The following is a 129340-nucleotide window of genomic DNA, read 5'->3' on the forward strand; positions in this document are numbered from 1 at the left end:
GTGATCTGACATGTCACTGAATGTGGTAATGCTGAGTGATCTGACATGTCACTGAATGCAGTAATGCTGAGTGAACTGACATTTCACCGAATGCGGTAATGCTGAGTGATCTGACATGTCACTGAATGCGGTAATGCTGAGAACTGACATGTCACTGAATGCAGTAATGCTGAGTGATCTGACATGTCACTGAATGTGGTAATGCTGAGTGATCTGACATGTCACTGAATGCGGTAATGCTGAGTGATCTGACATGTCACTGAATGCGGGTAATGCTGAGTGATCTGACATGTCACTGAATGTGGTAATGCTGAGTGATCTGACATGTCACTGAATGCGGTAATGCTGAGTGATCTGACATGTCACTGAATGCTGTAATGCTGAGTGATCTGACATGTCACTGAATGCAGTAATGCTGAGTGATCTGACATGTCACTGAATGTGGTAATGCTGAGTGATCTGACATGTCACTGAATGTGGTAATGCTGAGTGATTCTGACATGTCACTGAATGCGGTAATGCTGAGTGAACTGACATGTGACTGAATGCGGTAATGCTGAGTGATCTGACATGTCACTGAATGCGGTAATGCTGAGTGATCTGACATGTCACTGAATGCGGTAATGCTGAGTGATCTGACATGTCACTGAATGCAGTAATGCTGAGTGATCTGACATGTCACTGAATGTGGTAATGCTGAGTGATCTGACATGTCACTGAATGTGGTAATGCTGAGTGATCTGACATGTCACTGAATGCGGTAATGCTGATTGATCTGACATGTCACTGAATGTGGTAATGCTGAGTGATCTGACATGTCACTGAATGTGGTAATGCTGAGTGATCTGACATGTCACTGAATGTGGTAATGCTGAGTGATCTGACATGTCACTGAATGGGTAATGCTGAGTGATCTGACATGTCACTGAATGCGGTAATGCTGAGTGAACTGACATGTCACTGAATGCGGTAATGCTGAGTGATCTGACATGTCACTGAATGCGGTAATGCTGAGTGATCTGACATGTCACTGAATGCGGTAATGCTGAGTGATCTGACATGTCACTGAATGCGGTAATGCTGAGTGATCTGACATGTCACTGAATGTGGTAATGCTGAGTGATCTGACATGTCACTGAATGTGGTAATGCTGAGTGATCTGACATGTCACTGAATGCGGTAATGCTGAGTGAACTGACATTTCACCGAATGCGGTAATGCTGAGTGATCTGACATGTCACTGAATGCGGTAATGCTGAGAACTGACATGTCACTGAATGCGGTAATGCTGAGTGATCTGACATGTCACTGAATGTGGTAATGCTGAGTGATCTGACATGTCACTGAATGCGGTAATGCTGAGTGATCTGACATGTCACTGAATGCGGTAATGCTGAGTGATCTGACATGTCACTGAATGTGGTAATGCTGAGTGATCTGACATGTCACTGAATGCGGTAATGCTGAGTGATCTGACATGTCACTGAATGTGGTAATGCTGAGTGATCTGACATGTCACTGAATGCGGTAATGCTGAGTGATCTGACATGTCACTGAATGTGGTAATGCTGAGTGATCTGACATGTCACTGAATGTGGTAATGCTGAGTGATCTGACATGTCACTGAATGCGGTAATGCTGAGTGAACTGACATGTGACTGAATGCGGTAATGCTGAGTGATCTGACATGTGACTGAATGCGGTAATGCTGAGTGATCTGACATGTCACTGAATGCGGTAATGCTGAGTGATCTGACATGTCACTGAATGCGGTAATGCTGAGTGATCTGACATGTCACTGAATGCGGTAATGCTGAGTGATCTGACATGTCACCGGATGCGGTAATGCTGAGTGATCTGACATGTCACTGAATGCGGTAATGCTGAGTGATCTGACATGTCACTGAATGCGGTAATGCTGAGTGATCTGACATGTCACTGAATGCGGTAATGCTGAGTGATCTGACATGTGACTGAATGCGGTAATGCTGAGTGACCTGACATGTGACTGAATGTGGTAATGCTGAGTGATCTGACATGTGACTGAATGCGGTAATGCTGAGTGATCTGACATGTCACTGAATGCGGTAATGCTGAGTGATCTGACATGTCACTGAATGCGGTAATGCTGAGTGATCTGACATGTCACTGGATGCGGTAATGCTGAGTGATCTGACATGTCACTGGGATGCGGTAATGCTGAGTGATCTGACATGTCACTGAATGCGGTAATGCTGAGTGATCTGACATGTCACTGAATGCGGTAATGCTGAGTGATCTGACATGTCACTGAATGCGGTAATGCTGAGTGATCTGACATGTCAGTGAATGCGGTAATGCTGAGTGATCTGACATGTCAGTGAATGCGGTAATGCTGAGTGATCTGACATGTCACTGAATGCGGTAATGCTGAGTGACCTGACATGTCACTGAATGCGGTAATGCTGAGTGATCTGACATGTCACTGAATGCGGTAATGCTGAGTGATCTGACATGTCACTGAATGCGGTAATGCTGAGTGATCTGACATGTCACTGAATGCGGTAATGCTGAGTGATCTGACATGTGACTGAATGCGGTAATGCTGAGTGATCTGACATGTGACTGAATGCGGTAATGCTGAGTGATCTGACATGTGACTGAATGCGGTAATGCTGAGTGATCTGACATGTCACTGAATGCGGTAATGCTGAGTGACCTGACATGTCAGTGAATGCGGTAATGCTGAGTGATCTGACATGTCACTGAATGTGGTAATGCTGAGTGATCTGACATGTCACTGAATGCGGTAATGCTGAGTGATCTGACATGTCACTGAATGTGGTAATGCTGAGTGATCTGACATGTCACTGAATGCGGTAATGCTGAGTGATCTGACATGTCACTGAATGTGGTAATGCTGAGTGATCTGACATGTCACTGAATGTGGTAATGCTGAGTGATCTGACATGTCACTGAATGCGGTAATGCTGAGTGATCTGACATGTCACTGAATGCGGTAATGCTGAGTGACCTGACATGTCACTGAATGCGGTAATGCTGAGTGATCTGACATGTCACTGAATGCGGTAATGCTGAGTGATCTGACATGTCACTGAATGCGGTAATGCTGAGTGACCTGACATGTTACTGAATGCGGTAATGCTGAGTGATCTGACATGTCACTGAATGCGGTAATGCTGAGTGATCTGACATGTCACTGAATGTGGTAATGCTGAGTGATCTGACATGTCACTGAATGCGGTAATGCTGAGTGATCTGACATGTCACTGAATGCGGTAATGCTGAGTGATCTGACATGTCACTGAATGCAGTAATGCTTGAGTGAACTGACATTTCACCGAATGCGGTAATGCTGAGTGATCTGACATGTCACTGAATGCGGTAATGCTGAGAACTGACATGTCACTGAATGCAGTAATGCTGAGTGATCTGACATGTCACTGAATGCGGTAATGCTGAGTGATCTGACATGTCACTGAATGTGGTAATGCTGAGTGATCTGACATGTCACTGAATGCGGTAATGCTGAGTGATCTGACATGTCACTGAATGCAGTAATGCTGAGTGATCTGACATGTCACTGAATGTGGTAATGCTGAGTGACCTTGACATGTCACTGAATGTGGTAATGCTGAGTGATCTGACATGTCACTGAATGCGGTAATGCTGAGTGATCTGACATGTCACTGAATGCGGTAATGCTGAGTGATCTGACATGTCACTGAATGCAGTAATGCTGAGTGATCTGACATGTCACTGAATGTGGTAATGCTGAGTGATCTGACATGTCACTGAATGTGGTAATGCTGAGTGATCTGACATGTCACTGAATGCGGGTAATGCTGAGTGATCTGACATGTCACTGAATGCAGTAATGCTGAGTGATCTGACATGTCACTGAATGTGGTAATGCTGAGTGATCTGACATGTCACTGAATGCGGTAATGCTGAGTGATCTGACATGTCACTGAATGTGGTAATGCTGAGTGATCTGACATGTCACTGAATGCAGTAATGCTGAGTGAACTGACATTTCACCGAATGCGGTAATGCTGAGTGATCTGACATGTCACTGAATGCGGTAATGCTGAGAACTGACATGTCACTGAATGCAGTAATGCAGAGTGATCTGACATGTCACTGAATGCAGTAATGCTGAGTGATCTGACATGTCACTGAATGTGGTAATGCTGAGTGATCTGACATGTCACTGAATGTGGTAATGCTGAGTGATCTGACATGTCACTGAATGCGGTAATGCTGCGTGAACTGACATGTGACTGAATGCGGTAATGCTGAGTGATCTGACATGTGACTGAATGCGGTAATGCTGAGTGATCTGACATGTCACTGAATGCGGTAATGCTGAGTGATCTGACATGTCACTGAATGCAGTAATGCTGAGTGATCTGACATGTCACTGAATGTGGTAATGCTGAGTGATCTGACATGTCACTGAATGTGGTAATGCTGAGTGATCTGACATGTCACTGAATGCGGTAATGCTAAATGATCTGACATGTCACTGAATGTGGTAATGCTGAGTGATCTGACATGTCACTGAATGTGGTAATGCTGAGTGATCTGACATGTCACTGAATGTGGTAATGCTGAGTGATCTGACATGTCACTGAATGTGGTAATGCTGAGTGATCTGACATGTCACTGAATGCGGTAATGCTGAGTGAACTGACATGTCACTGAATGCGGTAATGCTGAGTGATCTGACATGTCACTGAATGCGGTAATGCTGAGTGATCTGACATGTCACTGAATGCGGTAATGCTGAGTGATCTGACATGTCACTGAATGCGGTAATGCTGAGTGATCTGACATGTCACTGAATGTGGTAATGCTGAGTGATCTGACATGTCACTGAATGTGGTAATGCTGAGTGATCTGACATGTCACTGAATGCGGTAATGCTGAGTGAACTGACATTTCACCGAATGCGGTAATGCTGAGTGATCTGACATGTCACTGAATGCGGTAATGCTGAGAACTGACATGTCACTGAATGCGGTAATGCTGAGTGATCTGACATGTCACTGAATGTGGTAATGCTGAGTGATCTGACATGTCACTGAATGCGGTAATGCTGAGTGATCTGACATGTCACTGAATGCGGTAATGCTGAGTGATCTGACATGTCACTGAATGTGGTAATGCTGAGTGATCTGACATGTCACTGAATGCGGTAATGCTGAGTGATCTGACATGTCACTGAATGTGGTAATGCTGAGTGATCTGACATGTCACTGAATGCGGTAATGCTGAGTGATCTGACATGTCACTGAATGTGGTAATGCTGAGTGATCTGACATGTCACTGAATGTGGTAATGCTGAGTGATCTGACATGTCACTGAATGCGGTAATGCTGAGTGAACTGACATGTGACTGAATGCGGTAATGCTGAGTGATCTGACATGTGACTGAATGCGGTAATGCTGAGTGATCTGACATGTCACTGAATGCGGTAATGCTGAGTGATCTGACATGTCACTGAATGCGGTAATGCTGAGTGATCTGACATGTCACTGAATGCGGTAATGCTGAGTGATCTGACATGTCACCGGATGCGGTAATGCTGAGTGATCTGACATGTCACTGAATGCGGTAATGCTGAGTGATCTGACATGTCACTGAATGCGGTAATGCTGAGTGATCTGACATGTCACTGAATGCGGTAATGCTGAGTGATCTGACATGTGACTGAATGCGGTAATGCTGAGTGACCTGACATGTGACTGAATGTGGTAATGCTGAGTGATCTGACATGTGACTGAATGCGGTAATGCTGAGTGATCTGACATGTCACTGAATGCGGTAATGCTGAGTGATCTGACATGTCACTGAATGCGGTAATGCTGAGTGATCTGACATGTCACTGGATTGCGGTAATGCTGAGTGATCTGACATGTCACTGGATGCGGTAATGCTGAGTGATCTGACATGTCACTGAATGCGGTAATGCTGAGTGATCTGACATGTCACTGAATGCGGTAATGCTGAGTGATCTGACATGTCACTGAATGCGGTAATGCTGAGTGATCTGACATGTCAGTGAATGCGGTAATGCTGAGTGATCTGACATGTCAGTGAATGCGGTAATGCTGAGTGATCTGACATGTCACTGAATGCGGTAATGCTGAGTGACCTGACATGTCACTGAATGCGGTAATGCTGAGTGATCTGACATGTCACTGAATGCGGTAATGCTGAGTGATCTGACATGTCACTGAATGCGGTAATGCTGAGTGATCTGACATGTCACTGAATGCGGTAATGCTGAGTGATCTGACATGTGACTGAATGCGGTAATGCTGAGTGATCTGACATGTGACTGAATGCGGTAATGCTGAGTGATCTGACATGTGACTGAATGCGGTAATGCTGAGTGATCTGACATGTCACTGAATGCGGTAATGCTGAGTGACCTGACATGTCAGTGAATGCGGTAATGCTGAGTGATCTGACATGTCACTGAATGTGGTAATGCTGAGTGATCTGACATGTCACTGAATGCGGTAATGCTGAGTGATCTGACATGTCACTGAATGTGGTAATGCTGAGTGATCTGACATGTCACTGAATGCGGTAATGCTGAGTGATCTGACATGTCACTGAATGTGGTAATGCTGAGTGATCTGACATGTCACTGAATGTGGTAATGCTGAGTGATCTGACATGTCACTGAATGCGGTAATGCTGAGTGATCTGACATGTCACTGAATGCGGTAATGCTGAGTGACCTGACATGTCACTGAATGCGGTAATGCTGAGTGATCTGACATGTCACTGAATGCGGTAATGCTGAGTGATCTGACATGTCACTGAATGCGGTAATGCTGAGTGACCTGACATGTTACTGAATGCGGTAATGCTGAGTGATCTGACATGTCACTGAATGCGGTAATGCTGAGTGATCTGACATGTCACTGAATGTGGTAATGCTGAGTGATCTGACATGTCACTGAATGCGGTAATGCTGAGTGATCTGACATGTCACTGAATGCGGTAATGCTGAGTGATCTGACATGTCACTGAATGCAGTAATGCTGAGTGAACTGACATTTCACCGAATGCGGTAATGCTGAGTGATCTGACATGTCACTGAATGCGGTAATGCTGAGAACTGACATGTCACTGAATGCAGTAATGCTGAGTGATCTGACATGTCACTGAATGCGGTAATGCTGAGTGATCTGACATGTCACTGAATGTGGTAATGCTGAGTGATCTGACATGTCACTGAATGCGGTAATGCTGAGTGATCTGACATGTCACTGAATGCAGTAATGCTGAGTGATCTGACATGTCACTGAATGTGGTAATGCTGAGTGACCTGACATGTCACTGAATGTGGTAATGCTGAGTGATCTGACATGTCACTGAATGCGGTAATGCTGAGTGATCTGACATGTCACTGAATGCGGTAATGCTGAGTGATCTGACATGTCACTGAATGCAGTAATGCTGAGTGATCTGACATGTCACTGAATGTGGTAATGCTGAGTGATCTGACATGTCACTGAATGTGGTAATGCTGAGTGATCTGACATGTCACTGAATGCGGTAATGCTGAGTGATCTGACATGTCACTGAATGCAGTAATGCTGAGTGATCTGACATGTCACTGAATGTGGTAATGCTGAGTGATCTGACATGTCACTGAATGCGGTAATGCTGAGTGATCTGACATGTCACTGAATGTGGTAATGCTGAGTGATCTGACATGTCACTGAATGCAGTAATGCTGAGTGAACTGACATTTCACCGAATGCGGTAATGCTGAGTGATCTGACATGTCACTGAATGCGGTAATGCTGAGAACTGACATGTCACTGAATGCAGTAATGCAGAGTGATCTGACATGTCACTGAATGCAGTAATGCTGAGTGATCTGACATGTCACTGAATGTGGTAATGCTGAGTGATCTGACATGTCACTGAATGTGGTAATGCTGAGTGATCTGACATGTCACTGAATGCGGTAATGCTGCGTGAACTGACATGTGACTGAATGCGGTAATGCTGAGTGATCTGACATGTGACTGAATGCGGTAATGCTGAGTGATCTGACATGTCACTGAATGCGGTAATGCTGAGTGATCTGACATGTCACTGAATGCAGTAATGCTGAGTGATCTGACATGTCACTGAATGTGGTAATGCTGAGTGATCTGACATGTCACTGAATGTGGTAATGCTGAGTGATCTGACATGTCACTGAATGCGGTAATGCTAAATGATCTGACATGTCACTGAATGTGGTAATGCTGAGTGATCTGACATGTCACTGAATGTGGTAATGCTGAGTGATCTGACATGTCACTGAATGTGGTAATGCTGAGTGATCTGACATGTCACTGAATGTGGTAATGCTGAGTGATCTGACATGTCACTGAATGCGGTAATGCTGAGTGAACTGACATGTCACTGAATGCGGTAATGCTGAGTGATCTGACATGTCACTGAATGCGGTAATGCTGAGTGATCTGACATGTCACTGAATGCGGTAATGCTGAGTGATCTGACATGTCACTGAATGCGGGTAATGCTGAGTGATCTGACATGTCACTGAATGTGGTAATGCTGAGTGATCTGACATGTCACTGAATGTGGTAATGCTGAGTGATCTGACATGTCACTGAATGCGGTAATGCTGAGTGAACTGACATTTCACCGAATGCGGTAATGCTGAGTGATCTGACATGTCACTGAATGCGGTAATGCTGAGAACTGACATGTCACTGAATGCGGTAATGCTGAGTGATCTGACATGTCACTGAATGTGGTAATGCTGAGTGATCTGACATGTCACTGAATGCGGTAATGCTGAGTGATCTGACATGTCACTGAATGCGGTAATGCTGAGTGATCTGACATGTCACTGAATGTGGTAATGCTGAGTGATCTGACATGTCACTGAATGCGGTAATGCTGAGTGATCTGACATGTCACTGAATGTGGTAATGCTGAGTGATCTGACATGTCACTGAATGCGGTAATGCTGAGTGATCTGACATGTCACTGAATGTGGTAATGCTGAGTGATCTGACATGTCACTGAATGTGGTAATGCTGAGTGATCTGACATGTCACTGAATGCGGTAATGCTGAGTGAACTGACATGTGACTGAATGCGGTAATGCTGAGTGATCTGACATGTGACTGAATGCGGTAATGCTGAGTGATCTGACATGTCACTGAATGCGGTAATGCTGAGTGATCTGACATGTCACTGAATGCGGTAATGCTGAGTGATCTGACATGTCACTGAATGCGGTAATGCTGAGTGATCTGACATGTCACCGGATGCGGTAATGCTGAGTGATCTGACATGTCACTGAATGCGGTAATGCTGAGTGATCTGACATGTCACTGAATGCGGTAATGCTGAGTGATCTGACATGTCACTGAATGCGGTAATGCTGAGTGATCTGACATGTGACTGAATGCGGTAATGCTGAGTGACCTGACATGTGACTGAATGTGGTAATGCTGAGTGATCTGACATGTGACTGAATGCGGTAATGCTGAGTGATCTGACATGTCACTGAATGCGGTAATGCTGAGTGATCTGACATGTCACTGAATGCGGTAATGCTGAGTGATCTGACATGTCACTGGATGCGGTAATGCTGAGTGATCTGACATGTCACTGGATGCGGTAATGCTGAGTGATCTGACATGTCACTGAATGCGGTAATGCTGAGTGATCTGACATGTCACTGAATGCGGTAATGCTGAGTGATCTGACATGTCACTGAATGCGGTAATGCTGAGTGATCTGACATGTCAGTGAATGCGGTAATGCTGAGTGATCTGACATGTCAGTGAATGCGGTAATGCTGAGTGATCTGACATGTCACTGAATGCGGTAATGCTGAGTGACCTGACATGTCACTGAATGCGGTAATGCTGAGTGATCTGACATGTCACTGAATGCGGTAATGCTGAGTGATCTGACATGTCACTGAATGCGGTAATGCTGAGTGATCTGACATGTCACTGAATGCGGTAATGCTGAGTGATCTGACATGTGACTGAATGCGGTAATGCTGAGTGATCTGACATGTGACTGAATGCGGTAATGCTGAGTGATCTGACATGTGACTGAATGCGGTAATGCTGAGTGATCTGACATGTCACTGAATGCGGTAATGCTGAGTGACCTGACATGTCAGTGAATGCGGTAATGCTGAGTGATCTGACATGTCACTGAATGTGGTAATGCTGAGTGATCTGACATGTCACTGAATGCGGTAATGCTGAGTGATCTGACATGTCACTGAATGTGGTAATGCTGAGTGATCTGACATGTCACTGAATGCGGTAATGCTGAGTGATCTGACATGTCACTGAATGTGGTAATGCTGAGTGATCTGACATGTCACTGAATGTGGTAATGCTGAGTGATCTGACATGTCACTGAATGCGGTAATGCTGAGTGATCTGACATGTCACTGAATGCGGTAATGCTGAGTGACCTGACATGTCACTGAATGCGGTAATGCTGAGTGATCTGACATGTCACTGAATGCGGTAATGCTGAGTGATCTGACATGTCACTGAATGCGGTAATGCTGAGTGACCTGACATGTTACTGAATGCGGTAATGCTGAGTGATCTGACATGTCACTGAATGCGGTAATGCTGAGTGATCTGACATGTCACTGAATGTGGTAATGCTGAGTGATCTGACATGTCACTGAATGCGGTAATGCTGAGTGATCTGACATGTCACTGAATGCGGTAATGCTGAGTGATCTGACATGTCACTGAATGCAGTAATGCTGAGTGAACTGACATTTCACCGAATGCGGTAATGCTGAGTGATCTGACATGTCACTGAATGCGGTAATGCTGAGAACTGACATGTCACTGAATGCAGTAATGCTGAGTGATCTGACATGTCACTGAATGCGGTAATGCTGAGTGATCTGACATGTCACTGAATGTGGTAATGCTGAGTGATCTGACATGTCACTGAATGCGGTAATGCTGAGTGATCTGACATGTCACTGAATGCAGTAATGCTGAGTGATCTGACATGTCACTGAATGTGGTAATGCTGAGTGACCTGACATGTCACTGAATGTGGTAATGCTGAGTGATCTGACATGTCACTGAATGCGGTAATGCTGAGTGATCTGACATGTCACTGAATGCGGTAATGCTGAGTGATCTGACATGTCACTGAATGCAGTAATGCTGAGTGATCTGACATGTCACTGAATGTGGTAATGCTGAGTGATCTGACATGTCACTGAATGTGGTAATGCTGAGTGATCTGACATGTCACTGAATGCGGTAATGCTGAGTGATCTGACATGTCACTGAATGCAGTAATGCTGAGTGATCTGACATGTCACTGAATGTGGTAATGCTGAGTGATCTGACATGTCACTGAATGCGGTAATGCTGAGTGATCTGACATGTCACTGAATGTGGTAATGCTGAGTGATCTGACATGTCACTGAATGCAGTAATGCTGAGTGAACTGACATTTCACCGAATGCGGTAATGCTGAGTGATCTGACATGTCACTGAATGCGGTAATGCTGAGAACTGACATGTCACTGAATGCAGTAATGCTGAGTGATCTGACATGTCACTGAATGTGGTAATGCTGAGTGATCTGACATGTCACTGAATGCGGTAATGCTGAGTGATCTGACATGTCACTGAATGCGGTAATGCTGAGTGATCTGACATGTCACTGAATGTGGTAATGCTGAGTGATCTGACATGTCACTGAATGCGGTAATGCTGAGTGATCTGACATGTCACTGAATGTGGTAATGCTGAGTGATCTGACATGTCACTGAATGCAGTAATGCTGAGTGATCTGACATGTCACTGAATGTGGTAATGCTGAGTGATCTGACATGTCACTGAATGTGGTAATGCTGAGTGATCTGACATGTCACTGAATGCGGTAATGCTGCGTGAACTGACATGTGACTGAATGCGGTAATGCTGAGTGATCTGACATGTGACTGAATGCGGTAATGCTGAGTGATCTGACATGTCACTGAATGCGGTAATGCTGAGTGATCTGACATGTCACTGAATGCAGTAATGCTGAGTGATCTGACATGTCACTGAATGTGGTAATGCTGAGTGATCTGACATGTCACTGAATGTGGTAATGCTGAGTGATCTGACATGTCACTGAATGCGGTAATGCTGAGTGAACTGACATGTGACTGAATGCGGTAATGCTGAGTGATCTGACATGTCACTGAATGCGGTAATGCTGAGTGATCTGACATGTCACTGAATGCGGTAATGCTGAGTGATCTGACATGTCACTGAATGCGGTAATGCTGAGTGATCTGACATGTCACTGAATGCGGTAATGCTGAGTGATCTGACATGTCACTGAATGCGGTAATGCTGAGTGATCTGACATGTCACTGAATGTGGTAATGCTGAGTGATCTGACATGTCACTGAATGTGGTAATGCTGAGTGATCTGACATGTCACTGAATGCGGTAATGCTAAATGATCTGACATGTCACTGAATGTGGTAATGCTGAGTGATCTGACATGTCACTGAATGTGGTAATGCTGAGTGATCTGACATGTCACTGAATGTGGTAATGCTGAGTGATCTGACATGTCACTGAATGTGGTAATGCTGAGTGATCTGACATGTCACTGAATGCGGTAATGCTGAGTGAACTGACATGTCACTGAATGCGGTAATGCTGAGTGATCTGACATGTCACTGAATGCGGTAATGCTGAGTGATCTGACATGTCACTGAATGCGGTAATGCTGAGTGATCTGACATGTCACTGAATGCGGTAATGCTGAGTGATCTGACATGTCACTGAATGTGGTAATGCTGAGTGATCTGACATGTCACTGAATGTGGTAATGCTGAGTGATCTGACATGTCACTGAATGCGGTAATGCTGAGTGAACTGACATTTCACCGAATGCGGTAATGCTGAGTGATCTGACATGTCACTGAATGCGGTAATGCTGAGAACTGACATGTCACTGAATGCGGTAATGCTGAGTGATCTGACATGTCACTGAATGTGGTAATGCTGAGTGATCTGACATGTCACTGAATGCGGTAATGCTGAGTGATCTGACATGTCACTGAATGCGGTAATGCTGAGTGATCTGACATGTCACTGAATGTGGTAATGCTGAGTGATCTGACATGTCACTGAATGCGGTAATGCTGAGTGATCTGACATGTCACTGAATGTGGTAATGCTGAGTGATCTGACATGTCACTGAATGCGGTAATGCTGAGTGATCTGACATGTCACTGAATGTGGTAATGCTGAGTGATCTGACATGTCACTGAATGTGGTAATGCTGAGTGATCTGACATGTCACTGAATGCGGTAATGCTGAGTGAACTGACATGTGACTGAATGCGGTAATGCTGAGTGATCTGACATGTGACTGAATGCGGTAATGCTGAGTGATCTGACATGTCACTGAATGCGGTAATGCTGAGTGATCTGACATGTCACTGAATGCGGTAATGCTGAGTGATCTGACATGTCACTGAATGCGGTAATGCTGAGTGATCTGACATGTCACCGGATGCGGTAATGCTGAGTGATCTGACATGTCACTGAATGCGGTAATGCTGAGTGATCTGACATGTCACTGAATGCGGTAATGCTGAGTGATCTGACATGTCACTGAATGCGGTAATGCTGAGTGATCTGACATGTGACTGAATGCGGTAATGCTGAGTGACCTGACATGTGACTGAATGTGGTAATGCTGAGTGATCTGACATGTGACTGAATGCGGTAATGCTGAGTGATCTGACATGTCACTGAATGCGGTAATGCTGAGTGATCTGACATGTCACTGAATGCGGTAATGCTGAGTGATCTGACATGTCACTGGATGCGGTAATGCTGAGTGATCTGACATGTCACTGGATGCGGTAATGCTGAGTGATCTGACATGTCACTGAATGCGGTAATGCTGAGTGATCTGACATGTCACTGAATGCGGTAATGCTGAGTGATCTGACATGTCACTGAATGCGGTAATGCTGAGTGATCTGACATGTCAGTGAATGCGGTAATGCTGAGTGATCTGACATGTCAGTGAATGCGGTAATGCTGAGTGATCTGACATGTCACTGAATGCGGTAATGCTGAGTGACCTGACATGTCACTGAATGCGGTAATGCTGAGTGATCTGACATGTCACTGAATGCGGTAATGCTGAGTGATCTGACATGTCACTGAATGCGGTAATGCTGAGTGATCTGACATGTCACTGAATGCGGTAATGCTGAGTGATCTGACATGTGACTGAATGCGGTAATGCTGAGTGATCTGACATGTGACTGAATGCGGTAATGCTGAGTGATCTGACATGTGACTGAATGCGGTAATGCTGAGTGATCTGACATGTCACTGAATGCGGTAATGCTGAGTGATCTGACATGTCACTGAATGCGGTAATGCTGAGTGATCTGACATGTCACTGGATGCGGTAATGCTGAGTGATCTGACATGTCACTGAATGCGGTAATGCTGAGTGATCTGACATGTCACTGGATGCGGTAATGCTGAGTGATCTGACATGTCACTGAATGCGGTAATGCTGAGTGATCTGACATGTCACTGAATGCGGTAATGCTGAGTGACCTGACATGTCACTGAATGCGGTAATGCTGAGTGATCTGACATGTCACTGAATGCGGTAATGCTGAGTGATCTGACATGTGACTGAATGCGGTAATGCTGAGTGATCTGACATGTCACTGAATGCGGTAATGCTGAGTGATCTGACATGTGACTGAATGCGGTAATGCTGAGTGATCTGACATGTCACTGAATGCGGTAATGCTGAGTGATCTGACATGTCACTGAATGCGGTAATGCTGAGTGAACTGACATGTCACTGAATGCGGTAATGCTGAGTGATCTGACATGTCACCGGATGCGGTAATGCTGAGTGATCTGACATGTGACTGAATGTGGTAATGCTGAGTGATCTGACATGTCACTGAATGCGGTAATGCTGAGTGATCTGACATGTCACTGAATGCGGTAATGCTGAGTGATCTGACATGTCACTGAATGCGGTAATGCTGAGTGATCTGACATGTCACTGAATGCGGTAATGCTGAGTGATCTGACATGTCACTGAATGCGGTAATGCTGAGTGATCTGACATGTCACTGAATGCGGTAATGCTGAGTGAACTGACATGTCACTGAATGTGGTAATGCTGAGTGATCTGACATGTCACTGAATGCGGTAATGCTGAGTGATCTGACATGTCAGTGAATGCGGTAATGCTGAGTGATCTGACATGTCACTGAATGCGGTAATGCTGAGTGATCTGACATTTCACTGAATGCGGTAATGCTGAGTGATCTGACATGTCACTGAATGCGGTAATGCTGAGTGATCTGACATGTCACTGAATGCGGTAATGCTGAGTGAACTGACATGTCACTGAATGCGGTAATGCTGAGTGATCTGACATGTCACTGAATGCGGTAATGCTGAGTGATCTGACATGTCACCGAATGCGGTAATGCTGAGTGATCTGACATGTCACCGGATGCGGTAATGCTGAGTGATCTGACATGTCACTGAATGCGGTAATGCTGAGTGATCTGACATGTCACCGGATGCGGTAATGCTGAGTGATCTGACATGTCACTGAATGCGGTAATGCTGAGTGATCTGACATGTCACTGAATGCGGTAATGCTGAGTGATCTGACATGTCACTGAATGCGGTAATGCTGAGTGATCTGACATGTCACTGAATGCGGTAATGCTGAGTGATCTGACATGTCACTGAATGTGGTAATGCTGAGTGATCTGACATGTCACTGAATGCGGTAATGCTGAGTGATCTGACATGTCACTGAATGCGGTAATGCTGAGTGATCTGACATGTCACTGAATGCGGTAATGCTGAGTGATCTGACATGTCACTGAATGCGGTAATGCTGAGAACTGACATGTCACTGAATGTGGTAATGCTGAGTGATCTGACATGTCACTGAATGCGGTAATGCTGAGTGATCTGACATGTCACTGAATGCGGTAATGCTGAGAACTGACATGTCACTGAATGTGGTAATGCTGAGTGATCTGACATGTCACTGAATGCGGTAATGCTGAGAACTGACATGTCACTGAATGCGGTAATGCTGAGTGATCTGACATGTCACTGAATGCGGTAATGCTGAGTGATCTGACATGTCACTGAATGCAGTAATGCTGAGTGATCTGACATGTCACTGAATGCGGTAATGCTGAGTGATCTGACATGTCACTGAATGCGGTAATGCTGAGTGATCTGACATGTCACTGAATGCAGTAATGCTGAGTGATCTGACATGTCACTGAATGCGGTAATGCTGAGTGATCTGACATGTCACTGAATGCGGTAATGCTGAGTGATCTGACATGTCACTGAATGCGGTAATGCTGAGTGATCTGACATGTGACTGAATGCGGTAATGCTGAGTGATCTGACATGTCACTGAATGTGGTAATGCTGAGTGATCTGACATGTCACTGAATGCGGTAATGCTGAGTGATCTGACATGTCACCGGATGCGGTAATGCTGAGTGATCTGACATGTGACTGAATGCGGTAATGCTGAGTGATCTGACATGTCACTGAATGTGGTAATGCTGAGTGATCTGACATGTCACTGAATGCGGTAATGCTGAGTGATCTGACATGTCACTGAATGCGGTAATGCTGAGTGATCTGACATGTCACTGAATGCGGTAATGCTGAGTGATCTGACATGTGACTGAATGCGGTAATGCTGAGTGATCTGACATGTCACTGAATGCGGTAATGCTGAGTGATCTGACATGTCACTGAATGCGGTAATGCTGAGTGAACTGACATGTCACTGAATGCGGTAATGCTGAGTGATCTGACATGTCACCGGATGCGGTAATGCTGAGTGATCTGACATGTGACTGAATGTGGTAATGCTGAGTGATCTGACATGTCACTGAATGCGGTAATGCTGAGTGATCTGACATGTCACTGAATGCGGTAATGCTGAGTGATCTGACATGTCACTGAATGCGGTAATGCTGATTGATCTGACATGTCACTGAATGCGGTAATGCTGAGTGATCTGACATGTCACTGAATGCGGTAATGCTGAGTGATCTGACATGTCACTGAATGCGGTAATGCTGAGTGAACTGACATGTCACTGAATGTGGTAATGCTGAGTGATCTGACATGTCACTGAATGCGGTAATGCTGAGTGATCTGACATGTCAGTGAATGCGGTAATGCTGAGTGATCTGACATGTCACTGAATGCGGTAATGCTGAGTGATCTGACATTTCACTGAATGCGGTAATGCTGAGTGATCTGACATGTCACTGAATGCGGTAATGCTGAGTGATCTGACATGTCACTGAATGCGGTAATGCTGAGTGAACTGACATGTCACTGAATGCGGTAATGCTGAGTGATCTGACATGTCACTGAATGCGGTAATGCTGAGTGATCTGACATGTCACTGAATGCGGTAATGCTGAGTGATCTGACATGTCACCGAATGCGGTAATGCTGAGTGATCTGACATGTCACCGGATGCGGTAATGCTGAGTGATCTGACATGTCACTGAATGCGGTAATGCTGAGTGATCTGACATGTCACTGAATGCGGTAATGCTGAGTGATCTGACATGTCACTGAATGCGGTAATGCTGAGTGATCTGACATGTCACTGAATGCGGTAATGCTGAGTGATCTGACATGTCACTGAATGTGGTAATGCTGAGTGATCTGACATGTCACTGAATGCGGTAATGCTGAGTGATCTGACATGTCACTGAATGCGGTAATGCTGAGTGATCTGACATGTCACTGAATGCGGTAATGCTGAGTGATCTGACATGTCACTGAATGCGGTAATGCTGAGAACTGACATGTCACTGAATGTGGTAATGCTGAGTGATCTGACATGTCACTGAATGCGGTAATGCTGAGTGATCTGACATGTCACTGAATGCGGTAATGCTGAGAACTGACATGTCACTGAATGTGGTAATGCTGAGTGATCTGACATGTCACTGAATGCGGTAATGCTGAGAACTGACATGTCACTGAATGCGGTAATGCTGAGTGATCTGACATGTCACTGAATGCGGTAATGCTGAGTGATCTGACATGTCACTGAATGCAGTAATGCTGAGTGATCTGACATGTCACTGAATGCGGTAATGCTGAGTGATCTGACATGTCACTGAATGCGGTAATGCTGAGTGATCTGACATGTCACTGAATGCAGTAATGCTGAGTGATCTGACATGTCACTGAATGCGGTAATGCTGAGTGATCTGACATGTCACTGAATGCGGTAATGCTGAGTGATCTGACATGTCACTGAATGCGGTAATGCTGAGTGATCTGACATGTGACTGAATGCGGTAATGCTGAGTGATCTGACATGTCACTGAATGTGGTAATGCTGAGTGATCTGACATGTCACTGAATGCGGTAATGCTGAGTGATCTGACATGTCACCGGATGCGGTAATGCTGAGTGATCTGACATGTGACTGAATGCGGTAATGCTGAGTGATCTGACATGTCACTGAATGTGGTAATGCTGAGTGATCTGACATGTCACTGAATGCGGTAATGCTGAGTGATCTGACATGTCACTGAATGCGGTAATGCTGAGTGATCTGACATGTCACTGAATGCGGTAATGCTGAGAACTGACATGTCACTGAATGTGGTAATGCTGAGTGATCTGACATGTCACTGAATGCGGTAATGCTGAGTGATCTGACATGTCACTGAATGCGGTAATGCTGAGTGATCTGACATGTCACTGAATGCGGTAATGCTGAGTGATCTGACATGTCACTGAATGCGGTAATGCTGAGTGATCTGACATGTCACTGAATGCGGTAATGCTGAGTGATCTGACATGTCACTGAATGCGGTAATGCTGAGTGATCTGACATGTCACTGAATGCGGTAATGCTGAGTGATCTGACATGTCACTGAATGCGGTAATGCTGAGTGATCTGACATGTCACTGAATGCGGTAATGCTGAGTGATCTGACATGTCACTGAATGCGGTAATGCTGAGTGATCTGACATGTCACTGAATGCGGTAATGCTGAGTGATCTGACATGTCACTGAATGCGGTAATGCTGAGTGATCTGACATGTCACTGAATGCGGTAATGCTGAGTGATCTGACATGTCACTGAATGCGGTAATGCTGAGTGATCTGACATGTCACTGAATGCGGTAATGCTGAGTGATCTGACATGTCACTGAATGTGGTAATGCTGAGTGATCTGACATGTCACTGAATGCAGTAATGCTGAGTGATCTGACATGTCACCGAATGCGGTAATGCTGAGTGATCTGACATGTCACCGAATGTGGTAATGCTGAGTGATCTGACATGTCACCGAATGCGGTAATGCTGAGTGATCTGACATGTCACTGAATGCGGTAATGCTGAGTGATCTGACATGTCACTGAATGCGGTAATGCTGAGTGAACTGACATGTCACTGAATGCGGTAATGCTGAGTGATCTGACATGTCACTGAATGCGGTAATGCTGAGTGATCTGACATGTCACTGAATGCGGTAATGCTGAGTGATCTGACATGTCACTGAATGCGGTAATGCTGAGTGATCTGACATGTCACTGAATGCGGTAATGCTGAGTGATCTGACATGTCACTGAATGCGGTAATGCTGAGTGATCTGACATGTCACTGAATGCGGTAATGCTGAGTGATCTGACATGTCACTGAATGCGGTAATGCTGAGTGATCTGACATGTCACTGAATGCGGTAATGCTGAGTGAACTGACATGTCACTGAATGCGGTAATGCTGAGTGATCTGACATGTCACTGAATGCGGTAATGCTGAGTGATCTGACATGTCACTGAATGCGGTAATGCTGAGTGATCTGACATGTCACTGAATGTGGTAATGCTGAGTGATCTGACATGTCACCGGATGCGGTAATGCTGAGTGATCTGACATGTGACTGAATGCAGTAATGCTGAGTGATCTGACATGTCACTGAATGCGGTAATGCTGAGTGATCTGACATGTCACTGAATGCGGTAATGCTGAGTGATCTGACATGTCACTGAATGTGGTAATGCTGAGTGATCTGACATGTCACTGAATGCGGTAATGCTGAGTGATCTGACATGTCACTGAATGCGGTAATGCTGAGTGATCTGACATGTCACTGAATGTGGTAATGCTGAGTGATCTGACATGTCACTGAATGCGGTAATGCTGAGTGATCTGACATGTCACTGAATGCGGTAATGCTGAGTGATCTGACATGTCACTGAATGCGGTAATGCTGAGTGATCTGACATGTCACTGAATGCGGTAATGCTGAGTGATCTGACATGTCACTGAATGCGGTAATGCTGAGTGATCTGACATGTCACTGAATGCGGTAATGCTGAGTGATCTGACATGTCACTGAATGCGGTAATGCTGAGTGATCTGACATGTCACTGAATGTGGTAATGCTGAGTGATCTGACATGTCACTGAATGTGGTAATGCTGAGTGATCTGACATGTCACTGAATGCGGTAATGCTGAGTGATCTGACATGTCACCGGATGCGGTAATGCTGAGTGATCTGACATGTCACTGAATGCGGTAATGCTGAGTGATCTGACATGTCACTGAATGCGGTAATGCTGAGTGATCTGACATGTCACTGAATGCGGTAATGCTGAGTGATCTGACATGTCACCGAATGCGGTAATGCTGAGTGATCTGACATGTCACCGGATGCGGTAATGCTGAGTGATCTGACATGTTACCGAATGCGGTAATGCTGAGTGATCTGACATGTCACCGGATGCGGTAATGCTGAGTGATCTGACATGTCACTGAATGCGGTAATGCTGAGTGATCTGACATGTCACTGAATGCAGTAATGCTGAGTGATCTGACATGTCACTGAATGTGGTAATGCTGAGTGATCTGACATGTGACTGAATGCAGTAATGCTGAGTGATCTGACATGTCACTGAATGCGGTAATGCTGAGTGATCTGACATGTCACTGAATGCGGTAATGCTGAGTGATCTGACATGTCACTGAATGCGGTAATGCTGAGTGATCTGACATGTCACTGAATGCGGTAATGCTGAGTGATCTGACATGTCACTGAATGTGGTAATGCTGAGTGATCTGACATGTCACTGAATGCGGTAATGCTGAGTGATCTGACATGTCACTGAATGCGGTAATGCTGAGTGATCTGACATGTCACTGAATGCAGTAATGCTGAGTGATCTGACATGTCACTGAATGCGGTAATGCTGAGTGATCTGACATGTCACTGAATGCGGTAATGCTGAGTGATCTGACATGTCACCGGATGCGGTAATGCTGAGTGATCTGACATGTCACCGGATGCGGTAATGCTGAGTGACCTGACATGTCAGTGAATGCGGTAATGCTGAGTGATCTGACATGTCACTGAATGTGGTAATGCTGAGTGATCTGACATGTCACTGAATGCGGTAATGCTGAGTGATCTGACATGTCACTGAATGTGGTAATGCTGAGTGATCTGACATGTCACTGAATGCGGTAATGCTGAGTGATCTGACATGTCACTGAATGCGGTAATGCTGAGTGATCTGACATGTCACTGAATGCGGTAATGCTGAGTGATCTGACATTTCACTGAATGTGGTAATGCTGAGTGATCTGACATGTCACTGAATGCGGTAATGCTGAGTGATCTGACATGTCACTGAATGTGGTAATGCTGAGTGATCTGACATGTCACTGAATGCGGTAATGCTAAGTGATCTGACATGTCACTGAATGCGGTAATGCTGAGTGACCTGACATGTCACCGGATGCGGTAATGCTGAGTGATCTGACATGTCACCGGATGCGGTAATGCTGAGTGACCTGACATGTCAGTGAATGCGGTAATGCTGAGTGATCTGACATGTCACCGGATGCGGTAATGCTGAGTGACCTGACATGTCAGTGAATGCGGTAATGCTGAGTGATCTGACATGTCACTGAATGCGGTAATGCTGAGTGATCTGACATGTCACTGAATGCGGTAATGCTGAGTGATCTGACATGTCACTGAATGCGGTAATGCTGAGTGACCTGACATGTCACTGAATGCGGTAATGCTGAGTGATCTGACATGTCACTGAATGCGGTAATGCTGAGTGATCTGACATGTCACTGAATGCGGTAATGCTGAGTGATCTGACATGTGACTGAATGTGGTAATGCTGAGTGATCTGACATGTCACTGAATGCGGTAATGCTGAGTGATCTGACATGTCACTGAATGCGGTAATGCTGAGTGATCTGACATGTGACTGAATGCGGTAATGCTGAGTGATCTGACATGTGACTGAATGCGGTAATGCTGAGTGATCTGACATGTCACTGAATGCGGTAATGCTGAGTGAACTGACATGTCACCGGATGCGGTAATGCTGAGTGAACTGACATGTCACCGGATGCGGTAATGCTGAGTGAACTGACATTTCACCGAATGCGGTAATGCTGAGTGAACTGACATGTCACCGGATGCGGTAATGCTGAGCGAACTGACGTTTCACCGAATGCGGTAATGCTGAGTGAACTGACATGTCACCGGATGCGGTAATGCTGAGCGAACTGACGTTTCACCGAATGCGGTAATGCTGAGTGAACTGACATGTCACCGGATGCGGTAATGCTGAGCGAACTGACGTTTCACCGAATGCGGTAATGCTGAGTGAACTGACATTTCACCGGATGCGGTAATGCTGAGCGAACTGACATTTCACCGGATGCGGTAATGCTGAGTGAACTGATATTTCACTGAATGCGGTAATGCTGAGTGAACTGATATTTCACTGAATGCGGTAATGCTGAGTGAACTGATATTTCACTGAATGCGGTAATGCTGAGTGATCTGACATGTCACTGAATGCAGTAATGCTGAGTGATCTGACATGTCACTGAATGCGGTAATGCTGAGTGACCTGACATGTGACTGAATGCGGTAATGCTGAGTGATCTGACATGTCACTGAATGCGGTAATGCTGAGTGATCTGACATGTCACTGAATGCAGTAATGCTGAGTGATCTGACATGTGACTGAATGCGGTAATGCTGAGTGATCTGACATGTCACTGAATGCAGTAATGCTGAGTGACCTGACATGTCACTGAATGCGGTAATGCTGAGTGATCTGACATGTCACTGAATGCGGTAATGCTGAGTGATCTGACATGTCACCGGATGCGGTAATGCTGAGTGACCTGACATGTCAGTGAATGCGGTAATGCTGAGTGATCTGACATGTCACTGAATGCGGTAATGCTGAGTGATCTGACATGTCACTGAATGCGGTAATGCTGAGTGATCTGACATGTCACTGAATGCGGTAATGCTGAGTGACCTGACATGTCACTGAATGCGGTAATGCTGAGTGATCTGACATGTCACTGAATGCGGTAATGCTGAGTGATCTGACATGTCACTGAATGCGGTAATGCTGAGTGATCTGACATGTGACTGAATGTGGTAATGCTGAGTGATCTGACATGTCACTGAATGCGGTAATGCTGAGTGATCTGACATGTGACTGAATGCGGTAATGCTGAGTGATCTGACATGTGACTGAATGCGGTAATGCTGAGTGATCTGACATGTGACTGAATGCGGTAATGCTGAGTGATCTGACATGTCACTGAATGCGGTAATGCTGAGTGAACTGACATGTCACCGGATGCGGTAATGCTGAGTGAACTGACATGTCACCGGATGCGGTAATGCTGAGTGAACTGACATTTCACCGAATGCGGTAATGCTGAGTGAACTGACATGTCACCGGATGCGGTAATGCTGAGCGAACTGACGTTTCACCGAATGCGGTAATGCTGAGTGAACTGACATGTCACCGGATGCGGTAATGCTGAGCGAACTGACGTTTCACCGAATGCGGTAATGCTGAGTGAACTGACATGTCACCGGATGCGGTAATGCTGAGCGAACTGACGTTTCACCGAATGCGGTAATGCTGAGTGAACTGACATTTCACCGGATGCGGTAATGCTGAGCGAACTGACATTTCACCGGATGCGGTAATGCTGAGTGAACTGATATTTCACTGAATGCGGTAATGCTGAGTGAACTGATATTTCACTGAATGCGGTAATGCTGAGTGAACTGATATTTCACTGAATGCGGTAATGCTGAGTGATCTGACATGTCACTGAATGCAGTAATGCTGAGTGATCTGACATGTCACTGAATGCGGTAATGCTGAGTGACCTGACATGTGACTGAATGCGGTAATGCTGAGTGATCTGACATGTCACTGAATGCGGTAATGCTGAGTGATCTGACATGTCACTGAATGCAGTAATGCTGAGTGATCTGACATGTGACTGAATGCGGTAATGCTGAGTGATCTGACATGTCACTGAATGCGGTAATGCTGAGTGACCTGACATGTGACTGAATGCGGTAATGCTGAGTGATCTGACATGTCACTGAATGTGGTAATGCTGAGTGACCTGACATGTCACTGAATGCGGTAATGCTGAGTGATCTGACATGTCACTGAATGCGGTAATGCTGAGTGATCTGACATGTGACTGAATGCGGTAATGCTGAGTGATCTGACATGTCACTGAATGCGGTAATGCTGAGTGATCTGACATGTCACTGAATGCGGTAATGCTGAGTGATCTGACATGTGACTGAATGCGGTAATGCTGAGTGATCTGACATGTCACTGAATGCGGTAATGCTGAGTGATCTGACATGTCACTGAATGCGGTAATGCTGAGTGATCTGACATGTCACTGAATGCGGTAATGCTGAGTGATCTGACATGTGACTGAATGCGGTAATGCTGAGTGATCTGACATGTCACTGAATGCGGTAATGCTGAGTGAACTGACATGTCACCGGATGCGGTAATGCTGAGTGAACTGACATGTCACCGGATGCGGTAATGCTGAGTGAACTGACATTTCACCGAATGCGGTAATGCTGAGTGAACTGACATGTCACCGGATGCGGTAATGCTGAGCGAACTGACGTTTCACCGAATGCGGTAATGCTGAGTGAACTGACATGTCACCGGATGCGGTAATGCTGAGCGAACTGACGTTTCACCGAATGCGGTAATGCTGAGTGAACTGACATGTCACCGGATGCGGTAATGCTGAGCGAACTGACATTTCACCGGATGCGGTAATGCTGAGCGAACTGACATTTCACCGGATGCGGTAATGCTGAGTGAACTGATATTTCACTGAATGCGGTAATGCTGAGTGAACTGATATTTCACTGAATGCGGTAATGCTGAGTGAACTGATATTTCACTGAATGCGGTAATGCTGAGTGGATTGGCGTTTCACCGAATGCGGTAGTGCTTAGTGAATTAAGGTAATTCTATGTGAATATAATACATATATTTCCATAGAAAGAGGGACAAAGTCCTGAGAGGGGGACAAATGAGGAGGAAAGAGGGACAGTTGGGAGCTATGCTGCATTGCTGATACCTGTCTCAATATCTGTGTGTCTGTCTTTTATGTACGTTATTCACTGTATGTAACTTAGCAGCACTCTGTCCAATGCCGGTGTGACCACAAACATGTCCAGGCGAATAATTCTGACCATCCCTTCATCAGATTTCAGCAGATCTCTTGTTGATGGAGCTGTTGTCACTTAGGGGTCCGTGTCACCTGGAGTCACAGTGTGGCATTATATTGTATATATCACTGCTGCTACATGCTTGAGTTTAGGAATAGCATCATGTATTCTTGCTATAGTGGTCCATTAATATGTAACCCTCTGTGAGCTGGACAGGAGGAATGGCCGCCTTTGTCAGGGAAGGTTTGAGAGTCTCCCCTTATCTGAATGTCCAGAAACCATCAATCAGGAACAATGACCTCCGCCTGGCTCTCCTGGCCTCACATTTCTGAGATTCAGGCTGAACTTTGTGCAATGAAGACAAAGCAGGATTGTTGAGGTGACAGATCTGCAGAGATTGTCAGAAGTCTCCTGTGAATGGCAGAGTGGCAGGCCATGATTGATTGGATGACGCCATTATCCAATCAATGCAAAGTTTATAAACAGACCCCCAAAAATGTCAAACAATGATTGTGCAGGTGAGATAAGAGGAGAGAGATAAGTCTGATGGATGCAAAGCCAGGAAACAGCGACAAATAGTTTCATCAACATGACTTCATTGCTCGGAATAACTCCTGCTGTCTGACCAGAAATGACCGTTTTATCGGTCTGATGTGGCAGCGAATCAGGAAAAGGCTGACCGATCTCCTCCTCCCTCACTGGTGATGGTGAGGGAGGGGGAGGAGTCTGGACAGTACACAGACAGCTATTGAGCTTATCCAAGCTTCATCTGGCACTGACACAGGAAGTCAGCATTGTAATCCCAGCCAGCCAGGTATAAAAAAATGAACAATGCAGACCTGGTCTATGTGCGACATACAAAACAATGTCATTCAAATTCTACTATATTGCACATTAATAAGCACTAAAATTAAGGTATTAACACCACCTGTGATGATATGGTACCTCCATCACTGTCCTAAACGGTAACCCCTAACCCTAAGCTACGCGACCCCAATATAAATAGCCAGATGTCCCCCCAGTATAGGTAGCCAGACACCCCCCCCCCCAGTATAGCTAGCCAGATGTCCCTTCAGTATAGGTAGCCAGACGCCCCCCCAGTATAGGTAGCCAGGTGTCCCCCCAGTATAAGTAGCCAGATGTCCCTCCAGTATAGGTAGCCAGGTGTCCCCCCAGTATAGGTAGCCAGACGTCCCTTCAGTACCGGTTAGCCAGACGCCCCACCAGTATAGGTAGCCAGAGAACCCCCAGTATAGGTGGCCAGATGTTCCCCCAGTATAGGTAGCCAGATGTCCCTCCAGTATAGGTAGCCAGATGTCCCTTCAGTACCGGTTAGCCAGACGCCCCACCAGTATAGGTAGCCAGAGAACCCCCAGTATAGGTGGCCAGATGTCCCCCCAGTATAGGTAGCCAGAGAACCCCCAGTATAGGTGGCCAGATGTCCCCCCAGTATAGGTAGCCAGATGTCCCTCCAGTATAGGTAGCCGGATGCCCCCCCAGTATAGGTAGTCAGACGTCCACTCCCCAGTATAGGCAGCCAGGTGTCCCCCCAGTATAGGTAGCCAGACGTCCCCCAGTATAGGTAGCCAGACGTCCCTCCAGTATAGGTAGCCGGATGCCCCCCCAGTATAGGTAGTCAGACGTCCACTCCCCAGTATAGGCAGCCAGGTGTCCCCCCAGTATAGGTAGCCAGACGTCCCCCAGTATAGGTAGCCAGACGTCCCTCCAGTATAGGTAGCCAGACGTCCCCCCAGTATAGGTAGTCAGACGCCCCCCCCCAGTATAGGTAGCCAGATGGCCACCCAGTATAGGTAGCTAGACGCCCCCCCCCCAGTATAGGTAGCCAGATGTTCCCTCAAAATAGGTAGCCTGGTGTCCCCCCAGTATAGGTAGCCAGATGTCCCCCCAGTATAGGCAGCCAGATGTCCCCCCAGTATAGGTAGCCAGATGTCCATTCACTATAGGCAGCCAGATGTCCCTCCAGTATAGGTAGCCAGGTGTCCCACCCGTATAGGCAGCAAGATGTCCCCCAGTATAGGCAGCCAGGTGCCCCCCCAGTATAGGCAGCCAGATGTCCCTCCAGTATAGGTAGCCAGGTGTTCCACCCGTATAGGCAGCAAGATGTCCCCCCAGTATAGGTAGCAAGGTGTCCCCCAGTATAGGCAGCCAGGTGTCCCCCCAGTATAGGCAGCCAGATGTCCCCCCAGTATAGGCAGCCAGGTGTCCCCCCAGTATAGGCAGCCAGATTTCCCTCCACTATAGGCAGCCAGATGTCCCTCCAGTATAGGCAGCCAGGTGTCCCCCCAGTATAGGCAGCCAGATGTCCCTCCAGTATAGGCAGCCAGATGTCCCCCCAGTATAGGCAGCAAGATGTCCCCCCAGTATAGGCAGCCATATGTCTCTCCAGTATAGGCAGCCAGGTGCCCCCCCAGTATAGCCAGCCAGATGTGCCCCTAGTATAGGCAGCCAGATGTCCCCCCAGTATAGGTAGGCGGGTCCATCTGAAAATGGTGCCTTCGAATAATGGCGCACGGTATTGCCGCGAATCCGTTTGTCGCTTATCGCTATTTAACGTTAAAGCCTTATCGTTATTTAGCTCTATTTTATTGAAAATTAGTGTTAACACACAGAACCCTCTCTGTACCTATCCCTAACCCCTAGACCCCCCCTGGTGGTGCCTAACCCTAAGACCCCCCTAGTGGTGCCTAACCCTATCCACCCCCCTTGTGGTGCGTAACCCTAAGACCCCCCCCCTGGTGGTGCCTAACCCTAAGACCCCCCCAGTGGTGCCTAACCCTAACCACCACCCTAGTGGTGCCTAACCCTAACCACCCCCCTTGTGATGCGTAACCGTAAGACCCGGGGTGCCGCTGTGGTTCCCAGGCAGTGAGAGAGCCTTGGGCCCCGCAGCCCCTCGGTTGTATGGGGGCATTGGGAAGCCTCCCGTGGCGCTCCTGGATAGTGCTAATGTAGCATGAACCAATTCCCGCAGGGCAACCGCTTTGCGGTATTGGTATTTGACCCTGCATAGTTTGGCACGCGAAAGCAAATGCATATTTGAATAGCCAATTAGGCCAAATTTGCAAAGCAAGACTTGCTAGGATTAAACTTGGTGTTAGAGCGTGCATACATTTTCTTGTTCCCAGCTAAACCTAAGACCCCCACAGTGGTGCCTAACCTTAACCTTGACAGTGTTACATTAAATCCATTCACCGTTTTGCAGTTAAATAACTTCTGCAGTTTGGCTTATGTATGGCGCTATTGATAAATAACGTTACTGTGCACAATAATGTCTGCTGTTTGGCAAATGAATGGCGCTATTGATAAATAATGTTATTGTGTGCCTTTTTTTTCTTTTTTCCCTGTGCGCCATTATTATGCAGTACTAACGATAAAAAAAAGGAACACAGCCTAGTTATTTGTGTGCTAGGCACTGTACATACCCATGTCTATCTCATCATGTCACTTCGGGTATCCTTTAAGACATGCCCCTTAAAAAATGGGCTAGGTCTGTCACCGCTCGTATCAGCGCGCATGGCCCGCCGCGTGCATGCGCTCACCCGCCATGCGCGAGTGCGCACACATGCCCGCCCGTTCTTGCCCTGTCCTCCCCCAGCTCTCTTCAGTGTCTCTGCTTCCCTCCCTGCACATGCGCAGTGCAAAAAAGCACTGACACACGGACATGGGACGGAGGGACACTTGCTTTTTATTAGGTAGGATAGCAGACTGGTCCTTTCTATCATCAGGTTTCCTTAAAGGATACATCTGGTAATTGAAAAAAAAAGTTTCGCTCTCCTGGGGCTTCTTCAAGTCCTTACAAGTCGCCAGGTCCTCACGCTGCAGTTCCTGCTCTCCCCTCCGGTCTCCCACCCAGGAGGGATTTTCTGCGCATGCGCTCCTCTCGTGATCCCGCTCCTCCGCCGGGAGCTCTCTGCGCTTGTGCAGTTAAGAGAGAATTGAAATGTGCAAGTGCAGAGCGCTCCCGCCTCCCGCCGATGGGAGCGTGATCAGGAGAGGAGCGCATGCGCAGAGGATACCGACCGGAGGGGAGAGCAGGAACTAATGACTTCTAAGCGCCGGAAGAAGCCCCAGGTGAGCGAAACTTTTTTTATTTTATAATTTAAATTATATTAACATTTGGAAACGAGAAGTGCATCAATTTACAAAAACCTCCCAACTTTTTGAGATGAGAAAGAGGGACACTTAAGCCACGCCCCTGCCACACCCCATCACACCCCCTAGTCATGCATACCATAAAGATTTCATGAGAAAAATATGCTGTTTTATAATACAAACCACACTGGTCCTTTCTATCCTGGTGCATTTCCCTTCATAGTAACATTTTACAATTAGTAATATATCAATTTACAGGATGGGAATAAAGTTTAGAGGCAATCCAACCCATTTTGTAGTAGAGAAAGAAGTAAAATAAATCCATGTGGTCAGTAGATAGAATCCATCTATGATCTCTCCCAGCTGTGTGAGGGGAGGGGAGGGGATGGATGGGGGTTCTGGAGTCAGCAGCATGTACTGTGTGCAATTCTACTGTCATCTATTATAGAAGAACAAAAAGACTGCCCTTAAGCCACGCCCCTGCCACGCCCCCATCACGCACACCACTGACAAATGAGTAGGAAAGGGGGGCGGAGCTTCTGTACATCAGTCCTGAAGGAGGGACAGGGGGGAGGAGTCAGCGGACTCTGTATTATATATTGCATCTATTCTGTAGACGGGTTATATTGACTGTCAGGGCTCCTCCCACCACCCAGCAGCACGCGGTAGGGGAGGAGTCGCTGCCGTTGCCAGGTAACGCGCTCTGAGCGTCTCCCCGCCCACCTCTGCGCCTATCAGTGTGGGGGCGCCGGGTGATGACGTCACGCTGCTGCAGAGAGAGGCGCGCGGCCAGGCGGGAGGATTCAGCTGCTGCAGAGATGTCAGGAGGTGATGCCAGCTCTCTCTCTATATTACTCTATATACTATATATATATATCCTGTTACTGCTAATATTGCTGTGTATATAATGGGCTGTCAGTGCTGTGTGTGTATTACTCTATATACTGTATATTATATCCTATTACTGCTGTGTGTATATAATGGGCTGTCAGTGCTGAGTGTATTACTCTATATACTGTATATTATATCCTATTACTGCTAATACTGCTGTGCTGTATATAGTGGGGTGTCAGTGCTGAGTGTATTACTCTATATACTGTATATTATATCCTATTACTGCTGTGCTGTATATAGTGGGGTGTCAGTGCTGAGTGTGTATTACTCTATATACTGTATATTATATCCTGTTACTGCTAATACTGCTGTGCTGTATATAGTGGGGTGTCAGTGCTGAGTGTATTACTCTATATACTGTATATTATATCCTATTACTGCTGTGTGTATATAATGGGCTGTCAGTGCTGAGTGTGTATTACTCTATATACTGTATATTATATCCTATTACTGCTGTGTGTATATAATGGGCTGTCAGTGCTGAGTGTGTATTACTCTATATACTGTATATTATATCCTATTACTGCTGTGTGTATATAATGGGCTGTCAGTGCTGAGTGTATTACTCTATATACTGTATATTATATCCTATTACTGCTGTGCTGTATATAGTGGGGTGTCAGTGCTGAGTGTGTATTACTCTATATACTGTATATTATATCCTGTTACTGCTAATACTGCTGTGCTGTATATAGTGGGGTGTCAGTGCTGAGTGTATTACTCTATATACTGTATATTATATCCTATTACTGCTGTGCTGTATATAGTGGGGTGTCAGTGCTGAGTGTGTATTACTCTATATACTGTATATTATATCCTGTTACTGCTAATACTGCTGTGCTGTATATAGTGGGGTGTCAGTGCTGAGTGTATTACTCTATATACTGTATATTATATCCTATTACTGCTGTGTGTATATAATGGGCTGTCAGTGCTGAGTGTGTATTACTCTATATACTGTATATTATATCCTATTACTGCTGTGTGTATATAATGGGCTGTCAGTGCTGAGTGTGTATTACTCTATATACTGTATATTATATCCTATTACTGCTGTGCTGTATATAGTGGGGTGTCAGTGCTGAGTGTGTATTACTCTATATACTGTATATTATATCCTATTACTGCTAATACTGCTGTGCTGTATATAGTGGGGTGTCAGTGCTGAGTGTATTACTCTATATACTGTATATTATATCCTATTACTGCTGTGCTGTATATAGTGGGGTGTCAGTGCTGAGTGTGTATTACTCTATATACTGTATATTATATCCTGTTACTGCTAATACTGCTGTGCTGTATATAGTGGGGTGTCAGTGCTGAGTGTATTACTCTATATACTGTATATTATATCCTATTACTGCTGTGTGTATATAATGGGCTGTCAGTGCTGAGTGTGTATTACTCTATATACTGTATATTATATCCTATTACTGCTGTGTGTATATAATGGGCTGTCAGTGCTGAGTGTGTATTACTCTATATACTGTATATTATATCCTATTACTGCTGTGTGTATATAATGGGCTGTCAGTGCTGAGTGTATTACTCTATATACTGTATATTATATCCTATTACTGCTGTGCTGTATATAGTGGGGTGTCAGTGCTGAGTGTGTATTACTCTATATACTGTATATTATATCCTGTTACTGCTAATACTGCTGTGCTGTATATAGTGGGGTGTCAGTGCTGAGTGTATTACTCTATATACTGTATATTATATCCTATTACTGCTGTGCTGTATATAGTGGGGTGTCAGTGCTGAGTGTGTATTACTCTATATACTGTATATTATATCCTGTTACTGCTAATACTGCTGTGCTGTATATAGTGGGGTGTCAGTGCTGAGTGTATTACTCTATATACTGTATATTATATCCTATTACTGCTGTGTGTATATAATGGGCTGTCAGTGCTGAGTGTATTACTCTATATACTGTATATTATATCCTATTACTGCTGTGCTGTATATAGTGGGGTGTCAGTGCTGAGTGTGTATTACTCTATATACTGTATATTATATCCTATTACTGCTGTGTGTATATAATGGGCTGTCAGTGCTGAGTGTGTATTACTCTATATACTGTATATTATATCCTGTTACTGCTAATACTGCTGTGCTGTATATAGTGGGGTGTCAGTGCTGAGTGTATTACTCTATATACTGTATATTATATCCTATTACTGCTGTGTGTATATAATGGGCTGTCAGTGCTGAGTGTATTACTCTATATACTGTATATTATATCCTATTACTGCTGTGCTGTATATAGTGGGGTGTCAGTGCTGAGTGTGTATTACTCTATATACTGTATATTATATCCTGTTACTGCTAATACTGCTGTGCTGTATATAGTGGGGTGTCAGTGCTGAGTGTATTACTCTATATACTGTATATTATATCCTATTACTGCTGTGTGTATATAATGGGCTGTCAGTGCTGAGTGTATTACTCTATATACTGTATATTATATCCTATTACTGCTGTGCTGTATATAGTGGGGTGTCAGTGCTGAGTGTGTATTACTCTATATACTGTATATTATATCCTGTTACTGCTAATACTGCTGTGCTGTATATAGTGGGGTGTCAGTGCTGAGTGTATTACTCTATATACTGTATATTATATCCTATTACTGCTGTGCTGTATATAGTGGGGTGTCAGTGCTGAGTGTGTATTACTCTATATACTGTATATTATATCCTGTTACTGCTAATACTGCTGTGCTGTATATAGTGGGGTGTCAGTGCTGAGTGTATTACTCTATATACTGTATATTATATCCTATTACTGCTGTGTGTATATAATGGGCTGTCAGTGCTGAGTGTATTACTCTATATACTGTATATTATATCCTATTACTGCTGTGCTGTATATAGTGGGGTGTCAGTGCTGAGTGTGTATTACTCTATATACTGTATATTATATCCTATTACTGCTAATACTGCTGTGCTGTATATAGTGGGGTGTCAGTGCTGAGTGTATTACTCTATATACTGTATATTATATCCTATTACTGCTGTGTGTATATAATGGGCTGTCAGTGCTGAGTGTGTATTACTCTATATACTGTATATTATATCCTATTACTGCTGTGTGTATATAATGGGCTGTCAGTGCTGAGTGTGTATTACTCTATATACTGTATATTATATCCTATTACTGCTGTGTGTATATAATGGGCTGTCAGTGCTGAGTGTATTACTCTATATACTGTATATTATATCCTATTACTGCTGTGCTGTATATAGTGGGGTGTCAGTGCTGAGTGTGTATTACTCTATATACTGTATATTATATCCTGTTACTGCTAATACTGCTGTGCTGTATATAGTGGGGTGTCAGTGCTGAGTGTATTACTCTATATACTGTATATTATATCCTATTACTGCTGTGTGTATATAATGGGCTGTCAGTGCTGAGTGTATTACTCTATATACTGTATATTATATCCTATTACTGCTGTGCTGTATATAGTGGGGTGTCAGTGCTGAGTGTGTATTACTCTATATACTGTATATTATATCCTGTTACTGCTAATACTGCTGTGCTGTATATAGTGGGGTGTCAGTGCTGAGTGTATTACTCTATATACTGTATATTATATCCTATTACTGCTGTGCTGTATATAGTGGGGTGTCAGTGCTGAGTGTGTATTACTCTATATACTGTATATTATATCCTGTTACTGCTAATACTGCTGTGCTGTATATAGTGGGGTGTCAGTGCTGAGTGTATTACTCTATATACTGTATATTATATCCTATTACTGCTGTGTGTATATAATGGGCTGTCAGTGCTGAGTGTATTACTCTATATACTGTATATTATATCCTATTACTGCTGTGCTGTATATAGTGGGGTGTCAGTGCTGAGTGTGTATTACTCTATATACTGTATATTATATCCTGTTACTGCTAATACTGCTGTGCTGTATATAGTGGGGTGTCAGTGCTGAGTGTATTACTCTATATACTGTATATTATATCCTATTACTGCTGTGTGTATATAATGGGCTGTCAGTGCTGAGTGTATTACTCTATATACTGTATATTATATCCTATTACTGCTAATACTGCTGTGCTGTATATAGTGGGGTGTCAGTGCTGAGTGTATTACTCTATATACTGTATATTATATCCTATTACTGCTGTGTGTATATAATGGGCTGTCAGTGCTGAGTGTGTATTACTCTATATACTGTATATTATATCCTATTACTGCTAATACTGCTGTGCTGTATATAGTGGGGTGTCAGTGCTGAGTGTATTACTCTATATACTGTATATTATATCCTATTACTGCTGTGTGTATATAATGGGCTGTCAGTGCTGTGTGTGTATTACTCTATATACTGTATATTATATCCTGTTACTGCTAATACTGCTGTGCTGTATATAGTGGGGTGTCAGTGCTGAGTGTATTACTCTATATACTGTATATTATATCCTATTACTGCTAATACTGCTGTGCTGTATATAGTGGGGTGTCAGTGCTGAGTGTATTACTCTATATACTGTATATTATATCCTATTACTGCTGTGTGTATATAATGGGCTGTCAGTGCTGAGTGTGTATTACTCTATATACTGTATATTATATCCTATTACTGCTAATACTGCTGTGCTGTATATAGTGGGGTGTCAGTGCTGAGTGTATTACTCTATATACTGTATATTATATCCTATTACTGCTGTGTGTATATAATGGGCTGTCAGTGCTGTGTGTGTATTACTCTATATACTGTATATTATATCCTGTTACTGCTAATACTGCTGTGCTGTATATAGTGGGGTGTCAGTGCTGAGTGTATTACTCTATATACTGTATATTATATCCTATTACTGCTGTGCTGTATATAGTGGGGTGTCAGTGCTGAGTGTATTACTCTATATACTGTATATTATATCCTATTACTGCTGTGTGTATATAATGGGCTGTCAGTGCTGAGTGTGTATTACTCTATATACTGTATATTATATCCTATTACTGCTAATACTGCTGTGCTGTATATAGTGGGGTGTCAGTGCTGAGTGTATTACTCTATATACTGTATATTATATCCTATTACTGCTGTGTGTATATAATGGGCTGTCAGTGCTGAGTGTGTATTAACTCTATATACTGTATATTATATCCTATTACTGCTAATACTGCTGTGCTGTATATAGTGGGGTGTCAGTGCTGAGTGTATTACTCTATATACTGTATATTATATCCTATTACTGCTGTGTGTATATAATGGGCTGTCAGTGCTGAGTGTGTATTACTCTAACTCTATATACTGTATATTATATCCTATTACTGCTGTGTGTATATAATGGGCTGTCAGTGCTGAGTGTGTATTACTCTATATACTGTATATAATATATCCTATTACTGCTGTGTGTATATAATGGGCTGTCAGTGCTGTGTGTGTATTACTCTATATACTGTATATTAATATCCTATTACTGCTGTGTGTATATAATGGGCTGTCAGTGCTGTGTGTGTATTACTCTATATACCTGTATATTATATCCTATTACTGCTAATACTGCTGTGCTGTATATAGTGGGGTGTCAGTGCTGAGTGTATTACTCTATATACTGTATATTATATCCTATTACTGCTGTGTGTATATATGGGCTGTCAGTGCTGAGTGTGTATTACTCTATATACTGTATATTATATCCTATTACTGCTAATACTGCTGTGCTGTATATAGTGGGGTGTCAGTGCTGAGTGTATTACTCTATATACTGTATATTATATCCTATTACTGCTGTGTGTATATATAATGGGCTGTCAGTGCTGAGTGTGTATTACTCTATATACTGTATATTATATCCTATTACTGCTAATACTGCTGTGCTGTATATAATGGGGGGTCAGTGCTGAGTGTATTACTCTATATACTGTATATTATATATCCTATTACTGCTGTGTGTATATAAGTGAGGCTGTCAGTGCTGAGTGTGTATTACTCTATATACTGTATATTATATCCTATTACTGCTGTGTGTATATAATGGGCTGTCAGTGCTGAGTGTGTATTACTCTATAGTACTGTATATTATATCCTATTACTGCTAATACTGCTGTGCTGTATATAGTGGGGTGTCAGTGCTGAGTGTATTACTCTATATACTGTATATTATATACCTATTACTGCTGTGTGTATATAATGGGCTGTCAGTGCTGAGTGTGTATTACTCCTATATACTGTATATTATATCCTATTACTGCTGTGTGTATATAATGGGCTGTCAGTGCTGAGTGTGTATTACTCTATATACTGTTATATTACTATCCTATTACTGCTAATACTGCTGTGCTGTATATAGTGGGGTGTCAGTGCTGAGTGTATTTATCTCTATATACTGTATATTATATCCTATTACTGCTGTGTGTATATAATGGGCTGTCAGTGCTGAGTGTGTATTACTCTATATACTGTATATTATATCCTATTACTGCTAATACTGCTGTGCTGTTATATAATGGGGGGTCAGTGTGCTGAGTGTAATTACTCTATATACTGTATATTATATCCTATTACTGCTGTGTGTATATAATGGGCTGTCAGTGCTGAGTGTGTATTACTCTATATACTGTATATTATATTCCTATTGTAACTGCTGTGTGTATATAATGGGCTGTCAGTGCTGAGTGTGTATTACTCTATATACTGTATATTATATCCTATTACTGCTGCTGTGTATATAAGTGGGCTGTCAGTGCTGAGCTGTGTATTACTCTATATACTGTATATTATATCCTATTACTGCTAATACTGCTGTGCTGTATATAGTGGGGTGTCAGTGCTGTGAGTGTATTACTCTATATACTGTATATTATATCCTATTACTGCTGCTGTGTATATAATAGGGGCTGTCAGTGCTGAGTGTGTATTACTCTATATACTGTATATTATATCCTATTAACTGCTGTGTGTATATAATGGGCTGTCAGTGCTGAGTGTGTATTACTCTATATACTGTATATTATATCCTATTACTGCTGTGTGTATATAATGGCTGTCAGTGCTGTGTGTGTATTACTCTATATACTGTATATTATATCCTATTACTGCTAATACTGCTGTGCTGTATATAGTGGGGTGTCAGTGCTGAGTGTATTACTCTATATACTGTATATTATATCCTATTACTGCTGTGTGTATATAATGGGCTGTCAGTGCTGTGTGTGTATTACTCTATATACTGTATATTATATCCTATTACTGCTAATACTGCTGTGCTGTATATAGTGGGGGTGTCAGTGCTGAGTGTATTACTCTATATACTGTATATTATATCCTATTACTGCTGTGTGTATATAATGGGCTGTCAGTGCTGAGTGTGTATTACTCTATATACTGTATATTATATCCTATTACTGCTGTGTGCTATATAAATGGGCTGTCAGTGCTGCTGTGTGTATTACTCTATATACTGTAGATTATATATCCTATTACTGCTAATACTGCTGTGCTGTATATAGTGGGGTGTCAGTGCTGAGTTGTATTACTCTATATACTGTATATTATATCCTATTACTGCTGTGTGTATATAATGGGCTGTCAGTGCTGTGTGTGTATTACTCTATATACTGTATATTATATCCTATTACTGCTAATACTGCTGTGCTGTATATATGTGGGGTGTCAGTGCTGAGTGTATTACTCTATATACTGTATATTATATCCTATTACTGCTGTGTGTATATAATGGGCTGTCAGTGCTGAGTGTGTATTACTCTATATACTGTATATTATATCCTATTACTGCTAATACTGCTGTGCTGTATATAGTGGAGGTGTCAGTGCTGAGTGTATTACTCTATATACTGTATATTATATCCTATTACTGCTGTGCTGTATATAATGGAGGCTGTCAGTGCTGAGTGTGTATTACTCTATATACTGTATATTATATCCTATTACTGCTGTGTGTATATAATGGGCTGTCAGTGCTGAGTGTGTATTACTCTATATACTGTATATTATATCCTATTACTGCTAATACTGCTGTGCTGTATATAGTGGGGTGTCAGTGCTGAGTGTATTACTCTATATACTGTATTATTATAATCCTATTACTGCTGTGTGTATATAATGGGCTGTCAGTGCTGAGTGTGTATTACTCTATATACTGTATATTATATCCTATTACTGCTAATACTGCTGTGCTGTATATAGTGGGGTGTCAGTGCTGAGTGTATTACTCTATATACTGTATATTATATCCTATTACTGCTGTGTGTATATAATGGGCTGTCAGTGCTGAGTGTGTATTACTCTATATACTGTATATTATATCCTATTACTGCTAATACTGCTGTGCTGTATATAATGAGGGGTGTCAGTGCTGAGTGTATTACTCTATATACTGTATATTATATCCTATTACTGCTGTGTGTATATAATGGGCTGTCAGTGCTGAGTGTGTATTACTCTATATACTGTATATTATATCCTATTACTGCTAATACTGCTGTGCTGTATATAGTGGGTGTGTCAGTGCTGAGTGTATTACTCTATATACTGTATATTATATCCTATTACTGCTGTGTGTATATAATGGGCTGTCAGTGCTGAGTGTGTATTACTCTATATACTGTATATTATATCCTATTACTGCTAATACTGCTGTGCTGTATATAAGTGGGTTCGTCAGTGCTGAGTGTATTACTCTATATACTGTATATTATATCCTATTACTGCTGTGTGTATATAATGGGCTGTCAGTGCTGAGTGTGTATTACTCTATATACTGTATATTATAATCCTATTACTGCTAATACTGCTGTGCTGTATATAGTGGGGGTGTCAGTGCTGAGTGTATTACTCTATATACTGTATATTATATCCTATTACTGCTGTGCTGTATATAGTGGGCTGTCAGTGCTGAGTGTGTATTACTCTATATACTGTATATTATATCCTATTACTGCTAATACTGCTGTGCTGTATATAATGGGGGGTCAGTGCTGAGTGTATTACTCTATATACTGTATATTATATCCTATTACTGCTGTGTGTATATAATGGGGCTGTCAGTGCTGAGTGTGTATTACTCTATATACTGTATATTATATCCTATTACTGCTAATACTGCTGTGCTGTATATAATGGGGGGTCAGTGCTGAGTGTATTACTCTATATACTGTATATTATAATCTCTATTACTGCTGTGTGTATATAATGGGGCTGTCAGTGCTGAGTGTGTATTACTCTATATACTGTATATTATATCCTATTACTGCTAATACTGCTGTGCTGTATATAATGGGGTGGTCAGTGCTGAGTGTATTACTCTATATACTGTATATTATATCCTATTACTGCTGTGTGTATATAAGTGGGCTGTCAGTGCTGAGTGTGTATTACTCTATATACTGTATATTATATCCTATTACTGCTAATACTGCTGTGCTGTATATAAGTGGGGTGTCAGTGCTGAGTGTATTACTCTATATATACTGTATATTATATCCTATTACTGCTATACTGCTGTGCTGTATATAATGGCTGTCAGTGCTGAGTGTAGTTACTCTATATACTGTATATTATATCCTATTACTGCTAATACTGCTGTGGCTGTATATAATGGGGGAGTCAGTGCTGAGTGTATTACTCTATATACTGTATATTATATCCTATTACTGCTAATACTGCTGTGCTGTATATAGTGGGGTGTCAGGTGCTGAGTGGTATTACTCTATATACTGTATATATTATATCCTATAACTGCTGTGTGTATATAATGGGCTGTCAGTGCTGAGTGTGTATTACTCTATATACTGTAATATTATATCCTATTACTGCTAATACTGCTGTGCTGTTATAGTGGGGTGTCAGTGCTGAGTGTATTACTCTATATACTGTATATTATATCCTATTACTGCTGTGTGTATATAATGGGCTGTCAGTGCTGTGTGTGTATTACTTCTATATACTGTATATTATATCCTATTACTGCTAATACTGCTGTGCTGTATATAGTGGGGTGTCAGTGCTGAGTGTATTACTCTATATACTGTATATTATATCCTATTACTTAGCTGTGCTGTATATAATGGGCTGTCAGTGCTGAGTGTGTATTACTCTATATACTGTATATTATATCCTATTACTGCTAATACTGCTGTGCTGTATATAGATGGGGGTGTCAGTGCTGAGTGTGTATTACTCTATATACTGTATATTATATCCTATTACTGCTATACTGCTGTGTTGTATATAAGTGGGGCTGTCAGTGCTGAGTGTGTATTACTCTATATACTGTATATTAATACTGCTGTGCTGTATATAGTGGGGTGTCAGTGCTGAGTGTATTACTCTATATACTGTATATTATATCCTATTACTGCTGTGTGTATATAATGGGCTGTCAGTGCTGAGTGTGTATTACTCTATATACTGTATATTATATCCTATTACTGCTAATACTGCTGTGCTGTATATAGTGGGGTGTCAGTGCTGAGTGTATTACTCTATATACTGTATATTATATCCTATTACTGCTGTGTGTATATAATGGGCTGTCAGTGCTGAGTGTGTATTACTCTATATACTGTATATTATATCCTATTACTGCTGTGTGTATATAATGGGCTGTCAGTGCTGTGTGTGTATTACTCTATATACTGTATATTATATCCTATTACTGCTAATACTGCTGTGCTGTATATAGTGGGGTGTCAGTGCTGAGTGTATTACTCTATATACTGTATATTATATCCTATTACTGCTGTGTGTATATAATGGGCTGTCAGTGCTGAGTGTGTATTACTCTATATACTGTATATTATATCCTATTACTGCTAATACTGCTGTGCTGTATATAGTGGGGTGTCAGTGCTGAGTGTATTACTCTATATACTGTATATTATATCCTATTACTGCTGTGTGTATATAATGGGCTGTCAGTGCTGAGTGTGTATTACTCTATATACTGTATATTATATCCTATTACTGCTAATACTGCTGTGCTGTATATAATGGGGGGTCAGTGCTGAGTGTATTACTCTATATACTGTATATTATATCCTATTACTGCTGTGTGTATATAATGGGCTGTCAGTGCTGAGTGTGTATTACTCTATATACTGTATATTATATCCTATTACTGCTAATACTGCTGTGCTGTATATAGTGGGGTGTCAGTGCTGAGTGTATTACTCTATATACTGTATATTATATCCTATTACTGCTGTGTGTATATAATGGGCTGTCAGTGCTGAGTGTGTATTACTCTATATACTGTATATTATATCCTATTACTGCTAATACTGCTGTGCTGTATATAGTGGGGTGTCAGTGCTGAGTGTATTACTCTATATACTGTATATTATATCCTATTACTGCTGTGTGTATATAATGGGGCTGTCAGTGCTGAGTGTGTATTACTCTATATACTGTATATTATATCCTATTACTGCTAATACTGCTGTGCTGTATATAGTGGGGTGTCAGTGCTGAGTGTATTACTCTATATACTGTATATTATATCCTATTACTGCTGTGCTGTATATAGTGGGGTGTCAGTGCTGAGTGTGTATTACTCTATATACTGTATATTATATCCTATTACTGCTAATACTGCTGTGCTGTATATAATGGGGGGTCAGTGCTGAGTGTATTACTCTATATACTGTATATTATATCCTATTACTGCTGTGTGTATATAATGGGCTGTCAGTGCTGAGTGTGTATTACTCTATATACTGTATATTATATCCTATTACTGCTAATACTGCTGTGCTGTATATAATGGGGGGTCAGTGCTGAGTGTATTACTCTATATACTGTATATTATATCCTATTACTGCTGTGTGTATATAATGGGCTGTCAGTGCTGAGTGTGTATTACTCTATATACTGTATATTATATCCTATTACTGCTAATACTGCTGTGCTGTATATAATGGGGGGTCAGTGCTGAGTGTATTACTCTATATACTGTATATTATATCCTATTACTGCTGTGTGTATATAATGGGCTGTCAGTGCTGAGTGTGTATTACTCTATATACTGTATATTATATCCTATTACTGCTAATACTGCTGTGCTGTATATAATGGGGGGTCAGTGCTGAGTGTATTACTCTATATACTGTATATTATATCCTATTACTGCTAATACTGCTGTGCTGTATATAATGGGGGGTCAGTGCTGAGTGTATTACTCTATATACTGTATATTATATCCTATTACTGCTAATACTGCTGTGCTGTATATAATGGGGGGTCAGTGCTGAGTGTATTACTCTATATACTGTATATTATATCCTATTACTGCTAATACTGCTGTGCTGTATATAGTGGGGTGTCAGTGCTGAGTGTATTACTCTATATACTGTATATTATATCCTATTACTGCTGTGTGTATATAATGGGCTGTCAGTGCTGAGTGTGTATTACTCTATATACTGTATATTATATCCTGTTACTGCTAATACTGCTGTGCTGTATATAATGGGGGGTCAGTGCTCAGGGTAATGGTGTCAGTGCTGTGTGTATTGCCAGTATTTACTTCTAGTTTTTAGATTTTACATTGATGCTGATTGAGTTTGATGCTGTACATGTTTGCGGTATGCATGTTGCAGGGTAAGAGTTAGGACACATGCAAACTCCGGGGTACCTCTCTGTGTATTCTTTGTAACTAAGACCCCAGTTTGTAATTGTAGGGATAGCAGTGGCTGCTGATTGATTTTCAGTGAAAGGATTTGGAAGAGAGTGTGTGAAAGGTTTATTGACTTTGCTTTTGGCCACACCCCTTTAGCACCGCCCCGTATAACGTATGTAAATGCTCTCACGTGAGGTGATGAGCCTGCATCTGTGTATTTCCTGTGCTGACTCTTCTTCTCTCTTGTCAGTGTGGCCACACCCCTTTAGCACCGCCCCTATAACGTATGTGAATGTCTATACGTGAGGTGATGAGCCTGGATCTGTGTGTTTCCGGTGCTGATGCTTCTGTGTTTTCCCTCCTCAGTGTGGCCACACCCCTTTAGCACCGCCCCGTATAACGTATGTGAATGTTCTCACGTGAGGTGATGAGCCTGTGTGTTTCCTGTACTGACACGTCTGTGTTTTCCCTCATCAGTGTGGCCACACCCCTTTAGCACCGCCCTTATAACGTGAATTTTCTCACGTGAGGTGATGAGCCTGGATCTGTGTGTTTCCTGTGCTGACTCTTCTTCTCTCTCCTCAGTGTGGCCACACCCCTTTAGCACCGCCCTTATAACATGTGAATTTTCTCACGTGAGGTGATGAGCCTGGACCTGTGTGTTTCCTGTGCTGACGCTTCTTCTCCCTCGTCAGTGTGGCCACACCCCTTTAGCACCGCCCTTATAACATGTGAATTTTCTCACTTGAGGTGATGAGCTTGGACCTGTGTGTTTCCTGTGCTGACGCTTCTGTGTTTTCCCTCATCAGTGTGGCAGCATCCGTTTGTGAACGTCTTCAAGCACGTGCGGCTGGAGGAATGGAAGCGTTCCAGCAGAGAAGGGGACGTGGCCCCCGTCATGGTAATATTATACTGGCCAGGACGTCTCGGGCTGGGTGTCATCATACAGATGGCCTCCTGATAATGATTGGTGACGGTCCCCTCATATTCCTAACATGGGGCCGATGCATGAATGGGCGGTCATTCTTTCGGTCCTAACACCAGGGGAGCTCCGCCCTCACTCTAGGGCCACACCCATTACCAGGGTGATGTGTGCATCGCTATGTTGATGGACACGGCCTCCGGAAGAATTACCGCCCCTTCAGGCATCAGGCCTATGATTGCTAAGAACGGTCACAGAGGTGTAAATAGAATCTTGAAAATGGAGCAATCAAATGAAACTGAGGTGAAATTCAGCCGGTCTGTTTTGTAAGTTGCTGAAGTTGATATAAAATGATTGCGCAATTCTGCATCTACGCTTTGAAAATGTGCGATTTAAGTGGTTGCCCTTGGTAACCACCGTTTGGCACCAGCGATCCAATGACTGCACTTAGCAGCTTGACAGTCGCACAGCCGTAGCAGAAATCGATGTAGACCATAGACATTCTCCAGCAGATGTGGAAGTGTATTGGCTTTAAGTAGGAATACGAGGTGCAGATCGTCAGCATTCTTCATGACATCAGCAAAGCAAGAACATGAATATCAGTGCAGGTCTTAGTGTTACATTGCAGTCAGAAGTCAGCACTGTGAACTGACCCAGGTTCAGCCTTAGGAAGCTTAATGTAGGCCACACGAAGCAAAGAAGAACGTTTACATGGAAAGACAGTGAGTGTCTCCAGGAAACGAGGAGTCTCTGTTATATACAGAGAAACCTCCAGTCTAGCAAGGGTTACTGCGTGATGTCACACTGTGGGCGGGGCCCAGCTGTCCATCACATCAGGAGCTTTCTATTGGCTTCCATGTGCATGTGATGTGCGGCTGCTCTGAGCCATATTTGGGACTACCGATGACCTTATGCTTATGTCCCTGCTGTTATCTGCTTATACTGGGAAGTCCCAGGCAGAGGCAGCCAGACTGCACAGGGAGAGAGATAGAGGCATAGCTGACCTGTCCTACAATGCAAAATGTCACTAAATTCATCAAAATTCCCTTTCTCTACAATGTGTCTTAAAGGACACCCAAAGTGAGATAGACATGTGTATGTACAGTGCCAAGCACACAAATAACTAGGCTGTGTTCCTTTTTTTTCTTTCTCTGCCTGAAAGAGTTACATATCAGGTATGTAAGTGGCTGACTCAGTCCTGACTCAGACAGGAAGTGACTACAGTGTGACCCTCACTGATGAGATATTACAGGCATAAAACACTCTCCTAGCCAAAAATGGCTTCTGAGAGCAGGAAAGAGATACAAATGGTCAATAGTTCATAGATTTTAGCTCTGGCATACTTCAATGAATGTGTCATTGAGCAAAAACAATAAAACCGTTAAAACTTAAAAAGTAAATTTAAACATAAAATAAAACTGTGGAATATCTTAAAAAGTCATTTTTAGGAGAAGGAAGATAGATACAATCGTTCATTTCATTAGTTTATTTTCACCTCAGGTGTCCTTTAAGGGGGAACTCTGAATATAGTCTTCTGCTGAAACATTGGTTCTCTGAAGTAAATGAGGGATTTACATTGCAAGAACCTGGCAGCTTCTTACACCCTTTACATCCTGCTGACCTCCCCTAACGATCACATTCATCACATATCCATGAATGAGTGCGTTCAGCGAATAGTGTACAGGAGTTCTGCAGACGCCTCTCGGCTGGTGTGAGCCAAGAATCTGGCATGTGCTTCCCTGAGAGGAGGCCAGAACCAGCATAGGAATTGCTTTAAAGCTCTTTTATCAGTCATTATGTGCAGCATACCTTGACATTTCCAGGTATCGCGCTGCTATTGTGCTCCTAACATGTACAAGGTTCACACTGAGATGCACAAAGGCAGCCAAGTGATAAACCAATAGAAGCCGCAGAACAAATCTGCTATTACCCCATCGGTCCTTGTAGCAGCGGACCTGATGGGGGGGGCATCACTCTCCTGACCCTCCCAGCTACCCCACCAATGAGCAGAAGAGCTGTGAAGGGGGGGTGGTACTAACAGAGCAGGGGGAGGAGCAGTACATGTCTCTGATGTAAAATCTGCTTCATTCAGCTGAAAAACGAATCGCGGTGAGCGTTCAGCCTCGTTATCAGCAGTGTTTCCTCAGCCAGGTAGATGGGTTTTGGCTTTTGTTCACTTTTCAACTGTTCAGCTTCCTCATTTGCATAGACAAAGTGTTGTCACCCTTGCAATGTAAGAAAGGGCCTTCAGCCAGGCGATTAGTAATACCAGTAATATGTACCCATGTTTATCCCATCACTTGTCAGGTCACAGGGAATACCGGCCTCCGCTCTGGTTCCGGTCCCAGGATCCTCGGGACTAATTTCACTTTAGGCTTAAAAAGCAACAAAAACTATAAAATTACAACCTCCTAACAGAGATGTATAAAGGATAAACTGCTGGGTGGAGACAATATATATATAAATAATAAAAACAGTCTGCCTAGAGACAAGCACACCCCAGCCGCTTGCACTTTATCATAATTGTCCTGAAGAAGCGGAGGAGACCGGCGAAACGCGTTGTCCTTGAGTTTTGTGTAGTAAAATAACAATGTTTGAGTAAATGGTGTGTATCTTTGAGAGAGGTAAGCCAACATCTCCTCTCCTGCTCTTGTTTTATATATTTTCTGCACCTCCATCCCCCCTGTAGTTTACCTGGCTAAACAGAGGTCATCCTCTTCACAATGGATCCTTTATAATGAATTTGTGATGAGTTCTCTTATCAGGATTTCTGCCTTGTAGGACAAGACCCTGAAGTGCACCGTGTACAAGATCCGAGGCTCCATCCCTGCCGGGAACTACATCCTGATCCCCAAAACCACTTCCCAGAGCCTGTGCCTGACGGGACGCTACCTGTACCTGCTGATCCGACCGCTGCCGGGGAAGCATTTTGTGGTGCACATAGATGTGAGCGCAGAGGTGAGAGCTCAGCATGTGGGGGGTGGAGCTTGGAGAGCATTCTGGACCAGTCAGCTTAGCATGGAGCAGGAGGTGAGGGGGTGGAGCTTGGAGAGCATTCTGCACCAGTCAGCTCAGCATGTAGCAGGAGGTGAGGGGGTGGAGCTTGGAGAGCATTGGGGTGGAGCTTGGAGAGCATTCCGGGCCAGTCAGCTTAGCATGTAGCGTGAGGGGGTGGAGCTTGGAGAGCATTCTGCACCAGTCAGCTTAGCATGTAGCAGGAGGTGAGGGGGTGGAGCTTGGAGAGCATTGGGGTGGAGCTTGGAGAGCATTCTGCACCAGTCAGCTTAGCATGTAGCAGGAGGCGAGGGGGTGGAGCTTGGAGAGAATTGGGGAGGAGCTTGGAGAGCATTCCGGGCCAGTCAGCTTAGCATGTAGCAGGAGGGGAGGGGGTGGAGCTTGGAGAGCATTGGGGTGGAGCTTGGAGAGCATTGGGGTGGAGCTTGGAGAGCATTCCGGGCCAGTCAGCTCAGCATGTAGCAGGAGGTGAGGGGGTGGAGCTTGGAGAGCATTGGGGTGGAGCTTGGAGAGCATTCTGGACCAGTCAGCTCAGCATGTGCAAGGAGGTGGTGGGGGGGTGGAGCTTGGAGAGCATTGGGGTGGAGCTTGGAGATGTAGGGGGGATGGCGTGCAGATCTGTAGTCCTCAGTGATTGGTCTTCTGTATTCCAGGGCGGGCAGACCATCCGGATCTCCTTCTCGAATCTCTTCAAGGAATTTAAGTGCACGGCCACGTGGCTGCAGTTCCCGTATGTGGGTGGAGCCGTGAAGGGCTCTGTGTATGACAGCACCGCTGAGACCACCCGCAATGGTAAGAGATTGTTCCCTACAGCAGATGCCATCAGCCAACAAGCTGGGGTGCAGAGTCAGCGCTACAGTCAGCTGCAGATATTCTGCATGACAAAGTGACATGCACAAAATTATGATCTGGGTGATGCCTTAATGAGTAACTACACACGGGTTATTGCAAGCATGATACAGAACTAGATCAGATCCGTACCCAGAGCCATACCGGATCAGATCCGTACCCAGAACCACACCGGATCAGATCCGTACCCAGAACCACACCGGATCAGAGCCGTACCCAGAACCATACCGGATCAGAGCCGTACCCAGAACCATACCGGATCAGAGCCGTACCCAGAACCATACCGGATCAGAACCGTACCCAGAGCCATACCGGATCAGAACCGTACCCAGAACCATACCGGATCAGATCCGTACCCAGAACCATACCGGATCAGAACCGTACCCAGAACCACACCGGATCAGAACCGTACCCAGAGCCATACCGGATCAGAACCGTACCCAGAGCCATACCGGATCAGAGCCGTACCCAGAACCATACCGGATCAGAGCCGTTCCCAGAACCATACCGGATCAGAACCGTACCCAGAACCATACCGGATCAGAATCGTACCCAGAACCATACCGGATCAGAACCGTACCCAGAGCCATACCGGATCAGAACCGTACCCAGAACCATACCGGATCAGATCCGTACCCAGAACCATACCGGATCAGATCCGTACCCAGAACCATACCGGATCAGATCCGTACCCAGAACCACACCGGATCAGATCCGTACCCAGAACCACACCGGATCAGATCCGTACCCAGAACCACACCGGATCAGATCCGTACCCAGAACCACACCGGATCAGATCCGTACCCAGAACCACACCGGATCAGATCCGTACCCAGAACCATACCGGATTGTAACGATTGTGGAACTATTTCCGTGGTCAGCACACAAGATGTGCGCTGACACTGCGGAAATCCTCCACAAGCGCCTAAATCAACAGAACCCAGCTTTGGTGCAATGCACCTGTAGAGAGAAAGTGAGCACAGAGACAGAATGTATGTGTGTCCACCAATCTAGTCGCCACCCAGCGACGGTGAACACACAACAGCGGAAACCACGTAGGAACGCAATCGCAAGAGTGGCGATTGCCAACAGTGACACAAGACCAAGCAAGACAGAGCACGAGTGTAGCAAAAAAGACACAGCAAATAACAATGATCAGAACGCTAAGGAAAATAACAAACGCACTCGCTAAGCGCGGTCGCCGCATGAAAAAAGCGCAACAGCGACAAAGCACGCTAATGGCGCGGTCTCTGCTCGAAAAGCGCAACAGAGACAAAACACGCCAACCCTAACTTACCAATGAAACACGAAAATGAATAGAGAACGCGAACGCTTGCTAAACGGTTACCTCACCGAGCCTACAGCAAGCGTTCGTTCCAGACAAGACAGACAGAAGGAGTAACCAGTAGCAATCGTAGCTCTGGCCTACACTCCCAGACAGAGTACAGAAGGAACCACCGCCGCTACCGCTAGGGCGAACGCGATCCCAACAGACAGAACGTTTTCCTGTCGACCGCCGCTGGCGACAAGACAATCGCAACAGAGAGACAGAACAAGGCAATACAGATAATACAACCTGACTACGCTAGAAGGAATGCTTAGTGCACTCCCAAGGAATTACTCTAAGATAATCTTGGCAAACAATTTGCAGAGGGCTGAGACTCAAGGTAAGTCTGCAGGAACAAACCATGATGACCAGCAGGGAATTCTGGGAGGAAATGGTATTTATACTGGAAGCCATCAAAGGAAGCAGCTAAGCAATTTGCATGCCAAGTGAATGCAAATTCCTCACCAGAGCAGCAACTCAGCAAGTTGCAGAGTGAAGACAGGTCTCCTTTCCAGGGACCTGCAGCACTCAGACCTACAAAATCGTCAAACAGCTGTCTGCCTGTGCAGACAGCAGAGCAGATCATTACAGTACCCCCCCCCCCCCCCCCCCCCCTTCTAGGGACGGCTTTCAGACGTCTCTCAAAACTGACGTTTCCAAAAAAATCTGACTGAACATTCATGAAGGTCGGGTCAGCCCGACAAGGCCCAATTCCACTCAATCCTCCCGAAACCGACCTCGTCGGAAGCAGAAGCCACCGAAACATGCCCATCAGTACTACAAGTCTCAGCGTAACACCCATCAGAACTGTGAATGCCAGAGAAGAACCCATTGACACTCTCCGAGCAATACCCACCACCTTCCAGGGACCGTCCAAAAATACCAAACCTCCCACAATACCTATTCGAAGTGTCCCTTTCAACACAAAAGCCACTGTTGATCCCATCCAGGGTACCGAGCAAAATTTCTCCCGGAATCTCCCAGAACACTTTGAAGCTCCGCAGAGATCCCAAGAGGCCAGAATGCTTACCAGGCTCACATGGAGAACTGTCAAGAACCCCTATGGAACCTATGACAATTCCGGATTCAGGATTACCAGGACAACCATCAAGATCAGGGCTTTCAGGGACCACTTCTGGGCATGCAGGCAACATCAGAACATGTCTCCACCGAGGAAGCATCTGAGCATGCTGGTAACCGAGACACACTTGGGTTTTCTGGGTCACAGAGCACATCGGGGTACACTAGTACAGGAGAAACCTCAGGACATGTCGAGGAACTGCCAACCTCAGAGTCCGTCACGACAAGACCAAAACCAGGACCGGGCAGAAAATCATCACGAGTAGTGGTCACAGGTACTGGTCTTTCAAAAGAAGACTTGGACTCAGACTTAGAAGCTTCTGTGACTGTAATTGTATCTAACCAAAACTCATCATTGACTACACATGACTGAAGCTCCACAAGAGCTGCAAAAGTAGTCAGCATAACAGCATTGCCTACTGAAGTGGGCAAAACCTCAAACGGCCCAGCGGGGCAGGAGGCACCTCCTAAAAGTTCTGCACCCTTTGGGAGGAACTCGGAGACCTCCAGAACATCAAACAAGACCTCAGAAGCATCATTTCCCAAGTTTTTCTGACAAGTATTCTGAACTATCCATGTTACAGGGCTGAACATCAAATACCTTCTGCGGACAGGGCAGATGTCCCAGGGATGGTTTTACCATACGCTGGGACTGAATTTCATCTTCAAGAACAGGATGAACAGGAATATCTAGTGAAACCAACACTGACTCCCTGAGTCTAGTTTCACTGCAGGCAGAATCCTTCATAGCAGTCAAACCAGACTGCAATTCTGAAATGGCAGAGCAACAGATGAAATTAGCTGTAATACCTAGAAGAGCCTCTGGGCTCCCTGCAGGAGATTTATTGCAAGGTAAAATTGACTCATCCAGAGTACAGGGTAGGCTCACAGAAACATTCACTGGAGAAAAAAATCTGTTTTTAAACGACAAGGAATCCCACATATCTTTGACCAAACTGACACACTCACGCCGATCACAATCTGCAGGAACATCTGAGAAACAGGCATCAGATCGCACAGACTCAAACTCCACACAAGCAAGAGAGAATCTTTCAGAGTTCACACAGGTGTCAACAACAGTGGTACACCTATTCATTTCAGGTCGCACAGTGTCTAAACTCACTTGCTTTACCCCAGAAAGGCAGGAACAATCATCTGATAACGGTGTCTCTCTTTATTGGAATCAATTGGTTGGTGTGTGTGCAATTCATCCAAAATCGGCTGCCACACACAAATCACCGGATCCACAAAACACTCGTCACACTCATCAGATTCAATCAAAGTGTACACAGAATCGATACAAGCATTAAGAACCTCTTCGTGTAACGATCGGTGTCAGCACACAGAGAGAATCTGATTATTGGTGATCTGCAGTATCACCAAGAATACAGATATATACCCGATTGATGATCTGCAGAATCACCAATAATACAAGTATAACTAACCTCTGGACACCTGTAAAGTGTGAGTGTTTGGTGCAACCGTAATGACTTTGAGTGGGACCACCCGAGGAGCAGGTGGTCCTTGGTAGTATGAGAAATACCTCCCTTTAGGAAGTGCAGGGACCTTGTAGCAGCCTGGAACATCCAAGGGGCGAGGCCCCAGGCTGGATAGCAAAAAGGCCCTGTATCTTAGTGACCCCTATCAGACGGGTGTCACCAGCAGGTCTGGAGACTAACCTCTCACAGGAGAGAGATAGCTCTCAAGGTCGGGCAAGCCAGGTCAGCAACACACGGGCAGATAAAGTACAGAGACGGAAAGCTGACTCGGTAACCAGGGACAGGCAGGGTTGGCAACAGGTGATCAGATATGCGTAGGTACCGAATCAGTGAGCAGAGGAGTAGTCAGGAATGCAATAGGTCATAACAGATATCAAACAATGCCTAGTCTTGGGTGTGAGGTCCGTGGTCTCGACACCCTGGAACTAGTCTGAATATATATTATAGTAGCACAGGATCCCTAGTCTTGGGTGCGAGGTCCGTGGTCTCAGCACCCTGGAACTAGTCTGAAGTATAATACAATGATGACACAGAGTCCCTAGTCTTGGGTGCGAGGTCCGTGGTCTCAGCACCCTGGAACTAGTCTGGAGTATACACAATGATAACACAGATTCCCTAGTCTTGGATGCGAGGTCCGTGGTCTCAGCACCCTGGAACTAGTCTTGAGAATAACACAATAATAACACAGAAGTAATCTGGCTCAGTGTGAATTCCCAGGTCCTCCTGGTTCAACCACACTGTGAGATCTGACTATGGTCTGAGTGCTTCCACGTAAGTGTTCGCAACAGCAGACAACCTGAGACTGACCAGCAGTAGGTATATATAGAGCGGCGCTCTCCGGCGCCACCCACCGCTGCTGCAACCAATGGCCAGTAGTTCTGTGATCAGCTGCCCAAACCTGGTCAGCTGACCCCTCTACGTTTGTCATAAAGGTTCTGCCTCTGACGCGCGCGCATTCCTCAACCTGTGTGCACTAGAAGGCTCAGCCAGAGCAGACGCACGCCGCCGCGTTGGACGCGGAATCAGCCGCCTTGCCAGCAGTCTGCGCGGCGGCTTCTCCGCAATCTATTACACTTCGCTTTTTGCGATGTAAAAATCGCAAAACGCCTTCCAATCAAATTCAAACTCCTCAATCAATGCCCCGACCTCCCACGGAGCGAATGGAGGCTCAAACAACCCTATATCAAAGAAACACTCATACGGGTTGGGATCAGGAACGTGCATAGATTTTTTTTTTTTTTACTGCTTTAATATAATGTATAATTCTGCCTATAATAGGATCCACATATGCTTTTGCTTTGGGTAATGAAACCTGAAAAAAGTTGTACAAATCGGAAATTCCCTCTACACTGGGAATTTCGGTTTGGCTGGTCATACTGTAACGATTGAGGAACTAATTCCGTGGTCAGCACACAAGATGTGCGCTGACACTGCGGAAATCCTCCACAAGCGCCTAAAATCAACAGAACCCAGCTCCTGTAGAGAGAAAGTGAGCACAGAGACAGAATGTATGTGTGTCCACCAATCTAGTCGCCACCCAGCGACGGTGAACACACAACAGTGGCAACCAAGTAGGAACGCAATCGCAAGAGTGGCGATTGCCAACAGTGACACAAGACCGAGCAAGACAGAGCACGAGTGTAGCAAGAAGACACAGCACAATAACAATGATCAGAACGCTAAGGAAAATAACAAACGCACTCGCTAAGCGCGGGTCGCCGCACGAAAAGCGCAACAGCGACAAAGCAACGCTAACTGGCGCGGTCTCTGCACGAAAAGCGCAACAGAGACAAAACACGCCAACCCTAACTAACCAATGAAACACGAAAATGAATAGAGAACGCGAACGCTTGCTAAACGGTTACCTCACCGAGGCCTACAGCAAGCGTTCGTTCCAGACAAGACAGACAGGAGTAACCAGTAGCAACCGCAGCTCTGGCCTACACTCCCAGACAGAGTACAGAAGGAACCACTACCACTAGGGCGGATGCGATCCAGACAGACAGATGGAGCAACCAGTAGCAACCGCTTGCTCTGGCTTGCACCCTTAAGACAGAGTACAGAAGGAACCACCGCCGCTCCCCGCTAGGGCGGATGCGATCCCAACAGACAGAACGATTTCACTGTCGACCGCCGCTGGCAACAAGACAATCGCAACAGAGAGACAGAACAAGGCAATACAGATAATACAACCTGACTACGCTAGAAGGAATGCTTGGTGCACTCCCAAAGAATTACTCTAAGATAATCTTAGCAAACAATTTGCAGAGGGCTGAGACTCAAGGTAAGGTCTGCAGGAACAAACCATCATGACCAGCAGGGAATTCTGGGAGGAAATGGTATTTATACTGCAAGCCATCAAAGGAAGCAGCTAAGCAATTTGCATGACAAGTGGATGCAAATTCCTCACCAGAACAGCAACTCTGAAACTTGCAGAGTGAAGACAGGTCTCCTTTCCAGGGACCTGCAGCACTCAGACCTACAAAAATGGTCAAACAGCTGTCTACCTGTGCAGACAGACAGAGCAGATCATTACACGGATCAGATCCATACCCAGAACCATGCCCGGATCAGATCCGTGCCCAGACCATGCCGGATCAGATCCGTACCCAGAACCATACCGGATCAGAACCATTCCAGAACATACCGGATCAGAACCGTACCCAGAACCATACCGGATCGGATCCGTACCCAGAACCATACCGGATCGGATCCGTACCCAGAACCATACCGGATCGGATCCGATACCCAGAACCATACCGGATCGGATCCGTACCCAGAACCATACCGGAATCGGATCCGTACCCAGAACCATACCGGATCGGATCCGTACCCCAGAACCATACCGGATCAGGATCCGTACCCAGAACCATACCGGATCAGGATCCGTACCCAGAACCATACCGGATCAGGATCCCATACCGGATCAGGATCCGTACCCAGAACCATACCGGATCAGGATCCGTACCCAGAACCATACCGGATCAGGATCCGTACCCAGAACCATACCGGATCAGGATCCGTACCCAGAACCATACCGGATCAGAATGGTACACAAGATAACGGTTACTCAATATAATAACCTCGGGCCACAGAAATTGCCTTGTTTTAAAGAGACAGTGAAGCGAAAAAAAATTATATAATGAATTGGTTGTGTAGTACGGATAATTACTAGAGCATTAGTAGCAAAGAAATTATTCTCATATTTTTATTTTCAGTTATATAGTGTTTTATAGCATCATTCTCTATTTGCAGTTTACACAACACTCAGCATTCTAAATGATTTTACAGAGCAGGCCAGTGAATTATTGATCTGTCCTCTGCAGGAAAAAGAAAATACAGTGACTGACAGCTGAGATAACAAGCTTCACAAGACAGAGCTCTCTGCGACTTTGAAAGTCGTGGAACTCAATGGCTATTTGCATAGATAACTGGAGTTTCTTAACTCTTCCTGTACTGGAAACAATATTAGACTTATGTCTTTGTTCCTAATGTTTTATTTCTTCGCTGTATTACACATACAAATCATTATAGCATAAGTTTATTTTTCACTTCAGTGTCTCTTTAAGCATTAGACTGCTTGAGTTTAGGTGTAAATTGTTAGAGAGGGAGGAAGGGGGGTGGGGAGGAAGAGAGTTAGGCGGTTGTAACAGAGAGGGAGGGGGAGACAGGGAGAGAGTGAGCTCTGGGGGGGGGGGGGGGGGGGAGCCTTTCCTCTATTTGCAGTGGAAAGGAAAGCGTGTTCCCACACAATACCGTTACACACATGCAAACTCACAATGGTCCTTCGGACTGGCAATGGGCTGACGGGAGAGCGCTGTTGCACATATATCTGCTGTGTATCGCACTGTGAATTTGTACTATGAATAAGCACCATTGTGAGTGCGAGACGTGTCAGTAACCTGGCTGTGGGCTTCTTACCTGACTCTATATAAAGGGGTTTGTATTTCTGTAACGGCATTGTGCGGAACACACTTTCCTTTCCAGTGTTTTGTGGGTTGGAGTTGCCTGGTCCCTGCACTGCCCGGGTCACAGGGGTGGAGCGGATATCACCTTTACTATTCTCTGCGGTGCTATGCATTACTGGGGGGGGGGGGGGAGGAGAGAGCAGTGGGGAGGAGAGAGCACGGAGGGGGCGGGATGAGGGGGCAGTCCTTTCCTCTATTCTCTGCGGTGTTATCCATTACTGGGGGGGGGAGGGGAGAGCACGGCAGGGGGCGGGGCAAGGGGGCAGTCCTTTCCTCTATTCTCTGCGGTGTTGCTCATTACTGAGGAGGGGGGGGGGAGGGGAGAGGAGCAGGGGGGAGGAGAGAGCACAGGAGGGGGCAGTCCTTCCTCTATTTTCTGTGGTGTAGCTCATTACTGAGGGGGAGGGTGGCCAATGAGCAAGCAGGGGGGAGGAGAAAGCAGGGAGGGGGGGGTAGAAGTGCTTTCCTCTACTCTCTGCAGTCATCCATTACTGACTCCATACTTTTTGCCCGTTGTGTCTCCTCATTATTGATTTGCTGTTTTCCAGGGCTGGTGGGTCCGGCCCCCTCCGGCTCTCGCTGGACCTGCCTGATGCTGGACCTGCAGTATATCCTGTCTGTGTACCTGAGCCGGAGGTACAGCCACCTGCGCAATGTCAGGCTCTGCTCCAACCTGCTGGTGAAGAACCTGATGACCAGCGACCTGATCTTCAACCCTGGTGAGCATCACCCTTACTACAGACACACCCCCTTCCCACTATGGCTCCTCCCCATGTGACGCCGATCACCAACTCCGTTCACTGGTCAGCCACACCCCCTTCCCACTATGGCTCCTCCCCATGTAACACCAATCACCAACTCCATTCACTGGTCAGCCACCCCCCCCTCCCACTATGGCTCCTCCCCACGTAACACCAACCACAAACTCCATTCACTGATCATCTACACCCCCTTCCCACTATGGCTCCTCCCCCATGCAACGCCAATCACCATCTCCATTCACTGGTCAGCCAAATCCAAATAAGCTTTATTGGCAGGACCAAATACATTAAGCATTGCCAAAGCAAAACAAAACATTAACATGGGGGGGGGGGGGGATTGTGGGAATAAGGGAGGGGTATAGGGGGTTGGGGTATATAGTCCATAGGTGTGTGGAGGATGTAAGGGACAATATGGGGGGCTGGGATATACAGTCCATAGGGGGGTATTGGGGGAATACAGTCCATGTGGAATCATGTTCCTCTCAGTTGGTGGCAGGCTGTGACATATTGGGCAGCTATTTGCACGGTTGTTTCCTCCTCCCCCAGTAGGATGTAGAGTTTCCTCTCTTCATCTGTGGAGGTAAAATCCTGGATGTGGGCGGAGAGTCTCTGGAAGTGGGCGGACCTCACAGGTGTGTATTTGCTGCAGTGTAGCAGGAAGTGGGCCTCAGCCACACCCCTTCCCACTATGGCTCCTCCTTATGTAACGCTAATCACCATCTCCATTCACTGGTCAGCTACACCCCTTTCGTAAATGTAAAGAGCCGGTTATGTGGAGCACAGACTGTGGGCCCACAGTAAAGTTCTGTGCATTTGGGACTCCTTGGAGGCTCCAGAGATTCTTGTACCTCGAGTGTTTCTGAAGACGGGCGCATCTGTACTGCACATTTGTGAGCCCAGATCCACTCGGGTACCTGAGTGCTTCCCGAGGCTGCCTGAGGAGTGCAGAGATGTGTGTGACCAGGCCAGCATCTTGCAATGTCTGTGCTCCAGGTCTGATAGTCATGTGCCCATTGCTTCCCGAGACTGCCCGAGGAGGGCGGAGACGTGTGTGACCAGTCCAGCATCTACCAATGTCTGTCCTCCAGGTCTGATGGTCATGTGCCCATTGCTTCCCGAGACTGCCCGAGGAGGGCGGAGATGTGTGTGACCAGGCCAGCATCTTCCAATGTCTGTCCTCCAGGTCTGATGGTCATGTGCCCATTGCTTCCCGAGGCTGCCCGAGGAGGGCGGAGATGTGTGTGACCAGGCCAGCATCTTCCAATGTCTGTCCTCCAGGTCTGATGGTCATGTGCCCATTGCTTCCCGAGGCTGCCCGAGGAGGGCGGAGACGTGTGTGACCAGGCCAGCATCTTCCAATGTCTGTGCTCCAGGTCTGATGGTCATGTGCCCATTGCTTCCCGAGCCTGCTCGAGGAGGGCGGAGATTTGTGTGACCAGGCCAGCATCTTCCAATGTCTGTCCTCCAGGTCTGATGGTCATGTGCCCATTGCTTCCCGAGGCTGCCCGAGGAGGGCGGAGACGTGTGTGACCAGGCCAGCATCTTCCAATGTCTGTGCTCCAGGTCTGATGGTCATGTGCCCATTGTAGGCAGTGGTGGGCGGGGTCTGCAGCCCCCCAGCCCCCCCATTCACAGGAAGCTGCCATGTGTTCTGACTGCTCTCTTGCTGCGGTGGCTCCACCAAACTTTTATTTATGGCTCTACAGAACCAAAAAACTCAACATTTCAGGCTGGGTGCCCCTTGTCAAGTGTTTAGCCATAATACCATTATCAACACATCAAATATACGGGTCAGGTTCAAACTTCATTAGTAATCAATATCAGTAGTGACAAGACAATATACTTTGTACAGCGCTGCGTAATATGTCGGTGCTATATAAATACTAAAATAAATTAAATAATAAACATTTATCGCACAATATACTATTCCTAGCAGGTGTTGGAGGTTGCAACTGCAGTGCCATCTAGTGGGCAAAATACATATTAATTTTTTTTTTTTTTTTTACACAAAAAACCATTTAAAGGGAACTGTGCTCCTGACATGAAATTTTTCTTAAAATGAGCCTCTCCTCCCCCCCCCCCCCAACCCTGTACAACATACACCATCTTCAACTGCTGCATTTTGTAGTTCCTAGCGAAGGCATGCTCGCGCCACAATGCATGCTGGGAGATGTAGTCCATAGATGCGAGATGTACAAAGATCACTCTGCGAGCCAAGTTGCATCAGGTCATGTGACTGACCACATGTAGTGATGGGATATTTAGCTGCAGAAGCCTCTGATGAGTGTAGTAACAGCTGAGTGCTCTCTGTGTGATCATTCACACAAGTGCTGCAATGCATGCTGGGGGATGTACAGAGGTCACATGGTCAGGGTGTCAGGTCATGTGACCACATGTAGTGTAGTGCTCCCTGTGTGATCTCTTCCTTTGTGTTTGCAGAGTTGAGCTTCAGAGAGGCGCGTCAGTCCTCGTGTCTGCCACAAGGGGTCGCTCCCATGCCTCGTGAGATGGCGTTCCCAGTGCCAAGAGGGGAGAAGTGGCACGAGCTGTATGACTTCATACGGTGAGCTGTGAATTCAGGGCGTTGTCGTTATTATTATTATTATTACACGCTGTACTGTAATTATTATTTTTATTTATATAGCGCCAACATCTTCCGTAGCGGTGTACATGGTACAAAACACATATTGGCGAACAAATGTACATGAGAGATACAAGACACTGTACAGTCATGACATTCAATAGTAGAAATACAAATACATACATAGCTAATGTGTAGGCTGAGGTGTTGGTACATATTCATACGGCAAATTACAGCAGTATGAGAAACGCTAGGAGGAGGTCCTTGCCCTTGTGAGCTTACACTCTAGAGGGTAATAATGGCAGTATTTGTATAGCGCCTTTCTCCTGTCGGACTCAAAGCGCTTGCGAGGCAGCCACTAGAGCGCACTCAGTAGGCAGTAGCAGTGTTAGGGAGTCTTGCCCAATGAACTCCTTACTGAATTACTGGCTTACTGAACAGGCAGAGCCAAGATTCGAACCCAGGTCTCCCATGTCAGAGGCAGAGCCCTTAACCAGTACACCATCCAGCCACCACTTACAATCTACCAGGTAGTGGGGTGGAGACACTAGGGGGAGGAGCCTGACCTTGTGAGCTTACAATCTAGAGCAGGGGTTCCTAAACGTTTTGGGTTAAGGGCCGGGTCAATATACATCAGACTGCTGGGGGGCGGAGTATACATAAAATGATGTAGAAGGCTTTGCGGGCCAGACAGTGAAGCATGCCCAGCTGACAACCTGCAGTGGAAACCAGCAAAATTGCTGCTTTCTGGCTTCCATGTGGATGGGCGGTGCCAGCACTGCTATTCTATATGCGGATCACCAATATTTAAATATGTAGCTGACCACATCTATTAGTAATACATTTTGCGTGTGGGGGGCCGGTAAAAAAGCCTCAGGGGGCCGCATTCGGCCCACGGGCCTTAGTTTGAGGACCACTGATCTAGAGGGTAGTGGGGTAAACACATTAGGGGAGAAGTCTGGACATTTGAGATTACAATCTAGAGGGTAATAGGGTGGAGACACTAGGGGGAGGAGCCTGCCCTTGCAAGCTTACAATCTAGAGGGTAGTGGGGTAAACACATTAGGGGAGGAGCCTGGCCATGTGAGCTTACACTCTAGAGGGTGGTGGGGAGGAGACACTAGGGGGAGGAGTCACAGGGGTTAGTGGGTGAGGCAGAGTGCCTTCAGTGCGGCCTATAGCAAATGATAGGCTTGTCTGTACAGGTGTGTTAGAGTACACACAAACAATGAAAAGATGAAAAAACACCTTTGTATTGCTATTTGCTAGTAATTACTGGAAATATATGTGGCATTTAGAATTTAAGACAACGTGGACTTGTTTGGGATCACTGGGACCCTTCTTCATGCCTTTATAAATACAATCTACATCCTGCATGTTAGCAGGACTGGCCCACCGCCTTGCCTTCCGTCCTGCTGACATGCAGTCTCTTTGTTATGATGTGTGTTACAGGATGTGCATTGTATTTATAAAGGCCTGAAGAAGGGTCCCGGTGATCTGAAACAGATATTCCCATAAAACAAGATTTATTGCACTTTATACTAGGCCTATAGCTATGGATGGGTTTGATTGAAGAGAAATCAGTATTTTTGCACTTTTTGGAATATTAAAATAAGCTCATTTTTTTCAATGCTTGTTTCCTGATATTTTGTACCTTGTTTACCTATTCATGTCATTGTTATTCAATCGAGAGGAGTACAGGGAGCCGGTGGGATCGGTGCCGGTGCAGGCGGTGGGATCGGTGCAGCCGGTGGGATCTGTGCTGGAACAGCCAGTGTGGTCAGTGCAGCCGGTGGGATCGGTGCCCGTGCAGCTGGTGGGATCGGTGCTGGTGCAGGCGGTGGGATTGGTGCAGCTGGTGGGATCGGTGCTGGTGCAGCCAGTGTGGTCAGTGCAGCCAGTGGGATCGGTGCCGGTGCAGCCGGTGGTAGCGGTGAAGCCGGTGGGATCGGTGCTGGAACAGCCAGTGTGGTCAGTGCAGCCAGTGGGATCTGTGCTGGTGCAGCCAGTGTGGTCAGTGCAGCCAGTGGGATCGGTGCCGGTGCAGCCAGTGTGGTCAGTGCAGCTGGTGGGATCGGTGCCGGTGCAGCCAGTGTGGTCAGTGCAGCCGGTGGTAGCGGTGAAGCCGGTGGGATCGGTGCTGGTGCAGGCGGTGGGATTGGTGCCCGTGCAGCCAGTGTGGTCAGTGCAGCCGGTGGGATCGGTGCAGCCGGTGGGATCTGTGCTGGTGCAGCCAGTGTGGTCAGTGCAGCCAGTGGGATCGGTGCTGGTGCAGCCAGTGTGGTCAGTGCAGCCGGTGGGATCTGTGCTGGTGCAGCCAGTGTGGTCAGTGCAGCCAGTGGGATCGGTGCTGGCGCAGCCAGTGTGGTCAGTGCAGCCAGTGGGATCGGTGCCGGTGCAGCCAGTGTGGTCAGTGCAGCTGGTGGGATCGGTGCCGGTGCAGCCAGTGTGGTCAGTGCAGCCAGTGGGATCGGTGCCGGTGCAGGCGGTGGGATCGGTGCAGCTGGTGGGATCTGTGCTGGTGCAGCCAGTGTGGTCAGTGCAGCCAGTGGGATCGGTGCTGGTGCAGCCAGTGTGGTCAGTGCAGCTGGTGGGATCGGTGCTGGTGCAGCCAGTGTGGTCAGTGCAGCCGGTGGGATCGGTGCCGGTGCAGCCGGTGGTGGTGGTGAAGCCGGTGGGATCGGTGCTGGTGCAGTCTAAGGAAGAGGATTACAGGATAAACAGCCACTATACAGAGAGTGACAACTGTAGCAAGAGGTATATGGAGGCTGCCGTATTTTTCTTTCTAATCAATGCCAGTTGCCTGGCAGCTCTGCTGATCCTCTGCCTCTAATAATTTTAGCCATAGCCCCCGAACAAGCATGCAGCAGATCAGGTGTTTCTGACAAGATTAGCTGCATGCTTGTTTCTGGTGTTATTCAGACACTACTGCAGCCAAATAGACCCGCAGGGCTGCCAGGCAACTGGTATTGTTTAAAAGGAAATGAATATGGCAGCCTCCATATCCCTTTCATTAACCATTTAGGGACAATGTAACGCATTAAAACGTCATGTTCGCCGCTATTAATGGCAACAGGACGTTTTAATGAGGTACATTGTAACTCTGCTGCTGTGTGCGTGCGGGCGCGCTCCCGCTGCGCGCGCACGTCGGGTCCCGCGGCTTGGTGATTGGACCAGGGAATCACATGGTCCCTGGGCCAATCAAGTGCCAGTAACAAGGCAGATCATTGTTACAAGCCAGTAACAATGATCTGTCCTGTAGTGTCAGTAAACAAAGTTGCTTTCTCCCTCCCAGCTCATCTGTCACCTCAGACTGCTGTCAATCAGCATTCAGAGGTGACAGGAGCTGTGAGGGAGAAAGACTGGGATTGTGGTAGGATTTTTATATTTTTAAATAAAATTTTATCCCCATACTTTTTTATTAACCCCTTATCCTCCCCCTCCTTTACCATTTACTGGTTTTCTGTTTTATTTTAGTACTTTTTAGTACTTCTTAGTACTTTTCTGTACTTCTTCACCCCTCTTTTACCCTTTCTCTGATATTTCTATCTATACTTTCTTTCTATCTATATCCTTTTTTTCATCTTCATAAAAAAAAAATAAAAAAAATCAAAAAAAAAATCTTTCTGTTATTGATCAATTGCTCGGTTGATTGATCGATCTGTCTTTCTGTCTATCCCATCCATCCATCCATCCATCTATCTATCTATCTATCTATCTATCTATCTATCTATCTATCTATCTATCTATCCCCTTTGCTTACTATGGCGAGGAGACTGTATTCTGTTGAGGAGGCAGCCGCCTTCCTTCAGCAGAGCAGCAGCAGTGGGGACGATTCAGGGAGCGAATGGCACCCAACGAGCAGCAGCTCTGAGTCAGACTCTGACAGTTCAGAGAGCGTTGGGCAGCCATCTCGCCGCTTCAGGAGGGATGATGAGTCCACTGGTGAGGGCCCTTCAGAATCCACCGCAGGGGGCTCGGTGGGTAGCACAGCTGCAGCTAGCAGCACAGGCCAGAGGGGAACCACTGTCCCGGGCCCTTCAGATGCCACCGCAGGGGGCTCAGTGGGTAGCACTGCTGCAGCTAGCAGCAGAGGCCGAAGGGGAGCCAGGCAAAGGCAGGTACGCCCACCGGTACCTGAGGACATAATTCGGGGCACCTGGTCACCCGCTAACCTTGTAGCACCCAACATCCCGCCTTTTACAGGGGCAAGCGAAATATTAGTGCCCACTGACAACTTCGGGCCTGCTGACTTCTTCCAGCTCTTTGTGGGTGATGATTTGCTGCAGCACATTGTGGAGCAAACTAATTTGTTTGCGCAGCAGTATATTGCCCAGAAGCCCACCTGCTATTTGGCTGAGAAATGGGAGCCCACCACAATACCTGAGCTAAAGGTGTTTCTGGCCCTAACACTACACATGGGCATACTCCAACAGCCAGAAATAAGACTGTACTGGTCTAAGGACTTTATGCACGCAACACCCCTGTTTCCAGCTTCCATTAGCAGGCAGCGCTATGAGGCTCTTATGAAGTGCCTGCACTTTGCCGACAATTCGGACAATGTCCCCAAAGGTGATCCTGGCCATGACAAGCTTTTTAAGCTGAGGCCCATCCTCACCCACCTCAGTACAAAATTTAGCGAGGTGTACACCCCAGAGAGAGAGGTTGCAGTGGATGAATCCCTCCTACCCTTCCATGGCAGATTAGGGATAAAACAATACATTCCAAGTAAGGCTGCCAAGTATGGGATAAAATTTTATAAACTATGTGAGAGCAGCACTGGCTACACCTATTCTTTTTTCCTGTATGAGGGCAAAGATAGCCATTTGCAACCAGCTGGGTGCCCACCATACATGCCAACCAGTGGGAAAATTGTGGTGGAACTAGCCAAACCACTCCTCCACCAAGGCTATCATTTGTACGTGGATAACTTCTACACCAGCATTCCCCTTTTCAAATGTTTATATTCTGCAGAGACTGGTGCCTGTGGGACAGTGAGGCCAAACCGCAAAGGCCTCCCACCACAGGTGGTTAATAAAAAAATTATCGAAAGGGGAAACGCACAGTCTCAGAAGTGGTGAGCTCCTGGCTATAAAATTCAGGGACAAGAGAGACGTCATGGTCCTGACTTCAATTCACAATGAAGAAGTGGTTCCTGTCACAACCTCCAGAGAGCGGATCGAGAAGCCAATGGCATTGGTCGACTACACAAAAAATATGGGTGCGGTGGATCTTGCGGACCAAATGCTCTCCTACTACTTTTTTTTTTTAAAAAAAGAGGGCCTGGTACAAAAAAAGTTTTTTTTTACCTCCTGCAGATGGCCATGCACAACGCATTTGTGCTTTATAAAAAGAAATGCCACGGTGACAGCTACTTCCCGTTTATGCGACAAGCTTTGAGATCACTGATCAATGAAAGCGTAAACCTTATGGAGGAATTCAATCCAATGCAACTGGATGGAGCAGTTCGCCTAAGGGGAAAACATTTTCCTGCCCTGATCCCCCCGAACCCAATTAAGGCGAAGCCACAGAAGCGATGCCGGGTGTGCACCAAGCACAAGAGGCGGAAAGACAGCAGATACCACTGCCCAAAGTGCCCCTCACAGCCGGGACTCTGCCTTGCCGGCTGCTTTGAGGCATACCATACCCTCAGCAGCTATTAGACTTTTTTTTTTTTTTTTTTTTTTTTTTCTTCTTCATTACCCTAAATTTTCACTGGACTTTTTCCTCTCTACTTTTATTTGCCACTTACTGTCCCTCAAAGGAGCTCACAATTACCACTAGTTAACATTACCACCTTTTTTGGGGGCGTGGGAGGAAACCCAGAAGCTTAGAGGAAACCCAAGACGCCTACAACCTGCAAATAGTTTTTTCCCATTTGGACTTGCTGCTGCAAGCGAGAGTGTTTGCCACAGGACTTTACTCTGCAGACCACCCCCCATCTTCTGACCACTGGCTTGCCTTGGCGTATGACCTCTGGCCTTTCTCCATCCTGCTAGACCTGCAATGGTGAGTTCCAATGTATCTGTCATTCATGTTATGGATAGTGATTTAGGCCTCACCTAAATTATTCTATTTGCAACTGAGTAGGCCTGAGTCTCTAGTTTTCAGAATGGTAACATTTGTGTCTTTTATTGCATGGTCTTACACTCCTGGGGCTTTGAGAAGAAAGAATTACATTGTTGCATTTGGTAAAAAAGGGCCTTAAAAAGTACATTGGCGCTGCTCATGATTAACAGTGTATTATGTGGCCAAAACACTATCTGATGATGTGTGTAGGGTATCATTTTAACCGTGACAAGCAAGAGAAGAGAATTTGGGGTGTTTGAGAGATTATGCATATGTCATTTGAATTGTTTTTTTGTGCCAAAGTAAAAAAAACTGTAAAAAAATTCAATTTTCTAAGTTACGGTGCAATTTCAGCAAAACCGCAAAAGTGCAAATGTTACAAAATATGTATATTTGAGTAGGTCTGGTTCTCTAGTTTTCAGAATGGTATCATTTATGACCTATATCCAATGTTCTGAGACACCAGGGGTTTTACTAGGAAAGAATGACTGTATTGTTTCTGGTGCAAAAAATGGCCTTGGAAAATACATTGGCGCTGCTTATGATTAACAGTGTATTATGTGGCCAAAACATTATCTGATGATGTGTGTAGGGTATCATTTTAACCGTGACAAGCAAGAGAAGATAATTTGGGGTGTTTGAGAGATCATGCATATGTCATTTGAATTGTTTTTTCATGCCAAAGTAAAGAAAACTGTAAAAAAAAAACATTTTCAAAGTTACGGTGCAATTTCATCAAAACCGCAAAAGTGCAAATGTTACAAAATATGTATATTTGGGTAGGTCTGGTTCTCTATTTTTCAGAATGGTATCATTTATGACCTATATCCAATGTTCTGAGACACCAGGGGTTTTGCAAGGAAAGTATGACTGTATTGTTTCTGGTACAAAAAATGGCCTTGAAAAATACATTGGCGCTGCTCATGATTAACAGTGTATTATGTGGCCAAAACACTATCTGATGATGTGTATAGGGTATCATTTTAACCGTGACAAGCAAGAGAAGATAATTTGGGGTGTTTGAGAGATTATGCATATGTCATTTGATTTTTGTTTTTTGGCAAACTGAATGAGAAGCAATAAAACCGTTATTTCCATATACTCTGTACCAAAATAAAACACTTGTAAAAAACACCAAAAGTGACAGAATTGAAAACCGAATGCATAAATAGTTACCTTAGGGACTCAGCTTTTAAAATATATATGCTATGAGGGTGAACTACTGTTATATTTGCAAATAAGGGCTTGAATTCATTGGTAGTATGCAATGAGAAAACCAAAAACACAACATAGGAAAAATACACCTTTATTTCCAAATAATATATTGTCACCATACTTTGCACTAGGGACATAATTTATATATTGTGATAACCAGGACAAATAGGCAGATAAAATGTGTGTGTTTTATGCACATTAGCAGTGTTTATTTTAAAACTATAGGGGATGAAAATGGAGAAATCGTGTATTTTTTCATTTTTTTCCTTGTTTTTCCCTTTAAAATGCATAAAAAGAAAAGGTATTACTGAAAATAAATATCGCCTCCAAAAAGCCTATTTAGCGGCAATAAAAACAAGGTATTGATCAATTTGCTGTGATATGTAGTGAAAAAGTTATTGGTGATTGAAAGGGAGGAGCGCTGAAAGGTGAAAATTGCTCTGGTCCGTTAGGGTAAAAACCCTATGGGGGTGAACTGGTTAAAGCCGTCCTTTAAATATATTGGAATCCCTCCTACCGGTGATGTCATCACAGCTGAGACCTCTGCTTGTTTCCTGCAGGTTCCCCTCTGATGGCTGTAAGCTGCCCTATGACTCCCTGCAGAGAGGAGGACAGCCTGTTCCTGTAGCCTCCGGTGAGATGTCCAGTTACTGCTCCGTGATCTCTGTGCTCAGTCTCTCTCCAACCTCTCCTCTCACCCTCTCTCTCTACCCTCTCCTCTCATCCTTATCCCCCCTCCTCCCCCTGTACCCTCCCCACTCCTCTGTGTCTCTCTCTCTCTCTCTCTCTCCTCCTCCCCCTCTACCCTCTCCTCCTCCCCCTCTCCCCTCTCCTCTCATCCTTATCCCCCCTCCTCCCCCTGTACCCTCCCCACTCCTCTGTGTCTCTCTCTCTCTCTCTCTCTCTCTCTCTCTCTCTCTCTCTCTCTCTCTCTCTCTCTCTCTCTCTCTCTCTCTCTCTCTCTCTCTCTCTCTCTCTCTCTCTCTCTCTCTCTCTCTCTCTCATCCCTCTACCCTCTCCTCCTGCCCCTCTCCTCTCTCCCTCTCCTCCCTCTACCCTCATCCCCCTCTACCCTATCCTCTCTCCATCCCCCCCTCTACCCTCTCCTGCCTCTACCTCCCCGCCCTCTCCTCTCTCCCTCTTTCTCTCTTGCTCTTCTTTTCCGTCCCCCTCCCTCCTCTTCTCTCTCTCTAACCCCCCCACTCCACCGGCTTCTCTCTCCTTTCACTTCCCCTCTCCTCCTTCTCGCTCTCCCTTCCCTCCCTCTGTTCCCCCTTCCTTCTGTTCCCCCTCCCCCCTTGCCCATCTTTATATCTCCCTTATTTCTTACATGTTATGCTGTTTATGTTGTTAGTCTCCCTGCCTGTAGGACCCCTCACACTCTGTAGAGGAGGCTTCTTGTACTGCAGGCCTCGGTGTGTATGATTGCTTCTGATAAGACTTTCCCCCCAATGATTGGCAGGTGTCCCTCCATGTCGCAGTCCTGTCCGTGAAGACCCCCGCACTGTGACCATCAGTAAGCCGGTCCAGGACAGAGTGTCCCTCATCCAGCAGATCACCAGCCCACGACCGGTGAGCCCAGCTTCCTGTGCTGCTTTATCTCTGCTGTAATCCCAGCATTGTGTAACCCTCATATCCTCTCCCCAGTATCCGCAGCGCAGCACCCTGCGTGTAGAGTCCATCCCGGAGCGCCACCTGTCTGTGGGAGGGGAGACTGCAGACCTCAGCGCAGAGGATGATGGTGGGATCCACGTGTATGCACACAAAGGGAGCAGCGTCACCGACCAGCGGCACAAGTCCGACCCTCAGGAGGTGAGGCTCGCTGTACTCTCTGAGATCTGCCCATTCTATGTACGCCTCCTGCTGCGCTCTCCAGTGCCCGGGACTAAAACCTAGAATACGATTCCATAGATGGTGTAAGCAACCATTGATTCCGACACTCGCCCTGTGCAGGGGAAGATTTCTCCTCTCACATGTGTCTCTGCACCTCCGTCACAGGCCAGAGACTCACCGGACTGAAACCACCTCCAACACCAGGTGGCTCCAAACTACGCATTTCATCCGTTTTCCATACTCCTCCAGGGTTGGAGGAAGGACAAAACGTGTAGAGCTGCAGGGCCCGTGGGACGCCGGACACATAAATGTGGAGGATGGACAAAATGCGTAGGGCGGGAGCCAGTATGTCACCCTTTATGAGCCAGCAGGGTGGAGTCCTGAAGGAGTGAAGGAGACAGCGTGTCAGAAAGCATGTTCAGAGAGGGGGGAGGGATGTCAGTAGGGAACAGGAGCAGGAATGAGACGCCTGCTGAGCTGCAGGGCCCGTGGGACGCCGGACACGTAAATGTGGAGGATGGACAAAATGCGTAGAGTGGAGCCAATATGTTGCCCCTTATTATTCCGCAGCAGGGTGGAGTCCTGAAGGAGACAGCGGGTCAGAGTGCGTGTTCAGCGGTAGGGGTCACTGGTGGAGAACGGGAGCAGGAGTGAGACGCCTGCTGAGCTGCAGGGCCCGTGGGACATCGGACACTCCTACCGACCCTCGTATGTGTAAATGTGGAGGAAAGACAAAACGCGTATGGCGGAGCGAGTATGCTACCCATTATGAGCCAGCAGGGTGGAATCCTGAAGGTGACAGCGTGTCAGAAAGCATGTTCAGCGGAGGGGAGGGGGGGTCAGTAGTGAACGGGAGCAGGAATGAGACGCCTGCTGAGCTGCGGGGCCCGTGGGACATCGGATACGCATACTGACCCCATACATGTCAATGTGGAGGAAGGACAAACTGCGTAGGGTGGAGCCAGTATGTTACCCATTATGAGCCAGCAGGGTGGAATCCTGAAGGAGACAGCGGGTCAGAGTGCGTGTTCAGCGGTGGGGTCAGTGGTGGAGAACGGGAGCAGGCGTGAGACGCCTGCTGAGCTGCAGGGCCCGTGAAACGCTGGACATGCTTACTGACTCCCCTACAGGTAAATGTGGAGGAAAGACAAAACGCTTAGAGCGGAGCCAGTATGTCGCCCATTATGAGCCAGCAGGGGGGAATCCTGAAGGTGACAACGTGTCAGAAAGCATGTTCAGCTGGGAAATGAGGTCCACTACTGACCCCCAGTGGAGGGAGGTCAGTAGTGGAGAACGGGAGCAGGAGTGAGACGCCTGCTGAGCTGTAGGGCCCCTGGGACACTGGACACGCTTACCGACCCCGTACATGTAAATGTGGAGGAAAGACAAAACGCGTATGGCGGAGCCAGTACGCTACCCATTATGAGCCAGCAGGGTGGAATCCTGAAGGTGACAGCGTGTCAGAAAGCATGTTCGGGGGGGGGGGGGGGGGGGGACAGTGGTGGAGAACGGGAGCAGCAATGAGACACCTGCTGAGCTGCAGGGCCCGTGGGACATAGGACACGCTTTCTGACCCCCATACATGTAAATGTGGAGGAAGGACAAACTGCGTAGGGCGGAGCCAGGATGTCACCCATTATTAGCCAGCAGGGAGGAGACAGCGGGTCAGAGTGGAGTGTTCAGCGGTAGGGGTCAGTAGTAGAGAACGGGAGCAGCAATGAGACGCCTGCTGAGCTGCAGGGCCCGTGGGACGCTGGACACGCTTACTGACCGCCGGACACGTATATGTGGAGGAAGGACAAAACTCATAGGGCGGAGCCAGGATGTCACTCATTATGAGCCAGCAGGGTGGAGTCGAGAAGGAGACAGCGAGTCAGAGGGGAGTGTACAGCGGTGGGGTCAGTGGTGAACGGGAGCAGCAATGAGACGCCTGCTGAGCTGCAGGGCCTGTGGGACGCTGGACACGCTTACTGACCCCCGTATGTGTAAATGTGGAGGAAAGACAAAACGCGTATGGTGGAGCCAGTATGTTACCCATTATGAGCCAGCATGTTACCCATTATGAGCCAGCAGGGTGGAATCCTGAAGGAGACAGCGAGTCAGAAAGCATGTTCAGCCGGGAAATGTGGAGGGGGGTCAGTAGTGAACGGGAGCAGGAGTGAGACGCCTGCTGAGCTGTAGGGCCCCTGGGACACTGGACACGCTTACCGACCCCCGTACATGTAAATGTGGAGGAAGGACAAAACGCGTATGGCGGAGCCAGTATGTCACCCATTACTCCCCAGCAGGGTGGAGTCCTGAAGGAGACAGCGGGTCAGAGGGGAGTGTTCAGCGGTGGGGTCAGTAGTAGGGAACGGGAGCAGCAATGAGACGCCTGCTGAGCTGCAGGGCCTGTGTGATGCTGGACACGCTTACTGACCCCCATACATGTAAATGTGGAGGAAGGACAAAACGCGTAGGGCGGAGCCAGTATGTCACCCATTACTCCCCAGCAGGGTGGAGTCGAGAAGGAGACAGCGGGTCTGAGGGGAGTGTTCAGTGGTGGAGCAGGAATGAGATGCCTGCTGAGCTGCAGGGACGGTGAGACGCTGGACACGCTTACTGACCGCTCGATGGGTAAATGTGGAGGAAGGACAAAATGCGTAGGGCGGAGCCAGTATATCACAATGTGGCTTTCCATTAACTTTCATTATATGAGCAGTCAATGCGTTTTCACACATTCAGAAACCACACAGCCCAACCCCCTTAACCTCCTGGGCGATAATCCCGAGCTGAGCTCGGGGTATGTCGCGCAGGAGGAGTTCTCAGGCCCTGCTGGGCCGATTTGCATAATTTTTTTTTTGTTACACGCAGCTAGCACTTTGCTAGCTGCTTGTAACTTCCGATCGCAGCCGCTCACCGCCGATCCGCCGCTACCCGCCGTGCTGCGCAGCCCCCCCCCCCCCCCCCGCCCCGACCCCTTGCGCAGCCTGGCCAATCAGTGCCAGGCAGCGTTAAGGGGTGGATCGGGACTCCCTCTGACGTCACAACGTCCATGACGTCATCCCGCCCCGTCGCCATGGCGACCGGGGAAGCCCAGCAGGAAATCCCGTTCTGAACGGGATTTCCTGCCTACTCTGATCGCCGAAGGCGATCGGAGTGGGTGGGGGGATGCCGCTGCGCAGCGGCTATCATGTAGCGAGCCCTGGGCTCGCTACATGATTTAAAAAAAAATAAAATAAAAAAAAAAAGTGCTGCGCCCCCTCCTGGGTGATGTAATTGTATCGCCCAGAGGGTTAAAGAGAATCTGTATTGTTAAAATCACACAAAAGTAAACATACCAGTGCGTTAGGGGACATCTCCTATTACCCTCTGTCACAATTTCGCCGCTCCCCGCCGCATTAAAAGTGGTTAAAAACAGTTTTAAAAAGTTTGTTTATAAACAAACAAAATGGCCACCAAAACAGGAAGTAGATTGATGTACAGTATGTCCACACATAGAAAATACATCCATACACAAGCAGGCTGTATACAGCCTTCCTTTTGAATCTCAAGAGATCATTTGTGTGTTTCTTTCCCCCTGCATCTCTCATGCACTGAAGTTTCAGGCTGCTCTTTTCTTCCTGCAAACAGCTTTGCCCTTGTCTGTAATTCCTCAGTATGTGAAAGCCCAGCCAGCTCAGAGGACGATTTATCCAGCTTGTAAAAGATAAGAGAGAAGAGAGAAGCTGCTCTAATCTAAATAACACACAGGCAGTGTGCATAGAGGGGCCTGGAAGGGGGAGTTCATAGCAGAACCACAACACTGAAGAACTTGGCAGCCTTCCAGACACAGGCCTGACAAGTCTGACAAGAGAGAGATAAGTTGATTTATTACAGAGACTGTGATAGTAGAACGTGCTGCAGTAAGCCAGAACACATTAGAATAGCTTTTGGAACTTGTAGGATGATAAAAAACAGGATGCAATTTTTGTTACGGAGTCTCTTTAATGGGAACCAAAAGCGAGAGGGATATGGAGGCTGACCTATTTATTTCCTTTTAAACAATGCTAGTTACCTGGCTGTCCTGCTGATCATCTACTTCTAATACGTTTAGCCAGAGCCCCTGAACAAGTATGCAGCAGATCAGGTGACTGAAGTGTGACTGGATTAGCTGCATGATTGTTTCTGGTGTTATTCAGACACTACTGCATCCAAAGAGACAGCCAGGACAGCCAGGCAATGTGCATTGTTTAAAAAAGAAATATAGATGTCAGCCACCATATACCTCTCTCTTCAGGAGTGCTGTAAGTACAGAAGGATCCATGCATGTAATATAGGATGGAAAGCCCCTTATTGATGGCTATATTGGGGGTTCTTGGCAGGCAGAATCCTCTTCTTAGTTTACCTGCTTGATATGAAAGCTTGTGGTTACCATAGAGATGGACTCTGACTGCGGTGTGTGGTCTGACTGTCTCTTCTGTTCCCAGGGGATCAGCAGACTATGAGTACGGTCTGTGGTCTGACTGTCTCATCTGCTTCCCAGGGGATCAGCAGACTATGAGTACGGTGTGTGGTCTGACAGTCTCTTCTGCTTCCCAGGGGATCAGCAGACTATGAGTACGGTCTGTGGTCTGACTGTCCCTTCTGTTTCCCAGGTGATCAGCACTTCCTCCTACCGACCAATGTCTTTATCCTCTGGATCTGAAGCCAAGGTGAGCTCTGCTGCTGACAGAAATAGAATGTTGCTGCACTGATTTTCCTCTGATTCGATAAAATCAGATCGGGCCGCAAAATCGGTAACTGTATGGCCATCTTAAGACTGCATTCACACCTGAACAGATCTATATCCCAGAACCCCCTCTGCCAAATCAATATCCCAGAACCCCCTCTGCTACTTACCTGACCAGATCAATATGCCAGAACCCCCTCTGCTACTTACGTGACCAGATCAGTATCCCAGAACCCACTCTGCTACTTACCTGACCAGATATATAGCCCAGAACCCCCTCTGCTACTTACCTGACCACATCTATATCCCAGAACCCCCTCTGCTACTTACCTGACCAGATCAATATCCCAGAACCCCCTCTGCTACTTACCTGACCACATCTATATCCCAGAACCCCCTCTGCTACTTACCTGACCACATCTATATCCCAGAACCCCCTCTGCTATTTACCTGACCACATCTATATCCCAGAACCCCCTCTGCTACTTACCTGACCAGATAATTATCCCAGAACCCCCTCTGCTACTTACCTGACCACATCAGTATCCCAGAACCCCCTCTGCTACTTACCTGACCAGATCAATATCCCAGAACCCCCTCTGCTACTTACCTGACCAGATAATTATACCAGAACCCCCTCTGCTACTTACCTGACCACATCAGTATCCCAGAACCCCCTCTGCTACTTAACTGATCAGATTATTATCCCGGTATTGTCACTGACTTGATGCTACACTGGGATATTTCGGTTTGTAGATCTCGTCTTTGTCTCTGTAGACTCTTCTTCCAGATCCGATCCTGAAGCTGAGAAGAATCATCGGCTTTGGGGGCGGCACGGATCGCTGTGTAAGTGTTTGTTTCTTCCCCTCAGCATTGTGGATCTTGTTTTATGGCTGCTGGATCCTCTGGATCTCATCATTCAGACTCTGCTGTTGTCTTTACTGTGAAATGGTTTACAGTGAGACTGATGTGGATGCGGTGTATTGGCGTGGCTGACTTTAGCCCTGTTTTAAGATACTGGCATGCTGCTGCCATTGTTTACCATTGACTCACCAGTAGGTGGCGCTCCTGTGCTCAGTGTTTGCTGAAGCGCTGATAAGATGTATGTATGTAGGTGTATGGCCACCTGAAGAGGTACAGATAGACCAATTACTAGAAGAGAGAAGCTCTGGAGTATTCCAGTAACAGCGGGGACATTTTTAGAAGATATTCCAAGCTATACACACCCCAGCTAGTTTACTTTCAGTATACAGAGAGAATACCGACCTATTGAACTGTGTGTACAGAGCACAGCGTGACAGTTTGTTACAATATTGCTGAAATCCAAAAGGCAAGTGTTAAGTCTTATTATTGGCTTATGTAGCACCAGCATCTTCTGTGTTATAGGCCAGGCCATCAGCATGAGAGCAGCAGCCCATACTGTGCCTGTATCACCCCATCCAATCCAGAATCCTCTGCTCCATTATTGGCTTATGTAGCCCCAGCATCTTCTGTGTTATAGGCCAGGCCATCAGCATGAGAGCAGCCTATACTGTGCCTGTATCACCCCATCCAATCCCAGAATCCTCTGCTCCATTATTGGCTTATGTAGCACCAGCATCTCCTGTGTTATAGGCCAGGCCATCAGCATGAAAGCAGCAGCCCATACTGTGCCTGTATCACCTCATCCAATCCCAGAATCCTCTGCTCCATTATTGGCTTATGTAGCACCAGCATCTTCTGTGTTATAGGCCAGGCCATCAGCATGAGAGCAGCAGCCCATACTGTGCCTGTATCACCCCATCCAATCCCAGAATCCTCTGCTCCATTATTGGCTTATGTAGCACCAGCATCTCCTGTGTTATTGGCCAGGCCATCAGCATGACAGCAGCCTATACTGTGCCTGTATCACCTCATCCAATCCCAGAATCCTCTGCTTCATTATTGGCTTATGTAGCCCCAGCATCTTCTGTGTTATAAGCCAGGCCATCAGCATGAGAGCAGCCCATACTGTGCCTGTGTCACCCCATCCAATCCCAGAATCCTCTGCTCCATTATTGGCTTATGTAGCACCAGCACCTTCTGTGTTATAGGCCAGGCCATCAGCATGAGAGCAGCCCATACTGTGCCTGTATCACCCCATCCAATCCCAGAATCCTCTGCTTCATTATTGGCTTATGTAGCACCAGCATCTTCTGTGTTATAGGCCAGGCCATCAGCATGAGAGCAGCAGCCCATACTGTGCCTGTATCACCCCATCCAATCCCAGAATCCTCTGCTCCATTATTGGCTTATGTAGCACCAGCATCTTCTGTGTTATAGGCCAGGCTATCAGCATGAGAGCAGCCCATACTGTGCCTGTATCACCCCATCCAATCCCAGAATCCTCTGCTCCATTATTGGCTTATGTAGCCCCAGCATCTTCTGTGTTATAGGCCAGGCCATCAGTATGAGAGCAGCAGCCCATACTGTGCCTGTATCACCATATCCAATCCCAGAATCCTCTGCTCCATTATTGGCTTATGTAGCCCCAGCATCTTCTGTGTTATAGGCCAGGCCATCAGCATGAGAGCAGCCAAATACTGTGCCTGTATCACCCCCTCCAATCCCAGAATCCTCTGCTTCATTATTGGCTTATGTAGCCCCAGCATCTTCTGTGTTATAGGCCTGACCATCAGCATGAGAGCAGCAGCCCATACTGTGCCTGTATCGCCCCATCCAATCTCAGAATCCTCTGCTCCATTATTGGCTTATGTAGCCCCAGCATCTTCTGTGTTATAGGCCAGGCCATCAGCATGACAGCAGCAGCCCATACTGTGCCTGTATCACCCCCTCCAATCCCAGAATCCTCTGCTTCATTATTGGCTTATGTAGCACCAGCATCTTCTGTGTTATAGGCCTGACCATCAGCATGAGAGCAGCAGCCCATACTGTGCCTGTATCGCCCCATCCAATCTCAGAATCCTCTGCTCCATTATTGGCTTATGTAGCCCCAGCATCTTCTGTGTTATAGGCCAGGCCATCAGCATGACAGCAGCAGCCCATACTGTGCCTGTATCACCCCCTCCAATCCCAGAATCCTCTGCTTCATTATTGGCTTATGTAGCCCCAGCATCTCCTGTGTTATAGGCCAGGCCATCAGCATGAGAGCAGCCCATACTGTGCCTGTATCACCCCATCCAATCCCAGAATCCTCTGCTCCATTATTGGCTTATGTAGCACCAGCATCTTCTGTGTTATAGGCCAGGCCATCAGCATGAGAGCAGCCCATACTGTGCCTGTATCACCCCATCCAATCCCAGAATCCTCTGCTCCATTATTGGCTTATGTAGCACCAGCATCTTCTGTGTTATAGGCCAGGCCATCAGCATGACAGCAGCAGCCCATACTGTGCCTGTATCACCCCATCCAATCCCAGAATCCTCTGCTCCATTATTGGCTTATGTAGCCCCAGCATCTTCTGTGTTATAGGCCAGGCCATCAGCATGAGAGCAGCCCATACTGTGCCTGTATCACCTCCTCCAATCCCAGAATCCTCTGCTTCATTATTGGCTTATGTAGCACCAGCATCTTCTGTGTTATAGGCCAGGCCATCAGCATGACAGCAGCCCATACTGTGCCTGTATCACCCCATCCAATCCCAGAATCCTCTGCTCCATTATTGGCTTATGTAGCACCAGCATCTTCTGTGTTATAGGCCAGGCCATCAGCATGAGAGCAGCCCATACTGTGCCTGTATCACCCCATCCAATCCCAGAATCCTCTGCTTCATTATTGGCTTATGTAGCCCCAGCATCTTCTGTGTTATAGGCCCGGCCATCAGCATGAGAGCAGCCAAATACTGTGCCTGTATCACCCCATCCAATCCCAGAATCCTCTGCTTCATTATTGGCTTATGTAGCCCCAGCATCTTCCGTGTTATAGGCCAGGCCATCAGCATGAGAGCAGCCCATACTGTGCCTGTATCACCCCATCCAATCCCAGAATCCTCTGCTTCATTATTGGGTTATGTAGCCCCAGCATCTTCTGTGTTATAGGCCAGGCCATCAGCATGAGAGCACATACCCCATCCAATCCCAGAATCCTCTGCTTCATTATTGGCTTATGTAGCACCAGCATCTTCTGTGTTATAGGCCAGGCCATCAGCATGAGAGCAGCAGCCCATATTGTGCCTGTATCACCCCATCCAATCCCAGAATCCTCTGCTCCATTATTGGCTTATGTAGCACCAGCATCTTCTGTGTTATAGGCCAGGCCATCAGCATGAGAGCAGCAGCCCATACTGTGCCTGTATCTCCCCATCCAATCCCAGAATCCTCTGCTTCATTATTGGCTTATGTAGCACCAGCATCTTCCGTGTTATAGGCCAGGCCATCAGCATGAGAGCAGCAGCCCATACTGTGCCTGTATCACCCCCTCCAATCCCAGAATCTACTGCTCCATTATTGGCTTATGTAGTACCAGCATCTTCTGTGTTATAGGCCAGGCCATCAGCATGAGAGCAGCAGCCTATACTGTGCCTGTATCACCCCATCCAATCCCAGAATCCTCTGCTCCATTATTGGCTTATGTAGCCCCAGCATCTCCTGTGTTATAGGCCAGGCCATCAGCATAAGAGCAGCAGCCCATACTGTGCCTGTATCACCCCCTCCAATCCCAGAATCATCTGCTTCATTATTGGCTTATGTAGCACCAGCATCTTCTGTGTTATAGGCCAGGCCATCAGCATGAGAGCAGCCCATACTGTGCCTGTATCACCCCATCCAATCCCAGAATCCTCTGCTTCATTATTGGCTTATGTAGCACCAGCATCTTCTGTGTTATAGGCCAGGCCATCAGCATGAGAGCAGCCCATACTGTGCCTGTATCACCCCATCCAATCCCAGAATCCTCTGCTTCATTATTGGCTTATGTAGCCCCAGCATCTTCTGTGTTATAGGCCAGGCCATAAGCATGAGAGCAGCAGCCCATACTGTGCCTGTATCACCCCCTCCAATCCCAGAATCCTCTGCTCCATTATTGGCTTATGTAGCACCAGCATCTTCTGTGTTATAGGCCAGCCCATCAGCATGAGAGCAGCAGCCCATACTGTGCCTGTATCACCCCCTCCAATCCCAGAATCCTCTGCTTCATTATTGGCTGATGTAGCACCATCATCTCCTGTGTTATAGGCCAGGCCATCAGCATGAGAGCAGCAGCCCATACTGTGCCTGGATCACCCCCTCCAATCCCAGAATCATCCTGCTCCATTATTGGCTTATATAGCACCAGCATCTTCCGTGTTATAGGCCAGGCCATCAGCATGAGAGCAGCCCATACTGTGCCTGTATCTCCCCATCCAATCCCAGAATCCTCTGCTCCATTATTGGCTTATGTAGCACCAGCATCTTCTGTGTTATAGGCCAGGCCATCAGCATGAGAGCAGCAGCCCATACTGTGCCTTTATCACCCCATCCAATCCCAGAATCCTCTGCTCCATTATTGGCTTATGTAGCCCCAGCATCTTCTGTGTCATAGGCCAGGCCATCAGCATGAGAGCAGCAGCCCATACTGTGCCTGGATCACTCCATCCAATCCCAGAATCCTCTGCTTCATTATTGGCTTATGTAGCACCAGCATCTTCTGTGTTATAGGCCAGGCCATTAGCATGAGAGCAGCAGCCCATACTGTGCCTGGATCACCCCCTCCAATCCCAGAATCCTCTGCTTCATTATTGGCTTATGTAGCACCAGCATCTTCTGTGTTATAGGCCAGACTATCAGCATGACAGCAGCCCATACTGTGACTGTATCACCCCATCCAATCCCAGAATCCTCTGCTTCATTATTGGCTTATGTAGCACCAGCATCTTCTGTGTTATAGGCCAGGCCATCAGCATGAAAGCAGCAGCCCATACTGTGCCTGTATCACCCCATCCAATCCCAGAATCCTCTGCTCCATTATTGGGTTATGTAGCACCAGCATCTTCTGTGTTATAGGCCAGGCCATCAGCATGAAAGCAGCAGCCCATACTGTGCCTGGATCACTCCATCCAATCCCAGAATCCTCTGCTTCATTATTGGCTTATGTAGCACCAGCATCTTCTGTGATATAGGCCCGGCCATCAGCATGAGAGCAGCCCATACTGTGCCTGTATCACCCCATCCAATCCCAGAATCCTCTGCTCCATTATTGGCTTATGTAGCACCAGCACCTTCTGTGTTATAGGCCAGGCCATCAGCATGAGAGCAGCCCATACTGTGCCTGTATCACCCCATCCAATCCCAGAATCCTCTGCTCCATTATTGGCTTATGTAGCACCAGCACCTTCTGTGTTATAGGCCAGGCCATCAGCATGAGAGCAGCCCATACTGTGCCTGTATCACCCCCTCCAATCCCAGAATCTACTGCTCCATTATTGGGTTATGTAGCACCAGCATCTCCTGTCTTATAGGCCAGGCCATCAGCATGAGAGCAGCAGCCCATACTGTGCCTGTATCGCCCCCTCCAATCCCAGAATCCTCTGCTTCATTATTGGGTTATGTAGCACCAGCACCTTCTGTGTTATAGGCCAGGCCATCAGCATGAGAGCAGCAGCCCATACTGTGCCTGTATCACCCCATCCAATCCCAGAATCCTCTGCTCCATTATTGGCTTATGTAGCACCAGCATCTTCTGTGTTATAGGCCAGGCCATCAGCATGAGAGCAGCCCATACTGTGCCTGTATCACCCCATCCAATCCCAGAATCCTCTGCTCCATTATTGGCTTATGTAGCACCCGCATCTTCTGTGTTATAGGCCAGGCCATCAGCATGAGAGCAGCCCATACTGTTTGGCTTATATAGCACATTATTGGCTTATATAGCACCAGCATCTTCTGTGTTATAGGCCAGGCCATCAGCATGAGAGCAGCCCATACTGTGCCTGTATCACCCCATCCAATCCCAGAATCCTCTGCTTCATTATTGGGTTATGTAGCCCCAGCATCTTCTGTGTTATAGGCCAGGCCATCAGCATGAGAGCAGCCCATACTGTGCCTGTATAACCCCATCCAATCCCAGAATCCTCTGCTTCATTATTGGGTTATGTAGCCCCAGCATCTTCTGTGTTATAGGCCAGGCCATCAGCATGAGAGCAGCCCATACTATGCCTGTATCACCCCATCCAATCCCAGAATCCTCTGCTCCATTATTGGCTTATGTAGCACCAGCATCTTCTGTGTTATAGGCCAGGCCATCAGCATGAGGGCAGCCCATACTATGCCTGTATCACCCCATCCAATCCCAGAATCCTCTGCTCCATTATTGGGTTATGTAGCACCAGCACCTTCTGTGTTATAGGCCAGGCCATCAGCATGAGAGCAGCAGCCCATACTGTGCCTGTTTCACCCCCTCCAATCCCAGAATCCTCTGCTCCATTATTGGCTTATGTAGCACCAGCACCTTCTGTGTTATAGGCCAGGCCATAAGCATGAGAGCAGCAGCCCATACTGTGCCTGTATCACCCCCTCCAATCCCAGAATCCTCTGCTCCATTATTGCCTTATGTAGCACCAGCATCTTCTGTGTTATAGGCTAGGCCATCAGCATGAGAGCAGCAGCCCATACTGTGCCTGTATCACCCCATCTAATCCCAGAATCCTCTGCTCCATTATTGGCTTATGTAGCCCCAGCATGTTCTGTGTTATAGGCCTGACCATCAGCATGAGAGCAGCCCATACTGTGCCTGTATCACCCCATCCAATCCCAGAATCCTCTGCTCCATTATTGGCTTATGTAGCCCCAGCATCTTCTGTGTTATAGGCCAGGCCATCAGCATGAGAGCAGCCCATACTGTGCCTGTATCACCCCATCCAATCCCAGAATCCTCTGCTCCATTATTGGCTTATGTAGCACCCGCATCTTCTGTGTTATAGGCCAGGCCATCAGCATGAGAGCAGCCCATACTGTTTGGCTTATATAGCACATTATTGGCTTATATAGCACCAGCATCTTCTGTGTTATAGGCCAGGCTATCAACATGAGAGCAGCAGCCCATACTGTGCCTGTATCACCCCCTCCAATCCCAGAATCCTCTGCTCCATTATTGGGTTATGTAGCACCAGCATCTTCTGTGTTATAGGCCAGGCCATCAGCATGAGAGCAGCCCACACTGTGCCTGTATCACCCCATCCAATCCCAGAATCCTCTGCTTCATTATTGGGTTATGTAGCCCCAGCATCTTCTGTGTTATAGGCCAGGCCATCAGCATGAGAGCAGCCCATACTGTGCCTGTATCACCCCATCCAATCCCAGAATCCTCTGCTTCATTATTGGGTTATGTAGCCCCAGCATCTTCTGTGTTATAGGCCAGGCCATCAGCATGAGAGCAGCCCATACTGTGCCTGTATCACCCCATCCAATCCCAGAATCCTCTGCTCCATTATTGGCTTATGTAGCCCCAGCATCTTCTGTGTTATAGGCCAGGCCATCAGCATGAGAGCAGCCCATACTATGCCTGTATCACCCCATCCAATCCCAGAATCCTCTGCTCCATTATTGGCTTATGTAGCACCAGCATCTTCTGTGTTATAGGCCAGGCCATCAGCATGAGGGCAGCCCATACTATGCCTGTATCACCCCATCCAATCCCAGAATCCTCTGCTCCATTATTGGGTTATGTAGCACCAGCACCTTCTGTGTTATAGGCCAGGCCATCAGCATGAGAGCAGCAGCCCATACTGTGCCTGTTTCACCCCCTCCAATCCCAGAATCCTCTGCTCCATTATTGGCTTATGTAGCACCAGCACCTTCTGTGTTATAGGCCAGGCCATAAGCATGAGAGCAGCAGCCCATACTGTGCCTGTATCACCCCCTCCAATCCCAGAATCCTCTGCTCCATTATTGCCTTATGTAGCACCAGCATCTTCTGTGTTATAGGCTAGGCCATCAGCATGAGAGCAGCAGCCCATACTGTGCCTGTATCACCCCATCCAATCCCAGAATCCTCTGCTCCATTATTGGCTTATGTAGCCCCAGCATGTTCTGTGTTATAGGCCAGGCCATCAGCATGAGAGCAGCCCATACTGTGCCTGTATCACCCCATCCAATCCCAGAATCCTCTGCTTCATTATTGGCTTATGTAGCCCCAGCACCTTCTGTGTTATAGGCCAGGCCATCAGCATGAGAGCAGCAGCCCATACTGTGCCTGTATCACCCCCTCCAATCCCAGAATCCTCTGCTCCATTATTGGCTTATGTAGCCCCAGCATCTTCTGTGTTATAGGCCAGGCCATCAGCATGAGAGCAGCAGCCCATACTGTGCCTGTATCACCCCATACAATCCCAGAATCCTCTGCTCCATTATTGGCTTATGTAGCACCAGCATCTCCTGTGTTATAGGCCAGGCCATCAGCATGAGAGCAGCCCATACTGTGCCTGTATCACCTCATCCAATCCCAGTATCCTCTGCTCCATTATTGGGTTATGTACCCCCAGCATCTTCTGTGTTATAGGCCAGGCCATCAGCATGAGAGCAGCCCATACTGTGCCTGGATCACCCCCTCCAATCCCAGAATCCTCTGCTTCATTATTGGCTTATGTAGCACCAGCACCTTCTGTGTTATAGGCCAGGCCATCAGCATGAGAACAGCAGCCCATACTGTGCCTGTATCACCCCCTCCAATCCCAGAATCCTCTGCTCCATTATTGGCTTATGTAGCACCCGCATCTCCTGTGTTATAGGCCAGGCCATCAGCATGAGAGCAGCCCATACTGTGCCTGTATCACCCCATCCAATCCCAGAATCCTCTGCTCCATTATTGGGTTATGTAGCACCAGCATCTTCTGTGTTATAGGCCAGGCCATCAGCATGAGAGCAGCAGCCCATACTGTGCCTGTATCACCCCATCCAATCCCAGAATCCTCTGCTCCATTATTGGCTTATGTAGCACCCGCATCTCCTGTGTTATAGGCCAGGCCATCAGCATGAGAGCAGCCCATACTGTGCCTGTATCACCCCATCCAATCCCAGAATCCTCTGCTCCATTATTGGCTTATGTAGCACCAGCATCTTCTGTGTTATAGGCCAGGCCATCAGCATGAGAGCAGCAGCCCATACTGTGCCTGTATCACCCCATCCAATCCCAGAATCCTCTGCTCCATTATTGGCTTATGTAGCACCAGCATCTTCTGTGTTATAGGCCAGGCCATCAGCATGAAAGCAGCAGCCCATACTGTGCCCGTATCACCCCATCCAATCCCAGAATCCTCTGCTTCATTATTGGCTTATGTAGCACCAGCATCTTCTGTGTTATAGGCCAGACCATCAGCATGAGAGCAGCAGCCCATAATGTGCCTGTATCACCCCATCCAATCCCAGAATCCTCTGCTCCATTATTGGCTTATGTAGCACCAGCATCTTCTGTGTTATAGGCCAGGCCATCAGCATGAGAGCAGCAGCCCATAATGTTCCTGTATCACCCCATCCAATCCCAGAATCCTCTGCTCCATTATTGGCTTATGTAGCACCAGCATCTTCTGTGTTATAGGCCAGGCCATCAGCATGAAAGCAGCAGCCCATACTGTGCCTGTATCACCCCATCCAATCCCAGAATCCTCTGCTTCATTATTGGCTTATGTAGCACCAGCATCTTCTGTGTTATAGGCCAGACCATCAGCATGAAAGCAGCCTATACTGTGCCTGTATCACCCCATCTAATCCCAGAATCCTCTGCTCCATTATTGGCTTATGTAGCCCCAGCATCTTCTGTGTTATAGGCCAGGCCATCAGCATGAGAGCAGCCCATACTGTGCCTGTATCACCCCATCCAATCCCAGAATCCTCTGCTCCATTATTGGCTTATGTAGCCCCAGCATCTTCTGTGTTATAGGCCAGGCCATCAGCATGAGAGCAGCCCATACTGTGCCTGTATCACCCCATCCAATCCCAGAATCCTCTGCTCCATTATTGGCTTATGTAGCCCCAGCATCTTCTGTGTTATAGGCCAGGCCATCAGCATGAGAGCAGCCTATACTGTGCCTGTATCACCCCATCCAATCCCAGAATCCTCTGCTCCATTATTGGCTTATGTAGCACCAGCATCTTCTGTGTTATAGGCCAGGCCATCAGCATGAGAGCAGCCCATACTGTGCCTGTATCACCCCATCCAATCCCAGAATCCTCTGCTCCATTATTGGCTTATGTAGCACCAGCATCTTCTGTGTTATAGGCCAGGCCATCAGCATGAGAGCAGCCCATACTGTGCCTGTGTCACCCCATCCAATCCCAGAATCCTCTGCTTCATTATTGGCTTATGTAGCACCAGCATCTTCTGTGTTATAGGCCAGACCATCAGCATGAAAGCAGCCTATACTGTGCCTGTATCACCCCATCCAATCCCAGAATCCTCTGCTCCATTATTGGCTTATGTAGCCCCAGCATCTTCTGTGTTATAGGCCAGGCCATCAGCATGAGAGCAGCAGCCCATACTGTGCCTGTATCACCCCCTCCAATCCCAGAATCCTCTGCTTCATTATTGGCTTATGTAGCACCAGCATCTTCTGTGTTATAGGCCAGGCCATCAGCATGAGAGCACCCCATACTGTGCCTGTATCACCCCCTCCAATCCCAGAATCCTCTGCTTCATTATTGGCTTATGTAGCACCAGCATCTTCTGTGTTATAGGCCAGACCATCAGCATGAGAGCAGCAGCCCATACTGTGCCTGTATCACCCCATCCAATCCCAGAATCCTCTGCTCCATTATTGGCTTATGTAGCTCCAGCACCTTCTGTGTTATAGGCCAGGCCATCAGCATGAGAGCAGCAGCCCATACTGTGCCTGTATCACCCCATCCAATCCCAGAATCCTCTGCTCCATTATTGGCTTATGTAGCCCCAGCATCTTCTGTGTTATAGGCCTGACCATCAGCATGAGAGCAGCAGCCCATACTGTGCCTGTATCGCCCCATCCAATCTCAGAATCCTCTGCTCCATTATTGGCTTATGTAGCACCAGCATCTTCTGTGTTATAGACCAGGCCATCAGCATGAGAGCAGCCCATACTGTGCCTGTATCACCCCATCCAATCCCAGAATCCTCTGCTCCATTATTGGCTTATGTAGCCCCAGCATCTTCTGTGTTATAGGCCTGACCATCAGCATGAGAGCAGCAGCCCATACTGTGCCTGTATCGCCCCATCCAATCTCAGAATCCTCTGCTCCATTATTGGCTTATGTAGCACCAGCATCTTCTGTGTTATAGGCCAGGCCATCAGCATGAGAGCAGCCCATACTGTGCCTGTATCACCCCATCCAATCCCAGAATCCTCTGCTCCATTATTGGCTTATGTAGCACCAGCATCTCCTGTGTTATAGGCCAGGCCACCAGCATGAGAGCAGCAGCCCATTCTGTGCCTGTATCACTCCATCCAATCCCAGAATCCTCTGCTCCATTATTGGCTTATGTAGCACCAGCATCTTCTGTGTTATAGGCCAGGCCATCAGCATGAGAGCAGCAGCCCATACTGTGCCTGTATCACCCCCTCCAATCCCAGAATCCTCTGCTCCATTATTGGCTTATGTAGCACCAGCATCTTCTGTGTTATAGGCCAGGCCATCAGCATGAGAGCAGCCCATACTGTGCCTGTGTCACCCCATCCAATCCCAGGATCCTCTGCTCCATTATTGGCTTATGTAGCACCAGCATCTTCTGTGTTATAGGCCAGGCCATCAGCATGAGAGCAGCCCATACTGTGCCTGTATCACCCCCTCCAATCCCAGAATCTACTGCTCCATTATTGGCTTATGTAGCACCAGCATCTCCTGTGTTATAGGCCAGGCCATCAGCATGAGAGCAGCCCATACTGTGCCTGTATCACCCCCTCCAATCCCAGAATCCTCTGCTCCATTATTGGCTTATGTAGCCCCAGCATCTTCTGTGTTATAGGCCTGACCATCAGCATGAGAGCAGCAGCCCATACTGTGCCTGTATCACCCCCTCCAATCCCAGAATCCTCTGCTTCATTATTGGCTTATGTAGCCCCAGCATCTTCTGTGTTATAGGCCAGGCCATCAGCATGAGAACAGCAGCCCATACTGTGCCTGTATCACCCCATCCAATCCCAGAATCCTCTGCTTCATTATTGGCTTATGTAGCACCCGCATCTCCTGTGTTATAGGCCAGGCCATCAGCATGAGAGCAGCCCATACTGTGCCTGTATCACCCCATCCAATCCCAGAATCCTCTGCTCCATTATTGGGTTATGTAGCACCAGCATCTTCTGTGTTATAGGCCAGGCCATCAGCATGAGAGCAGCAGCCCATACTGTGCCTGTATCACCCCATCCAATCCCAGAATCCTCTGCTCCATTATTGGCTTATGTAGCACCCGCATCTCCTGTGTTATAGGCCAGGCCATCAGCATGAGAGCAGCCCATACTGTGCCTGTATCACCCCATCCAATCCCAGAATCCTCTGCTCCATTATTGGCTTATGTAGCACCAGCATCTTCTGTGTTATAGGCCAGGCCATCAGCATGAGAGCAGCAGCCCATACTGTGCCTGTATCACCCCATCCAATCCCAGAATCCTCTGCTCCATTATTGGCTTATGTAGCACCAGCATCTTCTGTGTTATAGGCCAGGCCATCAGCATGAAAGCAGCAGCCCATACTGTGCCCGTATCACCCCATCCAATCCCAGAATCCTCTGCTTCATTATTGGCTTATGTAGCACCAGCATCTTCTGTGTTATAGGCCAGACCATCAGCATGAGAGCAGCAGCCCATAATGTGCCTGTATCACCCCATCCAATCCCAGAATCCTCTGCTCCATTATTGGCTTATGTAGCACCAGCATCTTCTGTGTTATAGGCCAGGCCATCAGCATGAGAGCAGCAGCCCATAATGTGCCTGTATCACCCCATCCAATCCCAGAATCCTCTGCTCCATTATTGGCTTATGTAGCACCAGCATCTTCTGTGTTATAGGCCAGGCCATCAGCATGAAAGCAGCAGCCCATACTGTGCCTGTATCACCCCATCCAATCCCAGAATCCTCTGCTTCATTATTGGCTTATGTAGCACCAGCATCTTCTGTGTTATAGGCCAGACCATCAGCATGAAAGCAGCCTATACTGTGCCTGTATCACCCCATCTAATCCCAGAATCCTCTGCTCCATTATTGGCTTATGTAGCCCCAGCATCTTCTGTGTTATAGGCCAGGCCATCAGCATGAGAGCAGCCCATACTGTGCCTGTATCACCCCATCCAATCCCAGAATCCTCTGCTCCATTATTGGCTTATGTAGCCCCAGCATCTTCTGTGTTATAGGCCAGGCCATCAGCATGAGAGCAGCCCATACTGTGCCTGTATCACCCCATCCAATCCCAGAATCCTCTGCTCCATTATTGGCTTATGTAGCCCCAGCATCTTCTGTGTTATAGGCCAGGCCATCAGCATGAGAGCAGCCTATACTGTGCCTGTATCACCCCATCCAATCCCAGAATCCTCTGCTCCATTATTGGCTTATGTAGCACCAGCATCTTCTGTGTTATAGGCCAGGCCATCAGCATGAGAGCAGCCCATACTGTGCCTGTATCACCCCATCCAATCCCAGAATCCTCTGCTCCATTATTGGCTTATGTAGCACCAGCATCTTCTGTGTTATAGGCCAGGCCATCAGCATGAGAGCAGCCCATACTGTGCCTGTGTCACCCCATCCAATCCCAGGATCCTCTGCTCCATTATTGGCTTATGTAGCACCAGCATCTTCTGTGTTATAGGCCAGGCCATCAGCATGAGAGCAGCCCATACTGTGCCTGTATCACCTCATCCAATCCCAGAATCCTCTGCTTCATTATTGGCTTATGTAGCCCCAGCATCTTCTGTGTTATAGGCCAGGCCATCAGCATGAGAGCAGCCAAATACTGTGCCTGTATCACCCCATCCAATCCCAGAATCCTCTGCTTCATTATTGGCTTATGTAGCACCAGCATCTTCTGTGTTATAGGCCAGGCCATCAGCATGAGAGCAGCCCATACTGTGCCTGTATCACCCCATCCAATCCCAGAATCCTCTGCTTCATTATTGGCTTATGTAGCCCCAGCATCTTCTGTGTTATAGGCCAGGCCATCAGCAGGAGAGCAGCCAAATACTGTGCCTGTATCACCCCATCCAATCCCAGAATCCTCTGCTTCATTATTGGCTTATGTAGCACCAGCATCTTCTGTGTTATAGGCCAGGCCATCAGCATGAGAGCAGCCCATACTGTGCCTGTATCACCCCATCCAATCCCAGAATCCTCTGCTTCATTATTGGCTTATGTAGCACCAGCATCTTCTGTGTTATAGGCCAGACCATCAGCATGAAAGCAGCCTATACTGTGCCTGTATCACCCCATCCAATCCCAGAATCCTCTGCTCCATTATTGGCTTATGTAGCCCCAGCATCTTCTGTGTTATAGGCCAGGCCATCAGCATGAAAGCAGCCCATACTGTGCCTGTATCACCCCATCCAATCCCAGAATCCTCTGCTTCATTATTGGCTTATGTAGCACCAGCATCTTCTGTGTTATAGGCCAGACCATCAGCATGAAAGCAGCCTATACTGTGCCTGTATCACCCCATCCAATCCCAGAATCCTCTGCTCCATTATTGGCTTATGTAGCCCCAGCATCTTCTGTGTTATAGGCCAGGCCATCAGCATGAGAGCAGCAGCCCATACTGTGCCTGTATCACCCCCTCCAATCCCAGAATCCTCTGCTTCATTATTGGCTTATGTAGCACCAGCATCTTCTGTGTTATAGGCCAGGCCATCAGCATGAGAGCACCCCATACTGTGCCTGTATCACCCCCTCCAATCCCAGAATCCTCTGCTTCATTATTGGCTTATGTAGCACCAGCATCTTCTGTGTTATAGGCCAGACCATCAGCATGAGAGCAGCAGCCCATACTGTGCCTGTATCACCCCATCCAATCCCAGAATCCTCTGCTCCATTATTGGCTTATGTAGCTCCAGCACCTTCTGTGTTATAGGCCAGGCCATCAGCATGAGAGCAGCAGCCCATACTGTGCCTGTATCACCCCATCCAATCCCAGAATCCTCTGCTCCATTATTGGCTTATGTAGCCCCAGCATCTTCTGTGTTATAGGCCTGACCATCAGCATGAGAGCAGCAGCCCATACTGTGCCTGTATCGCCCCATCCAATCTCAGAATCCTCTGCTCCATTATTGGCTTATGTAGCACCAGCATCTTCTGTGTTATAGACCAGGCCATCAGCATGAGAGCAGCCCATACTGTGCCTGTATCACCCCATCCAATCCCAGAATCCTCTGCTCCATTATTGGCTTATGTAGCCCCAGCATCTTCTGTGTTATAGGCCTGACCATCAGCATGAGAGCAGCAGCCCATACTGTGCCTGTATCGCCCCATCCAATCTCAGAATCCTCTGCTCCATTATTGGCTTATGTAGCACCAGCATCTTCTGTGTTATAGGCCAGGCCATCAGCATGAGAGCAGCCCATACTGTGCCTGTATCACCCCATCCAATCCCAGAATCCTCTGCTCCATTATTGGCTTATGTAGCACCAGCATCTCCTGTGTTATAGGCCAGGCCACCAGCATGAGAGCAGCAGCCCATACTGTGCCTGTATCACTCCATCCAATCCCAGAATCCTCTGCTCCATTATTGGCTTATGTAGCACCAGCATCTTCTGTGTTATAGGCCAGGCCATCAGCATGAGAGCAGCAGCCCATACTGTGCCTGTATCACCCCCTCCAATCCCAGAATCCTCTGCTCCATTATTGGCTTATGTAGCACCAGCATCTTCTGTGTTATAGGCCAGACCATCAGCATGAAAGCAGCCTATACTGTGCCTGTATCACCCCATCCAATCCCAGAATCCTCTGCTCCATTATTGGCTTATGTAGCCCCAGCATCTTCTGTGTTATAGGCCAGGCCATCAGCATGAGAGCAGCAGCCCATACTGTGCCTGTATCACCCCCTCCAATCCCAGAATCCTCTGCTTCATTATTGGCTTATGTAGCACCAGCATCTTCTGTGTTATAGGCCAGGCCATCAGCATGAGAGCACCCCATACTGTGCCTGTATCACCCCCTCCAATCCCAGAATCCTCTGCTTCATTATTGGCTTATGTAGCACCAGCATCTTCTGTGTTATAGGCCAGACCATCAGCATGAGAGCAGCAGCCCATACTGTGCCTGTATCACCCCATCCAATCCCAGAATCCTCTGCTCCATTATTGGCTTATGTAGCTCCAGCACCTTCTGTGTTATAGGCCAGGCCATCAGCATGAGAGCAGCAGCCCATACTGTGCCTGTATCACCCCATCCAATCCCAGAATCCTCTGCTCCATTATTGGCTTATGTAGCCCCAGCATCTTCTGTGTTATAGGCCAGGCCATCAGCATGACAGCAGCCCATACTGTGCCTGTATCACCCCATCCAATCCCAGAATCCTCTGCTCCATTATTGGCTTATGTAGCCCCAGCATCTTCTGTGTTATAGGCCAGGCCATCAGCATGAGAGCAGCCCATACTGTGCCTGTATCACCCCCTCCAATCCCAGAATCCTCTGCTCCATTATTGGCTTATGTAGCCCCAGCATCTTCTGTGTTATAGGCCTGACCATCAGCATGAGAGCAGCAGCCCATACTGTGCCTGTATCACCCCCTCCAATCCCAGAATCCTCTGCTTCATTATTGGCTTATGTAGCACCAGCATCCTCTGTGTTATAGGCCAGGCCATCAGCATGAGAGCAGCCCATACTGTGCCTTTATCACCCCATCCAATCCCAGAATCCTCTGCTCCATTATTGGCTTATGTAGCACCAGCATCTCCTGTGTTATAGGCCAGGCCATCAGCATGAGAGCAGCCCATACTGTGCCTGTATCACCCCATCCAATCCCAGAATCCTCTGCTCCATTATTGGCTTATGTAGCACCAGCATCTTCTGTGTTATAGGCCAGGCCATCAGCATGACAGCAGCAGCCCATACTGTGCCTGTATCACCCCATCCAATCCCAGAATCCTCTGCTCCATTATTGGCTTATGTAGCACCAGCATCTTCTGTGTTATAGGCCAGGCCATCAGCATGAGAGCAGCAGCCCATACTGTGCCTGTATCACCCCATCCAATCCCAGAATCCTCTGCTCCATTATTGGCTTATGTAGCACCAGCATCTTCTGTGTTATAGGCCAGGCCATCAGCATGAGAGCAGCAGCCCATACTGTGCCTGTATCACCCCATCCAATCCCAGAATCCTCTGCTCCATTATTGGCTTATGTAGCACCAGCATCTTCTGTGTTATAGGCCAGGCCATCAGCATGAGAGCAGCAGCCCATACTGTGCCTGTATCACCCCCTCCAATCCCAGAGTCCTCTGCTTCATTATTGGCTTATGTAGCACCAGCATCTTCTGTGTTATAGGCCAGGCCATCAGCATGAGAGCAGCCCATACTGTGCCTGTATCACTCCATCCAATCCCAGAATCCTCTGCTCCATTATTGGCTTATGTAGCTCCAGCACCTTCTGTGTTATAGGCCAGGCCATCAGCATGAGAGCAGCAGCCCATACTGTGCCTGTATCACCCCCTCCAATCCCAGAATCCTCTGCTCCATTATTGGCTTATGTAGCCCCAGCATCTCCTGTGTTATAGGCCAGGCCATCAGCATGAGAGCAGCCCATACTGTGCCTGTATCACCCCATCCAATCCCAGAATCCTCTGCTCCATTATTGGCTTATGTAGCCCCAGCATCTCCTGTGTTATAGGCCAGGCCATCAGCATGAGAGCAGCCCATACTGTGCCTGTATCACCCCATCCAATCCCAGAATCCTCTGCTCCATTATTGGCTTATGTAGCACCAGCATCTTCTGTGTTATAGGCCAGGCCATCAGCATGAGAGCAGCAGCCCATACTGTGCCTGTATCACCCCATCCAATCCCAGAATCCTCTGCTCCATTATTGGCTTATGTAGCACCAGCATCTCCTGTGTTATAGGCCAGGCCATCAGCATGAGAGCAGCCCATACTGTGCCTGTATCACCCCATCCAATCCCAGAATCCTCTGCTCCATTATTGGCTTATGTAGCACCAGCATCTTCTGTGTTATAGGCCAGGCCATCAGCATGAGAGCAGCCCATACTGTGCCTGTATCACCCCCTCCAATCCCAGAATCCTCTGCTTCTTCTAGGCCCTGTGGACAGTGACCGGCTGCTCCGTGGTCTATCCTTGCCACAGCGTTATTGTGGTTCTCAACGTGGAAAGCGGAGATCAGCGCTTCTTCTTGGGCCACACTGACAAGGTTTGTCTGTCTGCTGCTTAACAGCTTTCCAAGCTCTGGGATTACAAGTGGAGGCGGGGCCTATAACAGTGATCAGTGCAAGGGGAGGCGGGACTCTGGCAGAGAGATTGGGGAGGCGAGACTCTGACAAGCAGACTAGGGAAGCGGGGCTTTGTCCAGCATTCAGGAGAGACGGGGCTCTGACCAGCAGTCGGGGAGGTGGGGCTCTGATTAGCGGTCTGGGGGAAGGTGGGGCTCTGATCAGCAATCAGGGGAAGCGGTAGTCTGATAAGTGGTCTGGGGACGTGGGGCTCTGATTAGCAGTCTGGGAAGGCGGTTCTCTGAGTAGCAGTCAGGAGGCTGGGTTCTGATTAGCGGTCTGGGGAGGTGGTATCTGGGAGACGGGTCTCTGAGCAGCAGTCAGGGGGGCGGAGCTCGGATCAGCTGTCTGAAGGTGGAGCTTTGATTGTCTGGGGAGGAGGGGCTCTGATTAGCGGTCTGGGGAAGTAGAATCTGGGAGGCGGGTCTGAGCAGCAGTCAGGGGGGCGGAGCTCTGATCAGCTGTCTGTGAAGGCGGAGCTCTGATTGTCTTGGGAGGTGGGGCTCTGATCAGCAGTGTGGGAGGTGGTATCTGGGAGGCGGGGCTCTGAGCAGCTGTCTATGAAGGCAGAGCTCTGACTAGCAGTCTGTGAAGGCGGAGCTCTGATTAGTGGTCTGGGGAGGCGGGGCTCTGATTAGCGGTCTGGGGAGGCGGGGCTCTGATCAGCGGTCTGGGGAGGTGGGATCTGGGAGGCAGGGCTCTGAGCAGCAGTCTGTGAAGGCGGAGCTCTGATTAGTGGTCTGGGGAGGCGGAGCTCTGAGCAGCAGTCAGTGCAGATGCTGGGCCATGTTGTGATTTCTGTATCCTGGATGATGCTCCTTTGTTCCCTGCAGGTGTCGACGCTGGCACTGAATGGAAGCTGCACCCTCCTTGCCTCGGCACAGACCGGCAGCCTCGGTATGGTGCGCCTCTGGCACTTCCAGAAAGGCACGTGTCTCACTATGTTCAGAACCCACGCCCACTCCGTGTCCTGGCTCAGGTGAGAAGCCCCGCCCCTTTATAGAGCGCATACGTGTCACCTCCCCCTTCCCATCACACCCAGTGTCCCGTCTCAGGTGAGAAGCCTGCCCCTTCACAGAGCGCATACATGTCACCTCCCCCTTCCCATCACACTCCGTGTCCCGCCTCAGGTGAGAAGCCCCGCCCCTTTACAGAACGCACACGTGGCACCTCCCCCTTCCCATCACACCCAGTGTCCCGTCTCGTGAGAAGCCCCGCCCCCATATAGAGCGCATACGTGTCACCTCCCCCTTCCCATCACACTCCGTGTCCCGCCTCAGGTGAGAAGCCCCGCCCCTTTACAGAACGCACACGTGGCACCTCCCCCTTCCCATCACACCCAGTGTCCCGTCTCGTGAGAAGCCCCGCCCCCATATAGAGCGCATACGTGTCACCTCTCCCTTCCCATCACACCCAGTGTCCCGCCTCAGGTGAGAAGCCCCGCCCCTTTACAGAACACACACGTCACCCCCACTAATTACATGTAGCCCCTTTACAGTGCAGTGTTCAGGATGCCTAGCGTGATGTCCAGTTCATTATTATTACTACAGATAATTGGTTTCCTATCGATCCCCCAGTTGTCTAAAAACTGCTGCACACAAGTCTCACATTTATGCCGTCTTACTCTATCTGGGCCGGTCAGAGAATGGAGCCACTAGCAAATCTCACCCCTTATGAGCAGGACTGTGCAAGGTGTGCGGTCCCCGCCTCTGGCCTGACTGGAGCCGCCCCTGGCCTGACTGGGGCCGCCCACATGGCCTGACTGGGGCCGCCCCTGGCCTGACTGGGGCCGCCCACGTGGCCTGACTGGGGCCGCCCACGTGGCCTGACTGGGGCCGTCCACATGAGTGGAGTGAACAAACACTGGAATTTTCAGCAGTCGGTGACAGTGGCTCCCTGTGTGCTACTACACTCGCATCCCTGTGTGTGTCTGGCAGTTTTCACTAGTTTTGGAAAGCTACACGCAGTCTACATGATTTATGTCATTTAGCTGCATATTCACATATGACCTTTAGGGGGAGCAGGTGTGCCAATAACTCACAGAACCGTCCACACATTTCAAGTTCACCCGGCTAACACAACAAGGACCCCAATCCTCTCACATACTTACCTCTGCAAAGTTTTACCTTTGGGAGTTTCATGTCTCTCTGGCCCCCACATTCCCCGCCCCAAGTGTCTGGCTCCTCCTCCCACCCCGCCCACCTGTAATTAGCCAGACTCTGCTCTCTTAGAAGGAGGATGAGGGTAAGACAGGCCCTGCCCCCTGTGTCACGTCCCCAGACCTCCCATTATGACCCTGAGCCTGGAGCCCTTTCCTGTGTCCGCCATTAGGAGAGTCTGCAGCTATAATTACTCCTGCCCCTTGTAGGGGAGATAGTGAGGTCTGCTGGTAATATTGTTCATACACTGGGGACTGTTATATACTCACCACCCTCTGTTCTCTCATCAGCTTCTCCCACAGCGGCTCAGTTCTGTGCGGTGTCGGGAAGGACGGACACGGGAAGACGGTGAGTACGGTTATCGGTATTCCCGGCTAAGGCTGTTGATGCTTCCTAGCTTCCTAACACAAGAGAACCTGTAAGGTGTGTCAGAATGCTGTGTGTAACCCTCAGGTGATCAGACGTCTCTCCCCTCTGAGTCTGGCCATGCTGTGGTGGTGGTGGTGGGGTGCTGGGTAACCTGTCCGGTATATCAGAGCCTTTTGTAGAAACCTCAGGTCAACCGTTTCCTAGAACGTCTCTCCTCTGAGTCTGGCCAGGCCGGGGGTGTGTGGTGTGCTGGGTAACCTGTCCGGTATGTCAGAACCTGTCGTATAATCCTCAGGTGATCAGACGTCTCCTCTGAGTCTGGCCAGGCCGGGGTGTGTGTGGTGTGCTGGGTAACCTGTCAGGTATGTCAGAGCCTGTTGTATAAACCTCAGGTGATCAGACGTCCCTCCTCTGAGTCTGGCCAGGCCGGGGGGGTGTGGTGTGCTGGGTAACCTGTCAGGTATGTCAGAACCTGTCGTATAATCCTCAGGTGATCAGACGTCTCTCCTCTGAGTCTGGCCAGGCCAGGTGTGTGGTGTGCTGGGTAACCTGTCAGGTATGTCAGAGCCTGCCGTATAATCCTCAGGTGATCAGACGTCTCCTCTGAGTCTGGCCAGGCCGGGGGTGTGTGGTGTGCTGGGTAACCTGTCCGGTATGTCAGAACCTGTCGTATAATCCTCAGGTGATCAGACGTCTCCTCTGAGTCTGGCCAGGCCGGGGTGTGTGTGGTGTGCTGGGTAACCTGTCAGGTATGTCAGAGCCTGTTGTATAAACCTCAGGTGATCAGATGTCCCTCCTCTGAGTCTGGCCAGGCCGGGGGGGTGTGGTGTGCTGGGTAACCTGTCAGGTATGTCAGAACCTGTCGTATAATCCTCAGGTGATCAGACGTCTCTCCTCTGAGTCTGGCCAGGCCAGGTGTGTGGTGTGCTGGGTAACCTGTCAGGTATGTCAGAGCCTGTTGTATAAACCTCAGGTGATCAGACGTCTCTCCTCTGAGTCTGGCCAGGCCGGGGGTGTGTGTGGTGTGCTGGGTAACCTGTCAGGTATGTCAGAGCCTGTTGTATAAACCTCAGGTGATCAGACGTCTCTCCTCTGAGTCTGGCCAGGCCGGTGGTGTGTGTGTGGTGTGCTGGGTAACCTGTCAGGTATGTCAGAACCTGTCGTATAATCCTCAGGTGATCAGACGTCTCTCCTCTGAGTCTGGCCAGGCCGGTGGTGTGTGTGGTGTGCTGGGTGACCTGTCAGGTATGTCAGAACCTGTTGTATAAACCTCAGGTGATCAGACGTCTCTCCTCTGAGTCTGGCCAGGCCGGGGGTGTGTGTGGTGTGCTGGGTAACCTGTCAGGTATGTCAGAGCCTGTCGTATAAACCTCAGGTGATCAGACGTCTCTCCCCTGAGTCTGGCCAGGCCGTGTGTGTGGTGTGCTGGGTAACCTGTCAGGTATGTCAGAGCCTGTCGTATAAACCTCAGGTGATCAGACGTCTCTCCCCTGAGTCTGGCCCGGCCGTGTGTGTGGTGTGCTGGGTAACCTGTCAGGTATGTCAGAGCCTGTCGTATAAACCTCAGGTGATCAGACGTTTCTCCTCTGTGTCTGGCCAGGCCGGGGGTGTGGTGTGCTGGGTAACCTGTCAGGTATGTCAGAACCTGTCGTATAATCCTCAGGTGATCAGACGTCTCTCCTCTGAGTCTGGCCAGGCCGGGGGTGTGTGTGATGTGCTGGGTAACCTGTCAGGTATGTCAGAACCTGTCGTATAAACCTCAGGTGATCAGACGCCTCTCCTCTGAGTCTGGCCAGGCCGTGGGGGGGGGTGCGCTTGGCAACCTGTTAGTTGTGTCGTATAATCCTCAGGTGATCAGACGTCTCTCCTCTGAGTCTGGCCGGGCCAGGTGTGTGGTGTGCTGGGTATCCTGTCAGGTGTGTCAGAGCCTGTCGTATAAACCTCAGGTGATCAGACGTCTCCCCTCTGAGTCTGGCCAGGCCGGGGGTGTGTGTGATGTGCTGGGTAACCTGTCAGGTATGTCAGAGCCTGTCGTATAATCCTCAGGTGATCAGACGTCTCTCCTCTGAGTCTGGCCAGGCCGGTGGTGTGTGTGTGGTGTGCTGGGTAACCTGTCAGGTATGTCAGAGCCTGCCGTATAATCCTCAGGTGATCAGACGTCTCCTCTGAGTCTGGCCAGGCCGGGGTGTGTGTGGTGTGCTGGGTAACCTGTCAGGTATGTCAGAGCCTGCCGTATAATCCTCAGGTGATCAGACGTCTCCTCTGAGTCTGGCCAGGCCGGGGTGTGTGTGGTGTGCTGGGTAACCTGTCAGGTATGTCAGAGCCTGTCGTATAAACCTCAGGTGATCAGACGTCTCTCCTCTGAGTCTGGCCAGGCCGGGGTGTGTGTGGTGTGCTGGGTAACCTGTCAGGTATGTCAGAGCCTGTCGTATAAACCTCAGGTGATCAGAAGTCTCCTCTGAGTCTGGCCAGGCTGTGGGGGGGGGGGCTTGCGCTTGGCAACCTGTCAGTTGTGTCGTATATATTGAGCTCACACAATGCGTTTCGCGTGTTTACACTCCTTCTTCATCAGGTATATGTTTGTTTTATTTCTAGTCATTAGGCATATTATGTAGGTAATGAAGCGGGAATGTACGCACGTTAAATGGGTTGTTATTGAGGTTGATTGCAATAGACTTCTTGCCTGATTGGCTATTGTGGTTCTTTCATTTCCTTGAGTGGAGAGGTTGGATTTTCACCCACATTTTCAGCCTAGGGAATGTGAGAAGCCTGGTTGCTGGCGGACACGAGTGGGGTCAGGCTGGAGTTCTCCACCAGCCATTCTGTGGTTTGCTGGTTCCTTGTGCGGAGCTGTCCTTTCCATCCAGGATACTGCTGGACTTACTACTTGTGGTTTCCTATCTGGTGAGTCCCGCAGGACACGCCTCTCACATGGTCACAGTAGTCCACATTCAGGAGTTACTGATGTGGCCTTCTCACAAATAAGGGAGCGATGTGTTCAGCAGCACCCCCCCCATTCTGCAAGCAGGGAGAAATAGTGACGGATATCTGAGCGCTGCCATAGGCTGTTCTGGGAATTACTCTATAGCAGCACTCAGAGAGTAAATAGGGCGCCAGCAAACGATGGAGCCCAAATTACGAGATAAACACTGGAATTCAGCCACCAGCAATATCACCTGAATTGCTTCTTACCTCTGAGTCCATGGCACCTAGAGGGGAATAGTAATCTACGCCGCTAGGACTTGTGCAGGAGCAGGGGAAGCCGGCTTTACCCTGCGGCCTAATCTCCTGCCACCAGTTTGGATGTATGCCCCCATTCTCCCCTGAGAGTTTGAGGTCAGACTGCACCACTGTTGCAATAAGTGTTGTGTTTTGTTTGGGCAGATGGTGGTACTGTGGAACACCTCGCAGGCCGGTCGCAGCGGGGAGGTGAAGGTCCTGGCTAAAGCTCACACCGACGTGGACATCCAGACCATGAAGATCGCCTTCTTCGATGACACCAGGTAATGGAGCGCTCAGGAGGGGTTGATGAGTGATATCTGTCTGCATTGTACTTATATATCGTATTTTCCCTGCACACTACAGGATGGTTTCCTGCGGGAAAGACAACGTGCGTCTGTGGCGAGTGCGCAGCGGCTCCCTGCGGTCCTGTCCCGTCAATCTAGGAGAATATCACCGCTGCGAGTTCACAGACCTGGCATTTGAGGCTGTGCACAGTCCGGAGAGGGAGCCGGAGGACCGGACACTGTGAGTAACGGAATACTCGGCACACATTGGCCAATCACGGATGGAATCCGCCGCGGTCGCTGCTCATTCCTTGTCATTGTGTGTCCTCCGCGATTGCTGCTCATTCCTTGTCATTGTGTGTCCTCCGCGGTCACTGCTCATTCCTATTCATTGTGTGTCCTCCGCGATTGCTGCTCATTCCTTGTCATTGTGTGTCCTCCGCGGTCACTGCTCATTCCTATTCATTGTGTGTCCTCCGCGGTCACTGCTCATTCCTATTCATTGTGTGTCCTCCGCGGTCACTGCTCATTCCTATTCATTGTGTGTCCTCCGCGATTGCTGCTCATTCCTATTCATTGTGTGTCCTCCGCGGTCGCTGCTCATTCCTATTCATTGTGTGTCCTCCGCGATTGCTGCTCATTCCTATTCATTGTGTGTCCTCCGCGGTCACTGCTCATTCCTATTCATTGTGTGTCCTCCGCGGTCACTGCTCATTCCTATTCATTGTGTGTCCTCCGCGGTCACTGCTCATTCCTATTCATTGTGTGTCCTCCGCGGTCACTGCTCATTCCTATTCATTGTGTGTCCTCCGCGATTGCTGCTCATTCCTTGTCATTGTGTGTCCTCCGCGATTGCTGCTCATTCCTATTCATTGTGTGTCCTCCGCGGTCACTGCTCATTCCTATTCATTGTGTGTCCTCCGCGGTCACTGCTCATTCCTATTCATTGTGTGTCCTCCGCGGTCACTGCTCATTCTTATTCATTGTGTGTCCGCCGCGGTTGCTGCGCATTCCTATTCATTGTGTGTCCGCTGCGATTGCTGCTCATTCCTATTCATTGTGTGTCCTCCGCAATTGCTGCTCATTCCTATTCATTGTGTGTCCTCCGCGGTCACTGCTCATTCCTATTCATTGTGTGTCCTCCGCGATTGCTGCTCATTCACATTATTTTTGTATCCGCAGCTATGTGTGCAGTATTCATGCTCTTTCTGTATCCGCAGCTACGTGTGCAGTATTAATACTCTCTCTGTATCCGCAGCTACGTGTGCAGTATTAATACTCTCTCTGTATCCGCAGCTACGTGTGCAGTATTAATACTCTCTCTGTATCCGCAGCTACGTGTGCAGTATTAATACTCTCTGTATCCGCAGCTACGTGTGCAGTATTCATACTCTCTTTGTGGCCGCAGATACGTGTGAACAGTATATACACTCCCCCCTCGCCCGCAGCTACGTGTGCAGTATTAGTACTCTCTCTGTGTCCGCAGTTGTGTGCAGTATTAATACTCTTCCTGTGTCCGCAGCTACGTGTGCAGTATTAATACTCTCTCTGTATCCGCAGCTATGTGTGCAGAATTAATACTCTCTCTGTATCCGCAGCTACGTGTGCAGTATTAGTACTCTCCCTGTGTCCGCAGCTACGTGCAGTATTAGTACTCTCTGTGTCCGCAGCTACGTGTGCAGTATTAGTACTCTCTGTGTCCGCAGCTACGTGTGCAGTATTAGTACTCTCCCTGTGTCCGCAGCTACGTGTGTAGTATTAATACTCTCTGTATCCGCAGCTACGTGTGCAGTATTCATACTCTCTCTGTGTCCGCAGCTACGTGTGGACAGTATATACACTCCCCCCTCGTCCGCAGCTACGTGTGCAGTATTAGTACTCTCTCTGTGTCCGCAGCTACGTGTGCAGTATTAATACTCTCTCTGTGTCCCCAGCTACGTGTGCAGTATTAATACTCTCTCTGTATCCGCAGCTACGTGTGCAGTATTAATACTCTCTCTGTATCTGCAGCTACGTGTGCAGTATTAATACTCTTTGTATCCGCAGCTACGTGTGCAGTATTCATACTCTCTCTGTATCCGCAGCTACGTGTGCAGTATTAATACTCTCTCTGTATCCGCAGCTACGTGTGCAGTATTAATACTCTCGGTATCCGAAACTACGTGTGCAGTATTCATACTCTCTTTGTGTCCGCAGCTACGTGTGGACAGTATATACACTCCCCCCTCGTCCGCAGCTACGTGTGCAGTATTAGTACTCTCTCTGTGTCCGTAGTTGTGTGCAGTATTAATACTCTCCCTGTGTCCGCAGCTACGTGTGCAGTATTAATACTCTCACTGTGTCCGCAGCTATGTGTGCAGTATTAATACTCTCCCTGTGTCCGCAGCTACGTGTGCAGTATTAATACTCTCTCTGTATCCGCAGCTATGTGTGCAGTATTAATACTCTCTCTGTATCCGCAGCTACGTGTGCAGTATTAATACTCTGTGTCCGCAGCTACGTGTGCAGTATTAATACTCTCCCTGTGTCCGCAGCTGCGTGTGCAGTATCAATGCTCTCTCTGTGTCCGCAGCTACGTGTGCAGTATTAGTACTCTCCCTGTGTCTGCAGCTACGTGTGCAGTATTAATACTCTCTCTGTGTCCGCAGCTACGTGTGCAGTATTAGTACTCTCTGTATCCGCAGCTACGTGTGCAGTATTATTACTCTCTCTGTATCCGCAGCTACGTGTGCAGTATTAATACTCTCTGTATCCGCAGCTACGTGTGCAGTATTCATACTCTCTCTGTGTCCGCAGCTACGTGTGCAGTATTAATACTCTCTCTGTGTCCGCAGCTACGTGTGCAGTATTAATACTCTCTCTGTATCCGCAGCTACGAGTGCAGTATTAATACTCTCTGTATCCGCTGCTACGTGTGCAGTATTCATACTCTCTTTGTGGCCGCAGATACGTGTGAACAGTATATACACTCCCCCCTCGTCCGCAGCTACGTGTGCAGTATTAGTACTCTCTCTGTGTGCGCAGTTGTGTGCAGTATTAATACTCTTCCTGTGTCCGCAGCTACGTGTGCAGTATTAATACTCTCTCTGTATCCGCAGCTATGTGTGCAGAATTAATACTCTCTCTGTATCCGCAGCTACGTGTGCAGTATCAATGCTCTCTCTGTGTCCGCAGCTACGTGTGCAGTATTAGTACTCTCCCTGTGTCCGCAGCTACGTGTGCAGTATTAGTACTCTCTGTATCCGCAGCTACGTGTGCAGTATTAATACTCTCTCTGTATCCGCAGCTACGTGTGTAGTATTAATACTCTCTGTATCCGCAGCTACGTGTGCAGTATTCATACTCTCTCTGTGTCCGCAGCTACGTGTGGACAGTATATACACTCCCCCCTCGTCCGCAGCTACGTGTGCAGTATTAGTACTCTCTCTGTGTCCGCAGCTACGTGTGCAGTATTAATACTCTCTCTGTGTCCCCAGCTACGTGTGCAGTATTAATACTCTCTCTGTATCCGCAGCTACGTGTGCAGTATTAATACTCTTTGTATCCGCAGCTACGTGTGCAGTATTCATACTCTCTCTGTGTCCGCAGCTATGTGTGGACAGTATATACACTCCCCCCTCGTCCGCAGCTACGTGTGCAGTATTAGTACTCTCTCTGTGTCCGCAGCTACGTGTGCAGTATTAATACTCTCTCTGTGTCCGCAGTTATGTGTGCAGTATTAATACTCTCTCTGTATCCGCAGCTACGTGTGCAGTATTAATACTCTCTCTGTGTCCGCATGCTACGTGTGCAGTATTAATACTCTCTCTGTGTCCGCAGCTACGTGTGCAGTATTAGTACTCTCTCTGTATCCGCAGCTACGTGTGCAGTATTAATACTCTGTGTCCGCTGCTACGTGTGCAGTATTAGTACTCTCTCTGTGCCCGCAGCTATGTGTGCAGTATTAATACTCTCTCTGTGTCCGCAGCTACGTGTGCAGTATTAATACTCTCTCTGTATCCGCAGCTATGTGTGCAGAATTAATACTCTCTCTGTATCCGCAGCTACGTGTGCAGTATCAATGCTCTCCCTGTGTCCGCAGCTACGTGTGCAGTATTAGTACTCTCCCTGTGTCCGCAGCTACGTGTGTAGTATTAATACTCTCTGTATCCGCAGCTACGTGTGCAGTATTCATACTCTCTCTGTGTCCGCAGCTACGTGTGGACAGTATATACACTCCCCCCTCGTCCGCAGCTACGTGTGCAGTATTAGTACTCTCTCTGTATCCGCAGCTACGTGTGCAGTATTAATACTCTCTCTGTATCCGCAGCTACATGTGCAGTATTAATACCCTCTCTGTGTCCGCAGCTACGTGTGCAGTATTAGTACTCTCTCTGTATCCGCAGCTACGTGTGCAGTATTAATACTCTCTCTGTATCCGCAGCTACGTGTGCAGTATTAATACCCTCTCTGTGTCCGCAGCTACGTGTGCAGTATTAGTACTCTCTCTGTGTCCGCAGCTACGTGTGCAGTATTAATACTCTCTCTGTATCCGCAGCTACGTGTGCAGTATTAATACCCTCTCTGTGTCCGCAGCTACGTGTGCAGTATTAGTACTCTCTCTGTGTCCGCAGCTACGTGTGCAGTATTAATACTCTCTCTGTGCCCGCAGCTACGTGTGCAGTATTAATACTCTCTCTGTCCGCAGCTACGTGTGCAGTATTAGTACTCTCTCTGTGTCTGCAGCTACGTGTGCAGTATTAATACTCTGTGTCCGCAGCTACGTGTGCAGTATTAATACTCTCTCTGTGTCCGCAGCTATGTGTGCAGTATTAATACTCTCTCTGTGTCCGCAGCTATGTGTGCAGTATTAATACTCTCTCTGTGTCCGCAGCTATGTGTGCAGTATTAATACTCTCTCTGTGTCCGCAGCTATGTGTGCAGTATTAATACTCTCTCTGTGTCCGCAGTTGTGTGCAGTATAGGGCTGCACGGTTTTTCGGTTTTAAATTGAAACCGCGATTCATTAGAAGACGATCTTCTGATAGTCAGTTTTTTGTGAATCGCGGTTTTGCCTGCCCGTACGGCTCTGGCCGCCCGAATGCATTAAATTCTGAATGCGGAGGGAGGCTGGGGGCGGATCCACAGCTGTCATGCATAAGATTGCTGCTGATTGGGCAGAAGCTGCGTACAGCTTCGCCTACTGCCTGTTAGCGCATGCTGCGGGTCATGGGGTGACACAAGTGAACTAGGAAGTACGGAGGGAGGACTCTGCCGCTATAGGAAGTACGGAAGCCCCTGAGGACTCTGCCTCTATAGCGGCAGAGTCCTCAGGGGCTTCCGTACTTCCTAGTTCACTTGTGTCACCCCATGACCCGCAGCATGTGCTTACAGGCGGTAGGCGGAGCTGTACGCAGCTTCTGCCCAATCAGCAGCAATCTTATGCATGTGTCCGGCGGGATCGTGCTGATGCCTCCCATGATCAAAGAAGGAGATGAAAGGGCCAGCGGGGAGGATAATTACAGCGGCTACTCCTATCCCACTTGGAACCACCGGCTGGGGATCACGCTGCTGCTGGGTTAATGCCGGTAACCGGGTATGATCAGAGGGCCACATTGTGGATCATTACCGCGGCTATTGCCGCTTGGAGCCACCATGGATCACGCTGCTGCTGCCGCCCCACTGCGCACCTCATTGGAAACATTTGGACCAGCCTGGACCCCCAGACAGCACCCAGCTACTGCCACCCAGGCTTGTGAGATATCATGTAATATAACTTTAGTGGTTAGTTACTGTAGCTGGGAGGGGGAGGGGGTTTTATGTAATGTAATGCAGTGTAGGGAAAAAAAATCGTGAAAAAAATCGAAATCGCAATTACTGAGATAAAAATCGCAATTTCAATTTTTACCTAAAATCGTGCAGCCCTAGTGCAGTATTAATACTCTCCCTGTGTCCGCAGCTACGTGTACAGTATTAATACTCTCTCTGTATCCACAGCTATGTGTGCAGTATTAATACTCTCTCTGTATCCGCAGCTACGTGTGCAGTATTAATACTCTCTCTGTATCCGCAGCTACGTGTGCAGTATCAATGCTCTCTCTGTGTCCGCAGCTATGTGTGCAGTATTAGTACTCTCCCTGTGTCCGCAGCTTCGTGCAGTATTAGTACTCTCCCTGTGTCCGCAGCTACGTGCAGTATTAGTACTCTCTGTATCCGCAGCTACGTGTGCAGTATTAATACTCTCTCTGTATCCGCAGCTACGTGTGCAGTATTAATACTCTCTGTATCCGCAGCTACGTGTGCAGTATTCATACTTTCCTTGTGTCCGCAGCTATGTGTGGACAGTATATACACTCCCCGCTCATTTGCAGCTACGTGTGCAGTATTAGTACTCTCTCTGTGCCCGCAGCTACGTGTGCAGTATTAATGCTCTCTCTGTCCGCAGCTACGTGTGCAGTATTAATACTCTCTCTGTGTCCGCAGTTATGTGTGCAGTATTCATACTCTCTCTGTATCCGCAGCTACGTGTGCAGTATTAATACTCTCTCTGTGTCCGCATGCTACGTGTGCAGTATTAATACTCTCTCTGTGTCCGCAGCTACGTGTGCAGTATTAGTACTCTCTCTGTATCCGCAGCTACGTGTGCAGTATTAATACTCTCTGTGTCCGCAGCTACGTGTGCAGTATTAGTACTCTCTCTGTGCCCGCAGCTATGTGTGCAGTATTAATACTCTCTCTGTGTCCGCAGCTACGTGTGCAGTATAAATACTCTCTCTGTGTCTGCAGCTACGTGTGCAGTATTAATACTCTCTCTGTGTCCGCAGCTACGTGTGCAGTATTAATACTCTCTCTGTGTCCGCAGCTTCGTGTGCAGTATTAGTACTCTCTCTGTGTCCGCAGCTACGTGTGCAGTATTAGTACTCTCTGTATCCGCAGCTACGTGTGCAGTATTAATACTCTCTCTGTATCCGCAGCTACGTGTGTAGTATTAATACTCTCTGTATCCGCAGCTACGTGTGCAGTATTCATACTCTCTCTGTGTCCGCAGCTACGTGTGGACAGTATATACACTCCCCCCTCGTCCGCAGCTACGTGTGCAGTATTAGTACTCTCTCTGTGTCCGCAGCTACGTGTGCAGTATTAATACTCTCTCTGTGTCCCCAGCTACGTGTGCAGTATTAATACTCTCTCTGTATCCGCAGCTACGTGTGCAGTATTAATACTCTTTGTATCCGCAGCTACGTGTGCAGTATTCATACTCTCTCTGTGTCCGCAGCTATGTGTGGACAGTATATACACTCCCCCCTCGTCCGCAGCTACGTGTGCAGTATTAGTACTCTCTCTGTGTCCGCAGCTACGTGTGCAGTATTAATGCTCTCTTTGTCCGCAGCTACGTGTGCAGTATTAATACTCTCTCTGTGTCCGCAGTTATGTGTGCAGTATTAATACTCTCTCTGTATCCGCAGCTACGTGTGCAGTATTAATACTCTCTCTGTGTCCGCATGCTACGTGTGCAGTATTAATACTCTCTCTGTGTCCGCAGCTACGTGTGCAGTATTAGTACTCTCTCTGTATCCGCAGCTACGTGTGCAGTATTAATACTCTCTGTGTCCGCTGCTACGTGTGCAGTATTAGTACTCTCTCTGTGCCCGCAGCTATGTGTGCAGTATTAATACTCTCTCTGTGTCCGCAGCTACGTGTGCAGTATTAATACTCTCTCTGTATCCGCAGCTATGTGTGCAGAATTAATACTCTCTCTGTATCCGCAGCTACGTGTGCAGTATCAATGCTCTCCCTGTGTCCGCAGCTACGTGTGCAGTATTAGTACTCTCCCTGTGTCCGCAGCTACGTGTGTAGTATTAATACTCTCTGTATCCGCAGCTACGTGTGCAGTATTCATACTCTCTCTGTGTCCGCAGCTACGTGTGGACAGTATATACACTCCCCCCTCGTCCGCAGCTACGTGTGCAGTATTAGTACTCTCTCTGTATCCGCAGCTACGTGTGCAGTATTAATACTCTCTCTGTATCCGCAGCTACATGTGCAGTATTAATACCCTCTCTGTGTCCGCAGCTACGTGTGCAGTATTAGTACTCTCTCTGTATCCGCAGCTACGTGTGCAGTATTAATACTCTCTCTGTATCCGCAGCTACGTGTGCAGTATTAATACCCTCTCTGTGTCCGCAGCTACGTGTGCAGTATTAGTACTCTCTCTGTGTCCGCAGCTACGTGTGCAGTATTAATACTCTCTCTGTATCCGCAGCTACGTGTGCAGTATTAATACCCTCTCTGTGTCCGCAGCTACGTGTGCAGTATTAGTACTCTCTCTGTGTCCGCAGCTACGTGTGCAGTATTAATACTCTCTCTGTGCCCGCAGCTACGTGTGCAGTATTAATACTCTCTCTGTCCGCAGCTACGTGTGCAGTATTAGTACTCTCTCTGTGTCTGCAGCTACGTGTGCAGTATTAATACTCTGTGTCCGCAGCTACGTGTGCAGTATTAATACTCTCTCTGTGTCCGCAGCTATGTGTGCAGTATTAATACTCTCTCTGTGTCCGCAGCTATGTGTGCAGTATTAATACTCTCTCTGTGTCCGCAGCTATGTGTGCAGTATTAATACTCTCTCTGTGTCCGCAGTTGTGTGCAGTATAGGGCTGCACGGTTTTTCGGTTTTAAATTGAAACCGCGATTCATTAGAAGACGATCTTCTGATAGTCAGTTTTTTGTGAATCGCGGTTTTGCCTGCCCGTACGGCTCTGGCCGCCCGAATGCATTAAATTCTGAATGCGGAGGGAGGCTGGGGGCGGATCCACAGCTGTCATGCATAAGATTGCTGCTGATTGGGCAGAAGCTGCGTACAGCTTCGCCTACTGCCTGTTAGCGCATGCTGCGGGTCATGGGGTGACACAAGTGAACTAGGAAGTACGGAGGGAGGACTCTGCCGCTATAGGAAGTACGGAAGCCCCTGAGGACTCTGCCTCTATAGCGGCAGAGTCCTCAGGGGCTTCCGTACTTCCTAGTTCACTTGTGTCACCCCATGACCCGCAGCATGTGCTTACAGGCGGTAGGCGGAGCTGTACGCAGCTTCTGCCCAATCAGCAGCAATCTTATGCATGTGTCCGGCGGGATCGTGCTGATGCCTCCCATGATCAAAGAAGGAGATGAAAGGGCCAGCGGGGAGGATAATTACAGCGGCTACTCCTATCCCACTTGGAACCACCGGCTGGGGATCACGCTGCTGCTGGGTTAATGCCGGTAACCGGGTATGATCAGAGGGCCACATTGTGGATCATTACCGCGGCTATTGCCGCTTGGAGCCACCATGGATCACGCTGCTGCTGCCGCCCCACTGCGCACCTCATTGGAAACATTTGGACCAGCCTGGACCCCCAGACAGCACCCAGCTACTGCCACCCAGGCTTGTGAGATATCATGTAATATAACTTTAGTGGTTAGTTACTGTAGCTGGGAGGGGGAGGGGGTTTTATGTAATGTAATGCAGTGTAGGGAAAAAAAATCGTGAAAAAAATCGAAATCGCAATTACTGAGATAAAAATCGCAATTTCAATTTTTACCTAAAATCGTGCAGCCCTAGTGCAGTATTAATACTCTCCCTGTGTCCGCAGCTACGTGTACAGTATTAATACTCTCTCTGTATCCACAGCTATGTGTGCAGTATTAATACTCTCTCTGTATCCGCAGCTACGTGTGCAGTATTAATACTCTCTCTGTATCCGCAGCTACGTGTGCAGTATCAATGCTCTCTCTGTGTCCGCAGCTATGTGTGCAGTATTAGTACTCTCCCTGTGTCCGCAGCTTCGTGCAGTATTAGTACTCTCCCTGTGTCCGCAGCTACGTGCAGTATTAGTACTCTCTGTATCCGCAGCTACGTGTGCAGTATTAATACTCTCTCTGTATCCGCAGCTACGTGTGCAGTATTAATACTCTCTGTATCCGCAGCTACGTGTGCAGTATTCATACTTTCCTTGTGTCCGCAGCTATGTGTGGACAGTATATACACTCCCCGCTCATTTGCAGCTACGTGTGCAGTATTAGTACTCTCTCTGTGCCCGCAGCTACGTGTGCAGTATTAATGCTCTCTCTGTCCGCAGCTACGTGTGCAGTATTAATACTCTCTCTGTGTCCGCAGTTATGTGTGCAGTATTCATACTCTCTCTGTATCCGCAGCTACGTGTGCAGTATTAATACTCTCTCTGTGTCCGCATGCTACGTGTGCAGTATTAATACTCTCTCTGTGTCCGCAGCTACGTGTGCAGTATTAGTACTCTCTCTGTATCCGCAGCTACGTGTGCAGTATTAATACTCTCTGTGTCCGCAGCTACGTGTGCAGTATTAGTACTCTCTCTGTGCCCGCAGCTATGTGTGCAGTATTAATACTCTCTCTGTGTCCGCAGCTACGTGTGCAGTATAAATACTCTCTCTGTATCCGCAGCTACGTGTGCAGTATTAATACTCTCTGTGTCCGCAGCTACGTGTGCAGTATTAGTACTCTCTCTGTGCCCGCAGCTATGTGTGCAGTATTAATACTCTCTCTGTGTCCGCAGCTACGTGTGCAGTATAAATACTCTCTCTGTGTCTGCAGCTACGTGTGCAGTATTAATACTCTCTCTGTGTCCGCAGCTACGTGTGCAGTATTAATACTCTCTCTGTGTCCGCAGCTTCGTGTGCAGTATTAGTACTCTCTCTGTGTCCGCAGCTACGTGTGCAGTATTAATACTCTCTCTGTGTCCGCAGCTACGTGTGCAGTATTAATACTCTCTCTGTGTCCGCAGCTACGTGTGCAGTATTAATACTCTCTCTGTATCCGCAGCTACGTGTGCAGTATTAATACTCTCTCTGTGTCCGCATGCTACGTGTGCAGTATTAAGGACCGCCGGAAACGCTGCGGAGGGGGGCTTTGAAGAGCCCCCCCCCGCTTGGCCACAAAGAGCGGCGGCGATCAGACCCCCCCAGCAGGTCATCCCCCTAGTGGGGAAAAAAGGGGGGGAAGTCTGATCGCCCTGCCTTGCTCACGATCTGCGCTGCGGGCTGGAGAGCCCACGCAGCGCAGATCACACAGGACAGCCCCGGTCCTTAAGTGGTTAATACTCTCTCTGTGTCCGCAGCTACGTGTGCAGTATTAATACTCTCTCTGTGTCCGCAGCTACGTGTGCAGTATTAGTACTCTCTCTGTATCCGCAGCTACGTGTGCAGTATTAATACTGTCTCTGTGTCCGCAGCTACGTGTGCAGTATTAATACTCTCTGTGTCCGCAGCTATGTGTGCAGTATTAATACTCTCTCTGTGTCCGCAGCTGCGTGTGCAGTATTAATGCTCTCTCTGTTTCCGCAGCTACGTGTGCAGTATTAATACTCTCTCTGTGTCCGCAGTTATGTGTGCAGTATTAATACTCTCTCTGTATCCGCAGCTACGTGTGCAGTATTAATACTCTCTCTGTGTCCGCATGCTATGTGTGCAGTATTAATACTCTCTCTGTGTCCGCAGCTACGTGTGCAGTATTAGTACTCTCTCTGTATCCGCAGCTACGTGTGCAGTATTAATACTCTCTGTGTCCGCAGCTACGTGTGCAGTATTAGTACTCTCTCTGTGCACGCAGCTACGTGTGCAGTATTAATACTCATTCTGTGCCTGCAGCTATGTGTGCAGTATTAATACTCTCTCTGTGTCTGCAGCTGCGTGTGCAGTATTAATGCTCTCTCTGTGTCCGCAGCTACGTGTGCAATATTAGTACTCTCTCTGTGTCCGCAGCTACGTGTGCAGTATTAATACTCTCTCTGTGCCCGCAGCTACGTGTGCACTATTAATACTGTCTCTGTGTCCGCAGCTACGTGTGCAGTATTAATACTCTCTCTGTGTCCGCAGCTATGTGTGCAGTATTAATACTCTCTCTGTGTCCGCAGCTACGTGTGCAGTATTAATACTCTCTCTTTGTCCGCAGCTACGTGTGCAGTATTAATACTCTCTCTCTCTTTGTCCGCAGCTACGTGTGCAGTATTAATACTCTCTCTGTGTCTGCAGCTACGTGTGCAGTATTAATACTCTCTCTTTTTCCGCAGCTACGTGTGCAGTATTAATGCTCTCTCTGTGTCCGCAGCTGCGTGTGCAGTATTAATGCACTCTCTGTTTCCGCAGCTACGTGTGCAGTATTAATGCTCTCTCTGTGTCCGCAGATGCGTGTGCAGTATTAATGCTCTCTCTGTGTCCGCAGCTATGTGTGCAGTATTAATACTCTCTCTGTATTCGCAGCTACGTGTGCAGTATTAATACTCTCTCTGTGTCCGCAGCTACGTGTGCAGTATTAATACTCTCTCTGTTTCCGCAGCTACGTGTGCAGTATTAATGCTTTCTCTGTGTCCGCAGATGCGTGTGCAGTATTAATGCTCTCTCTGTGTCCGCAGCTATGTGTGCAGTATTAATACTCTCTCTGTATTCGCAGCTACGTGTGCAGTATTAATACTCTCTCTTTGTCCGCAGCTACGTGTGCAGTATTAATACTCTCTCTGTGTCCGCAGCTACGTGTGCAGTATTAATACTCTCTCTGTGTCCGCAGCTACGTGTGCAGTACTAATACTATCTCTGTGTCCGCAACTACGTGTGCAGTATTAATACTCTCTCTTTGCCCACAGCTACGTGTGCAGGATTAGTACTCTCTCTGTGCCCGCAGCTATGTGTGCAGTATTAATACTCTCTCTGTGTCTGCAGCTACGTGTGCAGTATAAATACTCTCTCTGTGTCTGCAGCTACGTGTGCTGTATTAATACTCTCTCTGTGTCCGCAGCTACGTGTGCAGTATTAATACTCTCTCTGTGTCCGCAGCTTCGTGTGCAGTATTAGTACTCTCTCTGTGTCCGCAGCTACGTGTGCAGTATTAATACTCTCTCTGTGTCCGCAGCTTTGTGTGCAGTATTAATACTCTCTCTGTATCCGCAGCTACGTTTGCAGTATTAATACTCTCTCTGTGTCTCCAGCTACGTGTGCAGTATTAATACTCTCTCTGTGTCCGCAGCTACGTGTGCAGTATTAATACTCTCTCTTTTTCCACAGCTACGTGTGCAGTATTAATGCTCTCTCTGTGTCCGCAGCTGCGTGTGCAGTATTAATGCTCTCTCTGTTTCCGCAGCTACGTGTGCAGTATTAATACTCTCTCTGTGTCCGCAGCTACGTGTGCAGTATTAATACTCTCTCTGTATCCGCAGCTACGTGTGCAGTATTAATACTCTCTCTGTGTCCGCATGCTACGTGTGCAGTATTAAGGACCGCCGGAAACGCTGCGGAGGGGGGCTTTGAAGAGCCCCCCCCCGCTCGGCCACACGGAGCGGAGGCGATCAGACCCCCCCAGCAGGTCATCCCCCTAGTGGGGAAAAAAGGGGGGGAAGTCTGATCGCCCTGCCTTGCTCACGATCTGCGCTGCGGGCTGGAGAGCCCACGCAGCGCAGATCACACAGGACAGCCCCGGTCCTTAAGTGGTTAATACTCTCTCTGTGTCCGCAGCTACGTGTGCAGTATTAGTACTCTCTCTGTATCCGCAGCTACGTGTGCAGTATTAATACTCTCTCTGTGTCCGCAGCTACGTGTGCAGTATTAATACTCTCTCTGTGTCAGCAGCTATGTGTGCAGTATTAATACTCTCTCTGTGTCCGCAGCTACGTGTGCAGTATTAGTACTCTCTCTGTGTCCGCAGCTACGTGTGCAGTATTAGTACTCTCTCTGTGCACGCAGCTACGTGTGCAGTATTAATACTCATTCTGTGCCCGCAGCTATGTGTGCAGTATTAATACTCTCTCTGTGTCCGCAGCTACGTGTGCAGTATTAATACTCTCTCTGTGTCTGCAGCTGCATGTGCAGTATTAATACTCTCTCTGTGTCCGCAGCTACGTGTGCAGTATTAGTACTCTCTCTGTGTCCGCAGCTACGTGTGCAGTATTAATACTCTCTCTGTGCCCGCAGCTACGTGTGCAGTATTAATACTGTCTCTGTGTCCGCAGCTACGTGTGCAGTATTAATACTCTCTCTGTGCCCGCAGCTACGTGTGCAGTATTAATACTGTCTATGTGTCCGCAGCTACGTGTGCAGTATTAATACTCTCTCTGTGTCCGCAGCTATGTGTGCAGTATTAATACTCTCTCTGTGTCCGCAGCTACGTGTGCAGTATTAATACTCTCTCTTTGTCCGCAGCTGCGTGTGCAGTATTAATACTCTCTCTGTGTCTGCAGCTACGTGTGCAGTATTAATACACTCTCTTTTTCCGCAGCTACGTGTGCAGTATTAATGCTCTCTCTGTGTCCGCAGCTGCGTGTGCAGTATTAATGCTCTCTCTGTTTCCGCAGCTACGTGTGCAGTATTAATGCTCTCTCTGTGTCCGCAGATGCGTGTGCAGTATTAATGCTCTCTGTGTGTCCGCAGCTATGTGTGCAGTATTAATACTCTCTCTGTATTCGCAGCTACGTGTGCAGTATTAATACTCTCTGTGTCCGCAGCTACGTGTGCAGTATTAATACTCTCTCTGTGTCCGCAGCTACGTGTGCAGTATTAATAATCTCTCTGTGCCCGCAGCTACGTGTGCAGTATTAATACTCTCTCTGTGTCCGCAGCTACGTGTGCAGTACTAATACTCTCTCTGTGTCCGCAACTACGTGTGCAGTATTAATATTCTCTCTTTGCCCACAGCTACGTGTGCAGTATTAATGCTCTCTCTGTGTCTGCAGCTACGTGTGCAGTATTAATACTCTCTCTGTGCCCGCAGCTACGTGTGCAGCATTAATACTCTCTCTGTGCCCGCAGCAACGTGTGCAGTATTAATACTCTCTCTGTCCGCAGCTACGTGTGCAGTGTTAATACTCTCTCTGTGTCCGCAGCTACGTGTGCAGTATTAATAATCTCTCTGTGCCCGCAGCTACGTGTGCAGTATTAATACTCTCTGTGTCCGCAGCTACGTGTGCAGTATTAATACTCTCTCTGTGTCCGCAGCTACGTGTGCAATATTAATACTCTCTCTGTGTCCGCAACTACGTGTGCAGTATTAATACTCTCTCTGTGTCCGCAGCTACGTGTGCAGTATTAATACTCTCTGTATCCGCAGCTACGTGTGCTGTATTAATACTCTCTATTGTCTGCAGCTACGTGTGCAGTATTAATACTCTCTCTGTGTCCGCAACTACGTGTGCAGTATTAATACTCTCTCTGTGTCCGCAGCTACGTGTGCAGTTTTAATACTCTCTCTGTGTCCGCAGCTACGTGTGCAGTATTAATAATCTCTCTGTGCCCGCAGCTACGTGTGCAGTATTAATACTCTCTCTGTATCCGCAGCTACGTGTGCAGTATTAATACTCTCTCTGTGTCCGCAGCTACGTGTGCAGTTTTAATACTCTCTCTGTGTCCGCAGCTACGTGTGCAGTATTAATAATCTCTCTGTGCCCGCAGCTACGTGTGCAGTATTAATACTCTCTCTGTGCCCGCAGCTACGTGTGCAGTATTAATACTCTCTCTGTGTCTGCAGCTACATGTGCAGTATTAATACTCTCTCTGTGTCTGTAGCTACGTGTGCAGTATTAATACTCTCTCTGTGCCTGCAGCTACGTGTGCAGTATTAATACTCTCTCTGTGTCTGCAGCTACATGTGCAGTATTAATACTCTCTCTGTGTCCGCAGCTACGTGTGCAGTATTAATAATCTCTCTGTGCCCGCAGCTACGTGTGCAGTATTAATACTCTCTCTGTGTCCGCAGCAAAGTGTGCAGTATTAATACTCTCTCTGTGTCCGCAGCTACGTGTGCAATATTAATACTCTCTCTGTGTCCGCAGCTACGTGTGCAGTATTAATACTCTCTCTGTGTCCGCAGCTACGTGTGCAGTATTAATACTCTCTCTGTATCCGCAGCTACGTGTGCAGTATTAATACTCTATATTGTCTGCAGCTACGTGTGCAATATTAATACTCTCTCTGTGTCCGCAGCTATGTGTGCAGTATTAATACTCTCTCTGTATTCGCAGCTACGTGTGCAGCATTAATACTCTCTCTGTGTCCGCAGCTACGTGTGCAGTATTAATAATCTCTCTGTGCCCGCAGCTACGTGTGCAGTATTAATACTCTCTCTGTGCCCGCAGCTACGTGTGCAGTATTAATACTCTCTCTGTGTCTGCAGCTACATGTGCAGTATTAATACTCTCTCTGTGTCCGCAGCTACGTGTGCAGTATTAATACTCTCTCTGTGTCCGCAGCTACGTGTGCAGTATTAATACTCTCTCTGTGTCTGCAGCTACGTGTGCAGTATTAATACTCTCTCTGTGCCCGCAGCTACGTGTGCAGTATTAATACTCTCTCTGTATCCGCAGCTACGTGTGCAGTATCAATGCTCTCTCTGTGTCCGCAGCTATGTGTGCAGTATTAGTACTCTCCCTGTGTCCGCAGCTTCGTGCAGTATTAGTACTCTCCCTGTGTCCGCAGCTACGTGCAGTATTAGTACTCTCTGTATCCGCAGCTACGTGTGCAGTATTAATACTCTCTCTGTATCCGCAGCTACGTGTGCAGTATTAATACTCTCTGTATCCGCAGCTACGTGTGCAGTATTCATACTTTCCTTGTGTCCGCAGCTATGTGTGGACAGTATATACACTCCCCGCTCATTTGCAGCTACGTGTGCAGTATTAGTACTCTCTCTGTGCCCGCAGCTACGTGTGCAGTATTAATGCTCTCTCTGTCCGCAGCTACGTGTGCAGTATTAATACTCTCTCTGTGTCCGCAGTTATGTGTGCAGTATTCATACTCTCTCTGTATCCGCAGCTACGTGTGCAGTATTAATACTCTCTCTGTGTCCGCATGCTACGTGTGCAGTATTAATACTCTCTCTGTGTCCGCAGCTACGTGTGCAGTATTAGTACTCTCTCTGTATCCGCAGCTACGTGTGCAGTATTAATACTCTCTGTGTCCGCAGCTACGTGTGCAGTATTAGTACTCTCTCTGTGCCCGCAGCTATGTGTGCAGTATTAATACTCTCTCTGTGTCCGCAGCTACGTGTGCAGTATAAATACTCTCTCTGTGTCTGCAGCTACGTGTGCAGTATTAATACTCTCTCTGTGTCCGCAGCTACGTGTGCAGTATTAATACTCTCTCTGTGTCCGCAGCTTCGTGTGCAGTATTAGTACTCTCTCTGTGTCCGCAGCTACGTGTGCAGTATTAGTACTCTCTGTATCCGCAGCTACGTGTGCAGTATTAATACTCTCTCTGTATCCGCAGCTACGTGTGTAGTATTAATACTCTCTGTATCCGCAGCTACGTGTGCAGTATTCATACTCTCTCTGTGTCCGCAGCTACGTGTGGACAGTATATACACTCCCCCCTCGTCCGCAGCTACGTGTGCAGTATTAGTACTCTCTCTGTGTCCGCAGCTACGTGTGCAGTATTAATACTCTCTCTGTGTCCCCAGCTACGTGTGCAGTATTAATACTCTCTCTGTATCCGCAGCTACGTGTGCAGTATTAATACTCTTTGTATCCGCAGCTACGTGTGCAGTATTCATACTCTCTCTGTGTCCGCAGCTATGTGTGGACAGTATATACACTCCCCCCTCGTCCGCAGCTACGTGTGCAGTATTAGTACTCTCTCTGTGTCCGCAGCTACGTGTGCAGTATTAATGCTCTCTTTGTCCGCAGCTACGTGTGCAGTATTAATACTCTCTCTGTGTCCGCAGTTATGTGTGCAGTATTAATACTCTCTCTGTATCCGCAGCTACGTGTGCAGTATTAATACTCTCTCTGTGTCCGCATGCTACGTGTGCAGTATTAATACTCTCTCTGTGTCCGCAGCTACGTGTGCAGTATTAGTACTCTCTCTGTATCCGCAGCTACGTGTGCAGTATTAATACTCTCTGTGTCCGCTGCTACGTGTGCAGTATTAGTACTCTCTCTGTGCCCGCAGCTATGTGTGCAGTATTAATACTCTCTCTGTGTCCGCAGCTACGTGTGCAGTATTAATACTCTCTCTGTATCCGCAGCTATGTGTGCAGAATTAATACTCTCTCTGTATCCGCAGCTACGTGTGCAGTATCAATGCTCTCCCTGTGTCCGCAGCTACGTGTGCAGTATTAGTACTCTCCCTGTGTCCGCAGCTACGTGTGTAGTATTAATACTCTCTGTATCCGCAGCTACGTGTGCAGTATTCATACTCTCTCTGTGTCCGCAGCTACGTGTGGACAGTATATACACTCCCCCCTCGTCCGCAGCTACGTGTGCAGTATTAGTACTCTCTCTGTATCCGCAGCTACGTGTGCAGTATTAATACTCTCTCTGTATCCGCAGCTACATGTGCAGTATTAATACCCTCTCTGTGTCCGCAGCTACGTGTGCAGTATTAGTACTCTCTCTGTATCCGCAGCTACGTGTGCAGTATTAATACTCTCTCTGTATCCGCAGCTACGTGTGCAGTATTAATACCCTCTCTGTGTCCGCAGCTACGTGTGCAGTATTAGTACTCTCTCTGTGTCCGCAGCTACGTGTGCAGTATTAATACTCTCTCTGTATCCGCAGCTACGTGTGCAGTATTAATACCCTCTCTGTGTCCGCAGCTACGTGTGCAGTATTAGTACTCTCTCTGTGTCCGCAGCTACGTGTGCAGTATTAATACTCTCTCTGTGCCCGCAGCTACGTGTGCAGTATTAATACTCTCTCTGTCCGCAGCTACGTGTGCAGTATTAGTACTCTCTCTGTGTCTGCAGCTACGTGTGCAGTATTAATACTCTGTGTCCGCAGCTACGTGTGCAGTATTAATACTCTCTCTGTGTCCGCAGCTATGTGTGCAGTATTAATACTCTCTCTGTGTCCGCAGCTATGTGTGCAGTATTAATACTCTCTCTGTGTCCGCAGCTATGTGTGCAGTATTAATACTCTCTCTGTGTCCGCAGTTGTGTGCAGTATAGGGCTGCACGGTTTTTCGGTTTTAAATTGAAACCGCGATTCATTAGAAGACGATCTTCTGATAGTCAGTTTTTTGTGAATCGCGGTTTTGCCTGCCCGTACGGCTCTGGCCGCCCGAATGCATTAAATTCTGAATGCGGAGGGAGGCTGGGGGCGGATCCACAGCTGTCATGCATAAGATTGCTGCTGATTGGGCAGAAGCTGCGTACAGCTTCGCCTACTGCCTGTTAGCGCATGCTGCGGGTCATGGGGTGACACAAGTGAACTAGGAAGTACGGAGGGAGGACTCTGCCGCTATAGGAAGTACGGAAGCCCCTGAGGACTCTGCCTCTATAGCGGCAGAGTCCTCAGGGGCTTCCGTACTTCCTAGTTCACTTGTGTCACCCCATGACCCGCAGCATGTGCTTACAGGCGGTAGGCGGAGCTGTACGCAGCTTCTGCCCAATCAGCAGCAATCTTATGCATGTGTCCGGCGGGATCGTGCTGATGCCTCCCATGATCAAAGAAGGAGATGAAAGGGCCAGCGGGGAGGATAATTACAGCGGCTACTCCTATCCCACTTGGAACCACCGGCTGGGGATCACGCTGCTGCTGGGTTAATGCCGGTAACCGGGTATGATCAGAGGGCCACATTGTGGATCATTACCGCGGCTATTGCCGCTTGGAGCCACCATGGATCACGCTGCTGCTGCCGCCCCACTGCGCACCTCATTGGAAACATTTGGACCAGCCTGGACCCCCAGACAGCACCCAGCTACTGCCACCCAGGCTTGTGAGATATCATGTAATATAACTTTAGTGGTTAGTTACTGTAGCTGGGAGGGGGAGGGGGTTTTATGTAATGTAATGCAGTGTAGGGAAAAAAAATCGTGAAAAAAATCGAAATCGCAATTACTGAGATAAAAATCGCAATTTCAATTTTTACCTAAAATCGTGCAGCCCTAGTGCAGTATTAATACTCTCCCTGTGTCCGCAGCTACGTGTACAGTATTAATACTCTCTCTGTATCCACAGCTATGTGTGCAGTATTAATACTCTCTCTGTATCCGCAGCTACGTGTGCAGTATTAATACTCTCTCTGTATCCGCAGCTACGTGTGCAGTATCAATGCTCTCTCTGTGTCCGCAGCTATGTGTGCAGTATTAGTACTCTCCCTGTGTCCGCAGCTTCGTGCAGTATTAGTACTCTCCCTGTGTCCGCAGCTACGTGCAGTATTAGTACTCTCTGTATCCGCAGCTACGTGTGCAGTATTAATACTCTCTCTGTATCCGCAGCTACGTGTGCAGTATTAATACTCTCTGTATCCGCAGCTACGTGTGCAGTATTCATACTTTCCTTGTGTCCGCAGCTATGTGTGGACAGTATATACACTCCCCGCTCATTTGCAGCTACGTGTGCAGTATTAGTACTCTCTCTGTGCCCGCAGCTACGTGTGCAGTATTAATGCTCTCTCTGTCCGCAGCTACGTGTGCAGTATTAATACTCTCTCTGTGTCCGCAGTTATGTGTGCAGTATTCATACTCTCTCTGTATCCGCAGCTACGTGTGCAGTATTAATACTCTCTCTGTGTCCGCATGCTACGTGTGCAGTATTAATACTCTCTCTGTGTCCGCAGCTACGTGTGCAGTATTAGTACTCTCTGTATCCGCAGCTACGTGTGCAGTATTAATACTCTCTGTGTCCGCAGCTACGTGTGCAGTATTAGTACTCTCTCTGTGCCCGCAGCTATGTGTGCAGTATTAATACTCTCTCTGTGTCCGCAGCTACGTGTGCAGTATAAATACTCTCTCTGTGTCTGCAGCTACGTGTGCAGTATTAATACTCTCTCTGTGTCCGCAGCTACGTGTGCAGTATTAATACTCTCTCTGTGTCCGCAGCTTCGTGTGCAGTATTAGTACTCTCTCTGTGTCCGCAGCTACGTGTGCAGTATTAATACTCTCTCTGTGTCCGCAGCTACGTGTGCAGTATTAATACTCTCTCTGTGTCCGCAGCTACGTGTGCAGTATTAATACTCTCTCTGTATCCGCAGCTACGTTTGCAGTATTAATACTCTCTCTGTGTCTCCAGCTACGTGTGCAGTATTAATACTCTCTCTGTGTCCGCAGCTACGTGTGCAGTATTAATACTCTCTCTTTTTCCACAGCTACTTGTGCAGTATTAATGCTCTCTCTGTGTCCGCAGCTGCGTGTGCAGTATTAATGCTCTCTCTGTTTCCGCAGCTACGTGTGCAGTATTAATACTCTCTCTGTGTCCGCAGCTACGTGTGCAGTATTAATACTCTCTCTGTATCCGCAGCTACGTGTGCAGTATTAATACTCTCTCTGTGTCCGCATGCTACGTGTGCAGTATTAAGGACCGCCGGAAACGCTGCGGAGGGGGGCTTTGAAGAGCCCCCCCCCGCTTGGCCACAAAGAGCGGCGGCGATCAGACCCCCCCAGCAGGTCATCCCCCTAGTGGGGAAAAAAGGGGGGGAAGTCTGATCGCCCTGCCTTGCTCACGATCTGCGCTGCGGGCTGGAGAGCCCACGCAGCGCAGATCACACAGGACAGCCCCGGTCCTTAAGTGGTTAATACTCTCTCTGTGTCCGCAGCTACGTGTGCAGTATTAATACTCTCTCTGTGTCCGCAGCTACGTGTGCAGTATTAGTACTCTCTCTGTATCCGCAGCTACGTGTGCAGTATTAATACTGTCTCTGTGTCCGCAGCTACGTGTGCAGTATTAATACTCTCTGTGTCCGCAGCTATGTGTGCAGTATTAATACTCTCTCTGTGTCCGCAGCTACGTGTGCAGTATTAATGCTCTCTCTGTGTCCGCAGCTGCGTGTGCAGTATTAATGCTCTCTCTGTTTCCGCAGCTACGTGTGCAGTATTAATGCTCTCTCTGTGTCCGCAGCTGCGTGTGCAGTATTAATGCTCTCTCTGTTTCCGCAGCTACGTGTGCAGTATTAATACTCTCTCTGTGTCCGCAGTTATGTGTGCAGTATTAATACTCTCTCTGTATCCGCAGCTACGTGTGCAGTATTAATACTCTCTCTGTGTCCGCATGCTATGTGTGCAGTATTAATACTCTCTCTGTGTCCGCAGCTACGTGTGCAGTATTAGTACTCTCTCTGTATCCGCAGCTACGTGTGCAGTATTAATACTCTCTGTGTCCGCAGCTACGTGTGCAGTATTAGTACTCTCTCTGTGCACGCAGCTACGTGTGCAGTATTAATACTCATTCTGTGCCTGCAGCTATGTGTGCAGTATTAATACTCTCTCTGTGTCTGCAGCTGCGTGTGCAGTGTTAATGCTCTCTCTGTGTCCGCAGCTACGTGTGCAATATTAGTACTCTCTCTGTGTCCGCAGCTACGTGTGCAGTATTAATACTCTCTCTGTGCCCGCAGCTACGTGTGCACTATTAATACTGTCTCTGTGTCCGCAGCTACGTGTGCAGTATTAATACTCTCTCTGTGTCCGCAGCTATGTGTGCAGTATTAATACTCTCTCTGTGTCCGCAGCTACGTGTGCAGTATTAATACTCTCTCTTTGTCCGCAGCTACGTGTGCAGTATTAATTCTCTCTCTCTCTTTGTCCGCAGCTACGTGTGCAGTATTAATACTCTCTCTGTGTCTGCAGCTACGTGTGCAGTATTAATACTCTCTCTTTTTCCGCAGCTACGTGTGCAGTATTAATGCTCTCTCTGTGTCCGCAGCTGCGTGTGCAGTATTAATGCACTCTCTGTTTCCGCAGCTACGTGTGCAGTATTAATGCTCTCTCTGTGTCCGCAGATGCGTGTGCAGTATTAATGCTCTCTCTGTGTCCGCAGCTATGTGTGCAGTATTAATACTCTCTCTGTATTCGCAGCTACGTGTGCAGTATTAATACTCTCTCTGTGTCCGCAGCTACGTGTGCAGTATTAATACTCTCTCTGTTTCCGCAGCTACGTGTGCAGTATTAATGCTCTCTCTGTGTCCGCAGATGCGTGTGCAGTATTAATGCTCTCTCTGTGTCCGCAGCTATGTGTGCAGTATTAATACTCTCTCTGTATTCGCAGCTACGTGTGCAGTATTAATACTCTCTCTGTGTCCGCAGCTACGTGTGCAGTATTAATACTCTCTCTGTGTCCGCAGCTACGTGTGCAGTATTAATAATCTCTCTGTGCCCGCAGCTACGTGTGCAGTATTAATACTCTCTCTGTGTCCGCAGCTACGTGTGCAGTACTAATACTATCTCTGTGTCCGCAACTACGTGTGCAGTATTAATACTCTCTCTTTGCCCACAGCTACGTGTGCAGTATTAGTACTCTCTCTGTGCCCGCAGCTATGTGTGCAGTATTAATACTCTCTCTGTGTCTGCAGCTACGTGTGCAGTATAAATACTCTCTCTGTGTCTGCAGCTACGTGTGCTGTATTAATACTCTCTCTGTGTCCGCAGCTACGTGTGCAGTATTAATACTCTCTCTGTGTCCGCAGCTTTGTGTGCAGTATTAATACTCTCTCTGTATCCGCAGCTACGTTTGCAGTATTAATACTCTCTCTGTGTCTCCAGCTACGTGTGCAGTATTAATACTCTCTCTGTGTCCGCAGCTACGTGTGCAGTATTAATACTCTCTCTTTTTCCACAGCTACGTGTGCAGTATTAATGCTCTCTCTGTGTCCGCAGCTGCGTGTGCAGTATTAATGCTCTCTCTGTTTCCGCAGCTACGTGTGCAGTATTAATACTCTCTCTGTGTCCGCAGCTACGTGTGCAGTATTAATACTCTCTCTGTATCCGCAGCTACGTGTGCAGTATTAATACTCTCTCTGTGTCCGCATGCTACGTGTGCAGTATTAAGGACCGCCGGAAACGCTGCGGAGGGGGGCTTTGAAGAGCCCCCCCCGCTCGGCCACACGGAGCGGAGGCGATCAGACCCCCCCAGCAGGTCATCCCCCTAGTGGGGAAAAAAGGGGGGGAAGTCTGATCGCCCTGCCTTGCTCACGATCTGCGCTGCGGGCTGGAGAGCCCACGCAGCGCAGATCACACAGGACAGCCCCGGTCCTTAAGTGGTTAATACTCTCTCTGTGTCCGCAGCTACGTGTGCAGTATTAGTACTCTCTCTGTATCCGCAGCTACGTGTGCAGTATTAATACTCTCTCTGTGTCCGCAGCTACGTGTGCAGTATTAATACTCTCTCTGTGTCCGCAGCTATGTGTGCAGTATTAATACTCTCTCTGTGTCCGCAGCTACGTGTGCAGTATTAGTACTCTCTCTGTGTCCGCAGCTACGTGTGCAGTATTAGTACTCTCTCTGTGCACGCAGCTACGTGTGCAGTATTAATACTCATTCTGTGCCCGCAGCTATGTGTGCAGTATTAATACTCTCTCTGTGTCCGCAGCTACGTGTGCAGTATTAATACTCTCTCTGTGTCTGCAGCTGCGTGTGCAGTATTAATACTCTCTCTGTGTCCGCAGCTACGTGTGCAGTATTAGTACTCTCTCTGTGTCCGCAGCTACGTGTGCAGTATTAATACTCTCTCTGTGCCCGCAGCTACGTGTGCAGTATTAATACTGTCTCTGTGCCCGCAGCTACGTGTGCAGTATTAATACTCTCTCTGTGCCCGCAGCTACGTGTGCAGTATTAATACTGTCTCTGTGTCCGCAGCTACGTGTGCAGTATTAATACTCTCTCTGTGTCCGCAGCTATGTGTGCAGTATTAATACTCTCTCTGTGTCCGCAGCTACGTGTGCAGTATTAATACTCTCTCTTTGTCCGCAGCTGCGTGTGCAGTATTAATACTCTCTCTGTGTCTGCAGCTACGTGTGCAGTATTAATACACTCTCTTTTTCCGCAGCTACGTGTGCAGTATTAATGCTCTCTCTGTGTCCGCAGCTGCGTGTGCAGTATTAATGCTCTCTCTGTTTCCGCAGCTACGTGTGCAGTATTAATGCTCTCTCTGTGTCCGCAGATGCGTGTGCAGTATTAATGCTCTCTGTGTGTCCGCAGATGCGTGTGCAGTATTAATACTCTCTCTGTATTCGCAACTACGTGTGCAGTATTAATACTCTCTCTGTGTCCGCAGCTACGTGTGCAGTATTAATACTCTCTCTGTGTCCGCAGCTACGTGTGCAGTATTAATAATCTCTCTGTGCCCGCAGCTACGTGTGCAGTATTAATACTCTCTCTGTGTCCGCAGCTATGTGTGCAGTATTAATACTCTCTCTGTGTCCGCAGCTACGTGTGCAGTACTAATACTCTCTCTGTGTCCGCAACTACGTGTGCAGTATTAATATTCTCTCTTTGCCCACAGCTACGTGTGCAGTATTAATGCTCTCTCTGTGTCTGCAGCTACGTGTGCAGTATTAATACTCTCTCTGTGCCCGCAGCTACGTGTGCAGCATTAATACTCTCTCTGTGCCCGCAGCAACGTGTGCAGTATTAATACTCTCTCTGTCCGCAGCTACGTGTGCAGTGTTAATACTCTCTCTGTGTCCGCAGCTACGTGTGCAGTATTAATAATCTCTCTGTGCCCGCAGCTACGTGTGCAGTATTAATACTCTCTGTGTCCGCAGCTACGTGTGCAGTATTAATACTCTCTCTGTTTCCGCAGCTACGTGTGCAGTATTAATGCTCTCTCTGTGTCCGCAGATGCGTGTGCAGTATTAATGCTCTCTCTGTGTCCGCAGCTATGTGTGCAGTATTAATACTCTCTCTGTATTCGCAGCTACGTGTGCAGTATTAATACTCTCTCTGTGTCCGCAGCTACGTGTGCAGTATTAATACTCTCTCTGTGTCCGCAGCTACGTGTGCAGTATTAATAATCTCTCTGTGCCCGCAGCTACGTGTGCAGTATTAATACTCTCTCTGTGCCCGCAGCTACGTGTGCAGTATTAATACTCTCTCTGTGTCCGCAGCTACGTGTGCAGTACTAATACTATCTCTGTGTCCGCAACTACGTGTGCAGTATTAATACTCTCTCTTTGCCCACAGCTACGTGTGCAGTATTAGTACTCTCTCTGTGCCCGCAGCTATGTGTGCAGTATTAATACTCTCTCTGTGTCTGCAGCTACGTGTGCAGTATAAATACTCTCTCTGTGTCTGCAGCTACGTGTGCTGTATTAATACTCTCTCTGTGTCCGCAGCTACGTGTGCAGTATTAATACTCTCTCTGTGTCCGCAGCTTTGTGTGCAGTATTAATACTCTCTCTGTATCCGCAGCTACGTTTGCAGTATTAATACTCTCTCTGTGTCTCCAGCTACGTGTGCAGTATTAATACTCTCTCTGTGTCCGCAGCTACGTGTGCAGTATTAATACTCTCTCTTTTTCCACAGCTACGTGTGCAGTATTAATGCTCTCTCTGTGTCCGCAGCTGCGTGTGCAGTATTAATGCTCTCTCTGTTTCCGCAGCTACGTGTGCAGTATTAATACTCTCTCTGTGTCCGCAGCTACGTGTGCAGTATTAATACTCTCTCTGTATCCGCAGCTACGTGTGCAGTATTAATACTCTCTCTGTGTCCGCATGCTACGTGTGCAGTATTAAGGACCGCCGGAAACGCTGCGGAGGGGGGCTTTGAAGAGCCCCCCCCGCTCGGCCACACGGAGCGGAGGCGATCAGACCCCCCCAGCAGGTCATCCCCCTAGTGGGGAAAAAAGGGGGGGAAGTCTGATCGCCCTGCCTTGCTCACGATCTGCGCTGCGGGCTGGAGAGCCCACGCAGCGCAGATCACACAGGACAGCCCCGGTCCTTAAGTGGTTAATACTCTCTCTGTGTCCGCAGCTACGTGTGCAGTATTAGTACTCTCTCTGTATCCGCAGCTACGTGTGCAGTATTAATACTCTCTCTGTGTCCGCAGCTACGTGTGCAGTATTAATACTCTCTCTGTGTCCGCAGCTATGTGTGCAGTATTAATACTCTCTCTGTGTCCGCAGCTACGTGTGCAGTATTAGTACTCTCTCTGTGTCCGCAGCTACGTGTGCAGTATTAGTACTCTCTCTGTGCACGCAGCTACGTGTGCAGTATTAATACTCATTCTGTGCCCGCAGCTATGTGTGCAGTATTAATACTCTCTCTGTGTCCGCAGCTACGTGTGCAGTATTAATACTCTCTCTGTGTCTGCAGCTGCGTGTGCAGTATTAATACTCTCTCTGTGTCCGCAGCTACGTGTGCAGTATTAGTACTCTCTCTGTGTCCGCAGCTACGTGTGCAGTATTAATACTCTCTCTGTGCCCGCAGCTACGTGTGCAGTATTAATACTGTCTCTGTGTCCGCAGCTACGTGTGCAGTATTAATACTCTCTCTGTGCCCGCAGCTACGTGTGCAGTATTAATACTGTCTCTGTGTCCGCAGCTACGTGTGCAGTATTAATACTCTCTCTGTGTCCGCAGCTATGTGTGCAGTATTAATACTCTCTCTGTGTCCGCAGCTACGTGTGCAGTATTAATACTCTCTCTTTGTCCGCAGCTGCGTGTGCAGTATTAATACTCTCTCTGTGTCTGCAGCTACGTGTGCAGTATTAATACACTCTCTTTTTCCGCAGCTACGTGTGCAGTATTAATGCTCTCTCTGTGTCCGCAGCTGCGTGTGCAGTATTAATGCTCTCTCTGTTTCCGCAGCTACGTGTGCAGTATTAATGCTCTCTCTGTGTCCGCAGATGCGTGTGCAGTATTAATGCTCTCTGTGTGTCCGCAGATGCGTGTGCAGTATTAATACTCTCTCTGTATTCGCAACTACGTGTGCAGTATTAATACTCTCTCTGTGTCCGCAGCTACGTGTGCAGTATTAATACTCTCTCTGTGTCCGCAGCTACGTGTGCAGTATTAATAATCTCTCTGTGCCCGCAGCTACGTGTGCAGTATTAATACTCTCTCTGTGTCCGCAGCTATGTGTGCAGTATTAATACTCTCTCTGTGTCCGCAGCTACGTGTGCAGTACTAATACTCTCTCTGTGTCCGCAACTACGTGTGCAGTATTAATATTCTCTCTTTGCCCACAGCTACGTGTGCAGTATTAATGCTCTCTCTGTGTCTGCAGCTACGTGTGCAGTATTAATACTCTCTCTGTGCCCGCAGCTACGTGTGCAGCATTAATACTCTCTCTGTGCCCGCAGCAACGTGTGCAGTATTAATACTCTCTCTGTCCGCAGCTACGTGTGCAGTGTTAATACTCTCTCTGTGTCCGCAGCTACGTGTGCAGTATTAATAATCTCTCTGTGCCCGCAGCTACGTGTGCAGTATTAATACTCTCTGTGTCCGCAGCTACGTGTGCAGTATTAATACTCTCTCTGTGTCCGCAGCTACGTGTGCAATATTAATACTCTCTCTGTGTCCGCAACTACGTGTGCAGTATTAATACTCTCTCTGTGTCCGCAGCTACGTGTGCAGTATTAATACTCTCTCTGTATCCGCAGCTACGTGTGCTGTATTAATACTCTCTATTGTCTGCAGCTACGTGTGCAGTATTAATACTCTCTCTGTGTCCGCAGCTACGTGTGCAATATTAATACTCTCTCTGTGTCCGCAACTACGTGTGCAGTATTAATACTCTCTCTGTGTCCGCAGCTACGTGTGCAGTATTAATACTCTCTCTGTATCCGCAGCTACGTGTGCTGTATTAATACTCTCTATTGTCTGCAGCTACGTGTGCAGTATTAATACTCTCTCTGTGTCCGCAACTACGTGTGCAGTATTAATACTCTCTCTGTGTCCGCAGCTACGTGTGCAGTTTTAATACTCTCTCTGTGTCCGCAGCTACGTGTGCAGTATTAATAATCTCTCTGTGCCCGCAGCTACGTGTGCAGTATTAATACTCTCTCTGTATCCGCAGCTACGTGTGCAGTATTAATACTCTCTCTGTGTCCGCAGCTACGTGTGCAGTTTTAATACTCTCTCTGTGTCCGCAGCTACGTGTGCAGTATTAATAATCTCTCTGTGCCCGCAGCTACGTGTGCAGTATTAATACTCTCTCTGTGCCCGCAGCTACGTGTGCAGTATTAATACTCTCTCTGTGTCTGCAGCTACATGTGCAGTATTAATACTCTCTCTGTGTCTGTAGCTACGTGTGCAGTATTAATACTCTCTCTGTGCCTGCAGCTACGTGTGCAGTATTAATACTCTCTCTGTGTCCGCAGCTACGTGTGCAGTATTAATAATCTCTCTGTGCCCGCAGCTACGTGTGCAGTATTAATAATCTCTCTGTGCCCGCAGCTACGTGTGCAGTATTAATAATCTCTCTGTGCCCGCAGCTACGTGTGCAGTATTAATACTCTCTGTGTCTGCAGCTACATGTGCAGTATTAATACTCTCTCTGTGTCCGCAGCTACGTGTGCAGTATTAATAATCTCTCTGTGCCCGCAGCTACGTGTGCAGTATTAATACTCTCTCTGTGTCCGCAGCAAAGTGTGCAGTATTAATACTCTCTCTGTGTCCGCAGCTACGTGTGCAATATTAATACTCTCTCTGTGTCCGCAGCTACGTGTGCAGTATTAATACTCTCTCTGTGTCCGCAGCTACGTGTGCAGTATTAATACTCTCTCTGTATCCGCAGCTACGTGTGCAGTATTAATACTCTATATTGTCTGCAGCTACGTGTGCAATATTAATACTCTCTCTGTGTCCGCAGCTATGTGTGCAGTATTAATACTCTCTCTGTATTCGCAGCTACGTGTGCAGTATTAATAATCTCTCTGTGCCCGCAGCTACGTGTGCAGTATTAATACTCTCTCTGTGCCCGCAGCTACGTGTGCAGTATTAATACTCTCTCTGTGTCTGCAGCTACATGTGCAGTATTAATACTCTCTCTGTGTCCGCAGCTACGTGTGCAGTATTAATACTCTCTCTGTGTCCGCAGCTACGTGTGCAGTATTAATACTCTCTCTGTGTCTGCAGCTACGTGTGCAGTATTAATACTCTCTCTGTGCCCGCAGCTACGTGTGCAGTATTAATACTCTCTGTGTCTGCAGCTACATGTGCAGTATTAATACTCTCTCTGTGTCCGCAGCTACGTGTGCAGTATTAATAATCTCTCTGTGCCCGCAGCTACGTGTGCAGTATTAATAATCTCTCTGTGCCCGCAGCTACGTGTGCAGTATTAATACTCTCTCTGTGTCTGCAGCTACATGTGCAGTATTAATACTCTCTCTGTGTCCGCAGCTACGTGTGCAGTATTAATACTCTCTCTGTGTCCGCAGCTACGTGTGCAGTATTAATACTCTCTCTGTGTCTGCAGCTACGTGTGCAGTATTAATACTCTCTCTGTGCCCGCAGCTACGTGTGCAGTATTAATACTCTCTGTGTCTGCAGCTACATGTGCAGTATTAATACTCTCTCTGTGTCCGCAGCTACGTGTGCAGTATTAATAATCTCTCTGTGCCCGCAGCTACGTGTGCAGTATTAATAATCTCTCTGTGCCCGCAGCTACGTGTGCAGTATTAATACTCTCTCTGTGTCTGCAGCTACATGTGCAGTATTAATACTCTCTCTGTGTCCGCAGCTACGTGTGCAGTATTAATAATCTCTCTGTGCCCGCAGCTACGTGTGCAGTATTAATACTCTCTCTGTGCCCGCAGCTACGTGTGCAGTATTAATACTCTCTCTGTGTCTGCAGCTACATGTGCAGTATTAATACTCTCTCTGTGTCCGCAGCTACGTGTGCAGTATTAATACTCTCTCTGTGTCCGCAGCTACGTGTGCAGTATTAATACTCTCTCTGTGTCTGCAGCTACGTGTGCAGTATTAATACTCTCTCTGTGCCCGCAGCTACGTGTGCAGTATTAATACTCTCTGTGTCTGCAGCTACATGTGCAGTATTAATACTCTCTCTGTGTCCGCAGCTACGTGTGCAGTATTAATAATCTCTCTGTGCCCGCAGCTACGTGTGCAGTATTAATAATCTCTCTGTGCCCGCAGCTACGTGTGCAGTATTAATAATCTCTCTGTGCCCGCAGCTACGTGTGCAGTATTAATACTCTCTCTGTGTCCGCAGCTACGTGTGCAGTATTAATACTCTCTCTC

General features: G+C 47.6%; 1 protein-coding gene across 1 annotated transcript; it reads left to right on the forward strand.

The window, feature by feature from the left end:
* Positions 1-30560: 30560 nt before the first annotated feature.
* On the forward strand, positions 30561-104027 carry LOC137543862 (WD repeat-containing protein 90-like). Its single transcript, XM_068264932.1, has 18 exons — positions 30561-30609; positions 44102-44193; positions 46996-47172; positions 47883-48021; positions 56501-56671; positions 59153-59276; positions 67139-67212; positions 68041-68150; positions 68226-68390; positions 73028-73084; positions 73879-73947; positions 92242-92352; positions 93265-93410; positions 94881-94938; positions 98344-98462; positions 98545-98706; positions 100588-100674; positions 103826-104027. Exons 1-18 carry the CDS (start codon positions 30600-30602, stop codon positions 104025-104027), a joined length of 2073 nt encoding a protein of 690 aa, XP_068121033.1. The 5' UTR covers positions 30561-30599.
* Positions 104028-129340: the final 25313 nt, after the last annotated feature.

This window comes from Hyperolius riggenbachi, unplaced genomic scaffold (genome assembly GCF_040937935.1).
Source record: "Hyperolius riggenbachi isolate aHypRig1 unplaced genomic scaffold, aHypRig1.pri scaffold_264, whole genome shotgun sequence".
In the NCBI taxonomy this organism is placed as follows: Eukaryota; Metazoa; Chordata; class Amphibia; order Anura; family Hyperoliidae; genus Hyperolius; species Hyperolius riggenbachi.

Excerpts from the sequence above, each read along its gene's own strand:
- LOC137543862 (XM_068264932.1), top strand. Across the intron at positions 48,022-56,500 it reads CGCTGAGACCACCCGCAATG|GGCTGGTGGGTCCGGCCCCC; the intron begins GTAAGAGATTGT and ends GCTGTTTTCCAG. Across the intron at positions 94,939-98,343 it reads AGGACGGACACGGGAAGACG|ATGGTGGTACTGTGGAACAC; the intron begins GTGAGTACGGTT and ends TTGTTTGGGCAG.